Here is a 144,179-nt window from a genome sequence, read left to right as displayed (position 1 = left end):
TATAAACAGGTGTGTGTGTGTGTGTGTGTGTGTGTGTGTGTGTGTGTGTGTGTGTGTTTGGAGACAGAAGCTCATGCAGCCCAGCTGTCTTTCACCCCACTTCGTAGCTAGGCATGCCCAGATTCTGTGATTACAGGCATGCAGCCAGCATTCCTGGCTACCCCACAGAATTTCTCTTCACCATTTGTGACGCCCCCAAAGGTGGCTGTAGAGCAGGCTCGTGCCACCGCAGAGTTCACTGGTGTGCACCCTACAGAACTGAAGTAAGCCCCGCCGGAGCCGTCTGCTGAAATGAGTGGTAGCTTCATAGGTCTGGAAGTACAGGGGACCAGACAAGACCCTTCCAGCCCTGGCCGGGCCCCGCTCCCTAACGCTCTCCTGACAGACTCACCTCTGTGCAGGGTCAATTCTGAGCCTCCCAGACTCAGCAATTACTTTCTCCACTTCTTAAAGTTGATGGGATGTACAGGTGCTGACTCATACTTGCAGAAGTAAGTGGGTCTGCTACCACCAAACAGGCTGTCAGGCAAACCCAACAGGCTGAGCCAGACCAGGTGAGGCCTGAGAAGGTACGTTCTCAGAAGGGATCCGATGCTGCTGCTCCGTGAGACCCACGCGTTCAACAGCCTCGGTCTAGACACACCACGTGGGAAGTGTGAGGAGCAGAGCTTACCGGTGTGTCTGTGTGAGTCTGGTCACAGGGAAGGTTGACCCCCTGACTGTACAGTGGATCTGACGATGGCTGCATCTGTCTGCATAATGGAAATAAGCCAAGTACTGGCCCTCAGTGGCTTTGGCGCTAGGTTTAGCAGCTCTGGGAGCACAGCCGCTCTGTAGTAAAGTTCAGCTGGCTTGACCTGTCGTCTGTGTCATCATCTGACGTGTTTTGTTCATGGGCCATACAAAAACTCACAATGTGAAAATCGGAGCATATTAAAAAACAAGACAACTACCTGAAAACCATACCCATCCGAGAGAGCAAGTCATAGCTTCACTTCTAGCCCAGGACTGAACATCTTCCTAACAGATGGACTCAGAATGGGCAGAACTGGGGAGCTGGTGTCATTTCTCCAGCAATGTTCAGGGAAGGGGAAACATGGTTCCCAAAGCCCAGCGTGCAGAAGAAGCTTTCCAGGGAAAGCCTGCTTTGAGAGCAAATCCCAGGGCTTCACTTCCTGTGCCCCAACCCTCGACTACTCCTATGATGGCGGTCCCACTTAGTAGACGGCAGCTGGGCCTGTGCGGGAGCGCTAAGCACACACCACAACTGATTCTTGGACGTGCTGGAAGCCCGATTATCTACCTTAGTGGTTTCCAGTCCCACATTAAAAATATGGGGGGGAGTCCTCACATCTGCCCCTAACCCTCTACCCCTCCCCCATACCAATGGGATCAGAGCATCAGTAGGGAGACTCAGGCAGACATGTTTTCTGGAGCTTCCTGGGTGTTTTGAGGCTTACTGTCTCCAGGCAGTGGCGTTCTTCTGGGTTGTTAGGCATCGAGACTCTTCCATCCCTCCCGGGATATTCAGATTCAGATCTGGGGCAAAGCCCTAGACTCTAGTCACTGCTCCGAGTGACTCCCGCCTGGTGTTTGAGAAATGTCCATGTCTTACCCGGCCGACTCAGAAACTGATCCTTGGAAAGACCGGCAGTGTTTTTACCACCCTGCCAGCCCCAGACTCCCCACCGCTGTTTTGGAGAATCCAAGCTTAAGGGAACACCTTGCCTAATGGTGCATCAATAAAACCCAGTGCTTTACAGCTGAGCCCCTGTGACCCCATGCTTACAACTAATGCGACAGAATGTTTCCCCTCTATTTAAACACTGCAAACAGCCACTAAGCACTATGTGCCAGGCAAGTATTTTTATGAGCAACTATCAAATAACTAAGGTTCACAACAATATGCTAAGCAGGAATCATGTGAAACTCAACGCTGTAGATGAGGAAACAGAGAGACAAAGGTGAGTACAAATTGCCTCTTAAGCCAAAGTCACCTGAAGGATGAATTTAACCCCCACCAGGGAAGGCTAGAGGTCTGTATCTTACCCTAGCTCTAGAACCTTGAGGGGGTACAGAAGCTAAAGAGCCTGCCACACGTTACTCCATGTCTGAAAAGCACCAAAAAGACTAAGAAAGTTCATGTTTGCCAGGTGTAGTGGCCCATGCCTTTAATTCCAGTACCCGGGAGGCAGAGGCAGGTAGATCTCTGTGAGTTCCAGGTCAGCCTGGTCCACAGAGTGAGTTCAGCTAGATAGTAAGACCATCTCAGAGAAAAAGAGAAAGAAAGAAAGAAAGAGAGAGAGAGAGGGAGGGAGGGAGGGAGGGAAGGAAGGAAGGAAGGAAGGAAGGAAGGAAGGAAGGAAGGAAGGAGAGAGAAAAAAACTAAAGTTTTTTCTATCTCTACCACGTGCTTGGTTCCAACCTATATTATTTCACTTAATCACTTAACTCCTATTGTCATGGACACACAATAACACTTTACACAGTGGTAGAAAGAACCACATTAATGGATGGCACTATTCAAAGAGGGGGTTTGATGGGCAAGCCAGCCAACTAGTCCAAGTGGATCTGACAGGCTAGAAACTAAACAGAACTGGGTGTGGGTATGCGCTGAGTGAGAGTAGACTGGGCAGTGGCTAAGGGTGTCTAGGGAAGGAGTCCTGAAGGAAGGGAGGCTGTGGGTGCTGTTGAACCTGGGAGCCACCGGCTGTGCTCAGTTACCCAACCCCAATAAGGCAATTAAAAGTGCCAAATTAATAATGGAGATGTGATCATGTAGGGAACAGGAACATAGAGATCCAGCAGAACCCCAAAGTGTGTTTGGGGGGGTCCTAAAGTAAAAATGAAGTCAAATAGAGGCCAAGGACATGCACATCTAAGCAGTCCTGGTCTAGGTATGACCCTGCACACCACTAACCCATTATTTTCTGGACTCAGTCTCATCCTGTACTGTGGTCTGAGAAATTTTTAGAATTGTGTGAGATCTCTTCCCAGTAGACAGGTTTCTCTCTCTGGCTTGCACCTGCTCCCAGCGTGAGATTCCTAGCGAAATTCTCATTTCTTTGGGGTCCATTGTTTCAATGGTCTGGTAGTCAGATTGAGGGAGATAAGTGTCTCCTTTAGAATGCCTTCATTTCTGCAAGGCCAGGTGAAGGAGATCTTTAACTCACAAAGGATGGGGTTGCCTGAGGTCTGAGAATGTGATAAGTGTTTCGTTCAGCTATACTTACTTCTCAGGGCGAAGCTCAACAAGCCAGGACAGATCAATTAATTCCACCCACTTTCAGGGATGACAAAACATGGTGTTGTCTTGGAGAAAACCTGAGTCTCCAGCTCATGGACAGAACCATAACAGCGATGCCTTTGTTCTGCTCCTGTCTGAGCTTTTCTTCCTGGGTAGTGAATGGTACAAGATGAAGAAGGAGGTTGCCAACCCAAGTCTTTAACTCCAAAGTACTTTAAACATTTGGCCAAGAGCCTGGAGCCACTTGCCTATGTCTTCAGGGAAAACCCTGATAAGTGGCTGCCGAAAGCTACTGGCTTCATAGCTGTCTGATTAGGGCTATCTAACAGCCCTCACGCCTAAGAGAAGCCCCACTACAGATGTCTGTCTTAAACACAGATGCCTGTTTTTTAGCATTCCTGAGGTTGAATGTTTTTAGTCAGACAGGACAGGTTAATCACAGCTGCCAACTTGGTAAGAGCAGGGCTCCTGGGCATGGCTTTGAGGGGCTGTCTTGATTAGGTTTGCTGAAATGGGGAGATCTGCCAGCAGTGGATCTGCCATTCCCTGGACTGGGGTCCTAGCGTGTACAGGACAGAGGAAGTGAGGTGAGGACGAATGCCCATCACTCCCTGCTTCTTGGCTGTGAATGTGATGTAACCAGCAGCCTCGAGTTCTGCCTGCCTTCACTTCCCTGCTTGATGAACTGTGAGCCATCATAAAGCTGCTTTTACCACAGGCAACAAGAAGTCAATAACACAGTAGGCAATCAACACACAGCAAGGCCTTAGGAAGTCTAGAACTCTAGGCTCATTAGATAAACAGAAAGGATCTAAAAGAATCAAGACGGAGGTGCACAAGACGGGCTTCAGAGAGGTAGAGAAAGGGGCGTGTCTTGGTTCATTTGGGATACTGTCACAAACTGGGTAGCTTATAACACCAGCTTATTTCCCACAATTCTGAAGGCTGGGGGTCCAAGATCCAGGTCAATTCGATGCCTAGTAACCACCCACCTCCTAGCACACAAACGAGCATTCTCTCACTGTAATCTCACACAGCAAACAGAATGTGCGGACCCTCTCACACCCCAGGACCAAAGCACCTCCTGAAGGCCCAATTTCCTAATGCTTAATTCCTAACCTTGGGGTTAGGGTTTGTCATGATTTGAATATGGTTGAAAACTTGGTTCCCATGTGTTGGCAACATTGGGGAGGTTGTGAAACCTGAAGGGGTTTAAAGTGTATAAAATTGCTGGATGAATAGGAATAGGTCATTGGGAGTGATCCGAAGGGGATAGGATGGCCTGTTTCCAACTCTATCTTGGTTCTCCTGCTGCCATTGCTACCAACCATTCCAGTTACTGGGTCTTGCCAGCAGATAGGCTGCATCCTCAAACCATGAGCCAAAATAAACCCTTCCTCCTTAAGCTGTTAGTTGTCAGGGGTTTGGTCACCCACCACACTGAGGAAACTGATGAAGGTAAGATTTCAACAATGTGAGTTCTGGGTACACACATACGCTGAGACAGGCTGAAGGGGCCCACCGCCACAGCAAGAGCGAGAGCCTTGGAATAGTACAGCTCCCCTCCCAGGATGAGCTGTTTGGACTCTTCCTGCAGGCTGTGAGCAGCTCTGAGCCCACAGGCATCAGCTGGGAGGTGCATACAATTAAGCCGGCAAACCCTACCATTAACTGAGGTGGGGATGGAGATGCCCAAAGGCCTATGACACATACTTTCTCTCACAGGGCAGGTGAGGTAGACAAGTGTGAATGACAGTGTGAGGAAGCAGGCAATGATAGCCATGCCTAAAAGAAACAGAGCACAAACAGAAACACACCTGGGGGTTGTCAGTGACAGCAATGACTAAGCAAAGATTTACATCACTCTATTATATTTCAGTCTTTTTATTGTATTCCTACTATGATTTATTTGAAAATGTGGAAAATATGATTTAAAAACAGAAAACTCTCAGCCAGGCACAATGGCACACACCTATAATCCCAGAACTCCGGGTAGCAGAGGCAGGCAGGTCTCTGTTAGTTAGAGGCCAGCCTGGTCTACAAATCAAGTCCAGGACAGCCAAGAAACCCTACACAGAGAAACCCTGTCTCGAAAAACCAAAAGAAGAAGGGAGGAGGAGGAGAAGACTCTCCCTGAGGTTTGTTGACTGAAAAGTATATAATTTCCAAACTTAATACTATGTATTTTTATCTCCTTGAGGCATGAAGTTGGGTAGAACATGTGCACCAGACAAATCAGAATCAATGGTTCAATGTTTATTGTTTGCTTTTTCCGCAACCAGGAAATAACAGAGGACAGCCCTTATAATTTATGGTTGCCTCAAGGCAGGCGGCTCACTTTTCCCACCTTGGGGACCGTCTTAAGACCCTCTCGCACTGGTAGTTCCTCATTTCTGTAAAGCTGCTCTTGGTGTGTGCCCCACTGACAACAGCATCCCAGCTGGCCAATGCTGCTGAACCTGAACACCACTGGGCCTTCCAAACCAGCAATAGCACCAATGCTTAGTAACACACTCAGGCACAACCATTTCGAAACAAGCCTATTGCTCCCAAGAACTACCTGATGTGTATCCACGACCAAAAAACCTGGGGAATTCACAAAAAAAAAAAAAAAATTAAAAAAATTCATTAAAAACTAAAAATTTTTAAAGGAAACTATCCTTTCTACTACTCAGAGAAACCTCGATGAAACCAAACACTGTATGGTACTTTAATGCTTACATGTAAATCTGTCCACAGCTCTTGCAACTGTGACCATCATAGAAGTGGGGACTTTGTCTAGCATTTTTTACTATGAGAATATTCTTCATGGAATGTAACACTCAAGAGACATCTGTGAAAAAACGGGAAGCTGCCTGACGTGAAAATGAACCTCACATGCATTTGTGAAGGATCCTTAACTAGAGCCATTAAAATTAAAAAGAGTTTGACATGCCTCTCAAATAAACACACATGACTCTTTGCATTCATGTTCATGGCTGTTTATACAGGGTTTATATGAGCTAGCATGGGAGAGGGCTATCTCATTCCCACTCACCTAAAAAACTCAGGAAGCTGGTTATGGACGTACAGAATACATGACTGTTATCACGTGATGCTTCCTCTGTGTGTGTGTGTGTGTGTGTGTGTGTGTGTTATACCTGTGTGTATGCATGTTTTCATGTGTGTGGGCATCACCCATGTGTGTGTGTGCATGTAAAGGCCTGAGGTTGATGGGTGTCATCTTTTCAATGGCTCCTCTACCTTATTCGCTGACAGCTGTAGGGTCCTCAAACCCAGAGCTCAGCAATTTGACTAGTCTCAGCCTTCCAAGGCTAGGGTGGCAGGAGAAAACAAACCTCTCAGCATTCATGTGGGTTCTGGGGACCTGACCTCTGGTGCTCTTAGCTGTGTGGCAAGCAATTTTATCCCAGCCCATCTTTTTTTGTTTGTTTTCGATACAGTGTCTCCCTCTACAGTCCAAATGGGCTAAGCATTTACTGTGTAGCTCAGGCTGAATTTGTGCCAGTGGTCTTGCCTGGACCTCGCCAGTGCTGGGGTCACAGGCTTATGGCGTTATGTCCAGCCTCCTCTAACCTTTGTAAGGTTCATTTTCCTTACCTGGATAGTGGGGTCGCCATGAAAGCTTCCTGTAAGTATGCCTATAATAGCTGACAGCGGAGGGAGATTTATTATGCACTAAAAGTTGGATAAATCCTATTTTATGTAGGGAATCTCATTTAATTCTTAGGACAACCCAGTGATGACCTTCTCTCATGGCGATGAAGAAATGAGGGCACCTGGCTGTATGGCTGCTTGCCTAAGGTCACACATGAAAGGCAACAAGCCCAGGACAGAAGCACAGAAGAAAATCTGCCCCTCCAGCTGGTGCCTCCCACCTCTTCACCGAGTATGCATATGAGCGCCAAGATTGTCTGCAGGTACAGAAGAAAAGGCTGGTGGGCTGCCTCCCCAGAGAGGAACCGAGCGTCTGGGGCACTTAACTGACACTTTAAATGTAAACATCCTTAAAATACCCTTTACAAAAAAATTATCTGCTCCAAAAAACAGTAAATCAAAAGGCTCTGTGGAAACTGAAATTTCTGCACGTGTTGACAAAAATCAGCACAGCGCCCCTTGTCTAGACTTGGGGAGGCATAGAGCTTGCACTGGGCCCGCTGCAGTCCTAGAACCACACAAAGCCCAGGTAGGAACGCAGCTACCGCGGGCTAACGGATCTGATGCAGCTGTGCCATCACCGCTTTCGGCTGACTGCAAGGAACCCTATCCTCCCCTCTTACGAACGCACTGCAAGCCAGCACGGTCCCAACCTTAGGGCTCTGCCACACCCTGCAGCCCAACCAGGAGCCTTCATCTCCCGGCTTCCCCAGGCCACCCTTCCTAAATGGCAAAACTGCCATCTTCTCCCTCGGGCTCCTGGGCTCCTGAAACCACACGATGCATCGCCAGTGGCTGCCGCACTCAGTGTGTTTCTGGTCGGCCCTTGGGAGGTCGGTCAGCTTCGTGAGTCTTCACTACAGCCCTTCGCTTTTGTGTCTGCAGTGCCCAGAGGACCAGAGGCCCGTTTACTTGTCAAATTAATGAAACTACTCTGGCTTGTGGAATTGACCATACTTAGCACCTTCCTTTCAAAATGGATTGTAGTTAACAAGAGTCATCACCTTCCTTTCAAAATGGATTGTAGTTAAGAGCCTTAACTGTCCTGGAAATTGATTTGTAGACCAGGCTGGCCTCGAACTCACAGAGATCTGCCTGCCTCTGCCTCCCAAGTGCCTCCCAAAGAACAAAAACAACCCTTAGCTAGAACAAGGCCACCTGGCTCGTCAGCGGCTCAGTGTCTAAAGTAGGTTTAGCCGAGGATGCTAATAGTTATAGCCTTAACTACTACCCCAATGTTCATTTGTTGTTGTTGTTGTTGTTGTTTTTGTTTTCATAAATCATCTATGTAAAGCAGGCTCCTATTATCTATCTATCTCCTTTATTTTACTTCTTCATTTTTTTAAATTTAGTTTTGTGGACTTTTTGAAGTTGGGTTTCACGGAATCCAGGCTAGCTTCAAATATACTCTGTAGCTCAGGCTGGTCTTAAACTCCTGATTCTACTCTTTCTCCCTTCTAAGTACTGGGATTACAGCCATGCATTACCTTACCTGGCTTGTGTTTATACTGCCATAGTTACATTGCCTCTCAGCTGTGCTAAATTTCCTGCTCAAGCCAGAACACCCCACCAACGAGCTTTTACCAAATCCTAAATCAATGGCTGGAGACAGATGGGGAAGTGGAAGGATGTTTGGTTTGCAAGACTAGAATCTCTGCTAGAGCTTCGTGTGGTTTGGGGACTCCCAGCTTCCCAGGCCCTCAATTCCCTACGTAGCCAAGGGAAGATAAACTCTACAGCTGGAAGGCTCAAAGGCAATGGAAGATAATTTAATACATGTGCGTGCCTCATTCTGCTCCAGCATCTTCTGCTGGATGGATACACAGCAGAGTTAAATGCACTCAATGGACTGAACCCAAACAAAATGCCTTTCCAAAGCTCAGAGGGCATCCAAGTATTAGCACATTAACAAAATACATTTGTATGAAACAAAAATAGGAAGGAAATGGGGGAGAGGAAAAGGACCGAATGAAACAAAGACCCACTGAAATGCTGAGCTCAGGATTTCTCTCCACTTCCCAAAAAAAAAAAAAAGGAAGGAAGAAAAAAAGGAAGAAAGAAAGCTCCTACAGTGGTCACCTAATTTCTCCCCACCCCCTAATTTAGCCAAACTGCAAATAAGCCCATTTTCCTTTATCACAAGGAACTAACTGTGCAGCAGTTTTAATGAGTCCATGTGCCTGGCAACAATCTCTGGGTATGGCACAATTTTCTTGCTTTTTAAGAGAATTATATCAAATTGTGCTGGGAGGGGAAAGAAATTGGCTGAGCAACCATTTAAAAGTTCAGAACAGACTAAATTATTGTTTGGGGCGCACAAGGAGAAGAGCCTTTAACCTGAGTAAAAGGGGATCAGTGGAGAATGAGGCCAGGGTGAAGTGTGTGCTCGGAGAAACCGACTCCCATGAAGGGCAGACACAAAACCATATTTTTTTATGCCTTCTCCACTAAAATTGTTCTTCTTTACTAAAAGAAAAGGGAAGTAAAAATGTTATATCTGAGTATTTCTTAAAATCGTATTTCTTACAGAACACTCCTTGTATCTCCTTTTGTAAATGAAACATCCCTAGGAGCAAGGATTAACCATTCCTTAAATAATTTCTAAATAAGCTGGTCATGGTGGCACATGCCTTTAATCACAGCACTCCTGAAGCAGAGGAAGGTGGATTTCTGTGAGTTCAAGGCCAGCCTGGTCTACATAGTGAGCTCCAGAACAGCCAGGGTTATATAATAAATCCCTGTCTCAAAAAAAAAAATCTAAATAAACTTATTTATATTTCGTGATTTATACACACACACACACACACACACACACACACACACAGAGTCATATCCCCAAATCCTTAACAATGAGGGACAAACAGACAAGGCAATCTTCGTTTTTGGTCTGGTGACACATATTTAATTATTTAAGAAAGTCGATTAAAGTACAGATTCTAAGGGACACTAAACCCTGAGCTGTGACAGCGATGTCACAACTCCTTGAGCCTTGACAACACACCATAACCTGATCCCCATAAATGATACTCGAGACCAGGACGGTTCTAAAACCAACAGCGATGCTGCTGTTCACTGGGCAAGCAGACAAGCTTACCCTGTTGGGTTAGAAAAATGAAGCTGGGCTTAAAGAGTGAATTTTCAAGTGTGTAAAGGACTGGAAGTTGGGACATGGAAAAAATGAAAGTAGTGAAGGTAAAATTCACTTACCAGAAAAGGGTTTTAAAAATAGTCAACCCCTTCAGTGAAAACAATGCAGAATTAGGTCAGCTACGCTGAAAACATAATCCAGAATTAGGTCAACAACTTGGACCTAGAAACCTGCTTCCTGCATCCTGACTCCACAGAATCTAGTCAATGCTTGCTTTCCTCATCCACCAGCCTAAAGAGCTAGTGAAGAGCTCCATCCAGATGGGCCCCTGGCCTGTGAAAGGTAAACCACTACAAGCCCCACCCCACGGCCATTCATAGTCCTAGCCATAGCAAGTCACGGCTGAACAGAACGTAGACTGCAGAGCTGGCATGCTTTGCAGTGCTCAGGGCCTGGAAACTTCTTCCAGGTCTGCAAAAAGAAGGAGGTGGACAAAACCTGGCTAGCACCAGGCCCTTCCAAATGCCAGGTGGGCTAGGGGCAGCTTCTGGGTGGCCCTGGTCCTGGCTAAGACTAGTTAGAGCAAAGCTGGCTCCTTTGCCCTTCCCTTTCGTAGGTTCTAAGGCTCAAATGATGTCTGCTATGTATGTGTTCCGGCACCACAGCTGGCCAGCCAGCCCTGGGTAGAGGTTCGTGTGGCTTATGTAAGCCTGGCAACCCTGGACTCCAAACCCTGGAGCCCACATACACATGGAAAGAGACCTCCACAAAAGTGTACTCTGACTTCTACACATTTGGTGGGAGGCCTATATACCCACTCACATGCCACACACACATAAAATCATGCATAAAAGCCGCCAGGCCACTGGGAGATTTTGTTGGGTTTATTCGTTTTTAGTTTTGATCTGTCGTGTGATAACATTCCTACTATGGCCAACAAAGCTGAGGGGCAGACAGGAGGGGCCTAGAAAGAGAAAGTACTCTGGCGTCATTTGAACCTCCTGCCCAGCCAGGCCTGCCTCGGTTCCGTCGAAATCCTGCTTCTCTGAGCCCCCAAATTCCACTCCACCTGTCCTTAGGCTGAATCCTGGGCTCTGTGGGCAGCCCCTCAACATTTACAGCTTTAGGCTGGTTGTACTCACCATTCTACCCACTAGTTCCTAAAGTGTGTCGAAGAAAAAAAGTCTTCACATTCGTTTCACCCACTGCAGCACCTGGCACAAACAAGGTGCACGGGACAGGGCTGAGGAGCGGGCGGGTTGGCTCTCCCTTTGGGATGCTTCTCTGTCCCCTACCTGTGCTGGACCAGTTTCCAAACATCCTGACCCATCACCATCACGGACAGGGTCAGCCGCATCCTCCTGCTCCTCTGGCCTTCCCTGCTCCTCTCAAGGCTCAGTTCTAACGGTATGAGTCCTGCAGGGACCACTGAAAGATGGAAGCTCCCCAACCTCCATGCTTTCCCAAGTTCCAATATCCTTTCCCAGGTGGGAAACCATGCAGCGTGTAAACAAACATTCAAAAAGTGTAAAGAGTTGCCCTGTGGGAGTAACGACCGGTGATGTGAACCAGAAGGATGAGGATGCAGACACACCAGGAGACACGAGACGCACAAACAGCCACACACAAAGATCTGCAAGGGGCTCCTGAGGCTTTCCCAAAGTTAGCGCTGTGATCAACCTCTTCTTTGTGTCTGCATAAGTCAGGAGGAGGGCGTTAGTTAATATTCTAGGTTAGCTCACAAAGTAACATTTTTATGTGCTTAAGTGTCACACATTGTTCTCCTTCACCCCTCATCACTGCAGTCCCACCCGTCCCTCTCCCTCCAGCAGGGTCCCTGCCCCCTCTTCCGCTTTCTTACCACATTTTCTTCCTATCATGCTATTTCCCACCACCCTTACTATCTCCTCACTTCACATTATCCCTATAGTTTTGCGGCCTATACACACATATAAAAACAACCACTTCTCTCCATTTATAATGTAGCATAATTTTAAGCCAAGGTTCTATCTCTAAGAGAAATTACCAACATATTTACCTTTCAAAATGAATAAGTGTTTGCTGGCAATTTTTTTTTTTTTTCGTGTAAAGGTCACACTTCCAACAAGACATTTATTTCAGAAGTGGATGCAGTCAGGAGCAGCGGTGCATTCTTCGGGGATTAGAAGCTGCATAGCAACAATAGTCTTCCAAACACCAGACCTCGGAAGTCTGGCCTCAATTATATGAAGGCAGACGGGGTTTAAAAATCTATTATGGAAATGTTGGCCTCGGGTGTTCTGGTACTGTCAGGATAGCCTGGGGAGACTTAATTTCGGCTCTGGACTAATTTGGGTCTCTCTGTTTAAAACCCTGGCCTGAGGTTGGGCTGCAGCGTCTATTTGAACATTTTTCAAGCTATCGACAAAGAGCTGTCCGCTCCTAGTGTATAAAACAACAACAGACCGGAGCGGAAGATACCTTCTAGCTGCGGCACCTGCTGGGAACTAATAAAGTGTTAAGAGTCAACAATGCAGAGCCTCTGGCCAGAAGACACTCTAGTATTCTCTTACTGCTTTACTAAAAAACAGCCCAGGGAGGTGGCAAGGTCTGCCCAAGTCAGAAAGCCCCACGGCCACAGTGCCACACGACTCTCAGGGATGAACGAGCTCCGGCAGCAGGGAGATCTCGCTTACCTCTTACAGTGAGAGAAATGGCTCCCTCCCGTGCTTACGGCAACGTGCGCACCTGTGGTTCAAGTTGTATTACATCTCTGCTCACAACAAACGACAGAAACCCCATTAATGAAGACAGCCCGGCCTTCCTCTAACCTCAGGCACTTCTGAAGAGCAGACAGACAGAGCAAAGCAGCAATGGGGTTACAACCTCCGCCCGGCATGGCAGGCAACAAGTGGACCCTCAGACATCGTTTGGAATTTGTCTGTGCGCTAGATAAAGCAAAACTGCTTGATTTGGACTTAAGCTTCTGTGAACAACTTCTGAGACGGGCACCGGCAACGAGGCACAGTGTGCAAAGCGTAGGTGAACGCAAAGGGAGTCTTAATTATAGCCTACAGCGCCCCCTAGTGTTCTCATGCATAAACTTCCTGCATAATATGCCATCCTCCGTCAGGGCCTTCTTGCCCGGATGGTCCTCATTTAGGCCCAGTGTCCTAGCTTCCTGTCTAATCTAACGTTTCCCTAGATTTGTTTCTTTGTTTTCTTTAATGGAAGAGTGATACTAAGAGTTAACTGGATTCATTTACTAGCATCCTATTTTATATTTTCCTTCCATCTTGGACTCGTCTAGTATTGCGTGGGACACGGAAGCAGTGAGCAGAGATGTCCCTCTCGAATGTGAATAAACTTGAAAGGTGACAATAACGACCGACTCTACTCTCCCCAACCCTTCACACACAATGGAAATGTTTTAAGAACATCAAGCTATTTGCTTACAAAGAAAGAAAGAAAGAAAGAAAGGGAGGAAGGGAAATGAACCCTCATATAAGGGATTCCAAGGATTCCACCAAGTCCCCGAGACAGCTCTGGTGGTGGGTGGAGAATGCCTCAGACCTGCTGCCATCCATCCTTTACATCTATCAGTTTAGGTGTGCCACTGTCTGTGTTCAGCCCTACACAGGACCTCTGAGGCATCCTTGGAGACTGGCTGGGTCTGTGGGAATTAAAGTTAAAAGATTAAAGATGCCCACAGGGAGAGGCCGAGAGCACTTGCTTGGCAAACAGGGATACCAGACCACACACCTGTTAGATTTGGAGGGGAAGGGCACTAAAAGGCCCATGTGCTGAAGGTGTGGTTGGGTCACATGGCCTAGAATAAAACCTCCCTCTTCCTCTGCAATCTACCGGGAACCTATCCTATCCTCTGCAACCTATCGGCTCAGCCCCGTCTCTCTGCCTGTATACAGACTTAACAGCGCTGAAAAACCTCATTCCCAAAAAACAACCAGTGTCCCCAGTGACCTCACACTCAAAGCCTTTCAGTTCTGGAACTGTTTGTGTTGTGTTCTGCAATAAATCTTGCAATAGCAACGAACTCAAAAGTGGAAGTATATCCCAGTTAAAATATTATGGTCTGAATTTCTGATTCACAGCAGACGTGATGCTGAATGTGAAATGGCACAAAGTGTCAATATTTGCCACCCACCCTAGACCCACAGTCAGAGGCAGAGGGCAGGACAAAGGGACATCAATAACCAAGTGCAAACTCAAACCCACAGATGTGCTGAAAAAGCATGATCATTCACATCAAAAATGAGTCCCTATTTTGAGAACCCTGTCCTTGCCGTCCGCGGCTGAGCGCACGCAGCTGCAGTGAGCTTACACAACACTCGAAGCCACTGACGGGGCTTCGGCAGCAACTTTGCCAATTTCTTTTCTCAAGGTTTTGTGCTCAAATTAAAAAAAAAAAAAAGGAACAAATGCTAATACGTTTGTGGTAAAATCAGAAGAAATGTATAAACACTTTGCTGTTTCCAGTGTCCTAATCACATTATCAAAGCTTGTCTTGAGATTAATTAATTGTAACACTGAGTTGAGGCTTCTAATTTAACTCACAAATCAATCGCGGTTATGTTTTTGGAAGTTGAGTCTATTTTAGATGAAACATCTGATGGTGCTATAAATCTTACTGCAACTTTGACAGTTCAACTTTTCAAAGTTTTGTGTTCTGGGAGTTTGGAGTTGTCTTTGTTTTTGATGGGGAATCTTAATATATATCCCATGCTGGACTCAGTCTCTACTTCATCCTGGATCAGATTCCAGTGTGCTGGGATTATATACACACAGCACCACGCCTGGCTCAACACTTCAAAGTATTTGTTCATGCAACAATAGATAAAAACTGTTCAGCGAACGTGAAAAAAAAATGGCAGGATAGGTGTCCAGATTAAAGACACTAGTTTAATCTTGTTTTCATGTACTTGTTTTAGGATTTATCTTATTTAAGTTTGTGTTTGTGTGACTATAGAGGTCACCAAAATAAACACTGGTCAAAGTCCAGCAGTGAGAGGGTTGGAAACTGTATCAGCCAAGCAAAATACTTTTTATTTCATTTGCTATTATTTATTTACTTACTCACTTAATCGTTTGCTTGAGACAGGCTCTCTATATACATCCCTGGCTGTCCCAGAACACACTATGTAGACCAGGCTGGCCTCGAGCTCACAGAGCTCCCCCTGCCTCTGTCTCACAAGTGCTGGGATGACATTCCCAGAACACAACCTATTATGTCAAAAGTACAGCATAATGACTAAAATACAATTTAAGCTTTGGATTGAAATTGGGGAGGGAGGAAACCCATGAAATAATAACTAGGATCTCTGAGTGAACATCAAAGAGCATGACTGCTTATTGATTAGCTCAAGGAACACATAAACAGCTGGAAACACAGCTATGGACATCAGCATTTCAAGGAAGTAAAGGACTCGCTCACTGGTCTGAATGTTTGTCTTTTTAGACAGAGAAAATATAAGGCTTTTCATTGGATTTTTGTTCTTGTTGGCCAGTAGTAATTTTCAGCCTCTATGACAGGGAGGTATTCATAAATATACATGTTTATAGGAGTGTAAAAACCTATCAAGATACACACACACACACACACACACACACACACACACACACATACACACAGCCAAGTGGTAGAAGCCCTACGCACATACCTACACTTGCTTGTCTGTTTCAGGAATACGCTGCTATTACCTGAGCACCCACAGCTCTGCCTGCAGCTCCCCACCCCAGTCAGGCAGGCAGATGAGCATTTTAGGAGCTGCTGGAAGGAAGGGCAAGTCTGCGCAAGTGAAGAATTTCTCGCCTAGTTCTCATTCACCGACCTTACAGTCTTCCCTGTCCCTTACCCCTCCCCACCAAAAATGATAAGCGTTCCCAGGGGAACATCCTGGTGGACCTTCAAAAGTCTTAGAAATAGCAGGTGCAGCAGTTAGCTTCCTCAGATACACAGTCTGATGCCCACTATGCAACACCGGCTGTGAGAGACAAGAATGCCAGTGACTTATTTATACCAGATAAATGGGAGAGGTTCAGCCTACCTCAGTCACGGTAGAACAGCGCTGATGCCAAGAGAATGTAAAGCTCCCAGAGGGATGCACAGACTCCACCAATCAAAGGCCTTTGAGGAACACACTACTTATTTTAAGTTTGGGAAAGACAAAGATTGCTCTCAACTGCTTTTTAAAATGAAGAGCCAGCTTTCAAAACTCTTCCGTGAGTTCCATGAATAACAAAACAGTCAGCTCTCACATTATAAGATGCTGTAGAAGCAGAATGAAGGGGAAAGGGCAGGAGGAATCGATACAAATGTGTCGCAAGATAGAAAAACGTCAGACAGAAAAGGGCTGGGAGGGCTGGAGAGATGGCTCAGCAGTTAAGAGCACTGGCTGCTCTTCCAGAGGACCCGGTTCAATTCTCAGCACCCACGTGGCAGCTCATACTGTCTATAGCTCCTGGTCCAGGGGATCTGACTCCCTCACACATGCAGACAAAACGCCAACGTACACATAAAATTAAAAATAAATAAGTAAATATTAAGAAAAAAGAAAAGGGCTAGTCTACCATAATCTGGGCATAATCCAGCATTTATTTTTGGTATTGACCTTGTGTGGTTACACATTTGTCCTATGCACTGAAAAACTTCTGCGAGGAATAAGTGGTGAAGGGAGCTAGATGACAGAAGGAAGATGGTCTAGTGTGGAACTGCACCAAAGAGTGACTATAGGTAACCGTTGTATACTCTGTGGCTCAGGAGAGCTGTGAGGAACTGCTTGACAGCGGCTGGGGAAACGGCGTGGAGGTGAAGAACACTTGCTGCTCTGACAGGGGACCTGAGTTTGGTTCCAAGCACCCACGTCAGGCAGCTCACGCCCACTCATAACTCCAATTCCAGGAGTTCCAATCTCCTCCACTGAGTCCCACCCCCAGCATCTCCACACATGTGTGCGCACACAAACACAGACACAGACATGGAGATAAAAATTAAATAAACCACTGAAAAAAAAGAAATGATAAATGATTGAGTACGTAAATATTTAACCTGATTTAAACATATGATACATACACTTATTAAACAACCATATAGTACCCCATTGTTATGTACAATTTTTATCATTTGTGTCAGCAAAGTAACATGTTAGTTATGATTTTCTCTGGGTTGTAGAGGTTCAGTGGTCTTCACTGTCTTCCCTGTACACTCAGATACTGCTTTGCTAGCTTAGATATACTGCTTTATAATCAGAAGTTACTATATAAGCAACATTACTTTGAATAAATGAATAAGCTATGGAGTAGTGCAAAGGTATGAGAAGGAACGGGGCGAATGCTAGCCTCTTATTCATTCATTCAGCCTTTGATCATGACTCCATGTGAGTATACCAACTATAGACTGTGGTGGTGGTTAAGAAAATAAACAGAGGATGGGTGGTGGTGGTGCATGCCTCTAACCCCAGCACTTGGGAGACAGAGACACACAGATCTCTATAAATTCAAGGCCAGCCTGGTCGACAGATGGAGTTCCAGGACAGCCAAGGCTACACAGAGAAACCCAAAAACCAAAATAATAATAATAATAATAATAATAATAATAACAGATAAATAAACAGAGCTCTAGGTAGAGTGATCAGAAGGCCTGTCTGAAGAAGTAGTTAAGGCTAAACCACAGAATGAAAGCCAACCCTACGAAGAGGAACAAGCAGCAGCATGTGCCCTTAACGCATTCAGCTCAGCCATTTTATGCTCTCCACCGTGACCAGAGGCTGGACTCGGAAAGAAAGAGGAGGAGTGTCGCAGAGGGTAAGGGAGTTAGAGAGCTAAAAGAGCCAGTTCTTTCAAGAACGGGAGAGCCAATGATAAGGGACTGGAGTTTAATTTCCAAACACGGCTTAAAGGGTGTGATGTGGAGCGAGGAGTCATCTGACTTAGGGTGTAGGCTGACCACTCTAACTGCCCAGAAAGAGGGGCAAGCAGGGCCTCTTTGGCTTCACTGTACTTCTCACACAGACCTGCTCCTCTGGTCACTTTCATCCCTACAGTTTCTGACCCGAAAACCCTTAGATGCTGACAACATTGCATCCTGCTGGGATAGAGGGTGTCTATGAATACTCTTTGAAGCCCCAAATACACCTGTAACCTTTACTTTCTGGAGATCTGACTGAATAGACCCAATATATTTAGTCTCTGTCCTATATATAGCCCCTATCCCCTGGGAGGGTGAATTCCTATCCTCCCAAAACTGCCACCCCCACCTCCCTAAGCTTACCTCCTAGCTTAAACTTGGTGTGCACTGTACAGCCCTGGTGCTGGGTGTGTCATGGTATTTCTTCTGCAAGTGATTTGAATTCTTGGAGTCATAAAATGCCTCATGTCTAGGCCAGGCCTGGTGGCTCACACCTCCAGTTCCAGCAGCCTGGAGACAGAGGCAAGTGGATCTCTGAGTTCGAGGCCAGCCTGGTCTACATAATGAGTTCCAGGACAGCCAGGACTATGTAGAGAGGCCCTGTTTCAAAGGACAAAAACAAAACAAAAGCCTCGTGTTGAAGGGAATGTTCTGGTTCAATCTGCAGGTTTTGATGATGAGGAAACGGGCCTGATATAGTTAGGCTCCGGGGTTCTGAGGGTGAGAAGCAAATCAGAGTAACGGTAGCTGGATGTGTCCCCAGAGTCCAAGGTGCAAAGCTTGATCTCCAGTGCAGTCCTGGAGGCAGGCGGCAAGGCAAAGCGTGCTTTAGGAAACAGGGCTGGAGCGAGGGGATTGGATGTGACTATTAAGCAACACTCACGTACTGTCCAAAAGTGCCAGGATGACCCTTCCGTGCGTTCTCCTTTAATTGCTGCTTGGTTGTCCAAAAATGAAAACTCAAAATAAACTTGGAAGAAGAAGAAAAAAAAAAAAAAACAGAAAGAAACAGAGCTGAGCAGAAGGTCTTAGACATGGGAGACTGACAGGTTGTCCAGGCTCCCTCTCCAATCTGTTTTGCTTAATGACTAAGAAACACTTCGCTATGTGTTCGTGACATGACACATGGCCTCAGCGCAAGCCCCAAAGCAATAAAGCCAACTGGCTATGGACTGAAACCACCAAAACTGTGAGCCAAATTAAACCTTGTTTCTATATAAATTTTTTACTTCAGGAATTGGTTACAGTGGGAAAAAGCTCATACAGAGCTCCCAGCTGGCTCCCCGTTTAGAGCTCCTTGCATGATTTCAAAGCTATTTTTAAAAACATCTGTAGAGATGGGGCACCTCACACTTTGCAAACTGCCACTTCAGAGTCACACTGACCCCCACATATTGAATAGAAACTGAAGCTAGGGAAGGTGAGATGCTGGGAAAGGAATGAGCTAAGACTTAGGACTCGGGTCCTATAGCCCTAAGCCATGTGAAAAAGTCCCCATTGTCAGATGCAGTTATCCCAGGAGTACCAAAGTCAGAGGTTCCTGCTTGCTATTAGTGGTTAATTAGTCTGTATGTATATTGTCTTCTAATTCTTTTGAAGATCATGTATCTTTATGATGTAATTAAGGAGAGACTTAGTTAAGTGCTGAACATTTATTGGAATCATTACAGAAGAATTGTAAAGAACAAAGAAAACTAAGAAAAGAGATACAGGGGCTGGAGAGATGGCTCAAAGGTGAAGAACACTGGCTGCTCTTCCAGAGGACCTGGGTTTAGTTCCCAGCACCTACATGGGAGCTGACAGCCTGTAACCCAGTTCCAGGGATGCTGTACACTTTTCTAACCTCTGTGTGTACGAGACATTCACATGGTACACAAACATACATGCAAACAAAATATCTACACACATAAGATAAAACAAAACTTTACCTTTGAAAAAGGATACGAACTGCACCAAGTTTATGCTTTGGCCAATGGTGAGATGTGGGCACGGACCCTAAGCTTTTAGAGCAAATACCATTTCCTGGGAAATGCTTTCTAAAATTGGTTTTAAGCCAGGCATAGTGGTGCCAGCCTGTAATCCCAGAACACTGGGGCAGAAAGACAGTGAGATTAAGCTATGCCACAGAACAAGTACAAGGTCAGTCTGGGCAATTTATCAAGACCCTGCCTCCAAAATATAAAGTGTGTGATGTGGGATGAGGTGGCGTGCTATGGACATGGCTCTGTGGGAGAGTGCTTGCCCTAGTAGCTGCAAGGCCCTGGGTTCTGGCTTTGTGTGTGGTGGGGGTGGGGGTGAGTGATGTAGCTTATGGTTGGAAGGAAAGAACTGATGGCTGCACACATGTGCACGTGAGCTCTCTCCCACCCCCGTCCTTGCTCACACGTACACATGGACACACACTAAATAACTTTAAAAGCAAATTTTACATTGATTTGCTCCACTTACATCTATTAACTCTGATTTCTGGGGATCCATCGCCCTCATCTGAGCTCGGAGGCCACCAGGCATCCAGGTGGTGTGCACAGACATATAGACAGACAAACACCCGTGCACATAAAGTTAAATTAAGTTAAATGAAGTGCTCTGACAAAAGCAGTTTGGGGGGGGAGGATAGGATTCCAGTTGTAGCCCGTCACTGTGGGGAAGTCGAGAAAGAAGGAATCTAGGGTAGCTTGTCACCTTCCACCCATAGTCAAGGCGGAGCACAGGCCTGGACCCTCCTCACGGTGCGGCCCCACCCACATCCAGTCTTCCCACCTCAATCACACGGTCACGATAATCCACCCCCCAGACCTGCCCCAGGTCCATCTACTCAGAGGCTTTCTTTCTAGATGATCCTAGATTGGTTCAAGTTGGCGAATAAAATTAACTGTCATAGCCAGCTAGATGGCCAATGCCACCTACCACCAAGCCTGACCTGAGTTTGATCCTAAGGACTCACAGAGTGGAAGGAGAGAATGGAACCCCAAGAGTTGTCCTCCGACCTCCACAGGCATACAGGAGTAGGTGGACAAGTGAGAAACAAACGGAATCTTAAATTATTATGAAAATATTGGATTGGTTTAAGTGTGCTTTTAAATCCTACTTGGTTTGGATTTCACAACCAATGTAAAAAATGTTCCTAAGTAACAAAACTCCATCTTCTGTCACTACTGTGCAGGATGTGGAGGAGATTGCTGCCTCAGAGTAAATATATTTGGGGATGCTATAATTAGTCCTATTCTTGTTCTGAAAATGGAAAGGGATCAGGGGCTCCACATAAGTGACACTTGGCAGCAGCTGGCAGAAGTGGCCTACTCCTGCCCTCAGAGCCCGACAGAGAAGCGTTAACAGAGCAGATCACTTATGCAAGAATAACTTTTTCCTTGCTGAAGTGGCTTTTCCTTTGATGTGCTCTTTTTTTCTCTCTCTCTCCCAAATGTCAAACCTATTATTGTCAACAACCCCCTGGGGTGTGTTAGACAGTCATTTAAGTATGTTGTGGACAGCCCGTGTGTGATGAAAAACATCTGCACCTTCTTTAAACGCTAAGGATCAACAGGCTAGAACTCATGCCCTGTGTGTTCTGCTGGGCGAGGTGTGTTGGCTGAAAGGCTAATGTTGCTATTAGAACTTTCTCAGTATCATTGTCTGTTGCAGATTATTATGATTGGTCACAATCATAATAATCTAGAGAACAACAGTACTTACTTCAAAAGCCAAATAGCCAAGACTGTCATAGCAAAGACTGTCAAATAGTATGTGTTCTGCTGAGGGTGACTGTGCAAAGTATGCACACCCTCCTACTGTCAGATCACACGTGTGGGGGCATCTCTCTGACGGCATTCCACTACTTCCTCACTCAGCAATTAAGCCACCCAAGTAGTGGCATGTAGATGCTGGCCGGGCTCAGCTGAATGCCCTGAGCCTGGTGGCGTAGGGGAGTCAGTAAACCACCTCGCCCCGCATGCTTCTCATACCTCTCCAGAGACCCAAGGGGCTGTGGTTCAGAGCAGACAGGGGGCTTACTGTACGTTGCCTGTCCCCTGGGGGCTAGTGCATTCCACGGAGTCAACAGAGCTCTGGAGACACAGAGTCGCCATCTTCACACTGCACTGCACTGCACTGCACTGCACTGCCACAGGAAGGATGGGTGGCTAGAAGCCGTGTGATGGCTAGCGCTCTTCCCCGGGCACTGAACAGCACTTCTGTGGGGCTTTAAGCTAAAAAGGATTCTCGTGACTGAGCACTGCTTATGTTCACAGTAGGTTGTTTTTATTTCTTGGGATAACTGCACTGAAACTATCATTACCATCAAGAATCAGATAAAAATGAAAAAACAAAACTATCTTAGCAATGTACAATGAGTGACACCAGTCAAAATGTCACACCTCTGCTTTCTGAAAACTTATGTTTACTTGTATTTCTCATTGAACTAGAACAAGATACAGCAGCTCAGTATAACTGAGCAGATTTCTATTTTCAAGTAGCTTCTGATGCGGTGAAAGTATGTTTTTAAAACCAAGGAAATGGCAATCAGCATGAGTAACTTTCGCCATCGTCTAGTGTTTCCCTAAGGTAAAGAACTGTCTCCGTGAGTCTGGTACAAAAAAAAAAAAAAAAAAAAAACTATATTAAAAAAAAAAAAAAACGAAGCAAACAATGACAGACCAGTCCATCTGCTAAGTCATTAGAATTGCAATGAGATTAATATAAGTTAGATGGCTACCTCCCAGCACGGATTGTGAGACATTGTAGGCATCCTACTAATTTTTGAGTGATGGGTACTGGGGGTTGGGGAAGGTCTCACTGTACAGTCCTGGCTGTGCTAGAACTCACTGTGTAGTTCAGGCTGGTCTGGAACTCACAAAAATCCTCTTGCTTCTGCCTCACAAGTGCTAGGATTAAAGTTGTGTGCTTTTTAACACCAGGCTTCCAGTTGCTCTTTATTCACGTAGAGGGAACCAAACAGGTTCCGGTTCTCCACTTAGCCATGTCCACTTATGTTTGTCTTCCTAGAGTTCACATAATAACAGAAGGACTATGGAGGTGGAGGGTTTACAGTTTTTACAGGACTTCCTGTTGGCACTTTTTAGACACAGATGTCTAGAGAACTGCCTCTCAAGCCTGTCCTTCCCAGAGAGTTCCTAGTGGGGAATCTGACTTGCAGCCCAAAGCCTCATCTCTTGGAGTTAACTGGAAATCTAGATACTCATGCAAAAAGGCCTTCAAAATGGACCCCAAAGACAGCTCACCAGGAAGTACTCCTCCCATCTTCACTGAGCATGACTCCTTTTCCTGTCCTAGAAAGATGATGGCCAACGACCTGTCTAGACTGTGTAACAACTATGGCAGTAGGTACAGGGGTGGTCAGTAAATAGTGCTTAGAGTTTACTATGCTAAAGTGGAGTCTCATGATGTAGGAGGCACATGTAAAACAGAATATGCATTGCTTTCCAGACTACCTGTGTTTCTCTTAATTCTCAAGAGGGTTTTTTGTGCCTTAAAGGTTAAGAAGCACTAAGTCGGCAACTCTTCTGAACCAGTTGATCACCATCAATCACCTGCTGTAAAACCAAAAGCAGACAACACACGTCTGAGTTGGCTGTTTGTTCTCGTAATGCATTAGAGATTATTCCAAAGAAACAGCTCCGTGAAAAATAAAACCACACTGACAATCCCAAGTACCAAGAACCAGTACAATGGGTAAGGACAATTTCTGCAGTCTTTGAGAGAGAAGGTAGGAAAACCCAGATTACAAAATAATTAAGAAACTCCAATTTCAACAATGAGAGAACATAGCAAGTGTATCCAGCTCCAACAGGAGTGAGCTGCTTCCGAAGGCAGCTGTGTTTAAGAACACAGAATGCAATAGTTTCTTTTGGGGAAACCAAGCCAGACTTCAGAGCTCACAGCCTCCACTGCCTCTAGCTCTCAGTGAAGCTGCTGGCTTTTCAGTCCTTCACAGGAAGCAGCTTGGGAGGCTGCAAGCTCGCCTTGTGAGAGGGCTATGCTGATTCAAGTTCTGCCCTCCTCTCTCTGTCAGTCTTCAGAGCCACGCCTCTTTCCACCAAGGGTCAGGGTGAAAACCTGGAGTGTTGTATGTAACTGCACAAAGGAAAGCTGTCACGAGTGGTGTGACACAGCCTCAAGGCCCCTGGATATCCTATTTTTGACTCGGACAAGACAGGGGTCAAAAAGTCAAAGCAAGAAACCAGTGACATCAGTTCTGCTATCAGGACAAGCTTGAGTCTAATGGCTTTGCCACTTGAACCTTCCTACCAAGCTGACTGGGGAAAAAAACCATTTGATAGCAGAACCGTCAGCGAAACCATACACTTTCGTCAAAAATGGATGAATAATGGAGGGCATATTGCTTTTTCCCCCAAGGTCTTGGAAATCAGGATAAGTAAAGCATATTCAGAAAAACCTAACAAATCTCATGAAAAGGTAGCAAAGAAGGAAGAGGAGGAAGAAGAAGAAGAAATTTAAGAAAATAAACACAAAAGGCACAGCCCCAGTGCATCCCTGGGAAACTCTCCGAATGCTAAAGAAGAAAAAAGCTTGTAAGCAGAAAGAACACCCATCTGGATTTATCTTTTGTATTCCGTTCAGGACCCCAGCCTATAGGGCAGTTCACCACATTCTGAGTGGGTTTCTCCCTTCAGTTGGTCTTCTCTGGCATGGCCCTCAGACACACAACTGAGGTGTATCTAACAAATGGCCTGTGCATTTTTAATCCTATCAAGTTGGTAACCAGAATTAACCATCACACAAAGGTATATTTAGATCTAGCTCACATATTTTAAAAGTTTGTTTAGAATCCCTATCTCAGAGACTTGAGCATCATAACACAAGCCCAGCATAGGCAGGTGAGAAGCATAGGCAGGTGAATCTCTGAATTCAAGGCCAGCCTGGGCTACAGAGTGAGATCCTGTCTCAAAAAGAAAACAAACAAAACCAAAAACCTAGGAATAGAGTTTATATAATAAGGCCCTTGATTCTAAACCCCAGCAAGAGAGAGAGAGAGGATACATACCTCAAAATAGCTAGCAGCATGCCACTCTGGTTTCCTAGAATGACAGATCAACAGGGCTAGAAAAACATTCAGGATGAGTTGTTTCGGTGCCTATTTATAGATGAATGCCCTGAGAGCCACACACACTGAAGGTCATACAGTAGCACAAGGAAAAATCTGAGAGCAGATCCCGTGACTCTCAGCACTGTTTTATGAATCCCGGCTGTGATTGAAATGACAGGAGTTAAAACAGTTTCTGACTAGTTACAAATCATTCCTTGACAGTTTACCAATCATCCGTGATTTTTTTAAGTAGGTGGGTCAAGATAATGATATAGAGATTTCATTTCTTCCAAAAATATAACTTCAATAACCACAATTATACATATAGAAATACTGTATGCATATAAAATCACACTTTTGCCCTAAAGTGCCAAATGTATCCCCTAGATTCCTCATTTCCCTTCTACTCTGAAACCTAAATTAAAAGCAGTTTCTTTCTTTTAAGAAAATACTCCTTAGAAAATTTGTAGATAAGCGTTACAACCAGCCCCTAGAGACAGACACTGGAGAGTTTCATACCCACAGCAGAGCGAGCACTCTCCTCAGAGCATGTTTACACAGATCTAGCCATTCTGAAATGTACGTATACCAAAACATTATGTGACTATCACAGCTGCACATACCTGTAGTCACAGCATTTGAGGGGTGGAGTCAGAGGACAGGAGGTCAAGTTCATCCTCTGCCGGTAGAGTTTGAGGCCAGTCTGGCCTTCAGGAACCCTGCCTCAAAATGATGATGATGATGATGATGATGATGATGATGATGAAAGTAAGCCATGTATGCTCACATGCATAGGGTCCCAGTTACTCAAGAGCTGACTGAGGTAGAAAGATCACTGGAATTCATGGACAACATAGTGAGACCCACCCTCATTAAAGAGAGAGAAAGGGGAAAAGGAGATGGAGGAGGGGAAGAAAGGTAATGTACATGTAGGCATCTTTTAAACTGTTTTTAAGATTGTTTCTTTTATGTGTGTACGTATGTATGTATGTATGTATGTATGTATGCATGTATGTACATACACAATGGGTGCTTGAAGATGCCAGAAGAGGGTGCCAGCTCCCCTGGACCAGGATGTTACTGGATATGGTTGGGAGTCATATGGCCCAGTAGACATAGAGTATTTGTCGCTCTTGCAGAAGACCTGAATTTGGTACCCAGCACCCATATCATGTAGCTCACAAGCACCTGTAACTCTAGCTCCAGGGGTTCTGATGCCTTCTTCTGGCCTCCTATGGCATCTGCATTTACATATATATACATATAAATAAAAATAAAGTAAATCTTTGTGGGGGATTCAATAAAGGTTTTGTTCAGCTGATGACCTTGGCAGTTTTCATTAGTTTCCTCATTTATAAGATAACTGATGAGCCTAAATAAGTTCTGATTTTTCTTTTTTTAGAGAAATTCTCATGATGGCTAAGCTGGCCTGGAAGAACTATGTACTGGAGGGTGATCTTGGAACCACAAGTCATCCTGAGTGCTGGAATCACAAGCATGTGCCACCATGGCCGGATTACACACGTGGGTGCTGAAAAACAACCCCACGGCACAGTGCCTGTGGGGCACGCTCTCTGCTGAGCTGTACTCCCGCTCAACTTCTGAGCTTCCTCTTAACCTTACACAGGCCATACATCCTAGTCAGTGTTTTATTGCTCGGAAGAGACACCATGACCACAGTAACTCTTACAGAGAAAACATTTAACTGGGGCTTACAGTTTCAGAGGCTTAGTCCACGACAGGCATGGCCAGAAGCATGGTGGCAGGCAGACTGAGCAGGAGCTGAGAGTTCTACATGTGGATCCAAAAACAACGGAGAGAGAGAGGCACTGGGCCTGGACTGAGCTTTCTGAAACCCTAACACTCACTAAGAGTGACACACTTCCTCCAGCAAGGACACCCTTTCTAACCCCTCTCAAGAAGTGCCATTCCCAAATGACCAAGCATCCAAATACATAAGCCTATAGAGGTCATTCCTGCTCAAATCACCACATTCCACTTCCTGTCCCCCCAGGCTTGTAGCCATATCAATGCAAAAATGCATTCAGTCTAATTTCAAAACTCCCATAGTTGATTACAGCCTCAACACTATTTAAAAATCTAACGTCCAAAGCCTCTTCTGAGACTTGTGGCAATCTCTTAACTGTAATCCCCTGTAAAAATCAAAATTAAAAGGCAGAACACATACTTCCAACATACAATGGCACAAAATACACATTACCATTCCAAAAGGGAAGAAAAGAAGCATAACGAGAAATACTGGATCAAAGAAAGGAAAAAAAAAAAAAAAAAAACAGCAGGGCAAACTCTAAATTCTGCTAAAAAACAGCAGGGCAAACTCTAAATTCTGCATCTCCATGTCTGATGTCAAAGTGCTCGTCAGATCTCCCAATTTCTTTCAGCTCTGTTGTCTGTGACACACTTCTTTCTCTTGGGCTTTCTCATGCCCTGTTAGCAGCTTTCCTCAGCAGGCATCCCAAGGCTCTGGCATCTCCAACATCTTGAGGCAAACCAGGCTTCACCTTGACAGCTTTACTCAAAAGCCTCAACTGCTTTCCTTAGTCTTGGGGTGCTTGGGGAAAGGGGGGTAGCCCACAACCCCTTTGTTATATCCTTGACTCTAATGCTGGAACCATGAGGGTGAAGCGGCCAAGTTCTTCTGCTTGCTGGGGCTGAAATCTTGAAATCTGGCCCCCGTGTTCAAAAATGTTTTCACCAGCTTTATGTTCTTTGGTTTTCTTTACTGCTTAACCTTTTCTTTAATTCCTTTTCACAAGTTAGAATCTTAACTGGGCGAAGCCTTGCTCAAAGTCACCACTCCCTTTATTCCATGTAGCATCAGGGTTTTCTTTAAACCTTTTATCTTTTGTTTTTTTGTTTTTGTTTGGGGCAGTTTGTTACCCACCCCCAACCCCAAGACGGGCTTTCCCTGTACAGCCTGGGTTGTCTTGGACTCCATTGGTATATCAGGCTGGCCTCCAACTCATAGAGATATGCCTGCCTCTGCCTACCAAAGTGCTGAGATTAATGATGAGCACCACCGTGCCCGGCTACTTTTGATCTTCTTGAGCACTGGACTTGACTCCATTACCCTTCCTGTTGCTCTGTTTCTCCTCAAACTGTATGCTTTGCATTTCTTTTCCTTGTTCAGCTTGCTCCTTCTCATTATAGATCTGTACAAGAGTGACCACTAATAACCACACAACATAATCGATACTGGGTTCTCTTGAAATCTCCTCTGCCAATGCCATTAATCCAAAAAATCTCTTCAATTTAGCCTCAGGCAGAATTTTTTTTTATTTATTTTTATTTTATTTATTTATTTATTTGGGCAAAGGGTAGAAAGCAGCCACATTCTTTGCCAAAATATCACAAGAATGGTCTCTAGGCCACTTAACGTACATTATTCTCCTCTGAAACGTCTTGAGCTGGGCTGTCATACTCTACATTTCTCTCAAAACCACTGTCTTCCATGCTCCTGCTAGTATGGCCCATTAAGGCCCACGTAGAGCATTCAACTGCTTTCCTGATCCAAAGTCCCAAAGTTCAAATTCTGCCCAGAGGAAGCATGGTCAGGGTTGTCATAGCAACATCCCAGCCCCTGGTGCTAATTTCTGCCTTAATCAGCGTTCTACTGCTGTGAAGAGACACCATGAGCATGACAACTCTTATAAAGGAAAGCATTTAATTGGGGCTGGCTTACAGTTTTAGTGGCAGGAAGCATGGTAGCACACAGGCAGAGGAAAAGCCGAGAGTTCTACATCTGGATCTTCAAGCAGTAGGAAGAGAAGGACACTAGGCTGGCTTAAGCTTTTTGAAACCCCAAAGCCTACCCCAGTGATGATACACTTCCTCCAACAAGGCCACACCTACTAATCCTTCTTGAGTAGTGCCACCCTCCCTAATGACCAGGCACTCAAATAGATGCGCGTATGGGGTCATTTCCTATTCAAACCACCACACCTCAGCCTTAGCATAGGAAGTTAGGACCAAGTATGAGAAGGGTCTATGCTGGCTGCACTCGAAATACTAAAATTGAGATTTCCCCCCTTAGAATATCGAACAATAACAACATTTATAGGATTCAAATATGGAAGTATTAATTTCAAAATACTTTACAAAAATGAGTCATTCTTGGTTGTAGAGTTTTTGTTTTGCTTCATTTGAATTATGTTTAAGAGTCACCAAAGTGGGAACTTTTCCTTTGTTCAAGGCAGTGCACGGCTTGCTCGAGGCTTGATCCAAGAATCTTATACCAATAGATGGGGTTACTTTCACTAACAGAAAGCAGACGATTCCTCCTCATTCTGGATCTGTCTACTTATTACTAAGTTTTGGGGTTTGAATGTGAAATGTCCCCCATAGGTGGATGTATTTGAACGCCTGGTGTTCGGATGGTGGCCAGATGGTGGCACTGTTTTTGGAAGGTTGTATAACCTTTAGGAGGTGGAGCCTCACTGGAAGGAGTAAGTCACCACAGGGGCCTTGAAGTTTCCCAACCTGGCCCACATCCTGGCTGTTGTCGGGATACAATGTGACCAGTACATTGCCCCACACTCCTGCCGCCATCCTCTCCCCCACTTCATAACACAGACTATATCCTCTCAAGCCCTGAGCCAACATCAACCTTCCTTAAAAGTCAGGTATTTGCTCGTAGCCATGAGAAAAGTAATACGCTATGTTCAGATGCACAGATTCCTTATTTACTTCTCTCTTCTCATACTGGTCCCTTTTATTGCAGCTTCAGATAATGTTAAGTTCTACAAGGCAATAACATGGCATTATCACTTTTTCTTACAAAATGGAGTACAGAGCATCTTACCCCAAATAAGGTTATTCTTACAAATCAGTTGAGATAGGGCAACTCAAACACTCCTAATTATTGAGGCTCCATGGGAAACATTTTTGTGTGTTTTATTTAACATGGGAAAATAATGTACTTTCCTCTTTGAGAATGGAAAATGTGAAATTTGAAACGTGACTCCCTTGAGAAGAACATCTAAGTGGTTCATGTGGCTCAGTGGTTAGAGAGCTGGCCTAGTATGGAGGCAGATCTGAGTTTGATCCCCAGCTCTACAAAGTAAAAATTAAGTGGATAAATAAAAACTTTAAAGATTCCCCATACATTCTGATAAAAAAAAAGAATTCATAGCAAGTCACTCAGGCCCAAAATACTTTATTTAAATCACACCAATTGTACTGCTAGGAAAGCTAAATTTGAGGCCAGATGAATAAAAAAAAGGAGTCCTGATTAGCAGTCAACTGAGGCAGACATTTGAAATGCATATTGGATAACTAAATTCCTTTTCTCCTCCACAAACGATGGCTGTCTCTTCCTTCCACTTAAAATAAGGATGCTCTTGCTTTTCAGTTGCCCTCAGAGTCTATTTTAACAGGCCTTGTGAAAAAGTAAGCCTTTATATTTGCATATACCTAAGGTTTATCAATTGTTTTATAGAGATCTGATTTTAAAAGCCATTAAATACATTCAGGGCAGAAGATGATGCCAAGCCACAAATTACATATAGTGTTTGTTATTTCAGAAACTGTGAATGTAACTTGGACGGTCTTTAGAAATTATTTTCCTGCTTATCTAGGCCTTCTTTTCCATGAACACTGGACAGACCATCACTGGATCCAGAGACTTTCCCAAATGCAGCTGTTTGCAACTAACTTGAATCATTATAACTGAAAAGGCCTCTTACATGATCTAAACCCAAAGAACAGTGTAGGGCATTGTCCATTCATCAACATTATAGAAAAGCAGAGATTTGTTTTGAAAATAAAGGTCTGCCTAAAACCCCAAGTCATTAAGTCAGAAGTAAATTACAGCCTGATAGTGGTGGAAGGGCGGCTCAGAAATAACTGCAGAAATGGGATCATTAAGGCTTAAATTTTGTAACTACCTATGTTAACCAAGGTAACCTTAAATTAGAAGCATTTTTCTTCCTTCCAGGAAAACTGTCTCACCCATACAATTAAAGGGTTAGCCTAGAGAAATGAATCCTAATCAGAAAAGTGTGTCAGATTATCTAAGGGACTTTGCCAAAGACACAGACTCATCCATATGGCAGATTTACTAAACCAGAAGGCTTCAGAAGCATTTTTGAAAATATTCCAGAGAGGGATTCTGAAGCCTATAAACTCTTTTTTTAATCTCTAAGTGTCCACATTAATAAATGGACCCAGTGAGAAAAGAGATCTGTAACATTAAATAAATAAGGTCTCTGAAAACAATAATAATTTATTGATTACATGGTGGTCTTGTGGTAAGAAACAGCCACATGTGTTCTCCATCTTGGTATACAGCTGTTGGAAAAGCTTCAATAGTAGACTTGTATTTCACAAATAGTCCTGTACGGAAAGGAGAACAGGCTCTGGCCAGTTTCCACTGGTGCTACAAGGCTTTCCTGAGAATATTTCTGTGCGCATGGGTTGCCTCTTACTTGCAATCAAAGTCACCCAGCTCACATAGCATCTGTTGCCTAGATCCAGCCGGTTACAGACCAGGACTGCTCAGGGTTCCACCATGTCTTTCTCTCAACCAATATTTTTAGAAACTGTTGTCTCTAGCATTCAAAAACACATGTATTAGTCTAGTTCGATGGTTCTCAAGCTTCCTGATGCTGTGACTCTTTAATACAGTTCCTCATGTTGTGGTGACTCCCAACCATAAAATTATTTCATTGCTACTTCATAACAGTTATGAATCATAACGTAAATGTCAGATATGCAGGATATCTGCTGTATGACCCAAAAGGGGTTGTGACCCATAGTATGAGAACCACTGTTACAATTTATTGATTTGCTAGTCTTTCTTATGTCTACTTGTTTCATAATTTTAGTGCCCGTGAATTTTAGGTGGTAATTTTGGTAAGTGTATATTTTAAATTTCTAAACTAAAAACTGATGTTAAAATTGAAAATACTAAACTGAATTACAAATAAGGTTATTGTTTTATACTCACTAAGCAAATGAGTTTTTAAAAAACACGAACAAAGCTAAAGCTATAATGATTAGATTATTTACTCATGGTAATTAACAAGCCAGGAACATGTAGGATAAGGTATAATAAAACTTGGAACTAAATTTAGTTGTAAGCAGTATCTTTAGCTGTGTCATTACACTAGGCTATTTTTAAAAAGTATTTATGGTGAGATATATGAGATTCACCGGCAGTAGGACTCAGTAGCTTAAATATGTAAGCTTGCTGGGCGACGATTAACTTCAGCTGTCAACCGGACCGTTGAGAGTATTTCCAGGTAGGATCTGAAATGTGAGCAAGAGGCTACCCTGAATGTGGGTGACATCACCCCATCAGTTAGGATCCTGAAACTCAATAAAAAGCAAAAACAAGTAGTTTAAGCCCAACACAGACATTACTCTTTCTCTGCTTTCTGATCCACCTAAATGGGAGCAATCAGCTTTCCATTGCCAAGGACAGGAGCCATCGTCCCTTGAGCCATGCTCCAAAATAAAATGTTGTCTCCCCCTTAAGTTGCTTCTTGTCAGGCATTTGGGCAAAGCAAGGAGGAAAGCAACAAATACATCCTCCAGAGTTAATCTACACATTCAATACAGTCTGAATAAAAACAAGAGGTGACAAAATTAAAGACTCTTAGGGAGTAAGCCATGTTGAACTGATGTGAGAAGCCTACCCAAATTCATCCCGAACTGTTGTCAACTAATACAGTTAAGTCCTAGACAGAATACAAGTAAATGAGAAGCTTTCATGAGAAGCTGAGAGAATTCCCCCAGAAGAAAGAACTTCAAAACCTACAATGCTAATTAAGAACTTTAGTCCAAGTGGATACACAATGGTAGGAATATTAACTCAGGGTGTGGGGCTTATCTTACACATGGACCTAAAATATGTGTGTATAAAATCCAATGTATAAAATCAAGAGGGGACAAGGACTAAAAACTCTTTGTTAGGAGAAACTGTACAGTACATGTTGTTCATCCTGAGCTAGAGCCAGCCACTGGTGAGAAATTTAAAGCTTTTGGTGTATAAGAAAGACTTTAAATGCACTCTCTCTTTTGAGACCAAAAACTAAGAAAACATGTAGGCCTTGACAAATATAACAAAATGTGAAACTGTACCATAAGAACCCACTCACCCTCCCCAACACAGCATGCAGGAGCTCCTTGTGAAAAAGAGAATTAGCAGATAAGACAAAGGGAGAATTTACACCACTGAAAATAGTTGATATGGCACCAACAGCGTTAATGCTTTAGAACTGAGTGGTGTGTGCCGATAATCCCAGTGCTGGGGCAAGGAAGAACAAGAACACAAGTTTGAGGCTAGCCTGGACTACATCATGAGGTCCTGTCTCATAAAACAAAAGCTGAGGATGGTGGCTGTCTTAGTCAGGTTGCTATTGCTGGGATGAGATACCATTACCAAAAGCAACTTGGGGAAGAAAGGGTTTATTTCACTCATAGTTCCATACAATCGTTCATCATCAAAAGTTATGAGGGCAGAAGTCACACAGGGCAGAGACCTGGAGGCAGGAGCTGATGCAGAGGCCATGAAGGGGTGCTGCTCACTGGCTTGCTCCCCAGGGCTTGTTCACCCTGCTTTCTATAGAACCCAGGACCACCAGCACAGGGACTGCACCACCCACAAGGGGCTGGGCCTGGCTGCATCATTCACTAAGAGAATTTTCTCAACTGAGGTTCCCTCTTCTCTGATGACTTTAGCTTGTGTCAAGTTGACATAAAACCAGCCAACACAGTGGCCCATGACATTAATTTCAGCACTTAGGAGGCAGAAGGAAGCCAATCTCTGTGACATTGAGGCCAGCCTGGTCTACATAGTGAGTGCCAGGCCAGCCAAAGCCGCATAGTGAAACCCTGTGTCTCAAAACAAAAACAAACAAACAAACAAAAAAAAACCCAAAAAAAAACAAAAAACCCAGAAAACAAGATCAACAAGATCAGCAGGTAAAGGTGCTTGCTACCAGGATATGTAATCCCAGCACTTGGAAGGAAGAGACAAAGGATCCCCAGAACAAGTTTGCTGCTTAGAATAGCTGAGACTATAAGCTCAGAATTCAGGCACTTCAACACATAAGGTGGAGAGCAATAGAGCAAAACTTTGAATATCAACCTCTGATCGCCACAAACAGCTGCACAATCATACATGTACACCATACACATGTGCCTACACACATGCAAATAAACACACACACACACACACATACACAAAGAAGGAACATTTGTCACTGGTAAAAATCAACAGGAGCAGATGTTTGGTGCCTAAAGTCTTAAGTACTTATTCTCAGTGCCCCTCCAGCATTCCTTCTTACCTACACTAAAAGAGTTGCGCAAAGCATTTAAAAGGGCCTGCAGCAAACAGCATTGCTCTCAGGATCCTAAGGGCATAGCACAGGCTTCCTCTAGACCCAGAAAACACTGAGTCAGGTCTCTGCGCCAAGCTGTTGCCTCTCCTCCACCCTTTCAGGACCCTAATCTGCTGGATCCCAAATTCTACTTACATGGAGTAAATTGTTGCACTTGCTCTCTGTCGTAAATAGTTTTGTGTGCAACACACATACATTTTTCAATATGTAGGAACACATGGATGAAAATGCTTGGATTGTCCCCTTGCTGCTCATTTACCACTTAAAGACTTGGATTGGTTAGCACTGAAAATCTGGGAAGATGATCTCGAAGCTAAGAATTTACAGCCAGTTTCAGGTCCCCCGATGCCGAAGAGAGAAATCCACTGATGTTGTTTGTTCTGGAGTTTGTTGGCGATGGGCACTATCCCTATTGTTTTACAGGAACATGCTTTCTCCTAAAATTGATCAGTGGCAGAACAGAAATGGCAAACCATTCATCTCAGCCTTTTATTGTTTCTCTGATTCTCCGGAAGCATAAGTAGTAAAATGTCTTGTGTGCTTATTACACAGAGGCAATATGTCAGATCATTTGCCCAGCTGTGGAACAGATTGTAAAGCTCATTTTAAAATTACCTAATGCATATTTAAACTGATTAATTAAAATGCTGCTAGCATTATTTTAAAGAAACAAAAACAGGCTTTGTGGCATTTCTAGGGATAAGCTTAATTGCTATAACAATCACTTCTGCCCTTCCTTTCTAGTCTCTTCTCAGATATACATCACTGGAAAGCTGTGTGATTACTATACTATACGAGCAGGACTCAGGGGTATAATCAGAAAATTATCAGTTTTCTCCACTGCTGCTTTATGGTGTTTAATTTTATGTGTCAACTTGACTGGGTGAATGGATACCCCGGTTGCTGGTAGAACACTCAGGCTGTGTCTGTGAAGGTGTTTCTGGAAGCTATTAGCATGTGAACTAGAACAGTAAATAGAAAGCCTGCAGAGGAGAGCACCATCCAGTGTGCCGTAGGCTTCCTTAGGAACAAAACAAAACAAAACACCCTGCAGATTGTCCTCCTCAAGCTGAGACATCCAGCTTCTCCTGCCTCAGACCCAGGAGCAGCCGGGGGTTGGGCCTTTAGACTGGACCTGAATTACAGTATTGGCTGGACTGGTGGATTCAACAATGACTCTCCCCGTACATATGACCCTGCGTATCCCAGTGTTTCTGCTTTTCTCAAAGGCTCCAGTTAGTTGTGGTTTGTTCAGGAAAGGCAAACATGGGGCGCTTTCTCTCTCCACACCACTCATGTAGGGCCCCAGTTTCTGACTCAGATCTCTCATCTGGGAATAAGATAGACAGGAGGCAGGCTCAGTTCTGCAGACCTCTGACACCAGCAGTTGGGAGACAGAGAAGGATCTCTGGGAACCTGCGGCCAGAATGGTTTACATAGAAAATTTCAGACAAGCCAGGGCTATATAGTGAAACTGTAAGAATGGGGGCGTAATCAACCAGCAAGTTCTCTTGAATAACAAATACAAGGATCCAAGGAAGGCTTGTGATCTGTTAGTATGTGTGTGTGCATGCTAAGGATTGAACCGGGGACCTCACGCATTCAAAGCATGCATTTTACCACTAAGAGATAAGAGTAGCAACCTTGGAGAGTTTTTTATAGCTTTTTCATAGAGTAGGATATTGGTGGTGGGAATGGAAAGTAGAACCTACTCCATCATTATCACTAGGGCTGTGTCACCAGCAAAACCCTTCTATGCAGATGGACACTTACAGCACGTTCCTCATTTTACACTGTTGTGGTGTAGATGGCTGCCCCCTTGCCCATGACTTGAGATGACCCCAGGCCAGCTCACTCTTGATCATGACACACCTTTGAGAGCATCCTTGTGCTCTGGGCTATCAAACCATGGAACAATGTGTCCTCCCTCTATTGCTTTGCCATCACAGGAACCTGCACACCTTGTTAACCTCCTCAGGCATAAACCATTGACCCACTATGCTTCTTAGTCTGAGGAGGACACACTCCAGGCAACTGACAATCTCTTTACCTCTCATCCCTTTCTTGTGGTGGCCAGGGTGTGGGGGAAACCCAGGTTCTCCAAGTCTCTAAAAACTACCTCCTAATCATTATTTTCCTGGGCTCTCTAAGCTTTATCAGACAGAAGTGAGCACTGAGCTCACTGATTTCAGAATGATGCCTAACTCATGTCCTTGTGCTCCCTTTTCAGGTCTTCTTACCTCTCTTTGACTGTGAAGTCTATTTTGGACTATAGCTACAGGAACACTAAAAAGAGTCCATTCTAATACTGAGTTGCATGTGTAATAACATTGCCATCTTTTGGTTCATTATCTTTTCTCAGTTAAAAAAAATATATATATGTGTATATTCTATTGGCTAGGAAGTTCCTGGAAACAACACACAAATAGTTTGAGCATCCATAATCCCAAATGCTCCAAAAGCCCAAATGCTGAGCACTAACATGCCATCACAAGGGGAAAATTCCATTTCTTATTTTACCTGAAAGGTTGCAGTCAAACCCCAGGTGCATTAAAAACACCTTATAAAAATACCTTCAAGCTGCATAACTCAAGCGTACATCTCTAAGTCCATTTCCTGTTTAGACTTGGGTCCCATCCCTAAGGTATTATCTGATGTATTTTTTTCCTGTCTTCATTATGAATATGAATCTTTGAGGGTCTGAAACATTTCTTGCCCTATTTATCTCAGAGAAAGGATATTCTACCTGTAACCCAAGAAAAGCTTACATGCCGACTCAGAAGAGTCGTGCCCAAGAGCTAGGTGTGCTGAGGTAGGATAGCAGTCTCACTGGAAACACAGAGGAGCAGAATTCCTTCCCTCTGTCCCTTACAACACACTCAAGCCCTGTTTTCATTCTCCCAGCCAGGATCCCCTTCTATGACAACACACAGACTTCTGAAGAGTCATCTTGGATTCCTCCTCTCTGTCACCTGCCATAGCCAATCAGTCACTAAGCCCTATGAACGCTATTTATACGACATCTTTCCAACCAGCCTCTGCCCCCATATCCTCTTCTTTTGCTTTCATTCATAGCCTCACTAATTTTAACCTACACTTTTTTAAGATAGGAGAATTGAGTGTACATATAACCCAACAGGAAACCGTCAGTAGAGGAGTGCAGTTGGAAACCTCAGAGAGGGAAAACAAACCACGAGGCAGAATGCTAAGAGATGGAAACCTAGAGGAAAGGGGACAATTCTAAAGGGAAAGGAGAATGTCACCATCTGAGAGACCTGTTGGATAGTTCATCCAACTAGTTAACATCAAAATTCCTCCTTTTTAATAGGCTAATGTTAGATGGTGATGGTTTTTAATTGTTGGTGGTGGGTTTTGTTTTTTTGTTTGTTTGTTTGTTTGTTTGTTTGTTTCGAGACAGGGTTTCTCTGTGTAGTTTCGGCTATCTCGGACTCACTTTGTAGACCAGGCTGGCCTCGAACTCACAGAGATCCACTTGCCTCTGCCTCCCTCAATGCTGGGATTACAGGGGTAGGTATGCCACTATGCCTGGCAAATGATGATGTTTTAATGGCAATTTTAGGTTTTATTTGAAACACGATTTTAATATATATCCCCATCTGGGTCTTGCAGTCACTATTTTCTATTCATATCCATCCATTCTTCTGTTACTTACTTCTCTATTCCTCCCTCCTTCCCTCCCACCCACCTGCCTAGAACATTATACATGGTTGGTTGATTAAATGGCCTACACCTGGGCAGGGCAGAATGGGGTAGGAGTAGCTAAGGTGCCTGGGCTTTTAAGAATGAAAGAATCATGGGAATCAGGGTAGATGGACAGGAGAGAAAGAAAGAGGACACCATGATGAGTTAGCCTGGAGAAGAAATCACATGGGCCTGAAGGAAGGACTCCAATAATGGCATACAAAGGTCCAGATGAAGATTACAAGCAAGTACCATGGGTTTATGAATAGAAGGTTGACCAGATGATTAAAGTGGATGGCAATGGATGGGGGATGGGGGATGGGAGATGGATGATGAGGCTATTGAGACAGTGTAAGGAAAAATCTGCCTGGCCCAAGGTAAATAATGCAATTATAAATCTAACAGGTGTCTGTGTCTTATTTGTGATAGCAGGTTAAATAATACCACCATGATAATCTTAGGGCTAATAATCAATAATATATAGCCCCACACTTTTTTTTTATTTGCAGCAACAAGGTTTGTAGGAGAAAGAAAATGAGGGACTGGGAATGAGGCTAAATTGGTAGCGCCTACCAAACGAGCACAAAGCTACAGGTGTGATCCCTAGTACCACATAAACCCGGGTATAGAAGAGAACATATCCCAGCACTTGGGAAGTGAGGTCATGAGGATCACAAGTTTTAGGTCACTCTTAGCTACATAGCAAGCTTGAGGCCAGTCTGAGCTGGGGTGGGCTATGTGCCCCTTTTGTTGAAAAGAAAGACAAAAAATTGTATCATCAAAGTTTCTTTGCCTGCTCTCATCTGCCTCTTGCTGTCTCTTTCCTCTGAGGTGGTGAACAAAATCACAACTATCTTCACTGGTTTCCTTCTCCTTTCATCTGGGCACAGCGTTAGCCAGAGGTTACAACATGTGGCAGAGCACATCATAACTCCCAATTCTGGACTGACCGTAATGACTTCTTTAAGGCAGAGTGAACAGATAGCAGATCTCAGGTGTGCTCAGACAGCATTAATTCAGCAGATTAATGAAATCCCAAAGCAGCAGCCTGAAATGAATTCATTCACAAAATCAAAGACACTACTGGTGTGTTGTACGTTTCTCAGACTCAGAAATATTTTTACAAGCAGCGACTCTCACCCCTCCCAGAGTAATTTTCATTTTTATAACAAATGTTTTGTAAGGCACCTCTTCACTCTCCTGAAACACCTGACTAAAGCAATTTGAGGGAGAGTTTGTTTTAGTCAGAGTTGCTGGGGCAGCCCATGCAGGCTGGGAAGGCAGAGCAGCGTGGAGGAGCGTCCGCTGCCACACTGCTTCTGCAGTCAGGAAGTAGAGAGGGGCCAGTGTTGGTGCTCAGTTGGCTTTTCCTTTCTTCTCTCTTATTCGCTCCACGGCTCGAGCTCCAGGGATGGTGCCACCCACATTTACAGTGGATCTTCCATCCAGAATCAAACCTCCCTACAAACATCTTCAGACACACCTGGAGGTACGACTCCTGGGTCAACAATAAAGAGGAACCATGGCATTGTGCGTGTTTTAATTTATTCTCACAAAGCAACATCAAGAGACAGAGAGGTTCTTAGCCCTGAAGGGAACATTACACCCTACAGATTCTTGCATTTCAAGTGAAGAGTATGTGAATACTCTTCAGCCTTCCATAGGTATCTAATGACTCCTCACATTTCTGAAAATTATAAAGAAAAAATTTAAAAAATCATCTTCCGATTGTTGGGGTCCACTCTATACAGTGAATGCATCTAGGATGAAATGCACAAACGTATGGAGACTTTATACAGTCTTCAGAATTGGGAAATCTGTCAGAAGCCCCCGTGTGTACAGCGTCATCCCTACAGACCACGCAGCATCGTGTACTCCTGGGAAGTAATGTGACGTGTTAAGAGTGGTATGCTAACTTCTCTGGGTCACAGCTCCGTTTAAAGAGGTGATGGTTGCCTCTTAGGGATGGGGAGATTTTTTTTTAATTTATTTTTACTTTGTGAATGAGTGTTTTGCCTGAATCTATATCTGTGCACTGCATGTATGCCTGGTGCTTACCAAGACCAGTAGAGGGCATCATATCCCTGGAACTGCAATGTGGGTGTTGGGAATCAAACCTAGGTCCTCAGGAAGAGCAGCCAGCATTCTTAACTGCCAGTTCTCCAGCACATAAAGACATTTCTTTTTTCTTTTTCTTTGTTTTTGTTTTTGCTTTTTGAGATAGGGTTTCTCTGTGCAGCCTTGGCTGTCCTGGACTCACCTTGTCGACAAGGCTGGCCTCTAATTCATAGAGATCCGCCTGCCTCTGCCCCCCTGAGCACTGAGATTACAGGTGTGCACCACTTCGTCAGGCTATAAATATATTCCTTAATATATATACACAACTTCAACAATGGTAGATAATTGTGGTGTGGCAAAGAGTTTTATATGACATTTCATGGTTGAATTCAAATTGCTAAGTATCAGAATAAAGCATTTTACAACTAGTAAGAAAAAGAATAAACACCAGGACTTTAGGTCCATTACTAGCCTATTGAACTCATACATAAATTCATTTCAAGTGAACATAACCTTGAAAAACAAAAATTCTGAAGAATAGAAATATAAAGGAATAAGATTTTAAAGGACTGGCCCCAGTGAAATAGAGGAGTCTAAGGGCAAGAAATAGGATTGTTTCTATGACTTCACACTAAAAACTCTGTCTCTTTAGAGTTATCCTCTTTAGACAGAGCTGTGATTAGAGAATTTGGCACCTTCATCAAGGATACATACCACCTACAGCACAGCACACTGTTTCCCTACTGAGTACAAGGTGTTGAGTGTCCTATGGACCACTGCATTGTACATAACTGGGGCTATCTGAAACATAGCCTGATTCTGACAAATAATTATAAACAATCCATGTGCTTGCATTTCAGCTTAGATGTATTCAATGCGTAAAACTCAACTGGCAGACACTGACATCATGATAAAAGACAATATTGAAAGGGACTTTAAGAGGATGAAGGCTGTTCCCTCAAGTGGCTTGCTGATTCACTGAGCCTTGCTCTTTCTACACCCTACCTTTTATTGATCTGCTTTGAGGTGCCCTTTGTCTTTTGTCAGCCAGTTCAAGTAGTCCCCACAAATACAAGTGCCTTTGAAAATGATCTACATTGTCTTTAATGCTACAATGAGTTTCATTGGAAATCTAGCCAAGATTTGCAAGCTATTTGGCAGCTGTGGCCACCCCACTGAATTCATCTCAGGTGAACAAAATCCTCACTACTTTGAGAACTGGAAAGATGTAAAATTTAATGCCTATTCACAAATATTGGATTATGGCAATGAGTACTTCAGTGTTCATCTGGAGAAAAGAATGATTAAAATCGAGATGAATTCTGAAATGCTCTTCTAATTTTAGTACCTTATGACTCTATTATTTCTACACCCTTGAATCATTGACAAATTAACATGGCACAGTGAAAGAAGGCAAGGGTTGCAGCCTGCATTAGGGCTATCCTCTTTGTGGCCAAAGGAATTTCTTAGAATACTGAGCTAAAAATGCAATTGCATTCTGCAACCTATACCAGTATGTTCTAATTGATGGGAGGGAAAAAAATTTCAATCCTACGTGCCAGCCAGCCATTCCTCTGAGATGGCATGGCAGAGAGAGTGTGGGGTCAGTGAAGCATCAAGTTACAAGCTAAATTAAAGGTCTGAAGAAGAGTGGAAGGGTCTAATCATCCACAGTCTGAGGCTGCCAGAAGTGAATCCACCACCCTTTACTCTCAAAGGACTTGCACATAGGCTATGCACACAGCAGGCCAGGGGCTTCAAGCATCTTTTTCTCCACTTTTCTTTTGAGAACTTCTAGTTCCAAACAGATCTTTTATAGAATTATTTTCTTGAAGCCCTTAGTTCTGTCATATTAAAATTCTCATGAAAAAGTGCTCAAAACTTAAAACTTAACTGTCCCACCACAGAGAAAAATATTGTGGTTTTGATTCCTATTAAAAACATGTGTTACATATATAATTATGGAAGTCTCAGATCCAGTGTGTAAAACATACACAAAACCTTAGAGTTTGCAGCACAACACTGTGTTCTGTCCCTAACCACACCATAGAAGGGGCCCTTTGCAAAGGCCAGCTGGCAATGGGCTTCTCCGCGTGTGCTGTGATCTCAGACAAGTATCTACGGGAATAAAGGTCACTTTTACAATTTTCAGTATTTTCAGGACTTGGTTGGGCTACATCATGTGCATCTGCACTATTTTTCCTTAGGGAGAGTTAATTTTAGAAAGGAAAAATTTTTGCCAGGAAAACAATCATATTGGCTCAATGACTAGACAGTGTCTTTTCTCAAATGTCCAAAAGGCTCTATAAGTCCCCGGTTTGTCCTTAATATTCTTGAAAGCAGGGACCAGGCATCACCCGCATTTCACTCTAAGTGAAAAGAGAGTAATAAAAAGGAAAGGAAAGAATATGACTGTTCCAAGGTATGGTGAAGGAGAAAGTTTATTGTAGATATATGGGAGAGCAAAGCCAGAGGCAGACACATCTGGGAGAGCCCAGAGTGGCCGTGACCCCGAAGCATGTGAGAAGAGGAGGGAAACAGAGAAGGGGGAACCTAGTACTACAGCCAGGAGGCCCAAGGTACAAAAGGAGGGGGTGTGTGCCCCAAATGTCTGGATTATACAGGGAAGAACCTCTAGGGAAAGGGCAGCCCAGGCCCTGGCCGGAGGGCTCAGGGCAGAGGGGGGTACAGCAGCCAGACACACTGACAGGTAGGGAATGAGGGTGCTGTGAGAACTGAAGGCCGGGTCCGCTCTGATGTGTTAAATAGGTACCTTGTAGTAGGTTTGACACACAACTTAACACACAACTGTTCTATAAAAAGATATCAACGCTTTAATAGTTCACCTATGTGACAAAGAAATTAGACCTTTCCTCGGCTTTTCAGAAGACACAGAAAAATCTCTGTTGTCCCTGGTTGTTACCCTCCATTCTTAGAATGGCTCAGATACACGGTAAGGAAATACATTAAAAAAAATAGCAGATGCACAACTGTGACAACATGTAAGATGGAGACAAAGTTAGGGTTCGTGTAAATATGATAAAGTCTGCAGGCCATTCAGAGTAGCTCACTTGGGCTCACATAGCTGGGAGCATAAAGAGGACTCGCATTAAATCACATGACAATTCCTTCTTTTGTTGTCTGGAGATTGGTCTCTTTGAGTCCTTTCACCTTTAAACAAGCAACAAGTACACCCGCCAAAAGCCTGCATTCCATCATTGACGAAAATCAAGGGCCAGTCAGGAAACAGACTTTCAGCTTCCCAGCAGAATAGGCCTCCACCCTTTCCAGTCACAGGAGTATTTGTGAAGAAATTCTTACGTTTTAAAAACGTGACATTTTAAATCTGGTCTCTTAGAAGCATGGCATTTTCCTCTAGCCATGTGTCTGAGTTTCAAAACAGCACTAACCCTCTCTTCCCCAAACCGCCAACCCAATAGCAATGGCAACTGCATCAAACCAAGAGCTTTGCAGAACCGGCTTTCTCTTACATGGATCTTATACTTACGAGAGAATAACTGGGGAGCAGAATCTCACTCGCTTCCGGACTTTTTTTTTTAAGATATAAAACACATATACACACACAACAGCCTCTCTCCCTCCCTCTCCGTCCCTCTCCCTCCAGATCTGAATCAAGAATGAAGGGTGGGGCCTGAGTTTTTATCAGGCTCCGGGAGAAGAGATACTGTTTCAAGGTCTGATAAACTTGTAACGGTTGCTGTCGCCTTGAAAACACTGTAAACTTATCGGTGTTTAAACTGGGAAACCCCCTGAGGTAGAAGCTGGGGAATCCCAACCTGCTGCTCAGTGAGGACACAGAGATAAGGTGGCACATTTCAATGACCCGATTCAAGAGTTGATGCTCCACAGTTAGGACAGTAATGCAAGGCGAGCGTATGTTCTGAAGATGAGGAATTGCAGCATTTCAGATTCCAACTTACTTCCAGACCTTAGGGGCAATTAGTGCATCTGGGCACCACACACCTGGAGCGCATGGAAGACCTTATAACCACCCTCTCACCCCCAACACCTAGAGTCAGGGGTGCAGGGTTCCTGGAGCGGTTCTGGGAAAGGTGGACAGTGGAGAAGGGGGGAAGGTCCCGCAGAAACCCAGAACGTGCCGCAAAAGAGCTTTTGCCAGTCGCCCAGCACAGGGCGTCATCCTGGCGCCGAGGACCCCGGAGGAAAGCAGAGGAAGAAGGTGAGAGGGTGGCAGCCCCGGGGGAGGTAGGAACATACGGCGCAGAGCGGGTACCACGGCTTCTGGGCAGCACTGGGCAACTCCTTACCTTGAGGTCTGAGCCACAGCCTGAGACTCCGGGAGCGGAGGAGCTGGGCTGTCAGCGTCTCCAGCCAGCGGCTTCTGGCATCAAAGCCTTTCCAGTAATCTAGCTGCCGTGCCGGGGCTCGCACCCCGCTGCGGCCCTTGCACCCGGCTCCCCTAGCCTCCCGCGTCCGCAAAGCCGCTCCCCCGCTGTTTATTCTCGGAGCCAGGCCCCTCTCCGCTGCCTCCCCGCCTCCAGCGCTCGCACACCTCCCGCGGAGGCGCACCCCTTAGTAAGCACGCTGCGCGAGTGGTCCAGGAAATCCCGACGCCCGACGCCGGCAACTTCTGAAACCCGTTTAAAATCTTGCGCGTCAAGGTTCAAGGAACTATTTACATCCATCTCCTGCTCCACTGAGTGTCTTCACCCCGTTTCCCATTGATGTTCTGGAAGCACCATTCTGAGACTGCTCTGCCAGGCATCTACATTTTTTCCAAAACATACCTACCGTTGCTTTAAAATGTAGACACTTCCCCTCTCTTTAAACTTAGGGTGCAGGGACCTCGACTGGGTCTCCGGAAGGACACATTCAGCTGCAAGTCGGGGCAAGTCGCCTTAGCCGTACCTTAGATGCATGCCACCTGCCAGGGCTGCGAGGGCGTGATGGATCCCTTAAATACTCTCTGGTTTTAGTTCCTGAGTCTGTACCGTCCTCCTCTGACCCAGGAGAGGCTCAGTCCTGGGGCTCCAATTCCAGGCAGAAGCAGATGAGTATGTTCAAGGAAGGGCGTTCTAATGGAGGACCAACTCGCAATGCTTACAGCCCACTTAAAGCGGAGCAGTCGAGAAAGGATGGGATGCAGTCCAGGGAACATCAGCCTCACTACCCTGAGAGCCCGGTGACATAACCCTAGCGGGAACTGTGGACGGTGAGCTGCCAAATGGTATTCTAGCCATTCATTCACATATGAGTGTAACCCATATTTATGGAATAAATTATTCATAGCCGCGTTGTAACTCAAAAGCTGACCAGAATTAACTTGGTAACAAGTTTATAACAATGCCCTGAAAAATACAGATATCCACTGAAGAGACTCCAGATTAATCCCTTATCTTTTCTAAACCTATCAAATAGCTTTCTAATCTTAGGGCTTTAAAAGGGGCAGTCACTAGAACTGTCAGATTTCCACACTGAGCATGAGGTAGACAATGGGAGATGGAATCATCAAACATGTCATCGCAATAGTGCTGGAGACTGAAGAGTTGATAAAGCATCTTCCTGACGTGCCGTGAAGGTGAATAGAAGATCAATGAGTCATCTGGCTTTTCAATGCAGGTGCTATGACGGAGGATGTCCACAGAGGGCAGTGTGCAGAAGGGTCAGTACAATTTGGCTACAACAGTAAATAGGTTAGGAAAAGGTCTTTCAGCAGGAGGGAAGAAAAGTCCAAAAGGAAGAGAAAGTCAAAATGAAAAAGACCTTAGCAATTAAAAAAAAAATTAAAGTTCATCCTAGATGAAGAATCATCTCTTGGAGGTAGGAATGCAAACGGTGGGGAAGAGTGAACTCAAGGCTAAAAGCAATAAGCAGAGAACAGATCAGGACATGCTTTTAAAACTGCACTTTATTTCACAGGTGAGGAGGAGGCACTGACATATTAGCACAGTAATGTGATGTCAGATTTTTTTGGTTTGGTTCAGTTAGGTTAGGTTTTGGTTTTTCAAGACAGGGTTTCTCTGGGTAGCTCTGGCTGTCCTGGAATTAACTCTGCAAACCAAGCTGGCCTTGAACTCACAGAAATCAACCTGCATCTACCTCCCTAGTGCTGAGATCAAAGATCTGTGCCACCACAGCCAGCTAGTGATGTCAGATTTTTATGTGAGAAAAACTGCTGTCTATGGGCAGAGGATGAATGAGAATGAGAGGTGAGATGGGGGGCAGAAGGGATCCAGAAGAGCACAAGGTTCATTTAAAGCAGTGAATGTCGACTCCTCCTGCCATTGAGAAATCCAGTTTCAGTCCCGTGAAGCACCCCCCAAAGAGATAAGCCTTTCCTGGGTGGGAAGCGTGGAGAGAGAAGGCTCAGGGTGGTAAAGAACCCTTACACAACAAAGGTAAACAAAAATTAGAAAAATTGCACTTTAAAACTAAGCGTCTTAGCCGGGTAGTGGGAGCACATCCTAGTACTCATGAGGCAGTCAGGCAGATCTCTGAGTTTCAAGCCAGCCTGGTCCACAGAGTGAGTTCCAGGACAGCCAAATCTACACAGAAAAAAACAAAATCCTGTCTTGAAAATAAAAAACAAACAGTCTTGTCTATAAAGTGATCATCTCACTAGATCAGAGACTTAAAAAAAAGGATGTTGATGGGGCCAGAGAGGTGGCTCAGCAGGGAAAGGTGCCTCCTTACTGTCAGGTCTGACAGCCTGAGGATGGTTCCCCAGCCCATGTTAAGAGAACACTCCTCCAAGCTTTCTTTTCACTGCCAAACACTGGTGGATATGTGCACACACAATAAGAAGCAAAATGTAATGATCCTTTAAAGAATTGATTTGTAACTCAACAGTGGAATAAATTAAAGGAAAATTTGACACACAAGAGTGACTGTGAGATTTTATAAACACACACATATATATGACATATATATGTATATATGTATGGAATGTCTTAGGGGTGTTTGGGCTCCCTAGAACAACAAAACCTGTGAGTGCTTCAGTCCTTTTATAAAGTGGTGCAGCAACTGTATATAAGCCATTCGCCTCCAAGCCTACACTTGTTTCTGTTGTTCTTTGGGTTTTGCTTGTTGTTGTTGCTGCTGTGTTTGCTTTGGAGACGGTGTCTAGCTATGTAGCAACTGCTGATCCTCCCATCTTCATCTCCCAGGTGCCAAGATTGCAGCTGTACACCACCAAGTTGTGTTCCAACCCCACACTTGACATCATTTCCAGATGACTTCTAATACCTAGCTTGGAGTGAACAGCAGTTGTACTCTCTCACTTAGGAAATAAGGAGACAAAAGTTTGCACATGTTCAACACAAATGCCACCATCATGGCTGAAGCACATTTTGAACTTTTTCTTTGGGTGTGCATGTACATGAGCATGCCATGGTATGTGTGGAGATCAGAAGGCAAGTTGAGGAAACTACTTCTCTATGTGGGTCATCAGGCATGGGAGCAAATGCCTTGACCTGCTGAGCTTCTCACCAGCGCTTAACTTGTTCAGGGCTGGTTGAATTCCTGGATTCAGAACCTGTGAGTATAGAACCCATGGATGTGTAGAGACAACTGCATGTGCATGAATATATGTGCACATTGCATGTGTGTGCATGTGTGTGTGGTTCCTATGTGGAAAGACAGTGAGAAGAGATGTGTCATATTTGGTGTGCTTCAGGCCCAGGACCAACAGCTCCAGGTTCTCCCTGCCTTCCTCAGTGCATGGCCGGCAACTCTACCCTCTAGCCTGAACTCTACAGGGCAGAGGCTTTCTCTCCTCACCATGTAATCTGCCCATTTTGGTGCTCTTACTTTTTTTTTTCTCTTTCTCTCTCTTACCCCCTTGCATGGTGAACAAGAGCTGCTTCCAGTAAACCTATATTTATATACTTTATCTTGCCTAAGATGAGAAGCAATTCAACACCCTCATTTTTTAATTATAGAAAAAGGGAGGAATGTTAGCATTTAGGCAGCCTGCTTCTCAGTTACCTAGTAACCTTGAGGTCATCCTTGGTGGCTGCCCACAGGGCCTGCGATAAAAGGACCTCTCTCTCATGCTCTTGCTCTCTCCCTTTTTCCTGTTCTCTCCCCTCTCTCTGTCGGGGTACCCCATTCCCCCTATCATGTCTCTCTCTCTCTCCCCATCAAATCTAATAACCCTTTTCACATATGTCTGTTGTGTGCATCACTTCTAAAATCCTAACAATATTCACGGAAAGAGGTAGGCTCTTATGACACTAGATGCCAGGTAGTCATACAGCCCACCATCTCCAAGCTAAAGACCCAGGAAAGCTGGACAGAATTCAAAGACCTGAGAGCCCGAGAGCCAGAAAGGTGCTGATGGCAGACTTCTAGGAACAAGGACTACTAGGACAAAAGATCAGTGTCTCAGTTTACAGAGCGAACTCAACCTTACTTTGCCTTTTTATTCTGTCTAGGCCCTCAACAGCTTGGTTGGTATCTACACATACACTGAGGAGAACTATCTGCTTTCCAATTAAAATACTAGTCTCTTTTTCAAGCACTTTCACTAGCATTCCTAGAAGTAACATTTCACTTTGTACGTGGGCACTCCAGAAAATATTAAATATCATTGCCTTGTCTTGATCATCTTTCATTTTCATTCTCTCCCTGTAGTCTAGGATTTTCTCAATGATAGAAAACATGCCTTATAGTTCTTAACTTTTAAAAAACATATATTAGTACACAGTGTTCTGTCTGACTCCCAGAAGAGGGTATTAGATCTTATCATACAGGGTTATGAGCCACCAGGTGGTTGTGGGAATTGAACTCAGGACCTTTGGAAGAACAGCCAGTGCTCTTAACCTCTGAGCCATCTCTCTAGCCACTATTTTCTAACTTCATATGTTACAGGTGCAATGATCAAGTAGAATCAGTTTGTCTCTCAAATTCAAATTCCCAAAGAAGAAACTACCCTAACTGAAGTCAAAGTCAATATAAAACCGTGCCTACAAACTTTTTCCTCTATATACAGGAGAGTACACATAGAATTGGAATAAAGACGCAAGGTGCTGTTCTGGATAAATGCTCCCCAAAGGCTCACGTGTTGTGTGTTTGGCCACCAGCCTTTGGCACTAATAGAAACGGGTGGTACTTTAGGAAGTGGGGCCTAGTGGAAAAAGTAGAGTCACTGAGTGCATGCCCTAGAATGGGATATTTGGAGCCCAGCCTCTCTGCTTCCTGGCTGCCCTGAGGCAAGTACTTCTTCCGTATGCCCTTGCTCTGATGTCCTGCTTCACCACAGGGCCAAAAAAATATGGACGAAAATGTCCAAAACTGTGAACAAAAATTAGCCTTTTAAAACCAATTTAGTAAGCCAGGAGGTGGTGGCACATGCCTTTAATCCTATGCAGATGCAAGTGCATCTCTGAGTTCGAGTCCAGCCTTGTCTACACAGGGAGTTCCAGGACAGCCAGGGCTACACAGAAAAACCCTGTCTCGAAAAGCAAAACAAAAACAAAACCTGATATATCTCTGGTACTTGTTGCATGTCAGAAAACTGACTACCACACAGAACTATTTCAGGAGGTAGACAGGGCAGTTTTTCCACAAATGATACTCTAGGACTCTAAACAACTTATTATATATTTATTATAAAGACAAAGACATAAATAGCTAAAATACAATTTCATAAGAAATAATAAAAATATGAAGATACTAAGGTGAGCACAGTGAAGGCCAGAAGGAAAGGAATTTCTGCTGCAGAGACCTGAAGGACACTTTATGAAGAAAAGGAGTGTTTGGGTCTTAATTATCTGTTTATGCCAGATATAGCTAGCCTTTGAAACTGACAAGATTATTACTTGTTTGGTGGGCAAGCTTTTTGATCATTCAGAGAAAAGGCTTCAGAGAGAGGGGCCAGTAAAGAAACTCTTAACAATTTAAAAACCTATGACATGTCCTGAAAGAAAACAGAATGGGGAGGGAGGTTAGCACTCTTCCAGAAGACCCAGGTTCAATTCCCAGCTCCCACATGGCAGCTCACAACTGTCTGTAACTCCAAGATCTGACACCCTCACACACACATGCAGGCAAAACACCAATGCACATAAAATGAAAAATAAATTTGTAAAAAAGAAAAAAAATAGAATGGGTGTAAGAGCTATGCAGAGGTATAGAATCCAGATGCCCCAAGGAGCTGAAAGTGAGAAAGGTCAAGTCTGAGCAACATGGTGGACAAAAATGAAATTAAATGAACCAGTTGAAGGAAGGAAGGAAGGAAGGAAGGAAGGAAGGAAGGAAGGAAGGCAAAGAAAGGGAGGGATTTGTTAAGAAACAGGGTTTTCCCTCCCTAATACTGAACTTCAATTCTGTATCTGATGAAATACAGTGATGGCAGCCAATAGGCAGTTGATAATACACTGTATGTTAGTATGACCCCAACAGAGCTGGTTGCTACACTGCTTTAGTTTCTAAAACTCCAGAGTCTGACAATATCAGAGGTGTGGATAAGGTAATCCATGAATATCATCTATGGGGAAGGAACTAAGTACCTGCGTTGAACACCTGAACTAACACTGAGTGGCCACTAGACTAAAGTAGCCAAGGAGAAGAACCAATAGAAGTCAATATTATGTCGAAGAAAAAAATTTCATACAGAGAGAGGTGATAAACAGTGTAAAAGCTGAATAGAAACTCAGTAATATTCGGGCTTGGTAGTCACATCTGTAATCCCAGCTGAGGTAAAGAGAATCAGGAGATAAAGGCCAGGCCAGCCTGCGCAGTAAGACTGTCTCACAGAAGAAGAAACCGGCACACAATAAAGTCATCTTCCTACTTAAAAAGAAGGAAAGAAGGAAAGAAGGAAGGGAGGGAGGGAGGGAGGAAGGAAAGGAGGAAGGGAGGGAGGAAGGGAGGAAGGGAGGAAGGGAGGGAGGGAGGGAGGGAGGAAGGAAGGAAGGAAGGAAGGAAGGAAGGAAGGAAGGAAGGAAGGAAGGAAGGAAAAACTAAGTTATACTCAAGAACTGAGGGCTTTTGACAGGGTTTGGAGCTTGTTGTGATTAGAAGGGCAATCTTGGTGAAGCAGTAGAATTGCAATCAGTTTTCCACTCTTAGCGCTTGGCATTTTGTATAGGTATACCTGCTGTCTGGGGATGTACTGGGCATTGGATGTTTAACTGCATTTTTGGCCTCAATTCGCTAAATAGCAATCGTACTTCTCCCCAGTTTGAAAGCCAAAACTACGTCCAGACATTAGTAATATCTCCTCTCTTCCCGTCTGTCCTTTGCTTGGTGACCATGAGGTGAGCAGATCTGAACACATGCTCACACTGTGATAGGTTACCCCACTACAGGCCTAAAAGCAGTAGGGAAGCCAATCATAAACTTAGTACCTCTGAAACCTTGAGCCAAAATGACCCTTTTTTCTTTTTGCAAGCTGAATATGTCAAGAATGTGCTACAGTGATAAAACATTGTCACTGACTAACACACATGTAAATGGAAGAGAGGCATGATAAACTTATTTTTCAAAATCATATTGGGAGATACTAACACCTAATTGTTTTACTTTTCATTATTTGAAAAATATTTACTGGAATATAAAGTGAATAAATTATAACAAATAAAAATTTAAAAAATTTAAAAAAAGAAAATATTTAACTTTTAAAACGTCTCTGGGACAGGTACTCATTGAAACCTCTAGTCTTAAAGAATAAATTAAAGCTAAAAATGCTTTATTTGTAAAAGAGATTCAAAATAATATTTCTACGACTATCTTAGCATTAGACATACTGGTTTAGTAAAATAACATTATTTTGACAGTCCTGTGGTCAGGCTATCTAAGCAGCTTATATGGAGAGACATTTCTCTTCCTTTTATATTATGACTTGACTTGCAGCAACAACATTAAATACAACTATAGCACTGGATGTCAGGCCACAGACAGAAAAGCTGTCTTCTAGAAAGATGATCTTATTTTATGGCAAAAAACAATCTAAGTTCTGTTGTTTCTCTATTCCTTCATTTCATTTCACTAACTGCTTGTTTTGCCACTGTGATAAAAATATCCGATAAAAGCAAGTATGAAAAAGGAAGGCTTAATCTTGGCTCACGGTTAAAAGTTTGTAGTAAGGAGTGTGTTTTTCCTTCTGGCCCTAGGCTCCTGAAATAATTACTCATGAGACTCAAAATATATTTACAAATAACTAAGCCATACAGCTAGACTCTTCTCTGACTAGCTCTTCACTTATATCCCATTTATTCTATTCTAGGTTCTGCCCTGTGGCTAGTTATCTCTGCTCAGATATCATGTGTCTGTCCTCACATCTTCCCAGGCAACTCTCCCATGCCTGGATCTATCCCAGAATCCTTTCTGCCTGCCAAATGTCCCACCTTCTAGCCTACCCTTTCCTAAAGGCCATAGGTTTTTTTAATTGACAGAAAACACATCCACAGAATACACAAGATATATTCTCTCTACAATTCTCCCTTTCAGTCCAATAAAAGGCTCTTTTTCTTACAGAATAAACTATACACAATAAGAACAATTATAAAACAATTATGTAATCTATCAGGTAAAAAATTACATTCATAATGGCAAATCCAGTTCAGAGTTCTGCACTTAAATCATTTTCTATCATATTGCATTTATCAACCTAAAAAATGTATTTAGACCTAATATTATGTTTTTAAAACATTTTTAAAAATCCTAAACATTTATCTATTTATTTAATAAATTTATTAATAATAAAATAATTTATAAATTTATTTATTAAATCCTAAATAATCTTAACGTTTATTGTAAGACTATAACTATAACTATTTAGTCTTCAACCCCATCAGAGACTTGAGAAGAATAAATATTACCTGAGTTTGTAGGAAGTATAGTAAAACAACTTCCAAAATAGAGAAATGATAGACTGTCCGCTGCCTGTACAGTCTCCAGAAATTCTCTGTAATGTTGGATCATCACTTTTCAGCCTTCTGACCCAAATATCTGACATATTTGTAAAGCAGGAATTATGAAGCACTTGCTTACCCTCCTGTCTTGGCAGAACTTGGCAGTTGACTATGCCTGCATCCAACTTCTGCCCGTTTTGGACAGCATACAGTCTGCAGAGGGAGCATGGCCATTTCTTTGCCCAGGGGCAGCTTGCCACTTTTGAATCAAACCCCTAAAGGAGAGCCTTGATGCTAGTCATCTTCCTTCCTCGTTGAATGGGGTTCTGCCAGGAGCTGACATGCCGCATTGCCAGAAAAGCCTTAAAATAATAAAAACATCTTTAAATGCCATATTCTGCGGGTATCTTGAGGTTTTTGAAGACCATCTATTATCTGCAGTATAACTGATTAGGGAAACATTGCTTGTTTCTAGCTATTTACTATCTGTTCACCCTCGGGAACATATTTCTGTAATAAACTAGACTAATATCTAACATGACCTTGAGTTTGATTTTCTGATTGTAATCTGCATTACCTACACAGTAGGTAATAGTAGCTTCTAAAAGGACTAGAATTTCACATTGCATTTTTAAATGGGTTGCATAGGCTCAATACCTTTAACAAGAGTTGAAACATGCATATGTTATGTGTATCAAAAAATATCTTTTAGGGCTGGAGTGATGGCTGAGGTTAAGAGCACTATCTGCTCTTCCAGAGGTCTTGAGTTTAATACCCAGCAACCACCTGGTGGCTCACAACCATCTATAATGAGATCTGGTGTCCTCTTCTGGCATCCAGGCAGAACACTGTATACATAGTAAATAAATAAATAAATAAATAAATAAGAAAAAAATATCTTTTAAATTGTACCAATATACAATAATCTAAACCAATGAAAACCTTAAACCTACATCAATATACAATAATCCATATCGATGTAAATAATTTGAGAATAGCAATAGGCCTAAATTGAAGAACAGATTCACTAATCTACCCTTTTATCCCTATTATTCCTATATCATTTCTGTATCTTGCCACCCTTTTTTTAACCCTTTCCTCCTACATAAGAAAAAAAGAGAAAAGAGAGATATCCCTGAGTCTAACCATCTTACCTTATTTTCTCATTGACCAAAGCATAACAATTTGCAACCAATCCCCTTTTAATGATGACAAGTATTTATGAGCATCCATCACCCATCGAATGACCAAAACATCACCCACCCCACCGCTCAGGAATGTGGATGTCACGTTCTCCTAAAATTGTGTTTTGTTGTTTGGAGGCAAAGTTTTCCCTTGGGGGTGGGGCAAGGAAATTGGAGAAATGGTTAAGTCTTAGGTAAACTAGCTGTAATGGGGGCTGGAGAGATGTCTCAGAGGTTAAGAACACTAGCTGTTCTTCCAAAGGTCCTGAGTTCAATTCCCAGCAACTACATGGTAGCTCATAACCATCTATAATAAAAGCTGGCGCCCTCTTCTGGCATGTAGGCACACATGCAGGCAGAATACTGTATAAACAAATGAGTTAAAAAAAATCTTACTATTTCCCAATTCTTTCATTAAGATTCCCTGCACTCTGCCTAAAGTTTGGCTATAAATCTCAGCATCTGCTTTGATACCCTGCAGGATAGAGTCTTTCAGAGGCCCTCTGTGGTAGGTTCCTGTCCTGTTTCCTGTTTTCTCCCTCTTCTGATGTCCATCTTCTTTGCCTTTCTGAATGAGATTGAGCATTTTACCCAGAGTCCTCCTTCTTGATTAGTTTCCTTAGGTGTACAGATTTTAGTATGTTTATCCTATATTATATGTCCAATATCCACTTATGAGTATATGAATGAAATGGGAAATAGTAAGACCTGCAAAGGACAGGGGCTCCACAAGAAGAGCAACAGAACCAAAATATCTGAGCACAGGGGTCTTTTCTGAGACTGATACTCCAACCAAGGACCATGTATGGAGATAACCTAGAACTCCTGCACAGATGTAGCCCATGGCAGTTCAGTGTCCAAGTGGGTTCCCTAGTGATGGGAACTGGGACTGTCTCTGACACGAACTGATTGGCCTGCTTTTTGATCACCACCCCCTCAGGGAGGTGCAGCCTTACTAGGCCACAGAGGGAGACAATGCAGCTGCTCCTGATGAGACCTGATAGACTAGGATCAGAAGGTAGGGGAGGAAGTCCCATATCAGTGGACTGGGGGAGGGGCATGGTTGGAGAAGAAGGAGGGAGTATGGGCTTGGGAGGAAGGAGCTACAGGTGGGATACAAAGTGAATAAACTATAATTAATAAAAAAATAATAAAAGAAAGAAAAAGAAAACTAGCTGTAAATGGTTGTCCATCATTTAAATGTAGTGAAAATCCAGGCTTAAATGAAGTTTTGAATGGAACAGTCTGAAAGGCTGGACCAGTTGGGATCAGCATATTTTTTTGAAGCTGTCCCAGAAGCAAGCTGCAACAAAACACAGGCAGTCTGAAGTTGTATCAGACAGGATGCTGGTAAACATGTTTTCGCATCCCAGCATCCTGGAGGATGAGTCTTGTCAAGGTCTTCTCCATTTATTGTTGTTTTCTCCTTTTGTTCTATAAAAACTCTCACAAGTAATATACAGTTGTGTAAATACATAGAATAAAATGTGCAATGTGCACAGACCAGTTAAAGATGATTCTCCATTCTTTTGTTTGAACACGTGAAAGACATCTGTCTTTATAAATTTGGGCTGTACAACAAACTGCAACATAAATCTCCACCAATACCAGATGAAAGAATGGCATGGACTAAAAAGTCATGAGGACTCTGTAGCCAACAAGATTTATTAGTTATTCAAAGTCTCAGCCACTCTCAGAGCGGTTCTCATGCAATGGGATCAGTGTGTACATTACCTGCCTGATGACCTCCCTCTTCCTGTCTTCAGCCAAGATCTTCAGGGGGTTTCCCTCTGTCAAATCTGATTTCCAATACTTTGGATGGAAACTATGGCTTTTCTTTTCCTGTTGGAACAAATGCGGCATACCCCCTTTCTTCCATTCTGAGGTTCTCACACACATATGCTGATCTGCTTCATCAGTCCTCTCTAAATTCCACTGTATTTCAGCAGCTGTTATTTGTCTCATTGATACTTAATTTTTTTAAGTCAATAAATCATTATTTAACCTATTTCTGGGATATACTATATCCCCCTTCTCTTCTATGAGAAACTCCTTTAAAGTCCTGTTAGATTTCTCTATAACTGTTTGGTCTATCAGTTATATCTGTATTAGGTTTCATGCCATAATGTCTAAAAAAAAAATTGTTCTATTTTATTGGGTATATATGTCAAAACTTCATCAGCTTTTTGTAAAGGCATTTCCAAGATAGTCATCACTTCTAACAAATGTGCATTTGTAAAGGCATTTCCAAGATAGTCATCACTTCTAACAAATGTGCAATTTCAGAATCATCTTCCCCAGAATTAAAGGCAAAAACCCATTGGAATTCTGAATGCTCACCTATGGGATGATGCATATATTTTAGTTCTTCAAACTCTGTAAAATTAAAAACATAAGCCATTGTATGACCTTGCTCCAAAGCAACACCAAACAGGATCTTCATTTCTAATTTAGCATATAGACCTTCATCCAGTAATTGAACCTTGATGATATATATCCAGTCTGACCATGTTGGCCTATAGCCAAAGCCTTTCTATCCAGCATCTCAATGGTCTGCCATTCTGTAATTTCCTCAAGCCTTTGTGGATTTTTCACATCTGGAACTATTTTTTCTAATCTCTGTTCTATGGTCTCCAATCCAGCAATCCATTTCTCAGTCTCTTCCTTTTCCAAGTCTGTCCCATTCTGATCTCTCCCAAAAAGGACATATAAAACTGCAATTTCACTGAAAAAAATTATTTGTATGCTAAGAGAAACAAACTTGAATGGAATTTAGATGCACTGTGTCACTGTGTCTTCTTCCATTCTTTAACGTAGGAAATTAGCATTCAACTTGGAACCTTTCATGGGTGGGGTTTAGCTCTTAGGGCTCCTTTCCTATTGGCCCACTGTAAAGCTGACGGCTTCTCTTTAACAATCCTAATTACAGTCTATTTTTACTACAGGTCTTGGCATCAACTTTAAACACATTTGAGTTCTTTTTCTAGACAGAATGTACATTTTTAAATCTCTTTCTGCTCTACCTGTTGCTCTTTTTCAGGAAACCCAGCATGGTAGCACAGACCTGTAATTCCAGCACTTGGGAGGCAGAGGCTAGAGGATTTCAAGTTCAATACAACTCTGGGATATACAGGGAGACTCTGTCTCAAAACAAACCCAGATATATTAATAGCATGTGTTATAAATGATAGACTTGATTCCTAGGAGCAAAAGTTTAGTAGCACTCATCCAGTAGCCTCCAAAAGTTCTTGGCCTTTTTTTTTCCCCCTTAGGATTTTTTTTGTCTGTTTATTTATTTACTGATTCTTCCTGCATGTGTGTCAGCAGCAGGCCAGAAGAGGGAACCAGCTCTCACCACAGATGTCTGTGATCTTGAACTCGGGACCTTTGGAAGAACAGGCTATGCTATTAACCTCTGCACCATCTCTCCAGCACCCAAGTTCTTGATCTTAATCTGTTACCTTGAGTAGTCTTCCCTGGGCACTTGTCAAGCTAGAATAGCCAGTTTATCACCAACCAGTGGGATACTACGCCATTCAGACAGTCTAAAACCATGATAACCTGGAATTACAAGGATGTGTATTTTGGCTAACTCTTCCTACCAAAATAGAGTATGGTATCTTGTTTTTAGAAGGAACAAATGTTTACATTTCTGACCAAGTTTTAAAAAGAACTGGTCATCAGCTTATCCAAACCATGTTAACCCACTGAGTTAATTTTGTTGAACAATCTTTAAATAGCATCCAGACAACAGACTTGTGCCACTGTCTAAGAGGGGTACAGTAAAATTAAATATTCTCAAAGCATCAGGTCCCTGTGCCAGCACTTGGAAAATAAAAGCATGGACATGGTCTCTGCCTAGGAAGCTTACAGCGTGGGATAGATAGGTGTGTGGGCAAAGGTTTGATAAATATATGAGAGGTGCAGATACGGATATGTAATAGATGTTAAGACTTATCAAAGGCAAAATGATAAAGGCAAAATTTAAGAACATTTTAACAACGCCCAAATAAAGCCAACAGATATATTCAGCCATATCCTCTGATCATCTCAACCGTATCACCTAGGTTTGCCATTATTGTCCCTCTGATGGCAGAAGCAGCCAGACTTACAGCTATTCCCCACATGCTCCCACACCGACCACATCTTACAGCTTGGCTCTCTTGTGACTGACCACTAACCAGGCTCACAGAAGAGCAGCAGCTGTGACTCCTCTTGCCCTTCCCCGACTATCAGGAACATAAAGGACTCAGGCTGAGATGGCAGATCTTTTAAGATCAAAGTAGCCTGCAGCAATGACTAAATTCCATGAATGGAAGCCCTAGAGAGCTGCCCGAGCAGACCAGAGTTTCATAGAGCAAAAATAAACCTTGACTGCAGGACAACTGAAATAGCTTGTTGTATCTTGAAGAGCATTGCTTTCAGCCACATTATTAACAAGATATACTAGATCCTCAGAGGAAAAATTTAATTTGGCTTGCAGTCATTCATTAGGCAAGGCTCTTTGTGCTAAGGATAGTGATGAATGAGGCAAAGAAAACCTACAGCATCTGGGAGCTACATTTTAAAGAGAAAGACACACAGTAAAACAGAATTTGCAGGTGCTGATAAAAACGTAAAGAAAGGAAAGATCTCACTAACCCTTGCCCCTTCTAAGTTAAATGTCTTGCCCTTACTTCCCTTCTTAGTCAGGGTCTGTAGTCCAAAATTCACTATCTATGAATATCCTCAACTCAATCAACCTTTGCCCTTTTATTTATACCTCCCTATTTGCTTAGAAAAATTCCAAACAGTTTAAATGTGTTTTCTGTCCCTCTCCCTTCCTTCCTTCTTGCCATCTGTGTACCTACCACTAAGTAGCCAGATATAATAACAATAAACCTGAAGTCATTGATTTCACAACCACTAATCTCAATGGGTCCTTGCAGCTGCCTAGCAATGCTACCTGCTTAATCCTGTCATCTTCCATTCACCTACAAAACAAGCTCAATTTCCAGTCTCCTCAAACCTCCAGCAACCTTCTCTTGAACTCATTCACTATCAGCGACTTTATACTTAAATTTATTAAGCAACTTAACAGAAATCAGAACTTCTAAAACTTTCATTGTATCTGCCACCCTGAATTTTAATGCATGCATAGCTTCTGAATTCCCTTGTGTTACCCTGTTGCTATGATATGAATATGTTGCCCAAATTTCATGTGGTGAAAACATATTAGGGTTAGAAAAGCCTCTAAGAGAGATCTGAGCTAGCATAGCTGCTCTCTCACCAATGTGATGTACTCTTCTGAAATGACATAGCAGTAAGGCCTCTCATAGTTACTGGCAGCATGCTTTTGGATTTCTTAGCCTCCAGAACCATAAACCAAATAAACCTCTATTGTTTATCCATTCCCGAGCCCCAGGCCCTCAGCAACACGCAGATTAAGGGATATGTGCTATCTTACTGAGGACAACTCTTCCACTTGTGTGCCAGGTCCCTCCCATGTCCTCTTATCTCCCCTGCCAGGCTGAGCTGGTGCCACTCGGATCCTTCCCAGCTGTAAAGCTGTGGCCTCCATCTATCGCTCCTTTAGGATGTGTCAAAGGTGTCATTCTCCGCTCCCCCGCCCCAAACTCATGTCCTTCCTGGAGCAGCCTGTAGTCAAGGACCGAGCAATTTGGGGACCAGCATTCAGGCCCTCTGAAGGGCAGTACCCACTCCACAACTCCACGATTGGCTGACGTTTTGTGGGTTCAGCTACATTCTTCCTCTGTCCAATCTTGCTTCCTACTCCTTCCACTCCAGGTCTTGACCCCTTAAAAAAATACTTAGTGCTCCAAATTCTGTTTCTGCATCTGCTCAGAGAGAACCCAACCTGACAAAGCTACTTCAGTGGTACCAGCTGCTGTGCCTGCCTTCCTTGGCATTATCAATGCTTCTCTTTACTAGTTCACTCCTACCACAACACAGTAGTAACATCTTCCTTAAAAAGCAGAGTCCCTTTGAACTACTGCTTTCTTAGACTCCCTGTAAAGATAAAGTCCTGGAAAGTGTCTCAACTTATTTTTTATCCCCACTCCTAGCCCCTTTATACCGACTACCTAACAGAGAAAGCACATCCAGGTCACTGAGAGTGTTGTTATAATCAGTGGTCAGTTTTCCATTTGCATCTCCTCCAAATGGTCACTCTGTCCTTGGAAGACACTGTTAGTGAAGAGGTCACTTGGCTCCTGGGACACAGCTTTCATTTTCCTCCCTCACTGGCTACTGATGCTCTCCAGCTTCTTAGCTGGCTTTCCTTCCTCTCTTAGACCCATAACCCCTGGAGCATTCAGGGCTCAGTCTCAAAACTCTCCCTCCTTGCTCCTTATATTCATTTCTCATCACTATCTTTATTCATCATGTTTGTGACCCTATCCAGCATCAGGGCTTTAAATACCAACTACATGTTGACAACTGCTAAGTTTGTATCTTGAGTTACTATTTGCTTCTTCCTTTGATTGCTAGACACTCATATCCAACTGCTTATTTTTTTTTGTTTGTTTGCTTTTGCTTTTTCCAGACAGGGTTTCCCTGGAACTTACTATGTAAATCAGGCTGGGCTCAAACTCAGAGATCTGCCTGCCTCTGTCTCCTGAGCACTGGGATTAAAGACGTGTGCTACCACCAGCCGGCTAACTCCACTTCTTGATACGATTTAATGAAAAATCTCGATCCTAACATAGGTCTCATCTCTAATACCAAGTAAGTTCAGATCTCCCACAAGCTTTCTCTAAAAAAAAAAAAAGTTTGTCCACCCCATTTCCTTAAGTCTTCCTTATCCCAAAAGGCCCTGTCTTTACAGTTGTCTGAACAAAAACCCAGTCATCATTGATTTCTTATCCTCATTTCCCACATCCAGTAATTTCTGTATTGGGGGGAGGGTCAGTTTTTCGAGACAGGGTTTCTCTGTGTAGCCTTGGCTGTTCTGGACTTGCTTTGTAGGCGAGGCTGGCCTCAAACTCACAGAATCTGCCTGCCTCTGCCTCCAAGAGTGCTGGGATCACAGGCCTCCTAGATAATTCTTTAGAGCATACCTTGGCTCTGTTTCTGCTCTCATTTTGAGTTCTTTTTTCAAATGTCATTTTATTAACAAAATTTCCCTTAATTGTTGAACTTTTAAGAAACAAACCCACCTGCCCTGCTGGTGCTACAAATCTTCCTTTAATTGTTAAATCACTACCATAAAAGATATGTGTGTTTTTGCTCACTGTCTCAATCACAGACTTCAAGATGGCAGGCAGTTAGCCCTACTCCAGTCTCTAGTGGTGGATGGGACTTAGTACTTATAAATGATTGAATGAGATTGCTGTCTAAATGTTGATGGCCTTGAGGGTGGAAAAACACTTGAGCAGAAATAAGTGATGGGAAGGAACAAGTGAACTGAAGAGTAACAGAAAAGGTAGCCCTAGTAGCAGAAGCGTTACTAAGCGTACAGGCCAGGTAGTATGAATGACAGCCAGGTGAAGGAACCTCAGGTAAGGCCTGTGTGACTAAACGGCCAGTGTGTCAGAGCTATCTGGGGGTCAGTGGGTGGATTATGTAGCTTCTTACACACTGTGGCAAAAACTTTGGAGATTATTCCAATTGTGTTGGGACCACCAGATGTTTTAAGCCAAGATTAGTGTCAAAGCAAATAAGATGGCTTCGGCTGGGGTGTGACCATTGGGAGGAGGCAGACAAGCGACTTGGAAAGGCTCTGAAGAGGAGCGCAAGGAATGTGAGCAGGGTTACTAGAATGGGAACCGACCTACGCGATCTGAGAGCAGAAATAACAGGACTTTGCTTATGTTTCAAATAGGGACACAAAAGAAAAAAGTATTTTTGTGTGTGTGTGTGTCCTGCAAGTTGGAGTCCTTTACGGCAAAAACTATATTTCCACAGAGTATACTGGATAAAAAGAAAAGAGGGCGGTCATTTGGACAGCTGGTGTTCTCCGGGTAGGGAGAAAATGAAGACAATTACACCTAGGTCAGCAGGTGAGGGGGCGCTGGAGTTTTTAAAGTGTGGAATCTAAAGGGTGTGGGTGCGGCTAGCCTAGAATTCTTGACCGGAGAGTGTGGACTGGACAATACCGTATTTGCATTAGGGGGAAGACCGAGACAGGGAAAGGAAGGGAATGAATTCGCCTTACATTCACTGGTATGGAACCTATTTACGTCGCTGGTGGAGTGAGCGCTAAGCGTGCTGGGTCCCTGTCACGGTGCGGCGGACGGGCGGCGCGGAATCCTCACGCGTAGGTCACACTGGGGAGCCTTCACCTAGAACGATCCCTGGGAGACAGACGTGATGGCTCCCGGTCGAGCCCCTCCGCGGGGCCACCGCTCTGGGAAGGAGGGACTCCCGCGGGTCCGTCAACTTCGCCACCGCCAGCCGCCCCCCAGCTCCGCGGCCCAGCACGGTCCGTCATCTTCTCTCGGAACGGCCGCGGGCGACAAGAAGCCCGCAGGGCCCCCTAGCGTCCGACCGTTCCGCTCGGAAGCCCCGCTCGAGCCCATCACCGGGCCCGCGAGGCGACCCGGGTCTCCTCCCCAAACAGCGGCGGAAAGAAGACCCCGGCGGCCCCGCCCCGCCCCGCCGCCCCGCCTCCCCAGCCCGCCCGCGCGCGCCAACTCCCAGCGCAGCGCGCTGATTGGCCGGCGCGTTCCCGCTCTGCTTCCCGAACCGCCATTTTGAAAATCTTGTTGATTCTGAGGAGCGGAGCGAGCGCGCGGCGCAAGGGAACCCCGGCCCGCCCGCGTGCCTTTCCACTCCGCGGCCGCCTCCTCGTGCGCACCCGCGGTGAGGCCGGCGTCGGGGAGGCGCGGCTGCTGCAGCAGCTCCCGCGGCGCCGCGGCGGGCGGGGAGGGACGCGGCCCTTAGCGCGGCGGCCCGGCGCGGGGGAGGGGACGCGGCTCGGCCGGGACTGGCCTGGCCCGGCGCGGGGCGGCGCAGGCCGGGCGGGAGCGCGCGCGCAGGCGGCGGCGGCGGCGGCGGTGGGAGGGCGGCGCGGTTTCCCGCCTCGGGCATCCCCGGGGAGGCGGGCGGAGCTTCCCCCCGGGCGGCCGCCGCGCTCCCGTCCTCGCGGGCGAAGGGACCGGAGCGAGCGGCTTCCTCCCGGCCCCGCAGGCCCCCAGCATGTCGGCGGCGGCGGCCCCCGCTGCGGAGGGAGAGGACGCCCCCGCGCAGCCCGCGTCCGAGAAGGAGCCCGAGATGCCGGGCCCCCGGGACGAGAGCGAGGAGGAGGAGGAGGACGACGACGACGAGGAAGAGGACGAGGAGGAAGAAAAAGGTGGGGCGGCCTCGCGGGTGCATTTTTCCCCTCGGAAGTTTCCCCCCCACTCCCCTGGGAGGCAGTTATCCTGCTTTTTTGGCGCTTAAATGGCAGCAAGTCGGAGTGGTCGATTTCACGCGAATGGTTTCGTGTGTTTTCGCCAACCATCAGTGGCAGGGAATCTATGGCTTCCTTTTTTTGAGTGTTGACCAGGGTAGCAGAGTTTTCCCTCTGCCTTGAGAACACTTCGTCATCCATCAGGAGGTTTGTGAGTCTGAGATCTGCTGTTTACCCCAGGGCCGGGTTTGCTACGCGAGTATTTTAATTGTGCTAAATTCATTCTGCAGCGTTTGCCTTTTGTAGTTACCCAAAGGTCTGCAGTGTAACCTAACACTACAGGTATTATTGTGCTAATCCTGGAAGTGTTTTCATATCCTTAACTTTGTGCCTGCTGATTCCTCCCCCCCACCCCCCGTAAGGGTTTTTGTTCTTGTTTCTTGTTTCAGTGAGCTTTTTTTTCTTTGCTTTTCACCCGAGAAAGTTTCTGCTGTTGGAGAAAGTAGTTCAAAAACGAGAAGCACTGAACTGAAAGTTAAAATATGAACCCACAGCTGTCTCGGTTTTGGAGCTAATTCTGCTCAAAGGAAGGTGGTAATAACCACCGTATTTGACTAGAGGCTGAGCTGTGAAGACAGCTTAGAGATGTGCAGAGAGAGGGCGAGCACTCAGTTCCTCTGCGGGTACAGCAGATTTCCTGACACATTCTCAGCTATTGGAAAATCCGAGGCGCAACTTCACGGATCAGCTTGACTATGCAAATTGGCCACAGCTCAGCCAAGCTTGGGAGCAGGTCTCAGGGTCAAAGTTCTCTTCTCAAACTCATTTCTTTTTACAAATACAGTGTAGGTTTTTATTTCAAATGGTACGTGCCCTAAGACCTTACGGTAATGTGTCATTTATGGACAGCACTGGCTTTAATTATAAATCTTAATAAGAATTGTTTACTTCTAGGTTATTTATAATATAGTAATTGAAAGTTGGCTGAAGTATCTCAGTATACTAAGACTTAAACTTTTACCTCTGAGTTGTTTTTTTGTTTGTTTGGTTTGGTTTTTGGTCCTCCTGGGGGGGAGGGGGACCAAAGTTGTATATAAAAGGCCCAAACAGTAGTGTTTGGAGAGGGTAGAAATAATTCATAGAATCCTGGGTTCTGCTCTAGCTGAATACATTGGTTTTTAAAAACTGATTTTGTAGGTTTAGTTCTTTACAATTTCAGAACTGAAATTTAATTCATTATAATTGATTTAATTCATTTTTTTTCTTCTGAGGTGTTTGGGACAGCTGGAATTGTAAATTTTTATTCTACTTAGACCAGAATACTCACCTTCAGCATAATGACAGAAACATTCCAGACAGTGAAATTTTTGTCTATAGGGTGTGGGTAATTTTTGTCTATAGGCTGTTCTGTAGAAAAACAGTTACAGAAGTGAACAAGCTTGGTGATGGCAATGATCTCTTTTGGATGTTTGGCTTCCTGTAGGATGTAGAGGAGCTGTCAAGGTTACAGTTGGGTATGCATTAATTCAAAAGCTCTGCTCCAGGGTTAGACTGTTAACTAGTTAGTTTGTAGATCCTGATCCAAAGAAACAGTGACAATAGAAACTGTTGTAGTTACTGCTGTTATCACTCATTCTTTGTAACCCCTTATATTCCCTAATCTGAACTGTCTTATAAAGCTTCAACTAATGTTCTGATTCTTTTCCTCCTGGGATGCAAAATAATCCCCCTTCAACTTACAAATTTTTTTTTTTTTTAAGATTTATGTTTGTTTTCTGTCTATGAGTGTTTTGCTTGCATGTATGTATGTACACCAGGTGCACAGCCTAGTGCCCTTGGAGGCCAGGAGATGCCTGATGACCCCCTGAAAGTGGAGTTAGAGATGGTTTTGAGCTGCCCTGTGGTGCTGAGTACCAAACACTGATCCTCTGAAAGAGCAGTAAATGTCCCTAACACTGAACCATGTCTTCAGTCCATCACAAAGCATTTTGTAGTTTTTATTTGTTGTGTGTGGCTTGAAGTGGTGCATGTGGAGGTCAGAAAGGACTTGAGGGAGTCAGTTATCTCCACCATATTCATTCTGGGGCTTAGATCTGGAGAGTTGGATCACCAGACTTGGCAGCAAGCACCTTTACATGCCCAGCGATCTGGCCAGCCAGGCTCACAAATTTCATATTTGTTCTTACCTTTTTCCAAGGTTGAGTATTGAATTCAGGGACTTGAACATTTTAGACTTTCTATTATTTAACTATGCCATTATCCCTTAGTTGTATTTTTCTTTATCTTTTATAGTAAGTATACTTTATATTTTCCTAGTAAAATTTTCAAAAATGCTTAATATTGTTCTTTTGAGTATCAGGTAAAATCATTTGTTTGAATGAATGAATGAGAGGACCTACACAAAATAAAGTTTTTTATTTGATTAGATTTCAATCAATAAGTAAGTGGTTTTTTATAAATACACCTTACTGTTTTTAAGGTTTATATATTAAATATTTCCAGGTGCCAAAATACAGTTAGATAGGAGAAACTTGCTCTAGTGTCCATATAGCACAGTAGGATGCCTACTTAGTTTAAAATAATTTATTACGTTTGTATGAAAATTTAGAAGAGTATAGAGGCCCACATAATAAAATAATGAGATTGAAATAATAATTATCTTTTTGTTGTTTTCACACAATAAAATGAGATTTAAATATTAATTACCTTTTGTTTGTTTGCTTGTTTGGAAACAGAGTTTCTCTGTTTTAGCCTTGTCTATCCTGGAACTCTGTAGACCAGTCTGGCCCCAAACTCAGAGATCTGCCTACTTCTACCTCCCAAGTGCTGGGATCAAAGGCATGTGCCACCACTGTGGGCTTGAAATACTAGTCATCTTGATTGTTGTGTTATGTAAAATTAATGCGTTCTCTTGTGTAGCAAAAAGAAATAAGTGAGAAACTAGATGATTTTTCACAAGTCAATGACTAGATTCTAATTTTGATAATTGTAATTGGAATAAAATTTCAGTTATTTTAGACTAGGTACTTGACAAACCTGAGTAAAATTTTGCTCTTAAAAACTAAACGCTTCCAGGCTTTGTTTGCTTCTCAAAACATACTTAGGAGGAAAGTAAGCTGTTGAGTCTAGGAGATATTTCCCACCTGTTTATAAAATTGACACATTTTACCTTTTTGATATTTAAGAATTATTAAATTAATTCCTAGAAAAGAGTCTTATCGTGGAAGGCAAGAGAGAAAAGAAGAAAGTAGAAAGATTGACAATGCAAGTGTCTTCCTTACAAAGAGAGCCATTTACAATTGCACAAGGTAAGTTTATTCTATATTTCTTTCATGGTGAAAATGCTCAATTAGGCAAAATGATAAACTAGCAAATACTTGGTGGTAGCAGCATACTAGAAAGAAAAGGGGTTATACTTGGGGCATAGTTTTAATTTTTCCTGTTAGCACAAAGTTACACAAATTATGCTGTGGGGATAATTTTCAGTAAAGTAACTTTGTACATATTATTAAGGTCTGGGTATTTAATTATATTTTGTTTTTCAGGGAAGGGTCAGAAACTTTGTGAAATCGAAAGGATACATTTCTTTCTGAGTAAGAAGAAAACAGATGAACTTAGAAATCTACATAAACTGCTTTACAACAGACCAGGCACAGTAAGACATTTGAAAAACATCTTTACTGTGTTTTTTTGATACTTAATATATTAAGAAGCTTCACTATAGAGCCATAATTTTAATTCTGTAAGAATGTTACTGATGAACTGGTTCAGTTTTTGTCCTATACCAGTGAGTAAATTTGAGATACATACTTGTTAACGGGATCTTGTACTTGTTGACATATGGTAGCACGCATAGCTGGTTATTAAAACGATATCTAGGGCTCTTCTGTATTTCCTCCTGACTGGGACTAGAGGAATAATTCAGAGATGGATTGCTTATCTGTTGTGCCCTGAGCTGGGTCTCCCAACAGCGCTACCACCAAAACAAAAACAAAAAAAGAAATTTGCTCCAAACTCACAGTCTAAATTATATAATACAGTTAGTTGTGATTTTAATGATTTTTAACTATATTAGAATGAATTTGTTTTTCAATGTTCTGTTCATTTACAATAAATAATCCTTGTAATTGTATCTTATTTTAACCATATCCCTATAAGAGTGGCACTACATGTGATTGTACTTTAAATGAAAGGGGCTGTTTCACTTATGTGGGTGTTTTGCCTGCATGTTACCTGTCCGTTTCTTGCTTGGATGCTGGGCTGTAGTTACCGGCGGCTATGAGCCAGCCACTATATAGTTGCTGGGAGTGGAACCTGGGCCGGCTAGAACAGCCATCTCGTCAGCCTGTGTAGCTAAGTGTAAAATAAGAAACTTTGCTTTGGGTTGAAGATGTCTGAAGCATACTCTAGTTTACTTTCACATGTATTCACCTCATTTTGCACAACAATCTCATTTACACATGCCTTATAACTAGTAAATGGTATTAACTTTTTAGAATACTTACAATTACTTACTCTTCCAAAAGTAGTAATTGACTGGTAACATTCTGCATCTCCCTTGGGAGCCATTATGGTGCATAATGCCTGGATAAAAATACATTTGGATTCATACTCTTCAAAGAATTGCATTTGTAGGACTTTTATAATGTTAATGTTTTAGTAGCAAATTTTTTCAGTTTTGCTGAATAAATCAATATTTTAACCTGGAAGATAGATATAAAAGAAAAGATGCTGTTTGAATTTTTTGTCTTGTACATTACTGGATAGTAGCATTAACACCTGAGAACCATTTTCAGGTGTCTTCATTGAAGAAGAATGTGGGTCAGTTCAGTGGCTTTCCATTTGAAAAAGGCAGTACCCAGTATAAGAAGAAGGAAGAGATGCTGAAGAAGTAAGTTATTTTTATAGATACTCTGGCTAGTATGCTTAAGGACTTAGCCTATCTTTAATAATTAAGAATAATACCTCCTCATTCTTAGTACATTTCTAACTATTTAGGTTTCAGGATTTGACAAGTTTTTCTTAGCATCAACTTGGTTCTGGTAAATAGAGATTGTTATAATTATTAAAAACCTTTGCATTTTCATTTCCTAGTTTAAAGGTCTGAAGGAAATGTAGTGAAATACAGTTCTGTTCCCTGCAGTTACTGTTTCTTAATGTTTTAAACTTGCTTTGAAAATGATTTCTTTGATGAGAAATTGTCATTTTCCATAATTTTTGCAATTAACAAGTTCCGATTTTGGAACTTGTTAAATGCCATAGAAAAAGAATTTAAATAGTAAAAGTGATTAGTTCTTTTAATTTTTATTTTTGATTACGTTTTATTCACTTTGTATCCCCCCTCTAGTTCCCTCCCTCCTTTGCTCCCCCTTCTCCACGCATGCCCCTCCCCAAGTCCACTGATAGGGGCGGGTTTATTTTTCTTCCTTCTGATCCTGGTCTATCAGGTCTCATCAGGAGTGACTGCATTGTCATCTTCTGTAGCCTGGTAAGGCTGCTCCCCCCTTAGGGGGAGGTGATCAGAGAGAAGGCCAATCAGTTCATGTCAGAGACAGTCCCTGTTCCCATTACTATGTAACCCACTTGGACACTGAACTGCCATGGGCAACATCTGTGCAGGGGTTCTAAGTTATCTCTATGCATGGTCCTTGGTTGGAGCATCAGTCTCAGGAAAGACCCCTGTGCTCAGATTTTCTGGCTCTGTTGCTCTCCTTGTGGAGCTCCTGTCCTCTCCAGATCTTACTGTTCCCCCCCTTTCTTAAGCTCCCCTGTGCTCTGCCCAAGGTTGCCCATGAGCCTCAGCATCTGCGCTGACAGTGTGCGGGGAGTGATTAGTTCTTAATGAGGCATCGTTGGTCATGAGCCGAGACCATATTTAAGTGCATGAGTTTTGTGGGATTGGAAACTGATGTAATTTTCTAGTACGTTTACTTAAACTGTTGGTAAGTGTTCTTCATTTTCTAATGGTTGATTAAAGAGTAAGCCACAGAGACATACTTGTAACTGCTGTGTAAGCAAAGCAGACCAATTTTGTTGGCTCTTCTCTTTATATCCTGAAGAATATTTACAAACTCTTATGTAGTCACCTTGTTTTTCCCCTTAATGTTTCAGGTTTAGAAATGCCATGTTAAAGAGCATCTGTGAGGTTCTTGACTTAGAGAGGTCAGGTGTGAACAGTGAACTGGTGAAGAGGATCTTGAATTTCCTGATGCATCCAAAGCCTTCCGGCAAAGTAAGGATCAGTTTTACTATTTCAGTAAATTGATTATTAACAGCTTTTCCTTTCTCCTACTGAGACATGTTTAACAGCAGAATTGTGTTGTCAGCAGTAGCATCTGCATTCAAAATAGATGCCTTCCATTGACAAAGCTGCAACATTTTCATAATATAAATCAAATAGCATATTTGTTCCTTCAAAATAAATGTCAGTAGTATAAGACTAAGAAAAGTACCTAATTGTCATATAAGATATAAACCAGGACCCCAGGGGTTTTCTGTCTGGAAGGTATTGGAATAAGAGAAATCAGTTGAGGAAATATTTAAAATAGGGTTGTTGACTAGCTTTTAAAAAGTAGGCAAATACTTCTAAGAAAGCATTTAAAAATTGAAGCTAGGCATGGTAGTGTACACCTGTGGCCCCAGCACTCGAGGAGGCAGAGAACCAGACGGATCTCTGAGTTTGAGGCCAGCCTGCTCTACAAGTCCAGGACAGCCAGGGCTACACAGAGAAACCATGTCTCAGAGGAAATAAAACCAACAAATTCATTGGCTGATCAAGTTATTTTCCTCATGTGATTATACTTGCATATGGTTTAACTAAAAGTACAGCAAGTTACTTATTTCGTGCCTGATTTTAGTTTCATTTTCATAATTAACATATTCAACGTTTATTGGATTCTGAAGGGTGTTGTGAACTTGGCATTACTGAAAGAGGTGGTACAGTTTGTGTATAAATTTAGGGTGTATAATTGCCGATTAAGCTTTATTTTCTCTGCATAGTTCCACCCACTCCCTTAGTTCGTGGAACCTATAAAGCAAGAAGCTCCTAGTGATGGCTTCTTCAGTTCGCTAAAAAGTGAAGTAAATTAACTCTTAATTTCACATCTAATTTCACATATTGTCTTGATCACATGTAAACACTACCTGAACTCATTACAATTTGGACTTCAGTCCTGTTTCAGAACCAAGAGCTCCCTTTGCCAGGCGTTTACAGTACAAATGAGAATACTGCTAATGCAGCCTGACACATTTAAAGATGATTTCTCCGCTAAAATCTGTAAATACTTTGATAGATTTTGAGTTGGGAAGTAATTATCAAAAGGAGTTAACTGACACAGAAAGACCCTTATTGATGTTACTGTTAATAAATTTTTATATGCAGCCATTGCCAAAATCGAAAAAGTCGTCAAGCAAAGGTAGTAAAAAGGAACGAAACAGTTCTGGAATGACAAGGAAGTCAAAGCAAACTAAATGTCCTGAAATCCTGTCAGATGAATCTAGTAGTGATGACGATGAGAAGAAAAAGAAGGATGAGTCTTCAGAAGATGAAGACAAAGAAAGTGAAGAGGAGGTAAAATGTTATTATAAACTATTTTTTACTATCAGAGAAATATTCTGGCTATATAAACAAGCAAATGGTTTGATGTTGGTTCTTTTTAATTGTGAAGATTTATAAATAATTGAGTAGGCTTATATTCCTCCTGACCCCCATCAAACATTAAAGTTTCAGAACAGTTGAGTTTGTGACCTGAATTTGAAATGGTACTGAGCTGCCTCTCACTGTATAGAGTGGGGAAATGGAAAAGGAAGCAGCCAAGGTCTACACTCTAAACAGAAACATGGAGTAACATATTCTTTATTTTTTTAGTATTTTTATGTATGGGTCTTTTGTCTGTAAGTATGTCTGTGCAACATATACATTCCTGGGTTCAGAGACCAGAAGTGGCCAGGAGCCCCTGAAACTGGAGTTACATATGACTGAGCCTCTAGGAATTGAATTTGTATCCTATGGAAGAGCAGCCAGTAATTTTAACCACTGAAGCAGTCTCTCTAGCCCATGGGAGCCTCTTTATTGACTTACCAGGGAACAGTTGGAAAGCAATGTTTACACAACACTGAGGCAGGAGATTCTCAGAACAAGGATTGCAACCAGATACGGGGGGGGGGGGGGGGGGGGAGATACAGAAATCAGCATTTGAATCTTTACAATAGCATGCATACATCAGGGATTCTCCTCCCTTTTCTAGCACTGAGAAGATGATGATGATGATTCTTATTAGGCCTCGCATCACTGAGCCTGTTTTGGTTTTTTGAGACAGGGTTTCTTTGTCCTGAACCCACTCTGTAGACGAGGCTGGACTCAAACTTACAGCGATCCACCTGCCTCTGCCTCCTGATTGCTGGGATTACAGGTGTGTGTCATCATACCCTGCTAGCCTGTTTTGTTGTTATTTTTATGTTGGTGATAGGGGTTAAATTCAAATCTTTATGCTTATGTGGCATGACCTGTCTCAACAGCCTCCATGATTTTAAACTATTTTCCTTGTTGAATTTTTTGCTCATTTATCATGTGCCCTTCATTGTTATCAAAGTTGTTATAGAATATTTTTTTTTCTCATGAAACAAAGCATGAGGTTTAGAAACTGGGTTCAAGTCCCTGTTCTCCCATGGTTTTTCACTTATATGATTTTATTATATATGACTGAATCACTTAATCTGTACTCACTCTCCCAATCTAAAATTGAAAGCAACCTCATAGGGTCATATTAAATGATTTTAAAGTGCTGTCAAATTATAGTCTGTATTAGTTGATATTATTATTAGCCAGGCATGGTGGCACATGCCTTTATTCCTAGCATTCATTAATCTTAGGGTAGCAGAGGCCTCCCTACAGAATGAGTTCACATAGCCAGAACTATGCAGAGAAACCATATCTCAAAGCGCCCCCCCCCAAAAAAAAAGGAATCCTTAAGATATTTTATTCCAGATACCATTTCTGAATCCAGTCTTGTTGCCAAAATAAAGTCTAGGAAGAAGATACTTTGTGGACAGATATAAGCTGTTATATTTACAAATCAGAGATAGCTTTCTATTAAAATTGGACATAATCGGAAACTCAGGTCAAATGGTGGCAGTCCATGGAGGACAAAAGAAAATGCACTATAGACATTAAGTACATCAAACCACCCCATATAAAAGCTGTTACAGGGATTTTTCCCACATGGGTTTGTCTTGACAGACTTTTATGACATACAATTCCAATAAAGTCTAGTCGGCCCTCCCCCTCCCCCCCCCCCCGTAGTAAATTTTCCTCCAGCAAGACTAATATTGTTGTAAAAACCCTTTAAACTTGAACTACCTCAAAAACGTTACGGATAATTTAGTTTCTATGAAAGGTTCTGAGTGACTTTGAAAGGTAAGTTCTGGGAACAGGAATAGTCATTTTGTGACACTTTGATGTTTTCTCCCTTTTTATAAGTCTATACAGTGTATTATGTTTAGTAATACCTCCCGGGATCCTCTGGTATCCCTCTTCTGAACCCCTTCTTCTCACCTAGTTTCCCATGACACCGCCTCCACTAGCAACCAGTAATAGTCATTCGCTCCTAAGGAAGGCATGGGTGGGCTATGTGGTTGCCTTCAGCCATGATGAGAAGTTGGAAGGCCAGTCATGTGAAGGTCTTCAGAGCTGCTGTGTGTTTGTAGTGGCAGTGTCTTGTCTGGATGGCCATTGTTTCGTGACAGTTGTCCCATTATCCAGCTCTTGAATTTATTCTGTTTCTCTCTGTAATGTTCCCTGGGTCTTGGGTGGGAGTTGATACAGATGTCCCGTTTAAGGGTGAGTGCTCCTCACTTTCTCTGTACTTTGACCAGATAGGACTCAGTACGTTAACCGTTACCCTGTGCACTAGGCTGAGAGCTGCACTAATGTAGGTATAAACACAAGAACTTAGAAAGCAGTTTGACTACATGTGTGGATGAACATTAATAATATGTTCCTCCTGTGGGCCCCTGTCCTTCTCAGCCATAGGCTCTTGATAGGTTAATGAGTACCAAGTGCATATTCCTTCCAATGTTATTCCTTCCAATGGCCTCAGATAACCATAGACTGGTTCATCTGAAAAATAAATCTCGGCACCATTACATTAGTTGGCATATCTTACCTGATGAATTGGTATTGTTGTGCACATGTGTTCTATAGCAGGGCAATAGTGTGGATGCATTTTTCATATCTTCATCTGGTAGTAAACATCACCCATGAAAAGAGGAAGTTTCAGGTTCAGTTTTATCTTGATTTCTCTATGTCCTAATCAAAGTTAACCAGGGTTTTGGTTTTATATCTACTTTATTCTTGTTACAGACAAGGAAGAACAAGGCAATAGGCAGGGGTTTGGCCATTTTTGCCTTGGAGGGGATACCTTTAACCAGAAGCAGAGGCCTCTGTCTATAGGACACTGAATAGAATGTTGTTACCTGGCTGTTTAGGTGCAGGAGGAAAACTTAAGAGCTCCAGATCCAGGTGCTAGTGCCTAATTGCCCCCTTCCCCCCCCCCCCCCTTTTTTTTTTCTTTCCTGTTTGAGCTTCTCTGTAGCCCTGGCTGTTCCTGAACTCTATAGACCAGGCTATCCTGGAACTCACAGAGATCTGCCTGCCTCTGCCTCCCCAGTGCTGGGATTGAAAGTGTGTAGCACTGCCTAAATGACTGCTATACTTCAAATCTGATGGGCATTTACCCTTTTTATTTTTCTTTTTTGGAAGTTTTGTTGCTTTTCCTGCCTTTATAGGAAAAAAGACACGTCAAAAGTAGGTTGTTGTTTGGTTAGAAATTCTACAAATCAGAGAAACCTGCAGTTACATTTTTATTAAACTGTCTTTTGCTGAATAAATTGCTTGATAGTAGGAATGCAGACATACGTGTATTCCTGTTCTTTAATACTTTTAGAAATAGATTCCATAATTCGAACAGGAATTTCAAAACTGAATATTTAAATCTTTTGTTAGAAATCAAAGTTAAAAGGTCACCTTGATTAAAAATCCATTTACACTTTTTGTGGACTATAACTGGAATTACACATTTTTATTCTCTTGGCATTTTGGGTTTTCTTGGCCAAGTTATTAGAAGAATCCTGTATTTTAAGCTAATTTTTACTTTGTTCATCTGTTCATCCAGTACAGCCTTTCTGCTGTGGGGACAGGATTCTGGCTCTGTGACAGGCATCTTTTTTTGGTGACCCTCCTTCAAGAGCCCTGCTGCCTATAACAGATAGGTAAGCCTTGATCTCACAAGATTTTTGGGTTTTTGGCCAAAAAGTGTGCCATTTCTCAGTTCTACATGAAAAGGCCTTTCCACTGTTTTTTCTTACTAGTCTTTTAATTTTTTTAATGTTATTAGTCTTTATTCTTTGGGTTGGAAGAACATCTGCTGTTCTTCCATAGGACTCAAATTCAGATTCCAATACATATGTCCAGTGACAATACCTGTAACTCCAGCTCCAGGAAATCCGACACTCTCTTCTGGTCTTCTAGGATACCTGGTACACACACACACACACACACACACACACACACAAACATCTTTGAAAACAAGTTAATAGTTTGGAAACTGGCTTTTTGTTTATTTTTTACCCTCTTTGAAACTTGTTACTTAAATTTCATTTTGTAATGACCAAGTCTCGGGTGTCTATTAAGACCCTATCTTTCCCATCTAAAATTTCATTAACTCTTAACTCTTGCTTGACTTATGAGAGGTAAGAGGTATAGCTTCATTTATATGGTTGAGGCACTATTGTGACTTCTTTTTTTTAAAGGTGTCTTATATAATTCTTGCTGGCCTTGAACTTGTCTTGAAGGCGAGGCCTACTGCCTCAGGTTCCTGAGTGACGAGGATTATAGAAGTACTCTTAATGATTGATAAAATAAATCTTCCCTTTATTCTTTCTCAAATAAATAATCTATACATGTAAATTACACCAGAAGATAATGGTGTTACAAATCAAGAGGCTTAGCTAATTTCTACTAATGAACTGTGTGGCTTAGCAAGATGTTTAACAAAACAGAACTTTAGGATCAGTGGAAAATTTTAAACCTTATCTAGGCCTCAAGTTCCCACTTTAATAATATGTAGCAATAATTAGAAGCACTAACTCTAGGCTCTGTAGTAGAGATCAAGACATTAACAGTCTTTAGCCACATGTATCTTTGGTATTAAGAGGATGGTCACATTAGGAAAAGAGGTAGTCAGATGAAACTTCACAGGAATGAACATCTGTTACTAGTAATGCTTTCTACAATAGAAACATCTATGTTTAGCAAATAGGCTGTGACAGGGCTTGGTTTGTTACTCTAACTTAGCTTTATATTTTCAACCTTAAAGCTTAAAGGAACACAGAGACTTCAAAGCTAGCCTGGTCTACGAAGGGAGTACAGGACAGCCAAGGCTACAGAGAGAAACCCTGTCTCAAAAAAAAAAAGTACACATGGTTATGTGGTTCTTATTTCTCTACATGGGACAAACTTGCTTCATCCTAGCTGTAAGGTGTTAACTGGTTTTACTACTGCAATTCCTCATTTACAGTGAGTTAAAGAATTTGGTTTGATCTTTGTTTTTGTTTTGAGCTCATGAGATTGTGTGGAACCAGTATTAGGAAAATGCATTTCTTCTTGAACTTTCTACTACCTCCTAGTTTATAGAGGACAAGGACCAGTTCCTACAAACAATACAAAGATGAACATAAGTGGCCATAAACCATAAACCCTATAGCTTGCTTTCTGGGGGATCAATGCAAGTAAATAAGGGCAGTCTGTCTCTTCCCTATCTTGTCAGATCTTCTCATAAGCTTGCTATATAATGTATAAACAGACATGGAAAAAACTGTATAAACAGTATGTATGAGTGTATATGTATGTATAGTTTTGCTGCATGGAAATACAGTTTGTCCTCAGTAATTATATAGATAATATACTTAATCAAACCTTTAATGTCTATAAGGCATTGTTTTTATGTAAATAAACTGTTACCTGAATAGCACAGAGATAGGAATGATGGGCCATTCTTTTTGGTGTTTTTTGTTTGTTTGTTTGTTTGTTTGTTTTTAAGATTTTATTTATGTATTGAGTGCTCTATCTGCATGTGTGCTTGCACACCAGAGAGGACATCAGCTTCCAGTATATAGGTTGAGAAACCACTATGTGATTGCTGGGACTTGAACTCAGGACCTTTAAGAAGAGCTCTTAACCTCTGGCCATCTCTCCAGCCCCTTTTGTTTTGTTTTTGAGACAGGGTTTCTGTGTGTAAAAGTCTTGACTGGCCTTGAACTCAGATCTGCCTGCCTCTTTCTCTGCATCCCCAAGTGCTAGGGACATGCTGGGGTGGTGAGCACCACCACCACTCAGCAAATGGGGCTGTTCTTATCTCCATTTTTACTGACCAGAAAAAGGATTGGAAAGTGAGTGATTTGAATGAGAATGCAGAATTATCAGTGAAGTCAGGATTTAAAACAAAGCTTGATTGTTTCTAATTCACTGCTGTACTGTATCTTACATTGGGAATAGTGACCTATAGTGGGAATGTGAAGTAATCAGATTGGAACAGTGTAAAATGTTTAAGGGGTGATGGGTTAAGCTAGCTTTAAAAATCTTAGTTTTCAAAGATTGAAAGTTTGTGAAAATTAAAATGAGCATGGTTAACTTGCCTTCTCAGCTGTCCCTTTTATTCTATTTTTTTTATGTTTACCTCCAATAACTAATAATCTATATTTTCCTTAGCTTCTAAAACTCTGTCCATTGTTTCCCAACACTGAGATGTTGTTTGAAATGCTCATCCAGTCACCTATCCCTAATAATGTAATCTTCAGGGTAGGTGAAGTCATTTTACTTTGCCCAAGATTGTACCACTTAAGTACGAACTTGTTGGTTCACTGTTTTTATGTTTTCCAAGTCATCAAGTCAAAAGCACTTTCTTAAGTGTGTCACAGAAGAATTTACAGTTGATTAGTTAAAATAATTGAAACCCAGTATAGCCTTACAAGAATGAAGATGTTTGTGAGTCAAGTCATATCTACCATAATGTGAAGGCACCCAGCTTCTGAACTGTATTTTACCTTACTCTATAGTGCTTGTGTGGTATGTTTGCACAATTTTATTTATTTATTTATTTATTTATTTATTTATTATGTATACAGTGTTCTGCCTGCATGTGTGCCTGTGTACCGGGATAGGCCACCAGATCTCATTATAGATGGTTATGAGCCTCCATGTGGTTGCTGGGAATTGAACTCAGGACCTTTGGAAGAACAGCCAGTGTTCTTAACCTCTGAGCCATCTCTCCAGCCCCCATGTTTGCACAATTATATCATAAAATCTCACAGGCAGATCGCTGTGAGCCTGGTCTACAGAGTGAGTCCAGGACAGCCAGTGCTACACAGAGAAACCATGTCTCAAAAGAACAAAAAACCAAAAGATTTTGTTAATGAAGAATATGCTAGTTGCCTGTTTTTTTTAAAGGCTGTGGAATGTTATCCTTTCTAGAAAATGGCGTTAAATAAAGATGTATGTTTGTACAGAAGCAAAATTTTCTAACAATGGTTTTATTTCCTTTCCTACCCTCTTATCACCACAGAGTTTTAAACTTTATCAAAGCACTAACTTGTACCCATTAGTAGGTTTAAAATTAAATTAATATTATGTATGCCTTCTAACACAGTAGTAAACCTTAAATGGCTCTGGAAGAGTTTTAATTCTAATACAGTAGGATTGAGTAGCAGTGAAGTGTGTTATTTCTGTTGCTCATTTTTCACAGCGCTTTGGGTAGTGTAGCTTAGATTATGTTTTTCGAGACAGTTTTTCTCTGTGTAGCCCTGGCCTGGAACTCTTTTATACCAGGCTGCCCCCAAACTCAAGAGATCTACCTGCCTCTGCCTTCTGAGTGCTGGGATTAAAGGCGTGCACCACCACACCCAGCAGCTTAGTTTTTTACACTCACAAGTCCAGATTTTTTAGCCTTGGACTGAAGAGTGATGGTGGATTATTTTTTTTATTCTATAAAGTGTATTGCTATAATAGCTGAACCTTTTTTAAGAGCCTACCACAGCTTATATTAACTAAGTGGGCATATAACTTAAACTGGTTTCGGTTGGTCATGGAAAACTAATACCAGTCATGGTGCTGGGCTTGGTAAAACTCCCATACTTAGCCTCTTAAATACTACCTAAGTACTGTTAGTAAAGCCAAAATGGATAGGTCTGGATAGTGCCCAGCCAACAGAATATTACTCTTAATACAGGGGAGTCTAGGTTTATGTAGCTATGTCCAATGTTAATATAACAAAAATATAAAACCCTAAAAATGAACTAATTTCACTTAGATATATGGTCTGAATCCACCTAGCTTTTGAAAATTGATCCAAACAACAGATTAAACATAATATGCCCTTTAAAAAGGTTTAAGTCAGGTGAGGTGTAACATACTGTAATTAAGGGATTTAGTGACATGGCAAAAGATTGTTCAAGGCTAGTTTGTATAGAAATAGCAGCAGTATCTCAAAAACGACAAAAAGTAGATTTGATAATTTAACTCCAGAATGGAGAATGTAAAACATTCTTCTGTCTAGCTATTTGTGGTAGTTTTGATGTATAAAGATGTTTGTTTCCTTTTGGGGATTTTTCTCTGTAGCCCTGGCTGTCCCAGAACTTGTTCTGTAGACCAGGATGGCCTGACTCAGATCTGCCTCTGCCTCCCAAGTGTCCAGCCTTAGGGTTTTTTTGATATGTGGAATACTTTGCTTTGGCAATGTTAATTAAATGAAGAATTATACTTCCTAGTTTCAGAGGCTGTAGTTGAAACAGTACTTGAAAGGTATAATTTGGACACTGTAATTTGTGCAGACGTCCAGCATTTGCCTTTTGTTGAATCATCTGTGGACTGGTGTTTAAAAGCATGTGTTCTGGAGTCAGATCTGTATTTGAGTCTGTGCTTGTATTAATGTGATTGTGAATAAGATGACTTCACTGAATCTGTTTCCTCGTATTCACACGTTTTTACTGAACAACTAGTGTCTACCTATTTTAGAAGTTACTAGTGAACATTAGGGATAAAGGCTTGTCTTCCTGTAGCTTAAATTCTTGGGGAAGAGAGTAGGAGACGAGTATTTATATTTTGAGCCTATCTATCACCCTCAATTAAATGGGATAATATAGGTGATACTTAGACTTACATTGAAGTAAACATTAGAATACAATTCCTCTCAGCAGTTGATAATTAGTAATGTTTAAGCTGACTTAGTGTTTTCTGTGAGAAAGGAGATGGTGAAATAATAGTGACTCATCCAAATATGCTTTGCTTTCCTTTCTAGCAACCACCAAAAAAGACATCTAAGAAAGAAAAAGCAAAACAGAAAGCTACTGCTAAAAGTAAAAAATCTGTGAAAAGTGCTAATGTTAAGAAGGCAGATAGTAGCACCACCAAGAAGAACCAAAACAGTTCCAAAAAAGGTACGTTTTTAGAAATGACAGCATATATACATAATATGCACAGCATATGCATGTATATATTTTAAATGCATATGAAAGACAATAAAACTGCAAAGAACTTTGGCAGAAAGTAGCATGCTAGTTTGCAGAGCTAAAAATAATTTCAATGTGTGCTTTATATGCAATTTTAAGGTAAAAATTTTGTCTTAAAAGTAAAGCTAATCAATGGTTTATAGTTGGGGCTTATGTTCCCCTGAAAACTTTGTTAATGCAAAAAAATTTATTCACACTTAGTATCTTACCTTTTAGAGTCTGAATCTGAAGATAGTTCTGATGATGAACCATTAATTAAAAAACTGAAAAAACCACCTACAGATGAAGAGTTAAAGGAAACAGTGAAGAAATTACTGGCTGATGCTAACTTGGAAGAAGTCACAATGAAGCAGATTTGCAAAGAGGTAATTGAGGACACCAGTTCTGGTTATTTCCCCTACTTGTAGGATTTTTGTTTTTTTTTTTTTTTTGGTTTTGTTGTTGTTTACCTGTTCTTTAATTTGAAACTGTTAATACATCTTTTTGTGTATTCACTCAGAGTATTGATTTGAACTACTGTTTTAGGCTCTCTTGTACTGGAACTGTAGCAACCATTAAAAAGTCAAAACATCTCTATCCTAACAGTTTTATAAATAGTGAGTGAATAAAATTAAAATGTTAGGCTTCACAACACATTTTTCTGGTGTGGAAATACAGTGATGTATTCTTGGCTTGCTTTGGCTTAAGCAGAATCTTAGGAGTCACCTTACTCCCTTTGTTAGTGTGCTAGATGACCATTAAAGATTAGGATAATATCTTAAACTTCTTTGGAATTCTTTTACATCTCCAGGAATAAAAATGTTTTAGTGTTGAATATTGTAGATATAATTGGAGATGTACAAGTTTCTTAATGACTAAATGAAGTTAATTTGAAATTCAAAGCTAAAACTGCTTTTATTGAATTTATTTTTTAATTCATTAGACATTCCTTAAGCCTTTACTACATACCAAGCAGCAGAGAAGTCATTGTCTTTAAATATGCCTGCCAATCAGTGAGGTAGAGAAAGAGATAAATATTTCATCAGCAGGCTGTCTGAAAGCTGTTACAACACTTTGAGAAGAGCACAGCACCTTGGAACAGACATTGCTACCTGGAATTGGGTGGGGCAGGGCTTGAAAGAGTTTGAAAAGGGATCTAGAATTACTGATTTCCAGAATAATAGACTCTTTTCGCACAGCAGTGCTGTGTCCCTTTCATACATCTCCTCATGTTGTGGTGAACCCCCCCCAACCATACAATTATTTTTGTTGCAGCTTCATTACTAATTTTGCTGCTGTAAAGCACCGAGAATGTCAATTGACTTCATTGCTTTTAATACAGTTATTAAATCTCATTCACAGGTACAAGTCTATAGTAAATGAGAGATTGTTCAAGATCTACATGTAATTCATAGTAAAGTTTACTTTTAATTCAGAGACAGTATTATGGACTTTTAAATCTGCTTTTAATGTTTTTAGGTATATGAAAATTACCCTGCTTATGATTTGACTGAGAGGAAAGATTTCATTAAAACAACTGTAAAAGAGGTAAATATTTTTTTCCTTTTTCTGTTTGGTCACTTGGCATAGAAACCAAAGGTTTATCAAATGTTGCATTTTCTTGAGTATTCATGTCCATGAAGAATCACATTAACACTCTATAGTTGTTAATAAACACAGATAAGGAAATATATTTAGTAAGTCTGAACAGTTTTGATAGCGCTTAGCCTAGATTAAGACAGGTTCGTAGTGTACATGATAGCTTTGTATCTGTGAGGTAGTCACTAGCATCAAGGCAAGTCACTCTAAGGTACAAGGTCAGCAGTAACCAATGTTTAATAATGAGCCTGATTTCCCATGGTAACGATAAAATGCGAGTAAAAGTTTATGATGTATGCGTACTTGATTTTGTGTGTTGGTTGTGGTAAAAGCAGTTTTCTTTTTCATTGCAGCTAATTTCTTGAGATAGAGGACAGATGGCTTGTTCTCAGATTTGAAGATCTGATTTATACCAGCAAAGAGAATGTATTCTTTTTTAAGTCTTGTCATTGGTAGAACTTGCTGCTGACCCTCCTAAGTGTTACATATTTGAGCTTGCTGTTGTAAATTGCATTTCCTTGCAGTTTTCAGTTTAAATCTTGCATGGCCACAATTGTTTCTTGCTTTTTATAGTTGTACATTTTGGATTTCTTTATTGTAAGGTCATAGATTCCTGAACTGTGTGAATTTTAGTGCACTTAATGTTAGCTTGCTTAAAATGTACTTTTTAATGAAAGCAAAAACTATTATAACCAGCATTTATACGTGCAGAGACTATTGCAGTATTTAGTATATGAAATATTTTGAATACATCTGTCAGTGTGAAAACTTAGTCAAAGTTTGTTCATCATATTATAGCCCAGCTGTTCAGATGACTGAGTTGGAACTTTTTCTGCATGTGTATATATGTCAAGTTGTCGGCATGACAGAAGTGACAGATGTTATTTTTGTATTTTTAAAAACCAATTTGTTGTATATAATTTTTTTAATTTCTTTTGTGCAGATCAATTTTTAAACTCTTGTAGGTAGGTGTCTTTACATTTATAACTAAATGTCAGTGTTCAGTTAGGCAGCAATGACGTAGCAGTCGGAGTTCAGTGGTGTTAACACTGAAGGACTGTCTAGTTCTGCTTTGCCCAGAAAGTGTCACCAATTTGTGGTTGTTAACTTTGTGTCATAGAAATTTTATATTGAGGATAAACAAAAAACACATCAGAGCTTCAAAAAGTGGGAGAGTGTGAGCACACTTGGCTTATATAGATAAGTGATTGATAGTAACTACACTTTTTTGGCCATAAAAACAATAGATATAGGAAACATGGCTACCTTCATAATTATGATTAAAAGTATCAGATGTAATGCCAGAATTGGTATGAGGGCAATCTAGGTATTGCTGAAAGTATTTCTCAAAAACCATACATTAAATTCCTTTGATATTAAAGCAAGTATTACAGAATCAAGGCTGTTTGATTTTAAATTTTGGTCAATCAAGATTTTAGATGGCAAACAGACTGCCCCTAAATTTGTCTTTTTTTGACTGTCCTAATAACCTATTTCTCATATGCTGCTTGATGTACCAACTGAGTGTTTAATCTTTACATCATAGATCAGATTTGAGCAATTATTAATAGGTATTTTCACATATTTGACTTCAGTATGCTTTGAGTGCGAAGGAACAAGCAACTAAATGGGGACTAAAAATTGGCCTTTTAAGTACTTTGTTATACATCTTGGCAATAAAGAATAAATCAATGTTTTAAGTGTCTTGTATTTAATCTTTGTGTGTGCTTAAATGTTATCTCTGTGGTGAGAGGATTTAGTGACCTAGTGTATTATATGTCTTGGGAGTTCTTTAGTAATAACTGATCATTTCACAGAACTAGTAAATGCTTAGACCAAAAATTTTAAAGGATTAGAAATGAGGTTGACAGAGTGAATGCTATGAACATTTATTACGAGTATTTGCAAAAAAACTACTCATTAAAGCACTTTTACATAACGAGTTATTCATAATAGATAGTTAAATCACTGTAAGTATACTTTTGTTCATTAACAAAAATCCTCAGATTAAACACAGCAACTCAAAAGTACCATAGCTCCCATAGGACAATATATGAGATTAAGTACGTCACTTGAAATGGGAGAAAATTAAATACACGCATTTATAATTGAAATAGCATAATACAAACTCCAGTGCCTAGAAACTAAATAACTTAGACTGAACCATTTCAAATTTAACGCTTTACATTTATCACTTCACACTAAACATTGTAATTACACTTGAAAGCAGAATACTTCCCTTATCAGTACCAATGAGTCTCAACAAATAACCTTTACAGTACAGCGAATAATAAACTTTAAATATGTAGTCATTAGCTTTGTATCATACTTTTGACAGGGGAGGGCATATGTCTAGACTGTCTAAAGCACACTTCACTGTATATTCTTTCCATAAGGTCTTTTGTTAACCTAATTGTGACTTTCAGAAATACCTGATATTTCAAAAAGTGGCTTTAAAGTCCTTTGTAGCCCCCTTTAAAAGCAGACCAATATAATTCAAAGAAGAATTGTTCAAAGACTTTTTAAAACAAAAGCATACTTGTAATCTATTAATCAACTGAAGTTTCTTGGCAGAATAGGTATCCTAAAGATCCTGAAAACCCATGTTTATTAAACAATCTTTAAGTGGAAAAGTTGCCATGTTCAGACTTTAACATATGGCTTATAAAGTAGTGTGCCATGTACCAGGATAGTTAAGATTTTCTGCAGTTTTCCAGTGGACCTGCCTTTGGGAAATTTACTGTAAAAGTCACTTTAAAAATAAGAGGGGTTTTTAGCTATCCTGTAAAGATTTTTGCTAAATGTCAAGTGCTAGCCCCCCAGCACTACCACCTTGGTTTTATAATGTGGAAACACCCTGCCCTGCTGAGTGTATGCATGCACACGCAGTTCAGGGATTGTAAGTCTTGAGTTGCTGATGAGTGCACAGATCTAAACTATCAAATGTACCTGAATTGAAGTTTCAAATACTCAAGGAAAAGTATAAAATAGCTCACAAATGTCATGTCACACCTTGAAATTGCTATATCAAAAAAGAATTGTAAATTTTAAGGAAAGCCCGTGATTGGAGCTGTGTAAAAATATTAAGGCTCATTGGTAAAGGTACTGATAAATTGTCACAGAAAAACACATGGCTTCTCTAAGTTTGCTAGTGGCTCCTGCTAGATTACTTGGTTTCACAGTATATGAAAAGTAATCTGCCAACCAGAATGTCCAAATCTAACCCCCAACCAGAACTAAGGTCTCTATGGTATATTGTGCCATCTTCTGAAACCCATTGGACTTAGCACTAATAGGACAATTAAATATAAGTGCCTAGAAGGATTTTGAGGGTCAGTGGTTTCAGAAGAGTGAAATGGGTTTACGTTTTCCTATCACCACAGAAACACTTCAATTTTACTATACAGTCCCCTCTCTTACAAAACTTAACCTGTGTTTCAAACTTTTCCATTTGGGAAAGGTCCATACAAGTTCTTTTTAAACAGCTGCAATCTTGCTTGCTTCTCGAACACCACTCAAATATGCCCCAGTAACAGTTTGTGGGAAATGCCTATTTGTTGCCTGTAGGGAGGGGAAAAAAGCTGTTTCAGACTGTGCATAAATAATTGAGATGACATCAAAAGCTAAAATATCACCTTATACTTTTCTGGGCCACCTAAAAAAAGACTTGCGTATTTGTGACAACCCTCTTCGCTTTTGCTGTACTTGTCAGATTCTTTTACAATATGCATCTGATGTCCCTGCCAAGCACTGCAGCATTCATGGAAATACTCCCTAGGATGGTGAAAAGTGAAGTCGTGGGGAGAAAGTATGAATCACACTAGCCTCAGAAATGGATGTGAGAACAGCATGAGAATACCCAGGGAAAGCAAGAAAGGCATCTAAATCCTGTCTTAGCGTAAAGCTGCCGTCTCTAGAAGCAGAAGGCAAATGCTGCCTAGCATACGGCCATTAGGCCTCACTTGCTCACATCTGGTTCTTTAAAATGTACTTTTGTCAAAAATCACAACAAAACGTAACTTCCTGATAAAACCAGATTTGTAATTTCAAATTACAATATACATATATGACTACAGGTTACACAGCTGCCTTTATGTTGGGATGGAGAACGGGAACTAACAAAAGGCAAAATAATTTTATAGATTTGTTAGGAAATTTCAGCCGTTAGGGCTTGCAGAAACCTAAGAGACAGCTGGTTTCCAAAGAGGTTCAGGGAGCAAATGGTGTTATCTGGTTGACAAATTACTTCAAGCACAAAGACCTATACTTAATCTTCAGAAATCCTGTCTAAGGAAAAACAAAAAGAAAATAGGAAACAAGGTTGAGCTTTGGCATGCCCCTCTCCCCAACAAAAACATGTTAAATACATATCCTTCATAATTACCAATGATCTGATACCCAGAATGCTTCAGAAGCAAAGCTACTACAAAAAGGAAACCTCCCAGACACTGCTGGAGCTGTCAGAAAGCTTTTTAAAAGTACCTCACAACCAACAAGAAAACAACATTTTTCAAAAGCCTAAGTAACCAATGAGACAAGTGTGAAGTCTGAATGGATGGAGAGGGGAAAACAAAAACTCATTTCAGAATGGAAAGCTTACCAAAATAGAATAAAGAGACAAGAAAAATGGAAAAGTCCATCTAGCAGAAGACCCTACTGTAACCTCATGTCAGTGAACGGCAGTGCAAAGACTCCAAAGGTTTCAGATAGTAAACCAGCTAGGAAAGGAAAGTCTGAATGAGGGGTAGGGGAGATAGGCACCAAAATAATTACCCTGTGACCATCTATCAGAAAGCTTTTTAATAATGGAACCTCAGCAATAAACATTACATTTCATATGACAGTTGAAAACAGATACAAATCAAGTGTGTTGAGTCACACCCATAATCTCTAGAGTCTAGGGCAGGAGGATTGCTGCAATTCAGCCTGGACTACAGAGTGAGGCCTGGTCTTAAAAAAGCAGATAGCAATTAGGTAAAATTTAAAATGGTGCCGAGACTAAGTGAGCTACACCTGACAAGGCAAGCCAAGTCATATTAAATCACACAATGTCAATAGAAATACTTTAAAGACAGAAGTCTAACAGAAAGATGTGTTCACAGGACACTAGACAGTTAAAGTGGAATGAAGAGAGCTTCTGCCACTGAGTCATAAGACCTTCAAACATAACCTGATTTAGGTTTTAAGACTGTTAACATTTTAACTGAAAAAAAAAAAAAAAGAATTGAGTTTGGTGTCAAAATATATACCTCGCCAGCAAAAAAGACAGTTCCTTGTATTTCTTCAGCAATGATGTCATAGGCCTCGCCACTTCCAAATGTCTTCACAAAACTATAAGCCATCTGGATCCACGGCTCTGTGCTCCACCGTGTGACGAAAAACTTTGTGGGATCTGGGATCTCCTTATTGTGCAAACAAATAAACAGGTTATTTAAAAAGGAACTTGGATACAATCACAACCCAATCAGATATAAGCCTTTTTCCCCACCTAGGCCTGAACTCACTGTGGTAGCTTCCTAAGCATGGCATGTCCCTCCTACCCATGAACTGTTCCTTTCCCTTCCCCATCATACTTGATCTTTATGTCTTGCATCTATGTTTCACCTGCCAATTTTACCAGTGGCTAATATTACTCATGTCCTAGCTCCCATGAAAAGCCAGTAGAAGTGGAATCGAGCCCAATGAAGACAGGAAGGATGGTATCCCGCATTGCTGTTTAGAATTTTTAGAAGTCTTCAGAAGACCACAGTAAAGGGGATGTGTTTTAGTCACTAAACTTAATTTTGTCTGCAGGCCTCTCACAAGCTTTTACATAAATACTTCCCTATAGAAACTACAGTTCTATACAACTAAAACTAGGTGAAAACCCAAGCTGATGACAGTGACTGTGACAGAATACATTAAATCCTATGCTACAAAAAACTGACCAACTACTGAATTCTCTTTGACATTCATGTAACTTTTGAGTTATTTTACTTCCATCTCTACTCTTAGTTAGAAAAGACAGGCTACTTGCGATCTCCAAAGAATGGAAAGGTACTATTAGCTCCTTAAAGGAGAGCTTTGTGTGTGTGATGCACTAGAAAATTTTGGAAACCATTCCTCCTTAAAAGGAATGTTCTATATTGCCAGTGAGACGGCTCCATGGGTGAGGGCACTGCTGCCAAAGCCTGATGACCTAACTGATCTCTGGAGCTCACGGAGTAGAAGGAAGTTGTCCTCTGACCTGTACATGTGTAATAGCATGCACGTGCCCATTTATATACATAGATATTTTTAAAAATAATGTTGTAGTCAAAGTAGTTTCAGTGGTTTGGATAAACACTTAAAAAAAATATGGCCTTTTACAGTCTTAGGAAAGAAAAATAAGTGTAAATGATTTGAGAAGAAAAAGACAGTCTAGCCATTGACAGACCCAAAGTCAAGTACTATAACCCATCAGAACGGGACTTAGAAATTGAGTCTTTAATAGGTAACTGAATTACAACAGGGATGTTAGAAAAGGGCTAATTCAGTGTAACCAGCATCTGTCCGATTTAGACTACAGAAGGAAAAGATTCAAGGCCTAAGAACATCTATAAGCCTTGAAGAGTCCTATACAGCTAGAGTCTTATACATCTATAAGCCATGAAGAGACCAATACAGCTAGACACCTTGAGCTTGGCCCCTAAGCCTATAGAATAAAAGTCTCAGCACCTGTGCTGTGGCATTTTGCTATGGCAGTCCTGATTCTACGCTGGGTACTCAGGTGAAGAGGGAAACTGGAAGGAAAATCCACATGACCTCCTGCCTTGATCCTTTTGTATTCAGTAATATGCAGATGGTCTCTAGTCCCAGCTGCTCAGGAGCTCCCATTGACAATAAGAACTTTCTTCCTTTCAAGGAGGGTTGTTCTCACCTGCTCCTTAAACAGCTCCCGAAGAATGCCCATGCACTGCTGCAGCACCTGCTTGTCATCCATGGTCCTGAGGGATGCTACTGCCTCCCCTGTGATCACTGACATCAGAACACTCTGCTGCTTTGCAGGTCCGCAGGGAAAAGGACAGGATGCATGGTTTTAAAACCCTTAGTTCCAGAGAGGGCCACGTTCTAGCTGCACTCATTATATCCCACTGTTCTCTCATGCACGTTACTCACCCCCTCCCTCCCAGCTCTGCTCTTCCCTGCTAGAAACAAACATGCATAGCATAAATGTCAAATTCAAGGTTCCTTTGGCTGCTTATGAAATTTTGTTTGAGCAGCACAGAAAGAATGAAAAAAAAAAATCTGCAGGAATAACTAAAACCTTCCTTTGGCTTCCACATGAAAACCCTTTAAGACATTTCCCCAAAGTGAGGAAAAGTAGGAAACAGCGGCCATTGTTCCTTTTGTTAGCAGCAAGACTTCAGGGGGATACTCCCCTAGCTTTCTACTCCCAGGGGGTACTCTACCTCTCTCACACACATCTGCTCCCATCTTGCTCACCATGGACCTCCCATATCCAGCCTTCTAGCTCAGTAGAGGCAGTAGTTAAGTAGTTTGGTTCACTCTGACCTTAGCTGAACAATTCATTTTCTGCCTGAAGTAAGCTTTTCACAAGCACTGGGTCATGCCCCAGGGAACAGAATTGAGACTTTTAAGAAAACAGGGCAAGGACTGGGACTCCTTTCCTGTAGGAAATGTCCCAGTCAAGGCATCTTCTCCACATACCATGATCTACACCATCATTACTCATTCCTGAGCATGGCACATCATTAGCAAACCCTTCTTCAAGAAGGGGAATTCAAACCATACTAGAAATTTTTACCTGGGGGTCCATGTCATAGAATACAGCAAAGAGGCCTCGCTGGCTGGCACTGGGAGGAACATGACCAAAAAAGTCAGCCCCTTGAATTTTACTGTCCCAAAATCTATATGGAAACTGCAAGGCAATCTGGAAAGCAAGCACAGAATGGCTAAGGTCACAGGCCATCTCAAAGCAACCTAGATGTCTACTCAGAAACAACTACACTAGGTTCAAAACTGTCCATCCCCTACCTAGTTAGTCCTCCCTGGGCTTTTGGCTTACCAAGAAGGTACACACCCCTCAAGAGGCTTTCCAGTAGGGCACTGCCTGACTGCTAAAAGAAACCATAACATCTACAAAACAACCACTGGGCTCACTGGGACCAACCACTGGGAGAAAGGATGAACACAGGAAGCAAACAACCGCTTTAGCAAAACCTCAGATAACCAGCTTCATCCCCTGCTGGCCAAGGCAGGCAGGCCAGTAATCTCAGCACCGATAGGGCAGGAAAATCAGGACTTAAATCTACCCCTTAGCAACATAGTTTGTAAGCACTATGGACCCTGTGTAAGGATTAGCGAGAACTGATTAGGATCTCCTAAAAGTCAAAATGGAATTCAGCTAGACTTTTTTATCCAAATTATATCAAAAATTTTTTAAATATGGCTAAGCTTTTTCTTAACATCTTCCCATTTTAACTGATATTTGACAACTCATACATGTATAAAGTACATTCTGTTTACTCCCTTTTGTTTGCCTAACTGTACAATAGGTTCCTGTCCAAACAAAACTGTCAGGCATCCCTGAACCCTTAGGCTAAGGTAATTTAGGTCACCTTTTCAATGATGCCTGCACCCAAGCTACTGATGGCCTTCATCTTCTTCTCTGACAATGGTGGATTAAACTGGATGGCACCTCTCTGCAGGATGGCCAACGGTACAGTGACTAATACCTGTGGGGAACAATTAACAGGTAACACACACCACCAGCTGAAAGTACCCATGCTTATGAGTGGCTCATACAACACCCAAACATTTCTATTTCCAGTCACAATCTCACTTTTTTTTTCTGCACTCTCCATTTGAGATTACAGGTTGTTTGTTGCACAAGAATGCCTGGACGAGCAGAAATAGCATCCACATAGGAGAATACCCAAAGAACCTCCCTGATGGCTAACAATAGTGCTGGGTCAGGAGGGCATACTTCATCTCTGAAAAGCAGCGCAATGAAGGAAATGCCCTGCCTCCAGAGGTGGAGTCAAAATGATCATGGCAGCCTGGACTATATAAGAAGTTCAGGCAAATCAGATACACAGTGAGATCTTGCCTACAAAAAATGAAAGACGGGGAGAACAGGCCCAAAATAATCACAAAAAATGAAAGACGGGGAGAACAGGCCCAAAATAATCAGCTTGTTTCATCATTCTCAATACCATCCCTGCCAGCAGCCTCTATAATAAAGGGAATGTCTGCCCTTACTAACCTCAGAATCAGTAATACTTAAAACTTGGAGGCACCAATAAGCTCTATAATTGATAAAGCATTCACAACTATTAGGGTTATAACAGTGAAATCACATGAGAATTTTTATTTATTTATTTATTTATATGTATATAGTGTTCTGCCTACAGGCCAGAAGAAGGAACCAGATCTCATTATAGATGGTTGTAAGCCACCATGTGGGTGCTGGGAATTGAACTCAGGACCCCTAAGGAAGAGCAGTCAGTGTTCTTAACCTCTGAGCCATCTCTCCAGCCCCAACACATGAGAATTTTTTAAGCAAGAGTGTTTTACTACAAGGTCTCAAGTGGTTCTAAATGTCAAACTGAGCTCTTTGAAGACTCTTGTCTGGGTATGGTACCACAGGCCTATACTGTTAGCACTTAGAAGATTAAGGCCAACCAAGGCTAGAAACCAAGGACCTATGGGCAAGAAAAGGATCCTTGAGGCCACATAATAAAACCAAGCCATCAGAGACAATGGTTGTCTCACCTAACTGTTCGGAAAGTTGTAGTTCCAGAATCACAGCTCAATTAAGAAATCACTACTGCTGCTACCAGCACCAGAATCACCACACATATAAAAAGACTTGGACCAGCAAAAAAGGCCCCTTCCTTTTGGCTCTCTGGGATCTCAGCCATTCCTGCTGCAGCAGAACCGGGAGCCTTGACCACTGTTGTCAGCAGAGGCAGCAGGACTGAGGCAAAGCCAAGCAGGCCACACCTCCCAGATGTGTGTGCAACTTACTGGGTCTCACTCATGGGGAAAACTTTAGCAACACAGACATCTGGGAAGAGGGAGGGAAGGAAACACATCCGTTTCTCCATATCTCAGAACCAGATACCACAAGTGTGATGCAGCCGACTCTAAAACAGCCTATCTACTCTCATCCTCAAATACTTCCTACACTTGCCTTAACTACCAATTCCCTGCATCAGAGCAAGCCCAGCGTTCTATGAGTTTTGTCACTACTTTCTACCACCCCCGAGTCTTAGGTGTGAAACAGGTCCTCCTACAGTTTGTGTCTGTTCACATGCAGAAGGGTCCACATTCACAGCAGTCACTGCCATGTAACAGCTGACACAGCAACTGCGAAGAAATTAGTGAAACCTAGAAGCCTTGCTAACAACATCTCCGAAAGCACAAGCTCTTGAGTAAGCCACTGGGCCAGTGGTGTAAACACACCCTGCTACAGTCCGTCCCAGCTTTACAGCCCCTGCTGAGAAGAGATGCTATACAAACTGATGAGTGCTAGCCACGTCATGAAAATATCTGCTTTAAACACTTCAAAGGGCAGTGTGCAGCTAGGCCCTGACTGATCTGGAAGACCTCCATACAAAGGCTCAGAGTGCATGTCTAGCCAACATGAACAGGGTGCCCTGGCAGGACACCAGGTAGCACATTATCCTAGACACTAAGACGCACCCAGGCAGGCAGAAGTCCATCCATTGAATGTTAAGCCGAGTTGCATTATTAAAATATGGTACTTAAAATTGCTAACCTCAAGAACCTTATAGCAGGAGTTTACAGACAGGGACTCTCAGCAAGCTGCACAGAGGCTCACAAGAGCCTTTAACACAAGCCACACCAATACAGTGACAATCCCGGCAGGGCGCTGAGGCCCGCTGCAAGGTCTCCCAGCCAGAGGATGACAGTTTAAGGTACTCCCAAACCCAGATAACCTCTAGGCCCTGTCCTCCCTGTGTGACATGCAATCCTTTGTTTTTGTATTAATAATCAGGACTTTGAAAAAGTATCAGATGAGGAGAAAGCAAAGCTAGCCTGCCAACAGGTGACAGGATCCATCAGTGAGATCTCTTTATCATCATTCCAACTCCAGAAATAACCAAGCTTTGAGGGTCGCCCCCAAAGAACTGCCTTTATTTTCCAGTACTGGGCTTCACACTGTGACTTCACGAACAAGCCCTTGCACTATCCACCTATTAAAGCTGTTTACCAAAAGTCCAAGTTACATGAAGGAACTTAAAACTACATGAAAGTACTTAAGCTACAAGAAAGTACAGTTTCAAGACAAAACCTGAATTTGAAAAGGGTTCCAATGGAAAAAGTGCAGAATTCAACACACAACCTCTCCAAGCCCTTTCCACCCTGCCAGGGTTGTGCTATAACTCTTCCCAAACTCATGTGGCCAAGGCACTTTGAAAGAAGAAGATCTGAGGATGGCACCCAGGTCCTCACACTTGAGTTCCTCTGGGAATTTTCTTATTCAATTAGAACCAATGTTCCGTAGGCCCATTTTAAGGAACACAGAATTCTATCAGCCACGTGTTTGGATGGCGCTATTTCAGACTTGCGACACTACTACCGCATTAGAAATCAACAAGTCTCTCGGCAGGCGGCCAAGGACAGGGAAAGCCTGTTTTCTTCCCCCACAGCCCTAGGTAGTACAGTAGGATCCTAGCACCTACCTTCTGTGCAGAATGCTCTACGCCGTCTGCCGTGGTGACCTTTACTTCACCTCCAGCATAATCTATACTCTGCACCTGTTCAAGACAAACATTTCACAACATGAACGGGAGGACTCTCCAGCTCCCACGGCACGTGTGCACTCGCTGAGGCTGTGGGGACCACTGAGTGCTGGGCATGCGGCACTCTCACTCCAAGTTTATACACATGTGAGGATAACGGAAACCCTGTATTACAGCACATGTGAGGAAATCGTCTCTGAAACTAAGATGATATGAGCCCACAAAGACGAAGAACTGAAGTGTTAGTTCTAATCTAATGGATCAGAGATGTCTGGAGCTACTTAAACAGTGTAAGTTAGTGCACTGTACCCAGGCTACTCTGAATTTCCAAACCTCAGGCACTATTTAACTGAGTGGCTATGCTCTCAGGCTCAACATGTTGGGAGATACTGGCTGGTTGTCCAAACAAACACCAATCTCCTCAAATCACATTTCCAAAACTACAGCCTCCCAAAACTTCACATCCTCCCCAAACAAGGAAAAACCAGAGCCTCCCTCCAATCTATACTCACTGGAGACTTGAGGTGAATGTCTAGTCCTTCAGCTAGTTTTTCAATAATAGTGGAGTAGCCAGGAGTTAGAAGGGTATGGTCACCAGCAAACTGAGCAAAGAATTCATTGTGGTCCCAGGAGCGAGCAGACACCTGGGAAACAACACAAGATGTTAGGAAGCCACGATGTAAACTTTGCAGCTGCCCCTGAGGACATCGAAAAGAAGCTCCAGGTGGAAGCTGCCACCCCTGGCAAGAGGGCAGGGCACCAAATCCCAAGGAAGTGAGGACAACCGACCGGCCCCAGTGGGCACTACTCTCTGGGGAAGGTAAACCATGTGACACACAGAAGGTCTATACAGACATGGCTGTTCATGGCCTCTGTAATTCTAGCACTTAGAAAACTGAGGCATTGCCCTAAATTCCAGGCCAGCGTAGACTGCAGAGACTGCATCAAAATAAAAGTGGACAGCAGCTGAGGAAAGCATCTGAGGTTACCCTCTGGCCTAAGCATGCACATGTTCACCACACACAACAAATGCAGGAAGAGAGTTAACTAGTTGGAGCATGGGCACAATTCCTTGATTTAAGGGGAAAATTCCTTTTCTGCACCAGCAACTCTGGCAAAGGCAAGCTCTATGGAAATCAAACTGTATTTGATCGGCTCCACAGGAATACACCAACTTTCTGTCCTCAACAAAGGCAGGAGTTCCATAGAGGCCAAGATGCAGCACACTTAGGGGAAGTAGTTCAATTCAAACAATACTGCAGAGCAGCATGGAGGTGGAGGGGTCCTCGAGACTGCTTAAATCCACGCGGCTTCTAAGCAGGGTAATGGAGGGCTAGATTCATAGCAAGTAAATGAATAAGGCAAGCTTGAAATTTAATTCTATGAAACAAATGGAACAGAACTGTAAATCTACATTATTTTGGTGTCTTGGAGCAATGTTTTTAGCAACATGGCTAGACTAAAGTGACTCCCAGGCCACTCTGCAGGATAGGAAGAAACTATTAACACCCTCAGCCCAGTAGCTCTCTCCCGTCTTGGATCACACAGACTGAGCTTTTTCACAGGCAGTATGGTGGTACATGATGTACTCTTATCTCCTGGGAGGGTGGATTCAGGAGCAGCCTGGGCTACAGAGCAAGTACTTATCTTTTTAAACAACTCAGCAACCAAGTGTGGCAGTATGTGCCTGTAGCCCCAGCAACATGGGAGATGGTGGTAAGAGGAGTTGGAGCTATTCAGCAAGTTCGGGGCCAGCTTGGGCTACAAAAGAGGGCCAGGAAGAAGACGGCTCTGTGCGTGGAAGTGATTGCTGCATTAAGACGGATGACCTGAATTTGATCATCAGAAGAGAACAGTGAGAGCAGAGAACCAGCTCTGGAAAGCTGTCCTCTAACCAATACATCTAATGCTGTGGCATTCAAGTAATTGTAAGTGTACAGACATACACACAGAGAGAGAAAACTTTAAAAGAATAAAAAAAATCACTGTGGAATACACTATGAAACCACAGTTATCAAAGTTCTAGGCAACAGAACCATTCTTCCTTGGCTCCAAACAGCCTAAGCTCCATATTTATACGTACACTATGCACATGGTTCTAAGTATTTGTGTGTGTGTGTGTGTACAGATGTAGAGGCCATAGCCATGGACATTGGGTGCCTCCACTTGCCTTCATGCCGTATTTTTGATACAAGGTCTCTCCTGAACCTGGAGCTCAGCAGTTGGCTCAGCTGGCTGACCAGCAAGCCTTGTAAATTCTCCAAGGGTCTCTGCTTCCTCTACACGGATATCACAAGCACACACCACCACAACTGACTTTCTCATGGGTGCTGGGGATCCAGACTCGGGTCCTCACACATGTGCAGCAGAACTGTGCTGAACGAGCCAGCTCCCCCAGCTGCGCGGCTCCCCCAGCTGCGCGGCTCCCCCAGCTGCGCGGCTGCCCCAGCTGCACCAGCTGCATGCCCTGGTATCTCAAGGCACATTTCAGGACCCGCTGGCTCACCTGGTGCAGGCTGCTGCCGCAGGCGTACTCCAGATTGCTCAGGTGGAACTGCAGCACCTGGCTCTCCAGCACACTGAACTGGATGCCAGACTCCTTCACGAAAGCTCGGTAGATCTCCTCTATCTTCTCTGTGGTAGGAACAGATCAGAGCAGCAATCAGCTGGAAAAGCAACTTCCATCCAATTCCTGATCCTGCTTTCCCCAACAGAACCCAACCAAACTTCCAGTCTTTCCAAGCAAACCCAGGAATAAGTGACAAGTGATAAACTCTTGATGGGGCCGTTTCCTCAGCAAGTGGACGCCTATCTTAATGGAAACAGAGCTACAGAGGAAGCTGTACATGAAGACATATTGAGTTCCTGCTTAGCTGAGAAACTTTTCTCTCTGCTCAAGAGATGGGAAAGTACCCTCACACATACACATCTAGGACCACCATTCCTTTTCTGCTCCGACTGCTGTGGTTGCAGGCCTACAGCATCTCTCCTCAACTACTGCAAGCCTGTTGGGACCTCAGCGGTGTCAGCCACCTTCCTCAATATCATTAATGACCTCCTGTTGCTGAATTAAGTTCCAGAAGCTGAGCAGGGTGGGCACCTGTTGGCCTCGCCCAAGTAGCAACTACAACCTGCCTACTTTTAGGGTTGGCCACATAGTTCCCTGAACCCTTTCAGGGTTCAATTCCAGCCCTGCTGGTCTTGCTTCTCCTGCTACCTAGTTTAAGTACACCTTCCAGTGCCTGGGCCTTCCGGTCCTTGCTCTCTAGTGCCACCCAGCTGCTGCCTCAGCCTCCCTCGCACTGGATGACAGGCGTGTGCCTCCAGGCTTAGTTCAGCTTTCACTTTTTATGTTTGTTTCACAGATTGTGTGATCATTCCCCATTATCAGTCTCAGCACTTATCTATCCCATTACTACAGGCATTCCCATGAAATAACGGGGGTGGGTGGGGTGCACAACTAAGTGTGTGAGGTCTCTGGCCTCATGCCTAACGCCAAGCATCTTAGCACAGGAGGCTCCTGTTTAGTGAGGACTATCACCCACACACATTATGGGCTCCAGGTTTCTAGGAAGTGCTGTGCACTTGTCTGACTAGAAATTCCACTAAGCATCTGTTCTGGTTTTGTTTTCAGATCTGGAAAATGGACTTGGTGGGCAAGGTAGACAAATGGTCTTCTACTAAGCTCCAGCCTGAGCCCTGGATTTCTGAGACAAGGTATGTATGTATTAACAATATGTACAGGGGGGACCAGAACTCTAACTCCCGACTTAGCATCCTCAACACCGTAAGACCAGCTCAACTTTTCTTTGCCAACTCCAAATTCTCTCTAAAATGTTATAATTTTTACACTGATTTGTAATATTGAGATACCCAGAAACCCTGGATTTGTGCCAGATTTCTGTCCTGGAGTTTTGGGCTCTTTGTTATTTTCAGGGGCCTTTGCAGCAGCCCTATTCATGCTGACAAAGTCTGTACATTCCTGTCACTTTGTGAAAAGGAGAGACCCACCATTGTTATAGCCCAGCATGAAATTAAGCACAAACAGACTAAGAGGGGGCTTTAACCTGATTCCTATGTAATATTTTAAAATTTTAGTAAATACTCCTTGTGAAATGACTTCTAGTCCCAAGGCATGCATACACACACACATACATGCATGCATGCATACACACACACACACAGACTCTCTTTCCAACCATATACTAAGATTACAGACATATACTAAGATTGATATACTGACAGGCAGAAGACAAATGTATCTTCATACAGATATAAGTATGCATTATCAAAACTTTTAAAATAAAGTATCAAGCTTAAACAATTACTTATAAGTTATTCTTGGGCCTCCTTTAACTTTTTAAAGGCCAAGAGAAAAGGCTGTATCAACAAAGTGGGTAACTAAGAAAGAAATATAAAGAGAATCCAGCCAGTGTCTGTCATACAGGTGTGTGATGACACCCAGCTAAAACCCCAGCACTATGGAGGCTCAGGCAGGATTCCAAGTCCAACTCTAGCTAGACCACACAGTGTGACTATCTCAAAAAAGAAGCAAGTAAAATCTGGAGAATTCTTAAATCAACCTAACAATTCAGTTTGGAGAGTTTAATCAATCGGTCTGGACACTGCACATCTGTTTCAATGGACCTGCTGCCTGGAGGGTATTTCTGGGAATTCTGCCATGGTTTGTCTGCGAATACTTTCTTCCAATGATGACCCGACTGTGGGTCAGGTCTCTCAGAGGTGTCAGAGGAGGAATCCACAGGCCTCACGTGCCCATTAACTTTTAACTGTCAACTTGACACAAAGTAGCATCTCCTGGATTCAGGGAGGGATTACAGAGTCTGTGATAGTCTATGGTGGACTGTCTCAGTTGCTCTAATTGATGTGGGAAGAAAAAGCCTGAAAGCAGGCAGCACCATTCCTGGATTTGAGGCCCTGAACTGTGTATTTAAAGTAGGGAAATCAAGGGGAGCACTGTGGAATTGACGTGCCCTTCCTGCTGGGATGGACTGCAACCTAAACTAAGTAAGCCCTTTCTTTCCTAGCTGCTCTTATCTGAATATATCAGTGACAGCAATGAAACTCAGAACACCTTCTACTGAAATAAAGTCCATTATCAGCTGAGGAACTGAACACACTTATCAAAATACATGGTTAAAGAAATTAACATTAGAGTTCAAACATTCACACTTCAAAAAACTACCATGCCTCTAAGAACTACAAATAAAAAATGCAGATCACAAAATTTCAAGTTACAGAAACAGAAATGTAAGAGGCAGTACACAAAGTCCTTGCTGGTACCTTCAGGGAACTATGTTGCCATAAGCAGTCAAGTGCTTGCGAGTTATAAGTACAATTGCCCATTTAAGTACCACAGTTGAAGTTCTGACTCTACATGCTTAATTTTAATATACTTTAAGTAAAACATAAAAAAAAAAAAACTTAACCTATTACAACTGAAGCCAAGAAAGGAAAGAAATCCTGATATCCAGAGACCTTAAGAAGGTAGAGAGGAGCTAACAAGCTAACAACCATACACATGGAGGGCTTACCACAGGTTTCCACAAAAATAAGCTTTTCTGGGAGATTAAAAAGTAAAGGTTTAGATAATTTTGTTGAACAACATACCACTCAAACTAGGTATGTGCGTGCGTGCGTATGTGTGTATGCAAGCGTACCAGCAGCAGGTCCCCAGGAAGTACTGCCCGCCTCTGAGAAAATCTGCAGAGCTCAGCCAGAATGACGCATGTGAGGACTGGCCCTCCTGCAGACACTACGAGGGAACCATCACACCACCGTTCACCCCATACCTCCTAAAGGGACATCTTGGAGCAGAGTCTTATCCTTCCTCCACTCAGAGACAACATCCAAGAGAGCATTAAAATGAAAATCCATGCGCTTGTCAATAGTGGGGTCAGTTATCCGTCCACCTTCCTGAATTAAGTCACATCTCTCTCCCAACTTACGCATGCTGATGCCAAGCTTCAAAATAACAAGAAGAACAGGGTGAAAAGTCTTTCCTGGAAAAAAATGTCTACAAGTTCTAAGCTGAAGTTAGGTAGTGCTCTCGTGAGAAGAGTCTAAAAACTCAAAACCAAGGCTCACTATGCTTGCTGGGGTGACAGCCAAGGAAGGCAGTAGAAAATAGAATGATGAGGGTGACAGCAGCAGCTTCCAAGCAATGCACTCTGACTTTTCAGCTCCTCTTCTGGTGCTGTGGGCTGCCTGTCCTTACTGAACAAGCTGTCTCTACCTCAGACCTTCAATGCAAATGAACACACACACTCAGAAGCCAAAACCTTTCAGGGGGAAAAAAATCACCTCAGACCTACCAGGTCGTCAAGATAACAGACAGGGTGTTAGGTGGCTGGCTTCCAGAGAAAGACCATACTTTAACGGTATTACTTATGCCCCAAATGTTACGTGTAAATTATCTCAGGTAATGTTTGGGACATACTTAGACTGAAAAAAATTACTTGTTTGAAAGACACACTTACCTAAGGATCCTACATTTTCACCCGCTACATCTACAACCCTGGGCTTGATTACAAACCAACTACGTGTCCCACAAATGACCCACAAATAAAAATTAAAGATCTGGGGTATAAAGTCTTTTACACACTTGTAACCATTCTTATTTACTTTGCAGAGGGCATGAAGAAGTTATGTATGCTGTCCAACTCTGGAAGCATAATACACTCCAGCCCACCCAGGCACTGAGGGTGAAACTCAGGATCTCAGGCATGCTAGACAGCTGCTTTAACCACAGGGCCTACACCCAGCTCTATATTAATATGCTATGCAAACAGAGACAAGTTTTATTTTTCTTGTCTGCAAGTCTTCAAGACACTCACTTGCTCACACATTAGTGCTACTGGATTATTAATACAGCCATTGACAATCTGAGGTCCTCTTCCCACCACGACACCTTTAAAAGACTTGTCATCCCATACTCGGCCTCCAATTCGGTCTTTGGCTTCTAGGACAGTCACCTAAAAAGGTCATAGGGAATGTGAACAGAACAGTCATATCAGCTGCAGAACTACAAAAACATAGAATGGCGGTGGTAATCAACTCCTGCTTTGAGACTTTGTCATGTTTCTACAGAACAACTCTAAGTACGGAGAGAAGCCCAGGTCCACATTCAGTCTGGCCTAGGCTCTAGTAAGATGGGTGGGTGGTCTGCACAATGGGTACCTTCCACCACTTCTTTCAAATTAGGAGTCAGTGAATGAGCAAGGTTGGCGGGTCATGCCTGTAATATCCAAGAGCTCTGAGGGCTGAGGCAGGGGGACTGCCATGCGTTTGAGGCCACCCTGGGCTAAATAGAGTTCTAGCCCAGGGTGAGCTATAGAGACTGACCCTATCTCAAGTAGATAATATGAGAGAGAGAGAGAGAGAGAGAGAGAGAGAAAGCTGTGATGAATGAGTACATTCATCATGGAAAATGTTAATTAAATAGCATTCCATTAGTTTAGTTTTGTTTTCATTTAATCACTTTACAGCCTGATCCCAACCCCCTCCCTCCCAGTCCTACCCTCATAACCCTCTCCTCCCATTCCACCCTCTCCTTCTCAAAGAAGTTGAGGCCCCCATGGTGTACCAACCCACCCTGGCACCTAAAGTCAAAGCAGGACTAAGTGCATCTTCTCCTACTGAGGCAAGACAAGGCAGCCAGCTAGAGGAAAGGGATCTAAAGGCAGAGAACAAGAGTCTGTGACAGCCCTACTCCCATGGGGACCCACATGTTGAGCAAGCTGCACATCTGCTACATATGTGTAGGGAGTCTTGTTTTGGCATTTTAATGTATGTTTTATCTATACCACATGCATGCAGTGCCCTTGGAGATCAGAAAAGGGCATCAGATCCTTTTGCAACTGAAGTTAGTCAGTTATATGCTACCATGTGAGACTGTGAATCAAACCCAGGTCCTCAAGAAGAACATCCTGTGCTCTTAACCATTGAGCCAACTCTCCAGGCCCTGCACAAGCTTAATTTTAATTTGTGTAAGAGTGAGTTTAATTTATGTGTGTGTATGTGTGTACAGGTGTGCTCAACCTTATTTGAGGCAGGTTATCTCTCACTGAACCTGGAGCTCTCCCTTCCACCTACACTGGCTCTCCAGCAAGCTCCACTCTCCCAGCATGCTGGAATTACAGACATATTGCCATATCTAGCTTTATGTGAGTGCAGAAAATCTCAACTCACATTTTCGTGCTTGCATAGTAAATAATTTATCCATCGAGCCATCTCCCCAGTTCCTGGAAGTCACATTAAAATCTAGTCTAATTCATGAATGGTGGCATATGCTTGTAAACCCAGCACTCAGAAGACAGAAAGATCAAATGTGAGGCCATTTTGGATTACATGGAAATTACAACTCAAACAAAGAACTATGCCCAAGAGCTGAATTTTCCATGAAATACCTATCTCTCAACATTGCTGGGAGACCTCTTCAGGTATGTATGATCTTAACAGAGATAGCTGAACCTACCGAGTTCCATGCCCATCTCCAAGGTTCTAATGCCAGTGAGAAACAGAGCTGCTCTGGGGCAGGCAGTGTCTGTCTGTGACCCTAGGATTCCAAGTGCCCTGGGTTGCAGTAGGTGCAACTTGAGTGCTCCTTATTGAAGTATCAGCCATTCACCTCTGGATCCTCAGGAACACTACTCTGAATTGCTCAGGTTACTCAGAGGACCCTCCTGTCTAACCTGAGGGGGATGGAAGGTCTCCTAGGCTTTCTCAGTCACTCGGGAGAGTAACGAGAGTCCTCTGGGCAATCTCCCACAGACATAACCGGGGGGAGAGGGGGAGAAAGGAAGGGGGCTGCAGCTTGTAGCTCTACCTCTCCACCCTCTTCCTCTGAATTTAATGATGGGCCAACTTGTTTCTACGGCTGAACATTAAAGGCAGCCTCCCCAGACTTTAGATATTAATACCCTTTCCTGTGATATAATCTTCAAGTTCCCCGAGTAAAAAGCAAACAAGTGACATTGACCCTAACATCTAATAATGAAATAACATGAACACTTGCTATAGCTCACAGCAGGAATTTCCTGTTACAAACACTTCCTCTAACACAACCAGCTTTTCAACTTTCCTGCTTCTCAGTATGACGTCATCCACAACATGAGTCCTCTATCTAGCCAGGAGGAAAAAAATCTTTCAGGCATGGCTACTGAACACTTCTAACAACTTGAAACATGACTTCAAAGAAGATACTGTTTAAATTTTTTGGGTGAGATAGGGAAAAGTTAAAGAAATGAATCTTAAATCTTTAAGGCAGAGGCAGGTGGATCTCCAAGTTTGAGGCCAGCCTGGTCTACAAAAGGAGTTCCAGGAGAGCCAACTCTATACAAAGAAACCCTGTCTTGAAAAAAAAAAAATAATAATAATATTTAACTTTGCCTTCAATGAAACCCAAAATTCTTGCAAAGTTTTAAATAGAAGAAATGGGTCCAACTTAACAAGTCAGAGAAAGCTAGAAGGTTCCTGATTTGATAAAACTCAGGTAATAAATTCTGAGACTGAGTCCCACTATGTAGTCCTGACTGGCCTAGAACCAGGCTGGCTTACAACTCAAGAGCTGCCTGCCTATCTCCTCGGTGTCGGGATTAACAGTGACACCACCATACCCAACTGAACCATCCCTCCCTATCTGCTAGAGTCTCTATCTTGCCTAAATGTGTAAGGTATTTTCCAACTGAACCATCCCTCCCTATCTGCTAGAGTCTCTATCTTGCCTAAATGTGTAAGGTATTTTCCAGCAACTAGCAGATTGTCCTGCCTTCCCGCTACCTGACCTATCTAAAGTGCTAAGGAAGTCAGAATCCCAGCTCAGCCGTGAGATCGTTCATTCCGTCCTGCTTTCAAAAGCCATGGCTTTTGTTTTCCGAAGTAAGATTCCAAGATTCACTGGCTTGCATAAGGAAATCTGAAGGCTAGTTGCAGAGTGCTTGCCTAGCATAACAGAAGCCCAGTGTGTCAGCCTCAGTGCTGAGAATAGAGCCAGGAAAAAGAAAGAAGCTAACTGCTTATTTCAAAACTTCAAGAGACAGTGAATTTCTGTGTCTTCATTTATTATCAAAAACTATCCCATCACCTCCACTAGTTAACAATAACCTGCCCAGAACTTCTGTGCATTCCAGGTTAGAATGTCAAAGCTCCTTCCCATAGGCTAGTCCTGTCCAAAGCTCTACCTGCTCTGACTGACTCAATGCCAAAGCATCTCTAGAAGCTACTGTAAGAAGATGTGGGCTGGTGTGGTACCACACATACATGTCAGCACTTGAGAGGCATAGGCATGTGACCGCAGTGAGTTACAGGCCAGGCTGGCTATACAGTGAGATCTTGTCTCAGAAGACAGCCAGTGTGTGTCAGTCTTCATTTCCAAGTCTTAGAAAATTTGCAGCAAAGCAGCAGTGAACCATCTGTCCCCACCCCCACATCCCCAGAGTCTCACCTTCATCCCAAAGTTATGTAGTTGCCTAGCAGCTGCTAAGCCTGCCGGACCAGCCCCAACAACCAGAACCGATTTCTTCAAAAAGAAACAAAATACTAGTTAGAACACTGGTGAAGGTTCTAGCTGCCAAGCAGTGTGAGTCTATCTCTATTTCCCTGGCGTCACTGGGCTTTGTTTTCCTGCAGCATGTGACGGTACCTGTCTTTTTCTTCTTTTCTCGGTTTTTAGAGACAGGGTTTCTCTGTGTAGCCTAGGCTGTCCTGGAACTTGATATGTAGACCAGGCTGGCCTCAAACTCACAGAGATTCACCTGCCTCTGCCTCCCGAGTGCTGGGATTAAAGGCATGCTCACTACCATCACCAGGTGATGGTGTTTCCGGTCTCCGCCTGGGAGGAGGTCTTCACGGGCCTTGCTTACGCCCAAGGGTTTATGTGGTTTCTAGTGCTATCAGAGCAACACTCTCGTCTCTTCGCATGACCAAAGGCAGAGCCACTGCACAGCCACTTGCTTACATTGTGGTAGTGTTTAGGAAGGAGGTGCTGGCCAGCTCCCACGGTGAGCGCTCCCGTGTTGATGAGGCCTTTCCTTGTCATAAAGTAGAGAATCCTCTCCACCTCTTGAACGCATCGAATGCGCACCAGGCCCCGGACGATGATGTGGGGGACACACTTCTGAGGGGTAAGAGCTTCCTGTGTTCACAACAAAACCAACAGCAACAAAGTAAGTAACCCAACTAAAAACCAAAGACTAGGTCTAAAAGTGTATTTTTACATTTTGTTGTAGAGACAAGGCCTCACTTTGTAGCTCTAGCTGGCCATACACTCAAGAGATCCCCCAGCCTTCGCCTCCTGGGTGCTGGGATTTAAAGATATGTGTCACCAAGGTTGATCAGTTTGCTTTCTTTAAACCTAGTGTTCCCTGCTCCTTCTGCTTCCAATTTACATCCAGTCATTCAGGGAGACGCTATCTTGATGTCCCAAGTATTTTTGCAGTTCTACAGAGTTAAAAGCACTGGTCTTGCTTGGTTGGGGACAGAGGTGAATAAAAATCTTTGCTCAAGGGCTTAAAATCCCCTTTCTGATTGCTTTCTGCTTTCCTGGCAACAACCTTGCAGCTCTCTGAACCAAGCCTTGCACCTCCTCATGCATTCTGACTCCACATGGTGCAAAGCCATTCTCAACATGGGTTGACCCTGTCTCCACTTGAAAATGCTTAAATTCACACAGAGGAAGTACCTGTAATTAGAGAACATGAAATCTGAAATGTTCCAAATCTGAGTGCCAAAAGAGCACTCAAGTCTCAGATCTCAGAGCATCTGAAGGCTTTTCTGGATTGGGGATGCATAGCTGGGGAAGCTTATTCAAATACTCTGAAATGTCTTTAAAATTCCCAAAGCCGAGACAATTCTGGCCCCAGTATTCCAGGAAAGAAGTGATTAACATGTATTCAGCTGTCTCACATGGAAGTGGTACTGGAGTCTCCTGAGCCAGAGATAGGGCAAATACATTACAATGTATATATAACAGCCCTCAGCCTCTTGAGTCATGTATCCCAAATGGCTACAGTGTCACTCTGGAAAACCCTTGGTCTAAAGGCTCTCCCCACCCCTGTCCCATCCAGCACTCCTTTCCTTCACCGATGCCCACCTCCACCCACACTGCTGTATGGCATTGCCCTTACTTACTTTGCAGTTTGTGTACCACAGGGCAAGGATGAGGTTTCTCAACGCGAGGTACATGGTGGGGTCTCGAGAATACTCTGGAAACTCATAGAGCTCATCCAGCTCCATCACATCCGGCCTCACACACAGAGCTTTGCCACACTCATTGGGCTGGTAGAATGGCTGGAAGTACCGGTTCATGCCTAGAACAGACAGACGACAAACAAGCAGCTCTGCAAGCTCTACCTTGGAAATCTGAAAAACATGCACCCTCAAGAGTGCGCCCTCAACAGGGCGCAGTCACAGCCTCAACGTCCGCCCTCCCCCCCCCCCACACACACACGTGCCTAGGTACACACAAAGGGGCTGGTAAGATGGCTCAATGAAAGTAAAGATTCTTGCCACCTGATGGCCTCAGTTCAGTCTCTAGGACCACAGGGAAGGAGAGAACCACTTTCCTCAAGTTGTCCTCTGAACTTCCATGCGTGCTGTGGTGCACACGCACACGTTTGTAAATGTAACTTTAACAATTAAACAGAAACTCCAAACTCACCCTTTGGCACTTCCTGATTATAAAGAGAATAGTCCCAAGGCCCTGGTTATGTCCTTTGTTAGGCTATGCTCCATGACAGGGCGTGTCCTGTTATTAACACTCTAGATACTAGTTTTCACAAAGCTGGACAAATGCTACAAAGGTGTCTTCAAACCTGCTTCACTAAGAAAAAAAATACAGTATTCTAAATGCTCTTCTATGTCATTGGATACAACTTGAGTGGCATTGTGTCTTCCTGTTCAACCATTCCCCTCTCCTGGGCATTTAGACATCCTTTATAACTATAAGCAACACTAAGGCAAGCTTCTTTGTATGTGCAGTTTTGAATGTTTGGCTTCAGTTTAGCATCTTAGAAATGTCTGCTAGTTCAAAAGTGCTGTCGTGGGGTCTGTACACACTTCCAGTCCTCACAGATGTGTACTTTTAGCACTGAGTGGCCATCTCGGTGAACCCTGGAAACACTGGAAGTGCCTGCCCGAGCACCGGCCTCATCTCCCCATAAGTCCTACTAAGACCATCCAGTATCATCACCTAAATCCTTGACACCAGCATTAATAGAAAACTCTAGTTTCACCACAAAAATGTGATTCGCTTATGTACGGATGGAAGAGGAGGGGCTGTTAGGATTCCTCTGAAATCAATGACATCCTCTGCCCTGACATGAAATTCTGAATTTTTAAAAATAGATCTCTACTGGTATCACTAGGGACAGAGAGACGAAGGAGGAGGAGAAGAAACACTAAAAAAGTAGTGCTCACACAGTTCAAAATTTTGATCTGGTAAGTCACAATTTATAAAATAAACTTTGAAATAAACACCCGTCAAATCCTGTACGTAAGTCAGTTAGGAGCTACAGGCTGTCCAACGCAGTCCACACTGTAAGCTGATGGTACCAGATCCTCAGTGCGTCCTTCCTCAGCATCTCAGAGAACTAGTTCTAGGACCCCCTACCACACAACCTCTCAAAGCCTTACAAACTCACGTCCCTTAATGGTGTAGTGTTTGCACAGGCCCATCTCTAGATAACTTAATACCTAATACAGATAGCTGCTAGTGATCAGATACTCTCTCTTCTAAACTGCCAAGGTCGCACACAATAAGGTCTATAATAAGGAATCTGCATACAACAAATACAGGAAAAAATAACTTCTTCCCATGTAGCTTTCCACCAAGGTTGGCTGAATCCACAGAAGCAGGGCAAATACACACACACACACACATGAAGGCCAACTGCATGACCAAATCCAACGGGGAGTACTTTATATTTTGTCACATACATTAAAAGATTCTTCTGCAGTTTGTTGATCCTTAAATTTCCAAAGAGAGCAAGGGATGTAAGGAAAAGGGTTACCAAAACATTTCTCACCAAGTGGAGAGGGGGCCGCTTTGGAGGGCTCCATCTTCCCTGAGCTGGCACTGTCGGTGGTGGTGGTGGTGGTGGCAGTGGCTGTGGCAGCGGCACGATTTGTACTGGTGCAGGAGGGGCTCATGCCAACACAGTCAGGGTAGTAGGCAGAGAGCAGCGGTGCTGCCATGCTGTCTTTCAGCAAAGGAGGCTGGATGAGCATGGAGTACCACCAGTGGTTGGAAACTTCCAGCACTCTCTGTGAAGCACAGTGGGAGAAGGGAGGAAATGCACATGAGCCCACCTGTTCCCCATACCCAGATGCAACATTCTCAGAGTTTCATACGAAGACTCAAATGAGCTAAGGATACCCAGAGACGATCTTTCTTAGGTAAAATTCTTCCCCAAACACAGAAAGTCTCCCTTAACCAGAAACCCCGACACTAACACCAGGGAAGCATGCTGCTTCCCTAACACCCCAGGGCCACCTCCACCAACCCCCTTCTTTGCTGTGATGGCTATATTTTAAATGTCAACCATTGGCAACCTAGAAAGACCTAAGGAAAGAGTTTCAAATGAGGAATTATCAAGATCAGGTTAGCATGTGGGGAACTGTCTTGACTGCTAAGTGACCCAGCCCACTGTGAATGGCACCTTCCCTAGGCTAATTCCTGAACTGTTTAAGTGTGAAGAAAATTATCTAGACAAAAATGCAGAAAGCAAGTAAACATACTTGTGTTTACTCTCTCTGCTCTTGACTACAGTTATGATGTACTAGCTGCTTGAGTTCCTGTCTTGATTTCCCCTCAATGACGGACTCCAAACTAGGGACTGTACACCAAACAGACCCCATGACTCCTACACTACTTTTGTCTGGATGTTTTACCACAGTAGCAGAAATGAAACTAGAACATCTGCTCAGCTCCAAGCAAAGAATTCAGCTACTGCCATCCAGAATATAGAATCTTAAAAATCACGAGTCCAGGCTGGTCCCATTCTAACTCCTGGGTCATGCAGCTCAGAAAGAAACTGTGCAGACCCTAACATCTTGCCATGAGCCTCTCTCTTTGCTGGAAGCCCACCTGAAGGGGCATGCTCCAAAGCAGTCTCCACATGCAGTAAGTGAAACAAACAGCAACCAGTAAGCTCTTGCTGGCCGCTGTCGGGAACACCTGTCCAGGACTGTGTCAGCAGCCTCCCTCCCAGGCTGGGGACACAGCTCAACAGCAGCATGCATGTCTACATGCCCAAGGCCAGGCCTCATCCCAGCAGCACAGAAGCAAAGCAGCTCAAGTACCTCCACTTCTCCAATACGGCCTCTGTCCTAAAGTCAGGGCTCTTCTCAGGACAAGATGGCCTCATATTAGAGCTGATGGAGACAGTATTCTACTTGAACTGTTATTTTTCCTCTTTTCTATAAATCATCCTGTTTACCCCAAATCCAGAAACCACCTGGTCCATATGGGAATGAAACTTAACAAAAACTTAAGCAGAACCACTCCTTCAAAGAGGAGAATGGAGGAATGGATCTAAAACATGTCTGTTCTCCCTTCTTTTAATAATTAGCTATGGTCCTTAAACTGGAGCCGCTGAGAACAAGCTCAAAATACCATCTCAATCATGGAAAATTAGAAGGACTTGGGAATTTAGGAACTTAGAATATTCAAAATCATTTTAAATCAGATCTGGTTACATGGCAAGGGGAGTTTGCCAACTCAAGTAGCAAAGTTTGCTAAAAACAGCTAAGATCGTGGCAGGGCATGGCATCTAGGTGTCATAGACCCACTTCTGCGTCTGAGCAGGGGCAGGGCAGAGTGGCTACCTTTTAGTCAGAAAGCCCCAGGGGGCCCTCCTGCTGCTGAGTCCAGGCCAAGACAGTCAAAACCACGGCCATTTGCGCTCCGTCTTGGAAGGAATCAGTGGAGGGAAGGTCATGGCCATTCTTAACAAACAAGTATATGAAGTCTGATCCCTGTATCAAGGTGGGAGCAGTCCCTTCTTTTTGTGCCCCTCAGTGTGAAGCAGTATGGTTTCACAGTCTTTATGCTGAGGGAATAATGACTCTACAACGCCACCTCTATCGCTACCTATCGTGATGGGCATTTATTTTCACAGTGCAGTCGCCATGCCTGCTATCAAAAGGCCTTGCTGTACAACCAAACAGATGTTAGTCCTTTACTTAGTGACGTTATCATTAAAAGCCCATTTAACCCTAAACCAGAGCACAAGTACTCACTAGATCCTCAGGGAAAGAGCAATGGTCAGGGCTATCCAGCTGCAAAAGAAAACCAAGTCTGAATTAAGTGTCTTCATAACAATCTTGGGTGTCCATTTTCTTTCAATATAATACCTCTTTTTTTTTCTTTTTAACCAATTTAACTGGCAAAGAAAAATGTTTGTCATGTCTCTAGAATGAGTGTGTGGGAAGAAAGGTACTTTCATTAAGATGTTCCCCCATGAAAACAAAGGGCTGTGCCAGTGGGAGAGAAGGCTGTGACGAGACACGCGTGTTTGGAAGGCCCAGAGGCCCGGCATGGTCTCTGGAGTGATCTTCACCTGAGAGTACTTCCTAGAGACTCTTGTAACGTGTACCAAGCAATGTACAAGAGAGTTCAAACGCTGGGGACACAGTTCAAGGAAAATAATTTGTCTACTACACAAGAGGCCCTGGGTTCAATCCCAAACAGTGCGCCAAAGAGGGCTCAAAAAAAGGAAGAATGCTCTAGCCAGGCATGGTGGCATACAGCGCTTTGGAGGGTGAGGCAGAAGGATGGATGGTTCAAGCCTGCAGTGCACAGTGAGTTCAAAGCTGGCCTGGATGATTCAGACTCCCAAGCCAGCCTGAGCTACACAGCAAAACCCAGTCTCAAAGGACAGAAAAAGCATTTGAAACAAAATTCAGTGTATGTTTCTGAAGTTCAAAGAAGATTTGTTTGTGGTAGAAGAAAGCTAAATACAAACCAAAGTCCATCAGCAACAGACAGGCGAAGTGCATTCAACCAGAGTCCAGTTACACAGCTGTGCCGACAAATGACAACTACATGCCTCCACACTGATGGATCTCACCGGCAGTTCTGACATCACACTGCATGATTCCATGTATGTGAGAACCAAAAACAAGCAAAGCCAATTCCATAACTCCGTAAGCTAGAGCAGCAAGCAGGTAGTTTACTCTAGGGAACCAGGTTGAAGGCTGTGACTGACAGGGCGCCTGTCAAGTATTCCATTTCGATGTTGGGAGCAGGTACTTGTGAAAATTCACTGGGCTGGACATTTTGATTTGTGCAATTTCTGTTTCAACACAAAACTACTGCCTACCGGAAAGCTGGGAGAACACACAACCTACCAGCTCTAATCTCCAGAACACATTCCAAAGAAACTCTTACACGAGTGCGGTAATAGAGACCCAAGCAAGCTGAGCAACAACACTCCCGGAAACACAGCAGAAACAGCCACGATCTAGAAAGAAACGTCGTTTCTCCCTGAATAGGGACACAGATGCGGTACGGGACCCGCAGCATTCAGACACTACTCAGCAAGGATAAACCAGAGCTGTAGGCATCAGAAGCCTCGGCGTTGAGTGAAGAGAGCAGAGAAAGAGCAGGAAGATGGGGTGGCACACAGTGTTCCCACTGACGGAACACCCCCTAGGTGCCTCCCTAGGCCCTGTTCCCATAAGCGCAGCCACTCCATTGGAAGGGGACTGCCCACCCACTTTCCTAGGTCCTCGCACTTTCTCTTCTTCTACCATTCGGAGGTCTTCTACCTGGAAGGTGAAGGTAAGAATCAATCATGGTCCTCAAAACCGCAAGTCAATTATAAGTGTTCTCATAAAATGTGCGTGTGTGTACATACAGACACACACACACGGCAGTGCACATTAGCCCAGATTAGCCATTCTAGAATGTACACACATTCCAGAATATATGTGAATATACTTAGCTTGTCAAGTTAAGTTGATCCGCCTGGGCTACATGGGGAAATCCTGTTCAGAACAATAACACTCAAAATTCTCCGCAGGTATCAAGGTGTCAAGGATTCCCACAATCCCAATACTAAGACAAATAAGGCAGCAAGACCATCCCATGCTCAAAGATAGCCTATCTCAAAATTACCATTCTTCTCATGTAGGACTAAAAAATTGGAAAGCATAAATAAAGACTTAGAAAATATTCAAAATGTAAGCATATCTAGATTATGTAATGAATCCCTACAAATCAGAAGACTGACTATCCAAAACTACCAAAGTAACACAAGCAGCAGCAGAGAAACAGGAAAGACCCCAGCAGATGCCAGAACACAGACACACACTTAATTCTGCCACATGGCCCAAGGCGACTCCTACCTACTCACGCAAACGAAACTCAAGACAGTCGCACAGAACTGTCACTAGTTCCATTCATCCAACAAACATTTACAACACAAATGGCCTTCCACATGGCAGTGTAGAAGCAAACTATGGCACACACAGACAATACAACACAACTGAGAAGTATAAACACTGTTCAAGCTAGGCTTGCTGTCTGCTGCCCGAATCACAGCTCTGCAGAACACTGAGGAAGGAAAACGAGCCAATGGTCTGCCTGGAATATACAGAGCGAGTTCAAGATCAGTCTGAACTCTTCCTCAAAGAGACTCTACCTCAAAAAGAAAAAAGTAAAAAAATGAGAGAGAGGGAGAGAGAGAGAGGGAGAGAAAGAAAGAGAGAGAGAGCTGATAATACAATTTTGTGCTTCATGTCTTGCCTGGGCTCAGTGTCCAGCAGGGCTGAAATACAGCCAAAACAAAAGGCACCACTGATCTGTACAACGTGATCATTTTTCCACATATATTTTAGACAGTGTAAGACAACACAAGGCTGATTCCAGTTTTATGAAGTTTAAAAGTTAGAAAACTTAACTGTTGGGGACAGAATTAGAATATCTGACTCTGGAGATGGGAAGGAGGTAACTAAGATATGCAGGATGAAGGAAATACTGCAACATTCTGGCTGCTCACTGTAGACATTTTCTAAAACTCAATAAGACCCATGCTCCGTGTACAGAATTAATTACAGTATATAATCATCTCAGAAATGGAAACAAGATACAAGATCACATATATTAAAATTAGCACCAGCTGGGCGTGGTAGTGCATATCTTTAATCCCGGCACTCAGGAGGCAGAGGCAAGGGGATCTCTGAGAGTTCGAGGCCAGCCTGGTCTACAAAGGGAGTCCAGGATAGCCAGGGCTACACAGAAAAACCCTATCTCAAAAAAAAAAAAAAAATATATATATATATATATATATAAACATCATCATAATAATAATAAACAGCAGCACCATTATGAATAGGGGTCGGGACTGGGCTCCACAGTACAGTAATTCCCTAGTATGTGCAAAGCTCCAGGTCTGAGCTCCAGCATCTACCACTTGGTGTGGGCACAGTTCTCATGTGATCACTGAGTCTCAGACTTTTTAAAGACAGAACCTAATATATTCGCATAGCCCAGGCTGGTCTCCAACTTGCTATGTGGGGGAGACTGGCTCTGAACTCCTGATCCTGCTGCCTTTACTTCCACCGCCTCTACCTCCCAAGTGCTGGGATTACAGGCATTAACCACTATGCCTAGCTGAGTCTTTTTTTTTTTTTTTTTCAATCTTAAAAAAGCATTTTGCATACACTTATTGAAGTGTTTAATGAGTCTATCATATCAAATCTGTTTAAAGTTGTACTGGAAAGATGAATGAACCATTAAGACTACACAACCCCCGCCCCCGGCAATGCTGAAGTTCACAGCCAGGGCTCTGTGCAGGCTGGGCAAGCACTCTACCACTGAGCCACATTCTCCAGGCCAAGAGTATACTTTAAAGACTGGGGTGTGTGTGTGGCCCAGAGGATTTTCTTTATTTAGATGTGTATATATTATAAATACATACAGTCTGCTCTTCTTAAATCTTAAGGTTTTAGTCATGTAACACTTATATACAATATACTTATGTAAAAATTTTAAATCTGACTTGTAAATATTTATGTCCTCTGTCATTTCTCCTTGCAAAAGAATGCTGGGCAGGTGCTTTATCACTGCATTCTACACATAAGCCTCAATGCTGTTTTCAGACATAAGTATGGTCACTTTAATTTTACACACCCATGGAAGGGAGGGGTGATTTTCCCTTTGCAGAAGATCAAATCCAGGGCTATTCAAATGCTAAGCAACTGTGTAAAGAAAATGTGTAAATGCTAAGCAAATGCTGTATAACTGAGCTACATCACTAACCCAGTAACATTTCCATTTTGAACCTATTTAAGAAAACAAAAAATAAAAAACTATGATCATAAACGTCACATAACTTTGTACCTATTGTTTAGCATGGATGTGTTTAAAGCAACAGAGCCTTTTGCTGGCAAATTTTCTATCTAACTATACAATGAAAAAGATGTATTTTACTATCTGCCATCACCCTTCAATTGGGGGGAAAATCCTTTGACTCTGGGATTTGATACCCAATATTCTCTAATATTCAAAGATAAGACATTTATTTGGGTAGAACAGTACATTTTATACATTTTTAAACACTAATTGCCAAGTTTCATAATAGGCATATCAACTCAACTGCAGCTGATTTCTAACTGCCACACATCCATCCATTCTGTCCTCCTTACTGACGAAATTCTGCTTTGTCTGGCTTTATAACATAGAGTGACAGAATGAGGAAGCATTTCCTTCCTTGTCCTCATGAAATCTAGCATAGTTGTCCAAGTCTGTTCTAGCCAATGACATAAGCAAAACTCTAATAGGCAAGCTTGATACCCATGAAAACTCTAATAGGCAAGCTTGATACCCAATGAAAACTCTAATAGGCAAGCTTGATACCCAATGAAAACTCTAATAGGCAAGCTTGATACCCATGAAAACTCTAATAGGCAAGCTTGATACCCATGAAAACTAATAGGCAAGCTTGATATCCAATGAGAGAGGGAGGCTCAGCTAGTACACTACTCTTGCCCGTTGCACGTTCCCTTTTTTCTGCCTTGAATTCAAACACAGTGCCTCATCACTTGAGGACAGAAGATAAACTAAAGATGGTCTGGACAAGAGAACATCTTTTTTGATAACTAAATCAACCCTGAACAGCCCATTACCAACCTATCTATAGTAAAAGAAACCCTTACTCAACCCATCGTTGGGCTTCTGTTTATATACAGACCAAAACAACCGTACACAATGACAAAATGACACACAGAAAATGACAGACATGCTACAATTACAAACAGGTTGATATATAAACTATTCAAAAGAACACTAATTCAAAGGCCATCAGAGAACTCATACCTTGGTTACAGAATTTGGTTTCATGCCACAGCGGTAAGTCTTTGCCATGTGTGGTGTAAGCTGGATTTCCTTGGTAAGCTGCCTCCACTTTCCACACTCAGGTTTTGTGCACTGAACCTACGTGGCAAATTTAAGGAGAGATCAGTAAACTGCCTAACCTGAGCTACCACATCCACTCTTAATTACTCTCCTGCTGTCTCCATACAATCTGTCCCACATTTTTTCACCCTAAGAATTAAACCTGGAGCATTGTGCATGGCAGGAAATTGTACTAGCATTCAGTTACATCTCCAAAACCCCTTGGCTAACCTTTTAACAATCCTAACATTTCTTTTATTTCTCTTGCTTCATCATACCCATTTTGAAGCCATCAGGGTAATTTCTAACTCAATGCTAGCTCGTTTGAAAACAGTTGTCAGAAAGATTTGCCAGCTCAAGCCCAAGGAAGTAATAAGTTAAATTTAGACACTACTACTAAAAATGTATGGACATGAAATATAAATTGTTGTGTCCTGGGTCAGGTTCTAGGTCACTGAAAGGATGAGAAAAATCATAAAATTCTAATCAAGTTTGGCAATGTACTTTTTCACACTGTACTTGTGTTAATTTCTCAGTCTGAAAAACAGCCACTATGTACCTAGAAGTACACAACATTTAGTGGCTATCTCTGAAAGCTCCTTACATTATTCCAAAACAGAAAATTCTGCATATCTGTATGTACACAAATGAAGTCAGATCTGGCTTTCCACATACCCAGAAATGAAAACGGATCAATGAGCTACATGTGAAATCTAAAACGGTAAAATTCTTCTATGAAAGCACAGACATGGATCTTTTATGAGTTCAGATTTGTCAGTGAATTCCTAGCAGGGACCAAAAACACAAAGAAAATACGATAAGCTAAAGTTTATCAGAAATAAACGACCCACGCAAAGGAAAAACAACCTGCAGAAGAGACATCTGCCGGTCACAGAACTGATAACGGTTTTACATCTAGAACACGTAAGTAATTCTCACAAGAAAAAGAAGCTCAACCTGAAAATGGGCAGAGTTTTGTATTTGCAAATGGCCAAACAGCACTAGCATTGGGGAAATTCAAAGCAAAGTCACAATGAGTTGCCTGTTCACACCACGTACACAGCTAGCTTTACAAACACAAACAAGAGTCGGTAAGGATGAAGGCAAGAGGGTGAGGAGTTCAGAGGCAACCTTAAGTACTTAGCAAGTTTGAAAGCAGTCTGCGCTGTGAGACCCATCTCAAAAATGGCAAATGCGGGATGTGGCGGACTGTAACCCCAGCACTGGGGAGGCAGCAGCAGGTGGATTTCTTGAGTTTGAGGACAGCCTTGGTCTACACAGTGAGACTCCTGTCTCAACAACAAAAAGCCAAAACCAAAAAAGAATTCGTGCTGGTGTGAAGAAACCTGACCCCCAACACACACACTTCACACTACAGTGAAAAATGATGAAATGGCTATGGGAAGAGTTTGGAGGTTCCAGGAGTTAAATTGCAGCCTTTCAGGATCATGGCAAGTATAAGACTTCTTGAGCAACTTAGCAAACCCAACTCAAAATGAAGAGGAGGAGGAGGAGGAGGAGGGCTACGAATGCACATTAGTAGTAGAGCACACGGCCTAGCGAGCTCAAGGCCTTGGGCTCAAGCACCAGGACCACCAAAAACTAACCAACCATAGAAATGCCATAGGGCCTATTTCTAGATATACATACTTGAGGAACTACAAAAAGGTATTTACTTATTTGAAACCCTGTTCATATTAGCTGAAAAGCTGAGCCCCAAATGTCCATCAAAAGATGGGTGGATAAACACGAGGCCATATGGCAGTATGTGACGTTACTTTCTTCCTTAGGCTATACTAAAGTAGCAAAGGTTTCTGCAAAATTTAAAAAGCCTAGAAATAACCCAAGAAAAGATTTCCTGCAAAGCAGTTATTGTTACCATTGCTCAAGCTTTTAGTGCTCTAATTAGCAGTGCCCTCCTTACCCAGTAGGGCAGTTGCTGGTCTGCCATGAACGCCTTGGGACTTGGCTCAGTCTTGCCATTGCTGGTCCACACTCTTTTCCATGCACTGTATTTGTCATATCCATCTTTATGGCTAAAAACATTTTAAAAAAAAAAAGTCAATCTACAGGTCAATCAGATTTTCACACTACAACCTGGGTTGATCAAGTTTACGGAAAAGACTTTACTATCCTGGGCACATGAAGGGGTGCTGTGATGGCACACCAAAATGGGCTAGCAGGAGAAACATGCTGTGGACAATGTCAGACCTACAACAAACAAGGGCAGAGTCCTAGACGGTGAAAACTTTCTACCGTGCACAGTAAATCCCACAGCAACCCTTCAATTTTTATCAGGGGATAAAATAACATAAAAAACATCCAATTAAAATTGGAACCAAAAAGACTGAACAATAGAGAAACCCACTAGGAGAAGCCAGAGCAAGGCCTGGTGGCATAAGCCTGTAATCCCAGCTACTCGGGGTAGAGGCACAAGCTCAAGGCCTGCGTAAGCTACAAAAATAGATAAAGGATGGCTGCCCAGGGCTCTGCCAGCTCCTCCCAAATGTCTGCACCCTATCCTGTATGCACTGTGACCAAACAGCAGAGCAGCCAAGCTCTCCAGAGCTTACATACATCTGACACGTGTCATGGCCAACACGAGCCCACACACATACTGACTTTCACATTTTTTTTTACTGTTAAGTTTCGTATGTGTACACACTATGTTGATTATATTCTCCATTTCTTAGCACTCCCCCTTTGTCAGCCCCTCTAGACAGTTTTGCTTCTACATTTATGTCATACATACCTATGTGATTGTTATCTGTAGAAAATCTAGAAATCACAATTAAGAAAATGCATATACTTCATAATTATCTTTCAGAAATCTTAATTCACTCAATAGGAGTATCTCCAGTCGCATCTGTTTCCTATAAATGCTGTGGCCTCACTGGTTGTGCGCATCTTGCCCATGCAATCCTGTCTGTGAACACCCAGGTTCAGGCACTGTGTACAGTGCTTACAGCACTCAATTCCCAGCCACACTTCCAGTCGCCACAAGCATTAGCCGGCCCAGTAGCTCAGGAGGCCCGGAGGGGCCAAGCACTGTGACCCCTCCTCAGGCTTTGTCCCATCTCCTCCACCAGAGTTCTCAGAAACAAACCTTCTGTAGTAGTGGTCAAAGCATTCATTACAGAAATGTTCCCCACAGGAAAGGTGATACCAGCGGGAGGTGTAGCCATTCTTGGCACATCTGAAAAAAGCAGAAACATGCAGCTTTGGAAATCAAGAATCCTCCTCTCACTTGTTTTTAATTTCCCTAGCTCGTCACTTGAGCCCATCTCCACTTCTAATAGCCAAGGGCTGACGGGAAGCTAGGAGGAGTTGAAAGGTCATACAGGTTGAGTCCTGTATCTGAAATGCCTAGGATCAAAAATATTTTGCATTTCACATGTTCTGTGAGTTTCACAATGCTTGCACCATGCACAATGAAACTTCGGGGTAAACGATGGGACCCCCCCCCCCAAAAAAAAAAGTTCCCAGTAATCAAAAGTTTGTATTAGAGTTTAAGCATTTTGGACTTCAGGTTAAGATGTGCTTACTACCTCAGGAACAGTAACAACACAGGAAGGGCTTAGGCCAGCCAGACAAAACCTCACTAGAAGACTCAGGAGCATGGCTGGTGTCATAAAGCAATGGCACCTTCCTTGCTAGAGAGAGAGAAGACTCTGTGATAACATCTGATCAGCTGCAGCCTCAACAGCAGACACGTAGTCTGGCAATAGCACTGACCAAGCAGCTGATGACAGCACCAGAAGTCACGCTGCTGTGGACACCTCACGTTCAGACCCAGATGGGTTTTGTTTGTTCCAATCTTACTGAACCAACCACAGCCTTTACTGAAGACTTTCCTATGGAGTTAGAAGTCCTAAGTGTGCCACAGCAATCACAAATGGGGAGACTAGAGTTGGCGCTGTAGGTTTTTAGGTTTAGTTTTTGTCTTGAGGCAGGGTCTATGTACTGAGGAAGACCTTGAACTACCTACCAGTGCTCCTGCTTCCATTTCCTAAGTGTTGGAATTACTAGGTGTGTGCCAGCATGTCCAGTCTACAGAGTACTGGGGTGGAACCCAGCTCCAAGCACCATACCAACTGCGCTACCTCTCCAACTGTATAGTTTCGGAGACCTGCACAAGTATATGGACGAGGCGGCATGCTACATGAGCCAAACAAATGACAAAGAGTAAACATACATAGGTTCCTATGAGAAGCTCGAGTCCGCGATTTCCTATACCCGGAACCACAAGACCCAGGATTGGTACAGAAATGGCTGGGTGTATCTGAGGACACTGTGGCACAGCTGAGCTGGATGTGATGTCTCCTACTAGACTGGATACAACCAGAGTGTAAAGGAAGCTGCAGTGTGCGGTGACTGTCTAAGCAGTCAGAATTGGCAGGTTACAGGTCCTGTATTTGTCTTTAGAACAACATTAAGGATGCACATAAAGCACATGCTCTCAGGCAGACATATAAGGCCAAGGTAAGCCCTTAAACAGACCTTTCAGAAGCACTTGCAAAGCACACGGGATACATTGCCGTACAGCCTGCCTTTTCACATTTCCTGTACTTCTTCTCTGAGGAACCATCTTCATCCTCATCTGTGATCTCCACTGCTTTCTTCTTTGCCTATGAAAGAATCAGCTGATGTCAAGATTTCACTGGGGAGGGGAGGGGAAATGGCAACAGAAGGTCTGCTACTGAGGTCACATGTGAGGGGGAAGTTCTAAATGTTTGTAGCATTTAGGATCAAAGTGTGCTTGCAGGCAAACACTCTACTAACTGAGCTACATAGCCACAGCTCCAGGTGTTCTACATGTGAAGGTCAAGAGCCCCCAGGCACTAGGACAGAGTTGGCCAGTACAAGAGCTTGTAGCAACAATTCACTGTCCTATAGAGGATCTAGAAACACCATCTTAATGATAGGTCGGTCCAGAACTAACAAACCTCCATATGAGCTTTTAAATAAATGTGCCAGTCAAAATAAGTCATTCCTGGGGCTGGAGAGGTGGCTCAGAAGTTAATAACAGCACTTGCTGCTCTTATAGAGGTCCCAGCACTCACTGGGCAGCTTAAAACTGTCTACACAAAAACCAGGAGACCTCCACAGGCACTAGACACATATGTGGTACACATACAAACACACACATATACATAGGCAAAATGTTCATACATATAAGATAAAAAGAAATCTTTCAAAAAGTCACTTACAAACTAAGAATTTTTTTCCTCTCTTAAAACAACTACATCTTTCAGTATGGAAAATTTTAAATCTAAAGAATTAACAACACTCAACTTTTATTTAATACCCTACTACAAACAAACCTTCCAGCATCACTCAAGCAACAACAAGCTCAAGTCCAAATTCCCCTGAATGACATCCAAGCCAGGCATGACATGACCTGGCCCCAGGATCCCATTCTGGGAGCAGCCACCCCCAGCGCTCCTGGTAATCCAGTGTCCTCCCCCTCCCCGCTCCTGCTGCAACTCCACACACTGCACCACGCTAGGGCTGCAGCTGTGTGGCTCTAACTCTCCACTCCACCACAACCCTGCCCTCGAGGGAACAGAGTACCTGCCGCCCGGAGCTCCTCACAGGCAGGCTATCAGGACAGAGGTCGAAGGAGCCTCTCTTCTTTGACCTCCCTCGAGGTGCTGCCATTGTTTTGGAAAACCTGAAGGGAGGGGGTTGTTAAACAATTATTAGTATCTTTAGATATTTCAAACCACTGTGGGGGGGGCAGTGCTCCTTGAATATAGAACCCCCCACTTCCAGCTTAACCTGACGATGCCTGTGTTGTCCTGCACAAAATGACAACCCAAGCATGATGGGGTGTATCTGTAAACCATGAACTTGGGAGGTAGAAGAAGGAGGACCAGAAGTTCCAAGTTCATTCATTGCTATACAAGTGCAGGCAGGCAGTGTGGCATTATGAGACCCTGTCAGTTTGTCATGGCCCCTCTACCTACTGTGTCTCCTTTTTCCCAAATCTTGATATCTTAGTATAAAACTTACTCATTTCTTCCTAGTACAAGCTAACAAATACCACATACTGTACAGGAATACTCCTATATAGACTATAGGAATCTGGATTTGATAAAAGCACTAATATCTTCTACTAGACAAATCTTAAGAATGTTCGAACTAGTCTATTAACAGCATAGTTAGACAAGCATGAAGAACAAGCATCTAGCTGGGCGTGGTCACTCATGCCTGCAATTCCAGCAGAGGTGGAGACGGCTGCATGAGGACTGGAAATTCATGCTTCAGCTGCACAGTGAGTTCAAGGCCAGTCTGGACTTGAGATACTGTCTCAAAACCAAGCACACAAACAAAAAAAAAATCACATCTATAAATAAGACACCGAAACCATGAAAGATTATGAGCTATTAGAAAATATTTAAGAAGAAAAATGCTTAGAGTTAATAACAACATATGAATCTGTAATTATTCACCTTTTCAATCACATTACCTCTCACACACCAAACGAAGGAATGAAAAAATAAGCAGGGCATCTGTATGGGTAAGTGATGTGGAAGCAAAGAAGGACCACAGAAGACCTTAAAAGTCACAGCACGTTAACTTTGCAATACTCAGTTTCCATTTATAAGTTATATCCTTGTCCACAAGACCAGTTCTCATGAATTATTAACATCACATGAAAGTCTTGCTAAGAAATCATGACATCAAAACTGTGAGCAGTTTAACTTTCCATTACTTTCTTAATGCCAGCATAAAGCTAACTACAAACATAAGCCCTGCATATCCCAACATGCAGAATACTTTGTAAAGAGGCATTTTTCCCCTTATGTTTATGTGCTTGGCAGAGGGTGGGGACAGCTACCACAGTTCACATGTAGAAGTCAGAGGTCACTCTCTGGGGGGAACCAGTCCTCTCCTTCTCCCATGTGGCTTCCAGGGATCACACCTGGGTTATTAGTCTTGGCAGCAAAACCCTTTTAGCTGCTGACCATCTCCGAGTCTCCAATGGGGGGTGGGGTGCTAGGAGTTTAGTTCAATGTTAAAAGGCAGGCCTTGTAAGCATGAGAGCCTGGATTAACTCCCCAACATAAGAAATAAACTTGGTCCTGTGGAGTTCTCTATACCAATAAAGCACTAATAACATCTTTGGAAACCCCACCCACCCTCAATTGTCACACAAAGGCTCCTAGATCCCATTTGCGCTTTAACCCATTTTACAGTGTACCGGGGAAAACAACATCCTAGGCAAGCACTCTGCCACTGAACTACATCCATGTCTCCTCTGTGCTTTCCAAAGGGTGTCCAACTCAACCATTCACATAAACATAATTTTCACATACACATAAAAATACACGGGAAACATGTATTCACAAAGTGAGCCACAGAGTATGTAAATATGCTACGTTCATGAAGCGTTTGTGAAACCTAGTTAGTCCTCGTAAGAGCTGTAGCCAAAATCAAGTGTTGTTTCCAGAGGTGCCAGACGCTTACATCCACACAGTGGAAAACAGGCACACACAGGCATCTAGAAATGTCTAAGGAAATGAGACCCTGTAGAACCAGGTCTCACCTCCACTTATACAACTGAAAGATGTGTGTCCTCTCTCCAAAGCGCCTTCCACTCACTGGTGCTTGCTTAGTCCTCGGGTCTGGAGCTGAAGTTGGAAAACCACCGTTAATCAACACACAGTCTTAGAACTGAAGTGTGATCATAACAAACAGGTACAGCGAACGCTTTCCCACCTCCTTAGTGTTCTTGTTGGCACAGGTTTTACATGCAGTCCTGGCTACCACAACTGCTGTCAGTCCTCCTGCCTCTTGTCTCAAGAATGCTGCTCCCTCCCGCCTGGTTCTCCCTCAGTCAAGAAACCCAATGAAACAGAAACAATCTGCTTCCCGGTCAACATTTTATAAGCCCACTTCTTCCTCATTTTAAACAGAGCTTTGGTTTTCTTTTGATTAAAAAAAAGTGTTAAAAATAAATACATAACCGAATGTCAATATTTAGAATCATGTTAAAATAACTCACAGGTGTTCTGAATGTCGCCTATTCAAGAGTTTAAACACCAACACATGAAATTCATAAAAACATGAATTCAAAAGCCTTCAAAATAGAGTAAAAAAGTCACAGCAGAGGCAGCGTTATTTGTAAGAACAGAACAAGCTACTAGAAACGTTTTCATTAACAAAAGAAACTGAAATCCCCTTGGGTCACTTAAAATACAAGCTGAGCTCGTCATATTCCCATGCTAATCTGAGCTTCTGAAATACGGACCCAGACTATTTAATTTACTATTGAATACCCAACCCAATAATCCAATTTTGAATTCCCTACTGCCCCGTGTCTTTTCTTGACTGTCCCTGTCTGGAAAACAATCATTGATGGGAATTCTCTCAAGTACCATCATCAGAAGAAAACCTCGGAAAGGATTTCACAATATACTTTGTAAACATTCAAAGCAGGTGTGGCGGCTCACTCGGTGTTCGCATCTGAGAGGCTGAGGCAGGAGGATTGCTGTGAGTTGGGAATGGGAAGACTAACCAACGTCTTGAGTTGTGCAGTGTTAAGTGAGGGATTCCCCACACCTGGTGTGGTCTGTGGCGTGCACAGGGACTTGGGCCTCGGTGGCTGGGTTCCAGATCATCCAACCCAACTTTCTGCACCTGGGCCAGCTTCTGCCTTCCCCTCTCACGTGCCCGCTGCGCGGACTAACAGTCATCCCGACCCGGACGGGTGTGCAATCCCAGGGGAGGCATCCCGAGAGCCCTCATCACCGGCTCTCCTGGCAGCTGCGCTGGGTATCCGCTCCACCTGCGAACCTGACGGCGCCTCGCTGTCCCGGGTGGGAAGCCTGGCGTGGGGAGCGCAGACTTGGGGTCTCTCCTCCCGGCCGCGGGGAGACCCACTGCCCCGAACGGGAACCTAGCGTGGGGTTTCTCCTCCCTCGGGGTTCCCCGAGTGGGAAGGAAAGCCTGGGGGCCCTCCCCCCCCGGCTGCGGGGTTCCCCAAACGCCTGAGTGGGGAGGGCAGTCTGGAGTTCCTCCTCCTGGTTGCGGGGTTCCCACGGACACGCGTGGGAGAACAGCCTAGGGCCCCTCCCGCATGCTGCAAGAGTCCCTCCTTTCGGCTGCGGGGTCCCCAAGTGGGAGCGCAGCCTTAAGAGTATCTTCGCGCCTGGGGGGAGGGGTTCCCACGGCCCCAAGGAGGAGCCCAAAGAAGGCCCTCGTCTAGGCTAGGGGAGTCTCACAGCCCCAAGTGGAGTCCAGCGTGGGTCCCTCCTCTACGCTAAGGGGTTCCTACAGCTCCGGTGGGAGCAGAGAAGGGGGGGTCCTGCCTCCATACGGATGGGTTCCTACGGCCCGGGGTGGGATCCCGGAGTGAAGCCCCTCCTCCAGGCTGCGGGGATCCTCTAGCCCCGGGTGGAAATCCACACTGGGATCCTTTCCTCCTGGTTTGGGGCTGGTGACCCCGCCAGAGTGCCAGGTGCAGCCGCCGCCCCAACTCACCTCCGCCCGGCCGAGGCGCAAGCAGCTCCTTGCAGGCTTCAGACAGCGCGGCGAGTGCGAAAGCCCGCGGCCCCGCAGCCCAGCACGGGAAGCCCCGGCTCGCACAGGGTCCCCCGCGCCACCCCTTCCCGACGCGGGACGCCGGGGAGCCCCGTGGAACGCGCGCGCCTCCCGCCCGGGGTAGCCATACAGCCGGCCGCTTTGTGCGGCGCTGTCACCCGAAACCCGCCGCCACCCCCGGGGACGCACGCCGAGGCGCGAGTCCCTACCTCTCAGCGCTCGCTGGCCAGCCGGGGAGCGCTGCCCCGGGCTGCACAAGAAGGCAGGCGCAGCACCGCCAGCTGCAGCAGCTCCGCCGTCGCCGCTTCCGCCCCTATCACGCCGTGACCCGGAGTGGGAGGAGCCCGCAGGCCCAGAGAGCGGGAGGGTCCCGGCGCTCGCCCCGCCCCGATTATGTCCGCCACTGCGCAAACTCCGCAGCTGCAAAAGGCGGGGCCTATGCGTTCAGGGCGGGGTATTTACGCCGGGGCGGGGCTCAGGCTTGAAGGCGGGGCCTGAGTGGCCCGGGCGGAGTCTCTGCGTCTTAGGACGGGCCTGGGCGTCCTGGGCGTGGCCTGCGCGTCCTGGGCGTGGTCTGCACGCCAGGCGGAGTCTGCGCGTCCTGGGCAGGGTGCTCACGCCGGGGAGCCGGGTCTACTTGACGGAGCCTGGATAATCTTTCCGGGGCGGGACGTGCCCACATTGGGCGGGTCTTCGCCTCTGGGGCGGGGTCTGCGCGTCCCTGCAGCGGTCCGAGCTGTCTCCGACTGCAGGACCGGCTAGGGTCTGAGGCAAGCAGTTGGGCGAAGCTGAGGTAAGTTCCCAGCCTGTGACAAACACAGGGGTTTGCTGAGACTGTGTGAGTCTGTTACAGAGTTTTTCAGAATAGGGCGTCCGAAAAGCACGGGGGACCCAGCCACCCACGTCCGAAAAGGGGTTCCGGGAACCGCAGCAAAAACTGGGAATAAAGAGATCAGACTGAGAATGCTTTGAGTCCATTGTTATTAAGTATCCCCCGTGCTTAGCGGTGTATTTCAGGTAACACACGGCCACGTGTAAAGTGCTTCCCTGAGCCATACTGGAGATCGGTGAACTTCACTGAAGTCACTTTTCAGTTTAACGAAATTAAAAAATAAAACTAAAGCGGAAGCCAGGCGTTGTCGAGCACGCCGGTAACGGAGGGAGCGGAGGCAGGTGGATCACAGCAAGGGAGAAGCTAGCATGGACTGCCTAGAGAAATCCAGGTAGACACTGTTAAAAAAAAAAAAAGTCCTAAAGCAGAAACAAGTGTGTTTTTAGGTGTGGAGGACTTGGACCAATGAGCATATTGGAAGTAAGCATTTATGAGTGGGAATTATTGTGGGTTTGTCTTTTCTCATCCTTGTTCTTTGCACTTTGGGTGTGTTTAGAATTTTATTTCTCCAGAAAGGAACAGTGAGCAGCACATTGAGGCGCTGTTACAACAGCTAAGTGATTGTATTTATGACACTTTCAGGCCCATCTTGGGTGAGAGAGAGCTGGGCAGGGTAAAGATTATCCTTTCTTCTAGTCTAAAGAGCACTTCTTTCCGAGGGCAACTTTTGGTATCACGGTTTCTGATTGAAAACAGGGATGGGAAAACAGCAATTCTTGTGCTTTTCTGTATCCACAATAATCACATACTTCCTACTGACTTCTCAGAATTCTGGGCTTTGGCCCCTGACATCAGGACCTGGAAAAAGCCATTTGTTAGTAAATACTTGCTGCGAAGTGCATTTTTGTTTCCAGAGTTTGATGGGGTGGGGGGTGTCCTTCCGTCATCCTAAGCACAGAACCTAGGTCATGCAAGAAAAGGACATTTCCTTACATTGCTGCTCTTGCGACATGTTTGCCATTTCACAAATAAAATCATTACATTCAAGTCATATTACCACTAGTGATTTAAACGGCAGGTCAGAATTGTGGGGATTTTTTTTTTTTAGATTTATTTACTTATTTTACTTTATGTGAACAAATGTCTTGACTATATTGGACCCATTGCAACTGGGGTTACAGACGGTCATGCAACTGTGGTTTCTGGGAATTGCACTGGGTTCTTTGCAAGGACAACAAGTGCTCGTAACCACTGAACCATCTCTCCAGCCCCCAGAATTGCTCAATTCTGTTGCTCTTAATATTGGAAGGGTAGGTATCTACATCCATGTGCAATTGCACATGCATAAAGCTCCTGCCCCTCAGTTCGCTTCTTGTGAGTGTTCTCATGCAAAGAGAAGCCAAAGTCTAGCTCAGTGGCATGGTGCTTGGCTTCTTGTGAGTGTTCTCATGCAAAGAGAAGCCAAAGTCTAGCTCAGTGGCATGGTGCTTGGCTTCTTGTGAGTGTTCTCATGCAAAGAGAAGCCAAAGTACAGCTCAGTGGCATGGTGCTTGGCTAGAATGTTTGAACCCATAGGTTTAATCTTTAGTACCCTTCCAAAAGCTATGAGAAAATTATTTGAAAATGCAACCTTACGATGTAGCAATAATGTATTGAACCCACATGTCTATTTTTTTCTCCCTCCTGAAAGCCCTGTCAAATCAACCATTAGTAAAGGTGAAAACACAGAAAGCAGAGGACTGCTGGTTAAAGGAGTGCATGGCTTCAACAAGCTGAATTTAGATCTAGCTCCTGAGTCAACCAAAGGATGATTGTTGACAGTACAGAATCCCAGAACCCTCCTGTCTTAACAGCACTACTCCCAGAAACAGGAGTAGGACTGAAACTAGGGGATTGGTTTGTTAAATTTCTGGTTCAGAAAAGGCTAAATGACAGGTTATTTTTGTTAATGTCTCACAGCAGGATTTCTACTCCTTGTCACATCTGCAGACTTTTAGGGTGGGGTGCAGGTTATTCTCTGACGACATCTTTCCTGACATACAGCAGTGAGGCGTTCTTAGTACTAGACTTACTGAAATGTTATTTTAAGTGTGGCCTATTGGATATTGAAAATTGGGTTTGGTGGTGGTAGTTGGTTGGTTGTTTTTTGTTGTTGTTTTTGTTGTTATTTTGTTTCCTTATGTCTTTTGGATACAAAGTCTCTCTGGAGCCCTGACTGGCCTGGAACTCATTATGTAGACCAGGCTGGCTTTGAACTCAAGAGAGAGCCTCTTGCCTTTGCCTCCCCACTACCGGGATTAAAGGCATATGCCACCATGCCCGTCTTGTTTGTTTTTGAAACAGGGTCCTGCTGTGTAGCCTTGCCCAGCCTGGAACCCACATTGTACATCAAGCCAGCCTAGAATTTGCAAACATCCATTTGCCTTTGTCTCCCAAGTGTTGGGGACATGACACCATTCCTGTCCTTGATGTTGCCACAGTTTTCTAAAAGCTGTTTCCAGGGTAGAAGGGCTTTGACTAGTTCATTAATAGGATCATAGTGTCCCTGAATGCCATCATCGCGGATATTTTTCCACTTAGGTGCTGGAGCCACATGCCTCTGAGACAAAAATTGTCTGCAAACCATGAATGATACCATGCCCCTTGACATGACAGAGCACCCTGATACAGAGGTACAGAAGAACCGCGTACTAAGCCTAGAAGAATGGCAAGACAAGTGGGTGACCCGTCAAATCGCATTTCATCAGGAACATGGGCATAAGTAAGACACGTTTAGTCTCTGACAGAGAAATGCTTTATCAGAAACTGATTCTGGTGGAAGTGTACTTTGATTGGTAGCGAGCGCTCGTAGCATGGAGGAAGCTCTTGGTTGGATTAGCAGCACTGAACAAAACTGGGCACGGTGCCCATAATATCAGCCCTGGAGAGGTGGGAGCAGGAGGATCAGAGGTTGAGGCTACATTAGTGAGATTGAGGCCAATGCTGGGCTCCAAGAGACTTTGACTTTGAAAGAAAGAAAGGAACAGAGAGAGAGAGAGAAACTGACTTTGAAATAAAAGTAATACACAAATACACTATTGGATTTACTTTCAGAAATGCATTGTGAACTTCTCTCATTCTGCAGCCTTTTGGAAACCAGAAAGCACCCATAGCACATCATACTTCAATGAGCAGTGTCTTTTTCCTCAGTGTATAATGACGTGACTCACAGATGATGTCATCTTCTGCTTAAAAATCACCTGCACTTTCTTCACATTGGTCGTGGGTGCTTGCACATTCACGGCAAATGCTGAAACAACATTTAAGCTTGGGTCTCCACTTGTTTAAAAGTGAGGGTAAGGGTGAAGGCACTTGCCACCAATGCCAACAGCCGGAGTTCTGTCCATAAACCCCACATGATGGCAAGTGAGAACTGACCTTTGGAAGTTGTCCTCTGACCTCCAGCCATGTGCCATGACCCACGTGTGTACACACAGACACACACACAACATAAATTAATTTACATAATTAAAATTAAGAAAAAAAGAGGTAAGCTTATTGAGTGGCTATTCTGTGAAATATTGAAAACATATAGACCCAGAGACCACCTCCTTAATTGCAGGCTCATAGCAAAAACAATAGTATGAATGTGGTGGTTACTACAGACGCTTCCAAATACATCACTCAAGGAAACCTAAACCGCTTTTATTTCCCAGTCATGAAAACCCAGCTTGTCAGTCACATTTGCTACCAAGTAGCTGTGTGATGAAGTGAGTTCCTTAGATATGCCGTTTCTGGAAGGGTAAACTCAGGTTGCAATAATTAACACTACCTCCCTGTTACATTGTTGGGAGGATTGCAGTAGTGCATGGGAAACACTGTAGTGTCATAAATTCGACTCTCCCCTCTCCTGAGCATTCGGGCTAGTTAAAGCAAGCACTGTTTTGACTTTGGTTTTTCCCCAGGCTGTTAAAGAAGCATTTGGATACATTTCTTAGAGGCCAGAACGGGCTGAGAGTGTTTTTCCCCCTCTGCGGAAAAGCGGTTGAGATGAAATGGTACGCACAAGTAAGCCCTGGCTAGTTTTTGCAGAGTAATACTTCGGGTGAATATTTAACAGGGTGCGTTAGCTTAAAAAACAATTCAGTCAAGTGCGGCAGGACATACCATAATTGTGGTGCTTGGGAGGTGGCAGCAAGAGGATAAGGAATTCAAGACTTGGCTGCATGCTGGACTGCTGAACTACATGAGAACTTGTCTCAAAAAAAGCCAGTCAACAAAACATACAAAGAACAACAAAATCCCGTTCTCAAATATAATAGTATCTGTGTAATAGTATAATAGACTCTGTGATTGTTACAAAATTAGAGACAGGGTTTCTCTGTGTAGCCTTGGCTGTCCTGAACTCAATTTGTAGACCAGGCTAGCCTCAAACTCAGAGATCCACCTGCCTCTGCCCCCCTGAGTGCAGGGACTACAGGCGTGCACCACCATGCCTGGCTGAGATACTATTTCTAAACAAGAATAGTGCAAACTGAATCAGGCATGACCTTGTCTTTTTGTATTTTTTTTTTCAATGGCCAAAAACAAACAAACAAACAAACAAAACATTTAGGAGGGGGTCAGCTGAGGATTTAGCACAGCTGGTAGAGCACTTGCCTAGCGTGCAGATGGCCCTGGGGTCCATCCCCAGCATTAAAATGAGGGTGGTGTACACACCTGTGATCTTGGCAATTAAGGGGTGAATTAGTTTGGAACACTGGGGAGCACTGCCTCCTTTTTCCTATCTCCTGGATTTTCACATGTGATTTAATGTTCCTAAGTGGCTTAGCAGTTTCAGAAACTACGGATGTTTGAAATGGAAGGCAACAGAAAAAACAAACTGCAGCACAAGCTTTGAGCGGGGCAGTGTTTATAGTCCAGAGTTCGCGCAACCCTCCCTTCCTTCCACGAGCAAACAGGAGCGTTTGTTGTTTTGAAGCACTGTTATAAAACCAGGGTAAGGAGAGTCATTCTGAGGAGCAGTTCTCTACAGAAAGAACTCAGTCTGATTAACAAGCCACTTCCGCTGTGAGCTTACCCTGAGTCACACCCTAGGAATTATTTTTACAGAATGCACTGCTGTCATGGTAATGCAGAGCAGCAGACACATCCTCCAAGGTGCATATTTGCTTGAAAACTTAAATGTTAAGAACTTCTTTCACTAAGAGGAAAGAATAAAAGATTGGAGGGAAAAGTTATGTAATGCAAAATAGACTTACTTTAAAATGCTCTGCCCCACCCCCGTGTAAATACAGTGATCTACCCACAAAGCACACGAGCATTTGGATTTTATTCTCCAGTAGAGAGAGTAAAATTTTTACAGCCCACACTGTCTCAACTTGTAGCTAAAAACATATATTAAATGGCTGCTATGGGTCTAAACAGCTGGGCTAAAGGCACTTGCTGCTCTTTCAGAGGACCCAGGTTCAATTCCCAGAACCCATCTGCCCTCTGTGAAGACACACGCACGGCATATACACAGACACTTACATATACACTTAAATAGAAATTAAAATAAGCAAATAAAACTTTTAAATGGCTCTTGTAGCCCGAAATTCAAGTGTGGCTAGGAAATTAAAAATTGCATTTCTTATTAGACATCTTTTTAAATGGGCTCTCACCAGACCAGAAGAGAGTGACTTTGCAAACTGCCTGTGAGAAGTGGTAGCTGTGCTGTATCAGCTTTTAGGCAACATTAATGAGACCGTATAGCTAGCTAGCTGGGTGTGGCTGTGGAATATGTTGGGACCTCAATCCATTTGTATCAGAAATCAAGGATTTGGGAGTATAATTCAGTGGGAGGGTGCTTGCCTGACACCTACAAGCTCAGGCTTTGTTCCCCCAAACTGCAAAATAATAATAAAAAATCGAAATAAAAATACAGATTCAAACTACTGTAATTGCACGTAAGTTAGCATATTAGGAGTAATTTTTACTCATTTAACTGACCTATGTATGTGCAGGTATTGGATATGAGCAGATAAACTAACCAAGAGCAGAGGCCAAAAAGCATTAAAAGGAAACACGAAAGTTAGTTTAGGGTTCGACTTTTGCCGTGCTTGTATTCCAGGCTAGCCTGCGTGTGTTGACTGGGAAATACAGACACACACAGCCAATTTAGATAACTTCTTTGCTTATATTTTGTAACCCCAAAAACATGTATGGAGAGTAAAAGAAATAGTCTCTATATGCCAGAGTACATATCCCCTGGGCAGGATGAAAGGCAAGTTATCAGTATGTTTATTTTTAGAGCTATAAATAGTGCTACGCCCACCTGGCGAGCCTCACTCTCGTGTAGGTAGTAGGCACAGTCCGTCTCGCTCCTGTTTCAGAATGTGCCTTCCATTCCCAGTTAATACATGAGAGAGTGGTTAGAACATCGTGTGATGTTCACCTTTGATCACCCTGTGATTTCATCTGAAGAAGACGTCAGGTGACAGCCAGACTCTGAAGCTGCATGCAAATAGACTAAGTGCACACGTGTGCTCTTCAAACAGCGCCTTGTTTCCTCAGTTTACCCCCCGGGCCCAGCCTTTCCCCTCCACGCATGGTGTTATAAACTTGCTATTCAGTTTCCTCATCCCAGCACTTGATAGCAATACAAACAGAAGTTTCCAACACCTACCTTCTGCAGCTGACTCTGAGACTCCGTCACTGGGCAGTGCTCCATTGTGTTTATAAGACAGGGTCGCCCACTGAACCTGGCGTCTCCCGACAGGCTCCCGGGGTCCTCTCTCTTCTTCCTGTCAGCACCGGGATTGCCGGCATGGCTGCCATGCCTGCTTCCTCTGCTGCAGATCTGAACTCAGGTCCTCATGCTTGCACAGCAAGCCCCTTACCCATTAGCCCTTGCCTCATTCCTAGACTTTTTTTTTTTTTTTAGATTTATTTTAAGTATATGCTGGCTTGTGTGCGCACGTGAGTGTGGCTGCCCTTGGAGGTCAGAAGAGGGCCTCAGATCCCCTGAGCTGGAGTTAGAGGCTATCATGAGACACCCGACATAGGTGCCGGGACTGCAAGGGCAGCAGGTGCTCGTAACCACTGTGCTACTTCCCCAGCCCCCTTTGTGGGTCTTTGAGACAGGGTGTCATGTAGCCCACGCTGGTCTCGAACTTACGATGTAGCCGTGGCTGACCTTCCTCCTGCCTCCGCTCCCCAAGTGCTGGGATTAGAAGCCCGTGCCCCCATGCCTAGCTCATAGTGTTCCCTCGCCGTCACTTTCCCATCTGCCTCGTGATTTCTATGCATGCTTCTGCACGGTGAAGTGGCGTTGAGCTTGGCCTCTTCTGCATTGCAGCAGAGCTGACCACTTCCTGTGTCATTTGATATAAACTCACTTCTGTGTCTCAGTATCTGTGCACCTGATACTGTTTTCTTTCAACCATGACATCCTCAAAATGTGAAATCTGTAACTCTGGAGCTCGTTAGGAAAGTGTCAGCTGTTTGCATATGGCAGGAAGATTCATTTGCCCATCATGTTTATTGTTAATAAATGGAAATTATAGGACTGTTACCAAAATGCACAAAATACGTCAAGCTTTCACTCCAGAACAGCAACTAATAACCACACGTGGCAATTTGTAAACATTCATTTGATTATATTTTTTTTCAATTTTAAAACAGAATCCAATGCAGCCTCAGGTTCAAGATCTTCAGCCTCCTCAGTACTGGAACTGGTGGCATGAGCTGGCCATTTAAATACAAGCCAAAGAAAAATTTTAAATGACCTCTATGGGACTGGCCACACCCCATAGAGCCACGTAGGAGCCACCGTGGCCAGTGGCTCTGTTTCATACAGGACAGAGATCGGCATCTCCCCTGAAAATGAATCAACAGCCAGGGCTGATATGAAAAGACTGAAAAGGATTTCCTCTAGTCAAACACATTTATATGAATGCCTGTGAAATTATGACTCCCTTAAAATTAAGGGAAACATACAGATTTCTTTTCTTTTGCTGTTTTCTCTGTCTTCTTATCATGCATTTTCAACACAGGACCTTGGGCATGGTGGGGACTCTGAGCTGTACTCCCAGCCAGGGGAAACGTGTCAGTTTATTGTGCTTTTTATTTTGTGGTCTATATGAAGAAAAGCTGAAGTGTGAATGTGGTTTTCTGCAGGTTTGCAGACCGAGGCCACACCGTAGTTGGTGTAGAAATCAGTGAAATTGGGATCCGGGAATTTTTCTCAGAACAGAATCTTTCGTACACGGAAGAACCACTCACAGAAATTGCTGGTGCCAAAGTATTTAAGGTTTGTGTTGATTGGTAACTGATTATTTCTGTGCCCCACCAAAAAATGATTTTTTTTTTTTTTACCGTGAGTAAATGAAGACATTAAACAAATGTCACATGACTGCTCTTTAACACAGGTTACCCACACATGACGCACTATGGTGAGCCAGGTCAGCGGGTGGCAGCTCAGCGCTTGGAAGGCGGAGACAGGAGGATCATTAATTCGAGGCTAGCCTGTGCTACATCATGAGATTTTTTTTTGTCTCAAAAGGAAAGGTGATAGGCAGGCAGGCAGGCAGACGATAGGTTAGGGAGATAGATATTTAAGATAAATATTGGAGTTAAGCATGTAGGTGATAGATTGATATATAGATGATAAAAAATAGCTTGATAAGCTGATATTAGAAATAGATATATAAATGGCAGAACATATATGTATGTATGTATGTATATGTTCATATGCCGGGGTGCACATGTGGAGGCCAGAGGAAAGCCTGTGGGAGTCAGTCTCTCTTCCCACCATGCAGGGCCCAGGGTTAAACCCAGGGTGTCAGGCTTGGCTGCAGGCACCTCACCCTCTGACCACCTAGCTGGTCCCCATCCAGGCTTTAGAGCTACTGTGTTTAATATGTGTTCCCTCTACCTTGGCTTTGCCTGAGCCCTGTCTCCTTTCCTTGATCACTCAAATATGTCCTAGTTAAGTATAAAAAAAAATGTTTTGCACTGTTTCATTACAGAGCTCCTCAGGAAACATCTCGCTGTACTGCTGCAACATTTTTGACCTTCCCAGGTAGGCTCGAGTGCTCCGTCTGCATCACTGTGAATGCGTGATTGTGAATGAGTGCGTGTGACTGTGTGCAGGTGTGAGCACGAGTGTGTGAGTGAATAAGTATGTGTGTGTAAATGTGAGTGCGCTCTGTAAGAGTGAGTGTATACGTGAGTAAGTGTGTATGTGTAAAACATGAGTGGATATGTGTGGGTTACGTGTAAATGTGTGAGTGCATGTGTGTGTGGTAGTGTCTGGGTGGAGTGACTGAGTCCTCTACCTTCGCCGCTGTGTATGTGAGTGTGTGTGAGTGCATATGACTGAGTGTGTGTTTGAGTACGTGCGTGCTAGAGGACAGCCTTCGATGCTGCTTGTTGCCTGCCACCCTGTTTGAGACAGTTTCGTGGCCACTTTGTACCCCAGACTAGCTGGCCTTCAAACTGGGGCTCTCCTGTCCCCCTAGTGGTGTGAAATTTCCGTGGGTTCCGGCTCTCTGAACTCACGACCTTGCACTTTCTCAGGAAGCCCTTTACCCACTAACCATCCGTTTGTTTCTTTAAGAAGGCATGGTGGCACACGTGGTTAATGCAGCACGTGAATCAGGCAGATCTTTGTAAGTTGGAGGCCAGCCTGGTCTAGATAGAAAGTTCCAGGCCAGCCAGGGCTATATGGTGAGATGCTGTCTCAAAAAACAAAAAACAAAAAAAAAATATGGTCCTTGGTCCACCAAGATGGCTTAGGGGGTAAAGATGCTGTCATGCAAGCCTGATGACCCAAGTTCAGTCCCCAAAACCCACGGTGGAAGGGAAAGACTAACTCCTGAAAGTTGTCCTCTGACCTCCACACACACTTGCGCTCATAATGAAGGTGAGCCTCGACAGTACAGTGTCAAGAGTTACTGTCCTGCACACCAAAAGCCTTGTCTTTCTGCTTCCTGGGAATAAACTTCCCAAACTCCCAGACTTTCAGAATCATCACTGTGACGCGGGACAGGTAAAGTTTAGGTAGGAGAGGGAGGCTGCCTTCCACCTGGCACCCGAGCCTGCACCCAAAGTAAATCACGAGCTGCAGGAGGCAATAGGTACCTGACAGAACTGGTGCCTGAGCCGGTGGCTGGGAACAGGGTTGTCGCCCACCGCCCTCTGTCCCTCCCTTCTTTTTCCAATGCCGGATGCTGTGGAAGTTAGGAAAGGCACAGTCCCCACAAGAGGGTCACTCACCCCTCAAGAGTCTATAGAGAAGAGGTGACATGAGGTCCTTCACCCTTGGTGATTGATGGTGAGGTCCCAACATGTCCCCTGGGGAACACCAGACACATTGTTTGAGATTTGACCTTTTTCAGACAAAATGTAACAACCTTTCCTCTCTCTTCTGAGCAGGGCAAATATCGGCAAGTTTGACAGGATTTGGGACAGAGGGGCACTGGTGGCCATCAATCCGGGTGACCGTGACCGGTAAGCTGGCTTTTCCAGTGGCTCTGGTTTCCTTTGTGTTTAGCTGAGTCTGAGGAGAGCTAATGTGAAGCTCAGTTACTTTGCAAGCTCTACCACCTTGACCAAAGTACTGTGGTTCTCTAGGCCTCACTTTACCATTCTGAAACCTGAGACTTTCTGCAAGTACCATAACCACCACCAACACGTGTTGGACTCGTGTTCTATGCCAGGACTTGTTTGAAATATGTAGTGTGTGTTAGTGCATTTAGCCAGCCTTATGGCCCCGTGACGTAGACACTGTCTTGATTCTAATCTGCACAGGAGAAAGCTAAGGTCAAAGAGCTATGTCCCAAGTTAGGCAGCTAGTGCCTGACAGTTGCAATTCTAATGTGCCAAGTTCATGTGGAGCTCCACATTAAATGACCTCTAAGCGTTACTTTGGCTATTCAAAGAAAAGAAACGTGTGAGCCAGGTAAAGCACCCACACACATCACATAAGAATAAATCAAATCTCAATTAGAACAAAACAAAACCCTGCCTGGCATTCACAGAGCCCTTCATTCCAGCCTCTGCACGCCATAAATTTGGTGCGGTGCTGCATGTCTATAATTCTGGCACTTAGGAAGTAGAGGCAGGAGGACCAGAAAGTCAAGGTCTGCCTTGGCTACACAGTGAATTTGAGGCCAACCTGGGCAAGGGGCAACAAAACCCAGGTCATCTTAGTTACTGTTTTATCGCTGAGAGACACCATGACCAAGGCAGCTTTTAAAAGAAAGCATTTAACTGGGAGCTTGCTCACAGTTTCAGAGTCTGTGGCCGTCAGGGCGGAGAAAGCAGGTAGATAGGTGTAGCAGTGGGGCAGTAGCTGCTGCCTGCAGGGCCAGAGAGAGAGTAAGACTGGGCCTCGCTGGGCCTGCCCACCCCAGTGACACACCTCCTTCAACAAGGCCACACCTCCTAATTCTCCCCAAAGAATTCCACCATCCGGGGACCAGGATGCAAGTGGATGAGCCTCTGGGGGCCATCCTCATTCAAACCAGCACATAGATTTATACCATTATTGGAGAATTTCATAAAGAGTTGACAGTAAGTGCTGGCTTCCTTCATTGCCTCGTGTCCCCTCCAGCCTCTTTCCATATAGAGAAATGAAACATCCCTTCTTTGTGCTCTTCTTAGCTATGCAGATTTCATCCTGTCCACACTGAGAAAGGGGTTTCACTACCTCGTGGCTGTCCTTTCTTATGATCCAACCAAATACGCAGGTAATGCTCATTTTGTTTTTGTTTGCCTAATTTCTTATCTCGCAGGAAGCACACTGCTTGTGTGCATGAAGGTAATTCTGGGCTAATGAGAACAGTAAACCTTTGTGCTCTTCCACACTGTCCCTGCTTTCTTCTGTTCCTTTCCCAGATTAGGAGAAACAAATGTGGTTGCCATGGGCATTGTGTGGCTGTGATGGCCCAGAGGTAGAGCTGCATGGAGGGAATAGTGAGACACACTCAAAAACATCCCCACAGGAGTTCAGACAAGCAAGAGGCCCAAGGAGGTGTGGGGTGGTAGGGTTCTGGTTTTGAGACAAGGTCTCACTTTAAAGCTTATCCCGGTCTGGAACTGACTATGTAGCCTAGGCTAGCTTCAAATTCAAGAGCTTTGTGCTTCAGTCTCCCAAGTGCCTGGACTGTGGACATGGGCCACCAGCCCTGGCTAACCTTACATTATCTATCATATGCTACGACCATCCCTTTGATTTTGTGTAGTGTTTAGCATTGGCGGGAATCAAACCCACGGTTTTGTACCCGCCAGGCAGGTCCACTATCACTGAGATTCTCCCCTAGCCTGACTCTTTGTTTTGAATTCCTAGAAAGGATTTTTCCATCTGACTCATTTTTGCTTTGCGTTGGGAAGAAGCTTTTGCAAGACCGGAGATAGACCCTGGGGCCTTAGAGGCCCTCACTAGGCACGCTTTCCCACTGAGCCGCCACCCAGCCTTGGACGCTGAAGCTTAGTGTCTCATGTCCGCCTTGCACAGGCTCATAGTTCCATGAACGAGTTAGAATCAAATGTTTAGACTTTTAAATTTTGTTTTGTTTTATTTTCTGAGACAGGGGTTCTCTGTGTAGCGTTGGCTGTCGGGACTTGCTTTGTAGACCAGGCTGGCCTTGAACACACAGAGATCCACCTGCCTCTGCCTTCCTGAGTGCTTACAGGCATTAACTACCATGCCAAGCTACACTTTTAATTTGTAAGAACCCTATTTGATTTCTTGCTTGGGGAGAAGGCTGTTCTTTGGTTGGCTGGCTATTTTCTAGGCATCGTTTGATTACATAATCCCCAACCCCACACCCGCTTCCTTGGTTGTTTGTTTTTTAATATGGGGTGGTTTCAGTAGCCCAGGCTGCTCTTGAACTCTTAATGACTCCCTAAGTGTTTGGATTATAGGTATAAGCTAGTATGTCTGGCCTTGTTTGATTTTTAATTGAGTTTTTTTAAGTGCCCCATTTTAATACTATTTATTTGTGGTAGTCTTTTGTTGTTGTTTGTTTGAAAACCTTGGATCTAAAATGCTCATTAAAGCAGGAGACTTCAGCGTCTCTCCTTATGTCTGAGGCAGTCGGAAAAGAGGGTGGTGGAGGCAGGAGTGAGCTCTGCTCATCTCAGTTAAGCCCTCCTCACAAGCAGGAGGTCCAGGGAAGGCACCGTGGGGAGCACACGGCTGGCTGTGTCTGTGGCGGGGAAGGCACTGCTCTAAAGGACCACGGGGAAAATGCTGCAAGTCCCCGACCCACAGCCAGCTAGGAAGAATGTAGTGAGGGGCACACAGAAGGGCAGAATCGGCACCTCGGAGGAGGGACACCCCAAAGGAACATGCCAGTGGGCTCCACTCTGACCTCTGACATGAGATGTACAGGAGCCAGGTCAGGGGACCAGGAGCGTGGCTCAGTTGGTAGAGTGCTTCCCTAGCACTCCAACCAGATATAATCCCAGCACTCAGCAGGTACAGGCATGGAGAGACAGAAGTTCAAGGTCATCCTTGGCTACATAATGAGTCCATGGCCAGCCTGAGCTGCAGGAAGACCCTGTCTTTAAAGTGTATACACACACACCACAATAAAACAAAAACAACTGAAAAGGCATGCTATATCCTTACCTATCTGGATTTCTGAGTGCTTTATAGAATAAGTATCCATAGCATCACTGAAATTAATCTGAGAGGTGAATCTCAAGAATTTGTCTTTGGAATTAGAGCTGAAAAAAGTGAATTATTCATCTCATTTCTTTTTTCCTAGGCCCACCATTTTATGTCTCAGATGCTGAATTTAAAAGGTTATTTGGTAAGTTAACATTCCTTTCTATTACCTGTGTGTGTGTGTGTGTGTGTGTGTGTGTACATGCCTGTGTGTATGTGAGAGAGAGCGCACCATGGAGGTAACAGGCAACCAGCAGAAAGTCAGTTCTTTCCTTCCATTCTGGGGATCAGCGCAGGTTGTCAGGCAGGCAGCAGCCACCCTTAAATTATAGGTTAGAGGTTATACTCTTGATGTTTATTTTTAAAGACTAATTTTTATTGTTTCAACCATGTTTATGAGTGTCTGTGTCTGTATGAGTATGTGCACGTCTATAGAGGCCAGAGGCCTAAGGGCCCCCAGGAGCTGGAGCTACGAGCAGTTGTGAGCAAAGCTGGGGCTCCTGCCAGAGCAGTAAGCACGTTAGCTGCAGGGCCATCTCCCCGCCCCCATTACATTCTTTTTAAATAAAGCCAGCAAATCAAGCATGGGGGCACAGCTGTCATCCCAGCACTCAAGCAGTGTGTCCGGAGGGAGGAAAGTCCCAGGCTAGCTTGAGTCGGGACCAAGGAGAAAATCCTGTCTAAAAATTAGACTTTAATAGAACTAAACAAAGAAAGTCAACAGTTTGCTGCTGAGTTGCTAGTGAACTATCAGTGTATGCGATTAAAGTATAGAGAATGTCAGGAGAGAGAGCATTTTATGGAAGATTTTTTTTTTCCTGAGAAAAGGGACCAGTCTCCATAACATACCTTCTTGTCTGCTTGCTTCATGATGGAGACACCATCTGCAGTACAAGCATCCAGGAGGCTAGGGCTGGGGGATCACAAGGTCAAGGTCATACTTCGCACATGGTGAACCGAAGGCTGGCTTAGCTTACAGGAGACCCACAGTTCCTGGGGAGGTAGTGTAGGCTGCCAAGTGCCAGCCATGCGAGCGTGCAGACCTGAGTCTGGACCTCTAGCGCCCACATCAAAGCCGGACATGGTCAATCACGACTGTGCTCCAAGCATCTGGTGGAAGGGGCACAGGCAGAGTCCAGGGCTTGCTGGCCAGTCTCTGGAATCTGTGGGAGGGCCTGTCTGAGAAGAAAAAGAGAATAAGACAGAAGACACCAAGGGTCAGCTCTTGGCTGCCACACTCACACCTTGCGTTCACAGACACAAAAGTGATCAAGACTTTTAGCCACAAAATCCTAAAGAGAGTTTTAGAGGCACGCCAGGGCACGCCAGAGTCCTCCACAACATTTTAACTTGTTACCTTCTTCCTTCAGGTACAAAATGCAGCATCTGTTGTCTGGAGGAGGCCGATGCCTTCGAAGAACGACATAAAGCCTGGGGAATTGACTACATTTTTGAAAAATTGTATCTCCTTACAGAGAAGTAAAAGACAGCCCAGCGGTGGTGCACAACTTTAATCCTAGCAGGCCAGCCTGATCTACAGAGCGAGTTCTAGGACAGCCAGGGCTACACAGAGAAACCCTGTTTTGACAAAAAAAATAAAAACAATAACAAAACCAGTCCCCTCCCCCCCCAAAAAAAAATCCTAGTCAGTCCCTGTATGTTTTTTTTTTAACAATTAAAAATTATGTTAAGGCTTGAAAATACAATCACCTAATTGTTTTTCTCATGCAACATGATTATTATGATCTTTGCTCATGACTTTTTAAAAGTGAAATCACAAACTAAACTCTTACAAGTCAATCTTTTAAAGTGTGTGTGACTGGTAGCAAGGACCTATGTGTCCTTTTTTATAGTCAGCATGTATTTCTTTTCTAACTAAAAAAAAAACAACAACAAAAATGCTTATAACTTTAAACAACAAAAAAAATTCTGTGTGAAAATTAGAATGACGGAGGAAATGTAATATCTTAATAGGATTTGGGGTAGTCTAAACTTGTTATTAAAAATTATACTTTGCTATAAATCCTAATTTCCTTAGTCCCTGGGACCCCATCTTCATATGCTTATCCTCTTGTATAATTTTATATGTAACAGAATTTTAAAAAACATTAAAAAAATTAAACCAACCTGTATGGAAAAGTTTTTCCCCCAAAACTGTATGAATAAAACATTTTAAAAATATTTTTTTCCGAGTTTGGTAATTTTTTCTTTAAATCTAGTCTTACCTAAATGTGTGGTTTAAAGCTGTTTGAAAGCTTAGCTTCAGATTTTTGTCAGGTTTTTATCAACAATCACATTTTGTTAAATCAGACATCAGTCTGTATCTTCACACCTCCTCACATCTGAGGGATTTATGTTTTTAACTCATGTTAATACAGTACTGGTTTACATAGTAAGTCCTAGGACAGCCTAACACAGAGAACTTGATAAACAAAACAAAAAAAAATGATGAAAGCTGTGTATATTCTCCCTGGAGATGATCTTTTAAACATTAAACTTGGGGCTAGAAAAACGTGGTTAAGAGCGCTTGCTGCTCTTCTAGAAGACACGGGTTTGGTTCCCAGAAACGGTGATGTATAACTTCCTCCAGGGATGCAACACTCTTTTCTAGCCTTGGTGGACACTCAGCATGCAATGTATACACGCAGGCAAACTCAACACATAAAGTGTGTGTGTGTGTGTGTGTGTGTGTGTGTGTATTTAAACCTTAACTTTGTGTAAGTTTCTTTAACGTTCAGTGTTGCTCTCCCGTCCTCTCTGGCAGTATTTAGGCTGCCATCCTTATTTGCCCTCTGCCCTCGACTTCAGATATCCTGATCAGACTTGCCTCTCTGAAACCTGCCTCAGTCTGCTGAGTCTACTCAGAAGCCCACACGTGTCTGACTAAACCTTTGTAGCCAGTTGAAAGAACAAGGCTGGACCACTGCCACGGGCGAATCCGATTCTCTTCAGCGATTTATTTAATTTTTATTTTAGCTCAGAGCTGAAAAGGCAAGTTACCTGCTCAGACGGCAAAACTAATGGGTACGCTCAGCATCTCACCGGCTGCCGTGGCCCGCTGCAGAACGGGGAGGTGGAGCTAGGAACAGCAGAGGGCCCTTCAGTGTTCCAGTCCCATTTTCCCGTACAAAGCCCTGCTGCCCGGCTTCAGGAAGAAAGTCTTATGCAGCATGGTCAAGTCTTCTGCTCACACAGTAGCTAGAGTTGATTTTCCTAACACAAACCCAGAGAGTCTTAAATGACACCAGTGAGATAGCCTCATAGTCAGTCTTCCGTGTAATATACGTCCTCGCTGGGGAGGTTCTGACTTTAAAAGTCTTGAGATTGAAAACACACGACAGGATTTGAATTATTCTTGGGATTTTTCCAAAAACGCCTTTTACATAATTTTGTTCTTTAAATAATAGACTGGCAGAGCCTTTGTGCCCTACATGGCGATTTGCTCACTGCCCCACTCTGCACGCATGAACACGCAAACACGGACTTGACAGCCGCAGCTGGGAGGAAACAAGGAAAGCATGCACAAGGGGCTATACAGGCAAAGCTTCCACTGGCCGGCTGGGGATTAGTTCTGGAAAGGATCCATGCCCAGGACCACAGAAGGTGGCCTAGAAACTGTTCAGGAGAGCTCTCAAATGCCAGGGGACTCATGGGTGACCGGGAACTCAGCCCACAGAGTTTAGCTTGCCCGCCCACTGCCACAGTCCGTTCTTGATCGTCATTTTATTTCACAAGGGAAGCAAATTTCAACGTGAGTTTACACCTGTGTGTGATGATTCGGAGGTGAACTGTCTCATAGCCTGAACACCTGGCCTGCAGCTGGTGGCACTGCTTTGGACGGTTCTGGAACCTGGAAGAGGTGGGGCCAGCTCCAAGAAGTGGGCCAGGAGGGCCCAGTTTTAATGGCTTGTAGCCAGGCCGGGTCTAGCCAGGCTTCCTTTTTAGTGCCAGTGGTCAGATACACGTCAAACAGCTACCTCAGTCCAAGCCCTCCACCATGTCCTCCCTCAAACCATGACCCCAAACACAGCCTCCCTCCTTCCTTAAGATGTTGGTGTCTGGAGTTTGGTCACATCAACAAGAAAAGTAACAAGTACATGTACGTGTGTGTGTGTTTGTGTGAGAGAGACAGAGAAGGAAGGAGGAGGGGAGGGAGGAAAGGAGGGAGGGGGAGAAGGATTTCAAAGAAACATTTCTGGATGCTTTTATTAGAATTGTCTTTAACTCATCTGGCTCTGGCTTTCCACCATGCATCATCTAATGCATTTTATTCCTTGCGAACATATTACAAACCCACCAGAGTGGCTGAATTAATAACGGGCACAGGGGGAGGATTCACATGTGAACCTTAAGCATAATCACTCTGCTTTTAGTAAACAGTCCCCATTTCCTAACTTTGTACAACTTTAATGTGTAAATAAAAAAAAAAATCTGCCTGAAAATCTGTTCTGGGTGCTGAAGAACAGGTGGGGAGAATAACTATAGTAAGATGTGTGTGTGTGTGTGTGTGTGTGTGTGTGTGTGTGTGTATGTGTATACATATGTATTTATATATTTTTTTTGTTCTTTGAGACAGAGTTCCTCTGTGTAGTCCTGGCTGTCCTGGAGCTCACTCTGCAGACCAGACTGGCCTCATACTCACAGCGATCTGCCTGTCTCTGCCCGCCAGTGCTGGGATTAAAGGCGTGCACCGCCACTGCCCGGCCGACGGCATTTTTAAATAAGAGGTGAGCATTTATTTATGCTTGAACGATAAAGATAACACGCCAGGAGCCGGAGCAGTGGCCTGGTGGAAAGAGCACATACCACACTTTCAGAGGACCCGAGTGCAATGTTTAGCACCCATGTCAGGCAGCTCACATCAGCCCGAGACTCCATGTCCGGAGCGTCTGATACCCTCTTGGTGTCAGATGAATACCCTCACGAAACTGGCACACATGCGCACTCAGACAACATACATCACAAATAAAGATTCTAAAAGTAATAATAATATGCTAGCTCTGGGATATAGTTCAGTAGAGTGTTTGTTACTATGAAATAAACATACTATCTGAAATCCTGGGGCATCGAGGGAGAGCTATGAAGAAAAAACAAGGCCAACCAAATGTCCTTCCAATAGAGACAATTACTGCTGAGAGGCGCTGTTTTCTTTTCTTTTTTTTTTTGTCTACCTTCACATATGTGTTTTTACAAACTTATGCTTGTACCATGTCCCATGGTGCATCTGTAACATCTTCTTTTCAAGTTCTTCAGACCTTTCCTGAGTGACCAAATCTCTCTCAAAAGCAAACTTTTTTTTCTTTTTTTTAATTCTGCTTGGTCAGTGCCGGTGTTGTAAACAGTGTGTTCTACCCACGGGGCTACCTGCCTAACCAAGGACTTTATTGCTTCTTTATTTGAGACTAGTTCTCAC

The 144,179-nt window shown here is 43.4% G+C and overlaps 3 protein-coding genes across 8 annotated transcripts; 2 read left to right on the top strand and 1 right to left on the bottom strand.

The window, feature by feature from the left end:
* The first annotated feature begins 62,762 nt into the window (after positions 1-62,762).
* On the top strand, positions 62,763-83,275 carry Dek (DEK proto-oncogene). The gene is made up of 11 exons (XM_021639029.2): positions 62,763-62,908; positions 63,236-63,398; positions 66,644-66,745; positions 66,983-67,092; positions 68,234-68,328; positions 69,549-69,669; positions 70,819-71,007; positions 79,787-79,925; positions 80,214-80,362; positions 81,456-81,524; positions 81,929-83,275. Exons 2-11 carry the CDS (start codon positions 63,245-63,247, stop codon positions 81,938-81,940), a joined length of 1,140 nt encoding a protein of 379 aa, XP_021494704.1. The 5' UTR covers positions 62,763-62,908; positions 63,236-63,244; the 3' UTR covers positions 81,941-83,275.
* A 173-nt stretch (positions 83,276-83,448) lies between these two features.
* On the bottom strand, positions 83,449-124,657 carry Kdm1b (lysine demethylase 1B). Of its 5 annotated transcripts, none has more exons than XM_021639022.2 (23): positions 124,505-124,633; positions 123,315-123,580; positions 122,299-122,383; positions 120,321-120,420; positions 119,247-119,374; positions 117,853-117,942; positions 116,671-116,782; positions 114,669-114,785; positions 109,589-109,627; positions 107,374-107,611; positions 105,479-105,657; positions 104,307-104,483; positions 103,794-103,868; positions 100,186-100,323; positions 99,142-99,313; positions 95,835-95,962; positions 93,841-93,972; positions 93,269-93,343; positions 90,176-90,292; positions 89,362-89,487; positions 88,474-88,590; positions 86,825-86,977; positions 83,449-85,136 (listed from the first exon to the last, which is right to left on the bottom strand). In XM_021639022.2, exons 4-23 carry the CDS (start codon positions 120,405-120,407, stop codon positions 85,053-85,055), a joined length of 2,484 nt encoding a protein of 827 aa, XP_021494697.1. In that variant the 5' UTR covers positions 120,408-120,420; positions 122,299-122,383; positions 123,315-123,580; positions 124,505-124,633; the 3' UTR covers positions 83,449-85,052. The 5 variants fall into 5 exon arrangements, with proteins under 5 accessions (XP_021494697.1, XP_060229112.1, XP_021494694.1 ...); XM_060373129.1 differs by lacking the exon at positions 124,505-124,633 and adding an exon at positions 124,236-124,463; XM_021639019.2 differs by lacking the exon at positions 123,315-123,580 and having other exon boundaries at positions 124,505-124,657.
* A 274-nt stretch (positions 124,658-124,931) lies between these two features.
* Tpmt (thiopurine S-methyltransferase) lies at positions 124,932-140,947 on the top strand. 2 transcript variants are annotated; one of them, XM_021639031.2, is made up of 9 exons: positions 124,932-125,088; positions 127,708-127,888; positions 129,072-129,164; positions 133,267-133,399; positions 134,118-134,170; positions 135,526-135,600; positions 136,756-136,841; positions 138,867-138,911; positions 140,137-140,947. In XM_021639031.2, the coding sequence occupies exons 2-9, from the start codon at positions 127,752-127,754 to the stop codon at positions 140,247-140,249; spliced, it is 735 nt and encodes a 244-aa protein (XP_021494706.1). In that variant the 5' UTR covers positions 124,932-125,088; positions 127,708-127,751; the 3' UTR covers positions 140,250-140,947. The 2 variants fall into 2 exon arrangements, with proteins under 2 accessions (XP_021494706.1, XP_021494707.1); XM_021639032.2 differs by lacking the exon at positions 129,072-129,164.
* Positions 140,948-144,179: the final 3,232 nt, after the last annotated feature.

The sequence above is a fragment of the Meriones unguiculatus genome, chromosome 19 (genome assembly GCF_030254825.1).
Source record: "Meriones unguiculatus strain TT.TT164.6M chromosome 19, Bangor_MerUng_6.1, whole genome shotgun sequence".
NCBI lineage: Eukaryota > Metazoa > Chordata > Mammalia > Rodentia > Muridae > Meriones > Meriones unguiculatus.
The sequence above is the reverse complement of the archived record's forward strand: the minus strand, read 5'-3'. Positions and strand labels throughout refer to the sequence as shown.

Coding starts and splice junctions, on each gene's coding strand:
- Kdm1b (XM_021639019.2), bottom strand. CDS start 120,407: ATGGCAGCACCTCGAGGGAGGTCAAAGAAGAGAGGCTCCTTCGACCTC. Junction 107,612..109,588: donor GCTCTTTCCCTGAGGATCTA/GTGAGTACTTGT, acceptor TGTGCTTCACAG/AGAGTGCTGGAAGTTTCCAA. Junction 85,137..86,824: donor CTGTCTTTTTTGCTGGCGAG/GTATATATTTTG, acceptor CCCTCCCTACAG/GCAACAAATAGGCATTTCCC.
- Tpmt (XM_021639031.2), top strand. CDS start 127,752: ATGAATGATACCATGCCCCTTGACATGACAGAGCACCCTGATACAGAG. Junction 129,165..133,266: donor AAAGCGGTTGAGATGAAATG/GTACGCACAAGT, acceptor GGTTTTCTGCAG/GTTTGCAGACCGAGGCCACA. Junction 136,842..138,866: donor TGATCCAACCAAATACGCAG/GTAATGCTCATT, acceptor CTTTTTTCCTAG/GCCCACCATTTTATGTCTCA.
- Dek (XM_021639029.2), top strand. CDS start 63,245: ATGTCGGCGGCGGCGGCCCCCGCTGCGGAGGGAGAGGACGCCCCCGCG. Junction 69,670..70,818: donor ATCCAAAGCCTTCCGGCAAA/GTAAGGATCAGT, acceptor TTTTATATGCAG/CCATTGCCAAAATCGAAAAA. Junction 80,363..81,455: donor TGAAGCAGATTTGCAAAGAG/GTAATTGAGGAC, acceptor TAATGTTTTTAG/GTATATGAAAATTACCCTGC.